At 44.4% G+C, this 107,147-nt stretch overlaps 3 protein-coding genes across 5 annotated transcripts; 2 read left to right on the top strand and 1 right to left on the bottom strand.

Moving 5' to 3' along the window:
- The first annotated feature begins 4,358 nt into the window (after nt 1–4,358).
- Nucleotides 4,359–15,082, top strand: DYNLT1 (dynein light chain Tctex-type 1). Its single transcript, XM_044290579.1, has 5 exons — nt 4,359–4,515; nt 12,304–12,345; nt 12,444–12,567; nt 12,927–13,004; nt 14,711–15,082. The coding sequence occupies exons 1-5, from the start codon at nt 4,489–4,491 to the stop codon at nt 14,779–14,781; spliced, it is 342 nt and encodes a 113-aa protein (XP_044146514.1). The 5' UTR covers nt 4,359–4,488; the 3' UTR covers nt 14,782–15,082.
- Nucleotides 15,083–23,862: 8,780 nt separating this feature from the next.
- On the top strand, nt 23,863–67,049 carry LRP11 (LDL receptor related protein 11). Its single transcript, XM_044290828.1, has 8 exons — nt 23,863–24,665; nt 30,274–30,431; nt 46,603–46,744; nt 53,684–53,818; nt 57,463–57,660; nt 60,804–60,860; nt 61,618–61,716; nt 66,784–67,049. The coding sequence occupies exons 1-8, from the start codon at nt 24,026–24,028 to the stop codon at nt 66,936–66,938; spliced, it is 1,584 nt and encodes a 527-aa protein (XP_044146763.1). The 5' UTR covers nt 23,863–24,025; the 3' UTR covers nt 66,939–67,049.
- Nucleotides 67,050–71,976: 4,927 nt separating this feature from the next.
- Nucleotides 71,977–105,158, bottom strand: PCMT1 (protein-L-isoaspartate (D-aspartate) O-methyltransferase). 3 transcript variants are annotated; one of them, XM_044289812.1, is made up of 8 exons: nt 104,869–105,158; nt 97,411–97,515; nt 92,805–92,836; nt 91,186–91,290; nt 84,607–84,727; nt 82,298–82,383; nt 80,382–80,607; nt 71,977–72,745 (listed from the first exon to the last, which is right to left on the bottom strand). In XM_044289812.1, the coding sequence occupies exons 1-7, from the start codon at nt 105,149–105,151 to the stop codon at nt 80,428–80,430; spliced, it is 912 nt and encodes a 303-aa protein (XP_044145747.1). In that variant the 5' UTR covers nt 105,152–105,158; the 3' UTR covers nt 71,977–72,745; nt 80,382–80,427. The 3 variants fall into 3 exon arrangements, with proteins under 3 accessions (XP_044145747.1, XP_044145745.1, XP_044145746.1); XM_044289810.1 differs by having other exon boundaries at nt 80,438–80,607; nt 104,869–105,157; XM_044289811.1 differs by having other exon boundaries at nt 80,389–80,607; nt 104,869–105,153.
- Nucleotides 105,159–107,147: the final 1,989 nt, after the last annotated feature.

Below are 107,147 nucleotides of genomic sequence, written 5' to 3'. Positions count from 1 at the left end.
TCTCTAGTATTTCTGCCTTCTGTGAGACACCTGTTTGGTAAAAAGTGCCCTTTCCACCACTTAAAATGTTCGTACAGGGGTGCTCTTTCCAAAATGGGGTCACTTCTTTTTTTTTTTTATTTCTGGGGACCTCAGAATTTTTTTTAAATGCGACATGGCAGCTAAAATCCATGTTTGCCAATTCAGGCCTGCTGTGCACCAAAGCAGCAGGCCCCGAGCACATATGGGGTGTTCACAAAATAGGGAGAAAATGGGAAACATATACTGGGATGCATTTTCTCCTTTAACCCCTTGTGAAAGTGAAAAATTGGGGTCTGCTAGTAATTTTTCATTTTTACAAATGTGTGCTTTGAAATCCTCTCTAGTATTTGTTTTCTGTGAGACACCTGTTTAGTAAAAAGTACCCTTTCCACCACTTAAAATGTTCATACAGGGGTGCTCTTTCCTAAATGGGGTCATTTCTTGAGGTTTTTTATTGATGGGGACCAATGCGACATGGCAGCTAAAATCCATGTTTGCTAATTCACGCCTGCAAAAGCCCTATTTTGAACTTTGCCTCTAAAGGCCTGCTGTGCGCCAAAACAGCAGGCTCCGAGCACATATGGGGTGTTCACAAAATGGGGAGAAAATGGGGAACTTATACTGGGGTGCATTTTCTCCTTTAACCCCTTGTGAAAGTGAAAAATTGGGGTCTGCTAGAAATTTTTCATTTTTTTAAATGTGCTTTGAAATCCTCTCTCTAGTATTTCTGTCTTCTGTCAGACATCTGTTTGGTAAAAAGTACCCTTTCCACCACTTAAAATGTTCGTACAGGGGTGCTCTTTCCGAAACGGGTCACTTCTTGAGGTTTATTTTTATTTCTGGGGACCTCAGGACATTTTTTAAATGCAACATGGCAGCTAAAATCCATGTTTGCTAATTCAGGCCTGCAAAAACCATATTCTGCACTTTACCTCTAAAGACCTGCTGTGCGCCAAAACAGCGAGCTCCGAGCACATATGGGGTGCTAAAATCCATGTTTGCCAATTCAGGCCTGCAAAAGCCATATTTTGCACTTTGCCTCTAAAGGCCTGCTGTGCGCCAAAACAGCAGGCTCCGAGCACATATGGGGTGTTTTCAAAATGGGGAGAAAATGGGGAACATATACTGGGGTGCATTTTCTCATTTAACCTCTTGTGAAAGTGAACAATTGGGGTCTGCTAGTAATTTTTCATTTTTACAAATGTGTGCTTTGAAATCCTCTCTCTAGTATTTCTGTCTTCTGTGAGACACCTGTTTGGTAAAATGTACCCTTTCCACCACTTAAAATGTTCGTACAGGGGTGCTCTTTCCGAAATGGGGTCACTTCTTGGGGTTTTTCATTTCTGGGGACCTCAGGATGTGACATTGCAGCTAAAATCCATGTCTGTTTATTCAAGCCTGCAAAAACATATTTTGCACTTGGCCTCTAGAGGCCTGCTGTGCACCAATACAGCAAGCTACGAGCAAATATGGGGTGATCGCAAAATGGGGAGAAAATGGGTAACATATACTGGGGTGCATTTTCTCCTTTAACCTCTTGTGAAAGTGAAAAATTGGGGTCTGCTAGTAATTTTCACAAATGTGTGCTTTATAATGCTTCTCTCAAGTAATTCTGCCTTCTGACTCCTGTTTGCTAAAAAGTACCCTTTCCTCCACTTAAAATGTTTGTATGGGGTTGCTCTTTCCGAATTGGGGTCACTTCTTGGGGGTTTTAATTTTTGGGAACCTCAGGAATGTATTTAATGCAACATGGCACCTAAAATCCATGTCTGTCAATACAGGTCAGCAAAATCCATATTTAGCGGTTTGTATCTAGAGCCCTGCCATGCACCCATACATCATTTTTTGAGCACATATGGGGTGTTGGCATATTCGGGAGGAAATAGGGAACAAAATGTGGGGTGCATTTTGTCCTGTTACCCCTTTTGAAAGTGAAAAGTCCGTTTTTATTTTCACAGCCAAACGTTTCCTAATTTTGTGAAACGCCTAATGGGACTAAGTGCTCACTACACAACTTGAAACATTCCTTGAGGGGTGTCGTTTTTGGAATGGGGTCAATTTTGGGGGGTTTCCACTCTAGTGCCACCTTAGGGTGTCTTCATATGCGACATAGCTCGCAATTACCATTCTAGCTAAATCCTCTTTCATAACCACCATATGGTGCTCCTTCCAATCTGAAGCCTGCCGTGCGGCCATACATCATTTTTTTTAGCACATATGGGGTGTTGGCGTATTCAGGGGGAAATGAGGAACAAAATGTGGGGTGCATTTTATACTTTTACTCTTTGTGAAAGTGAAATATGTGGGTGTAAAGCAACTTTTTCGGGGAAAAATTATAATTTTTCATTTTCACAGCCAAGCGTTTCCTAATTTTCTCAGGGGCGGCATTCAGGCTGTTAGTGCCCAGGCCGCTCTGCCTTCTTCTCACATAACGCCTCCCTAGCCTGTTGCTTGGCCCGCCCTGTAAGCCCCTTGCGTCATCCAGTGTACTTGCCGAGATCCAATGAGTGAGCAGTTCACTGCCGGGCCCGGCATGCGCACTGTGATGACCATTGTGGGCAGCGGCATCTCTACATGTAGTGCTCGTGCACCGGCAGGATCTCGGCCAGTACACTGGATGACGCAAGGTGCTTACAGGGCAGGCCAAGCAACATGCTAAGGAGGGGTTATGTGAGAAGGTAGAGCGGTCTGGGCACTTACAGCCTGAATGCCGCCCCTGGGCACTTGTAAGCCCTAATATGCATATGAATAAAACAGCGTTTTTGCCTCTGGTGAACTTCAGAACAAAACAAAGGTGCCATTTGACTCATGTATAGTTATGCTACAACGCTTTGTAATCGGTGTATAATGTCAAATTGTAGCGACTCCCTTTAAAGGGGTTGTCTCATCATAGACAATAGGGGCATATTGCTAGGACATGCCCCCATTGTCTTATAGGTACGGGTAACACATCTGTATCGGGAACTGAGCCCCGCAAGGTGGTGGCTGGACGACTCTGGTCTGGCCACCACCAAGCCAGCTCCTCATAGAAGTGAATGGAAGCACACCGCACATGACCAGCCACCGCTCCCATTCACTTCTATGGGCTGATAGCTCGACTATTTTCATCTGCCCCATAGAAAATGGAGGACGGCTGCGCATGCACTTTCAAGGCTCTATTCTCTATATAGGTGCGGGAATGGAGGGCGGCTGCGCATGCACTTTCAGGGCTCTATTCTCTATATAGGTGCGGGAATGGAGGGCAGCTGCGCATGCACTTTCAAGGCTCTATTCTCTATATAGGTGCGGGAATGGAGGGCGGCTGTGCATGCACTTTCGGGGCTCTATTCTCTATATAGGTGCGGGAATGGAGGGCGGCTGTGCATGCACTTTAGGGGCTCTATTTTCTATATAGGTGCAGGAATGGAGGGCGGCTGTGCATGCACTTTCGGGGCTCTATTCTCTATATAGGTGCGGGATAGGAGGGCTGCTGTGCATGCACTTTCGGGGCTCTATTCTCTATATAGGTGCGGGATAGGAGGGCTGCTGCGCATGCACTTTCGGGGCTCTATTCTCTATATAGGCACAGGAATCTATTCTCTATATAGGCACAGGAATGGAGGGCGGCTGCGCATGCACTTTCAAGACTCTATTCTCTATATAGGCGCAGGAATGGAGGGCGGCTGCGCATGCACTTTCAAGACTCTATTCTCTATATAGGTGCGGGAATGGAGGGCGGCTGTGCATGCACTTTAGGGGCTCTATTTTCTATATAGGTGCGGGAATGGAGGGCGGCTGTGCATGCACTTTCGGGGCTCTATTCTCCATATAGGTGCGGATCCAGCGGTGGGACCCACACCTATAAGACAACAGGGGCATATCCTAGCTCCTGCTTGGTCCAAGTTTACAGGGCTTATACCCGATGGTACCCTATACTCTTCTGGGAGGGGCTGCTGTATACCGCTCCACTCTAGATTATAGTCTGCTCCATACTTCTGCTCTGAAACAGCCTAGATTACTCTCAGCAGGGATAATATGAGATTAAGCCCTGGCCCGCTCATGAAGCGGCATAGAAAAACCGCGCAGGATTGGGGGCGGGGCAGAGGACGCGCGCACGCAGGACTAGGGGCGGGGCAGGGGACGCCAGACGCCGTCAGCTACCGCCGCAGTGCATTCTGGGAACGTCCCCGCCTTTTATCCAGTATAATAATACTACGGGACTGCGCCGAGGAGAAGTTTCCGCGTGTCCCAGGGGAACTGCCCGTTACCACTCGCTACTATAATGCGCTTTGTCCGTTGGGTTTGCAGCAGCCACACCCACTTTTTCTTACAAGTTGCCGCAGCAGGGGGAGGGGGGGATATCACGTGACAGGTCAGGTTCTCTTTGGGCGTGGCTGCCTTGCGCGTCTGTGGCAACCGGCGGTAGGCGGGGTGGGGGTAGTAGTAACTAGCGGCCAGTGAGTGCGGGGAGGCCGGAGTGCGGGCAGCATGGACGAGTTTCAGACAACGGAGGAGGTGAGCGCCTCAGAGGTGTCCGACAATAACTTCCCGTGCGGCGGCCGGTCGTGTACATGTGGCAGCGGTGTGTGACGTAATGCCGTGGCTTTGTGTGCAGGGCTCATAGACTGCAGAGTCTACACATCCAGCCCGGGTGCAGGCAGATGGAACCGCATAGTGTGACTGCTGTCCAGCTGCCAATGCGTTACAGTGCAGAGGACCCCTGCCCGTGTTACAGCTGGGGTCTGCTATATTATATGTCCGACCCATTGCTTTCTAAATAACTAGAACTGTCAGAAGTTATGATCATTTGGGATCTGGGCGCTGAGACCCTCGCTGATCACTAGAAAGAAGTGCTACAGGAGTGTCCATTGCAATGAGTGGTCCTAGAGGACTAGCCTGTCCCTCTGAGGATAGTATAGCCATGCTCAGCATATGAGTGAGTGGATGCTGCACCAAAGGAACCTCTTATGATCTGAAATCCTCTCCAGTTTCATGATATTGATTCTCAGGATAGGTCATCAGTATCACAATGGTGGGGTCCAGCTTCCGGCACCGTTGCCCATCAGTTATTGGAAGGGGTTGCAGAGAGTCAACCTGCATCTACATCATAGTGGCGGTACGGGGTATTTACAGCATCCTCTGTCATTCAGGTGCAAAGTTGTCATTTCCCTGCACTGCCATTTGGACCCCACCATTCTGGCACTGATGACCTATCATGAGGATTGGTCAACAATATAATGAAACCAGACAACCCCTTTAAAAGGGTTTGCTGAGATTTTTATACTGATGACCTATCTTCTGGATAGGTCATCAGTAGGGGTCTGACACCTGGGACCCCCACCAATCAGCTGTTTGGGAAGGCACCATTGACTTAAATAGGGCTGAGCTGCTCTTAGGCCATGTGACTGATGAACGTGTGGTCACTGGACTAGGAAAAGCTTAGGCTGCAGCCCTCATGGGCTCATCAGCCGGGGTGCTGAGTGTCAGACCCCACTGATCAGATATTGAGGACCTATCCTGAGTAGGCTTGAGCGAATTTACTTTTAGATCATAGATCCAAAGTTGACTTGTTCAGTATCCGTACAGCATTAAAATGTATGGGCTCTGTGGAGCCAAATTCGTTTTCGCCCACAGTTGTGTGAGACTTTGGCGAATGACTTCAGAATTCCTATCTGCGTATTCAAAAACAATTTAAAATAAAAATCCAAAGCAGGCTTTGGTACCGAGGTGCCCCCCAGTACCAATGCCGACTTTGGATTCCTATTTTAAAATGTTTTTAATGGATTTCTATCACCAGAAATGCCTAAATTAAGCTAGCTGACATTGGTGATGTGCTAATGTCAGCTGAACCTCACTAGCCTATTCCTACTTTTATCTATGCCCCCGTTACGCCAGAAATCTAACTTTTATAATATGCTAATTAGCCTATGGGAGCATCTGTCTGCCAGCCCTGTGCTCTGGTGACATCTTGCACCGTTCAGTATTCCGCGCAAGCGTGGTGAGTGAAAGACGCTCGCAGGCTGCCAGCTTCCTCACCGCACCTGCACCTAATACTGAACGGCACAGGCACAAGATTTATCATCCACTCAGAGTCGGCAGGAGGATGCGAGCGCCGCCTGGCCCTGTCAATCAAGACCTGGAGGGAGACGACAAAGTTGTCTCTAGGAGCAAGAACAACGAGGTTTCCAGCAGGAAGTTCCGCTGCCCAATCTGGAAATCCGTATGCAAACGGATAGCATTTGTAGATGGATCTGGATGCGGCTCCGTCTTAAAAATGCATTGCAATACCGGATCTGTCTCCCTGGTGTCCGAAATACCGGACATTTTTACCACATTTTTAAAGGTCTGAGCATGCGCAGACTGGAAAACCGGATCCATTTTTCCAGAACACTGGATCCGGCATTCCGGCAAGTGTTCTTGAATTTTGGCTGGAGAAAATACTGCAGAATGCTGTGATATTTTCTCCGGCCAAATACCGTAAGAGTGACTGAACTGAAGACATCCTGATGCATACTGAACGGATTGCTCTCCATTCAGAATGCATTTGGATAAAACTGATCAGTTATTTTCCGGTATTGAGCCCCTAGGACAGAACTCAGTGCCGGAAAAGAATAACGCTAGTGTGAAAGTACCCTTAGTTAGGTTCAGCTGACAGTAGCACATCGCCAATGTCAGCCAGTTTAATTTAAAGGGTTTCTGTCACCAGAAATATCTAAATACGCAGATAGGAATAGCATAGTAATTCAATGAACTTTGGCTACATGGAGCCAATACATTTTAATGCTGTACAGAAACTGCATTAAAACTAAAGTTTTTGAACAAATCGACTTCAGAATGATGCGAAGGTCGATTCGCTCAAGCCTAGTTCTGAGGATAGGTCATCAGTCATTCATCATGAATGATGGAATACGCTACTATTGGCACATGTGGCATCACGGACAGGTAGGTATAAGGATTTGGCTGCACCTTTGCCATTTCAGACAAGTTGTTTTAATGTAGTGTCAGTGTTTGGCCTCCTGCACACGAACGTGTGCTGGCCGTTGCCGTATTGCGGATCCGCAATACACAGGCGCCATTCCGTGGGTATTCCGCATAACGGATATGGACCCATTCACTTTAATGGGCTCGCAAATCCGGAGATGGGGAATGAAAGCGCGGAACGAAACCCTACAGAAGCACTACAGAGTGGTTTCGTCCCGTACTTCCGTTCCGCAAAAAGATGGAACATGTCCTATTTTTTGCTGAACGGGCAGATCGCGGACCTATTAAAGAGAATGGGTCTGCGATCAACTGCGGCTGCCCCACGGGCGGTGTTCGTGCATTCCAGCCCGTAATTTGCAGGGTGCACATGTTCGTGTGCAGGAGGCCTTTCCTGTAGCAACCAGATTCCCCCTTTTTTAGGATTAGAAAGAAGTGTTGTGATTGGTTGCTAATGACAACACTGGCACATTTCTGCTTCTCCTGCGTCATGCTGCCATCCCTGGCTGTATCTGACTCCATGGCTACACATACTGTACATGGCGTGTGCTTTGTTGACAGTTGCTATGGAGATGATGGAGCAGCTTTTCAGGGCTGTACATCTCCAGCTTGTCATGCTAAAAGAATTGGCAGATTGTAATTGTAAGAAAAAGGAAGTTATTCTTAATCCTTGGCAGGGTGTCTTATTACACTCCCAACCTGCTTCATGTAAATGCTGGTGGTCACACCTCCAGGGTAACCGATGGGACATATCGCTGGCCATGACCCCATCACTGCAGACTGCACTGGACTCATACATAGTAGCACTGTATGGGCAGAAGGAGAGTGGTGGGACCTACAGGGCTGCTGCCTCCTAGGACTTGTCACCTTGAGAAAGGTATTTTGATGTCATTCTTTTAGTTAAAGGGGTTGTCCCACGAAAAATATTCTAGTTTTCAAACCAGCACCTAGATCTGAATACTTTTGTAATTGCCTGTAATTAAAAATTTTGCTCAGCCACTGAGTTAAGCCGAATGCACGCAGCCAAGAGCGGTCCGTGGTATGCCGGGCTGGATTCCTGTTCAGAGCAGGAGCGCTGCTATTACTGTAGTGCAGCGGCGACATGAAGCACACAGCGTCATAGCAACCAATGACGCCGTGCGCTCCTGCTCTGAACAAGAGTCCAGCCCGGCATACCACGGACCGCTCTCGGCCACGGAAGACGGCCGTGTGCATTCGGCCTTACTCAAATCTGTATTTCTTTGTCCTGCTCACTGCTCATTTTCATCCTTCAACTGCCTCCTGAGCTGTGATAGGGAGAGCATGGACACGCCCCCTGAGCTGTGATAGGGAGAGCTGAGACACGCCTCCTGATGCTGTAGCATAGAGGACACGCCCCCTGAGCTGTCTACTTCATATAAATCTAGCAGAGCAATGAATGAGGAGGTTTCTGGATCCATGTGAGGTACAGGGCTGGTTCTAGCTTTGTTAGGCTACATGCACATGACTGTAGGTTTGTGGTCCGCAAATTGCCTTTTTTTTTTTTTATTGCAGGGCTACGGAACGGACATACTGATGCGGACAGCACACGGTGTGCTGTCTGCATTTTTGTGGACCCATTGACATGAATGGGTCTTCATCCTATCCGTAAAAAAAAAACGGACACGGAAACAATCAATGTTCGTGTGCATGTAGCCTTAGAAAGAGGTTGTCATGTACTGTATGATGTCGGATTTTCAATTTTTATTCTGGATATCCTTTTAATCAATAATCATTCACTTGTATATGGGGAAAACTTCAAAACTGAGTCCATGTCTTTACCTGTAGGGTACCCATTTTTATTTGAGGTTTAAAGGGGTTATTTAGAAAAATACATTGACTTAGGACGCCCAGAATCCCCACCGATCAGCAGTTAGGAGAGGTCAGGTGCTTCCTAGGCCACGTGACCTCAATGTACATCGGTCACATGGCTAGGGGCAGCTCGGCCCCATTGAAGTGAATGGGGCTGAGCTGCAGTACTAGGCACAGTCGCTGTATGGCACCATGCTTGATGAGCTGCCGGGAGCCGGCTGCGCTCACTAGAGCTCCGTTGAGTGCGGCGGCTCCCTGTATCAGCTGATTGGTGGGGCACAGGGACTCAGGTCATCAATATAATTTCCCGGATAACCCCTTTAAATGTTTGATTCTTAAAGGGGTTGTCTGAGATGAGTAAGAATGTTGCCTATCGTCAGGAAATGGTGTAAACCATATATGTCCAATAAGTGCGGGTTCCACCTCTGGGATCCTATCTCCAGAACAGGGCCCTTGAATTGGATTTAGGATTTCTGGAAGTAGCAGAGCCAGCACTTCCCTGATTTCAGAACTGCCACAGCGGTGAATGGAGGGTGGCTCTTAGGGCTGAGAGAAGCGCGCTTCAGATCATAGATTCCAAGTCGCTTTGGTCAAAACTTAGTTTGAATGCTGTACGGAGATTCATCTCCGTACATCATTCAAATGTATGGGCTCCGGCGAGGTGTAATTCGCCATCTCTTCGAAGTCATGTGAGACTTCAGTGAATAACTTCAGCCGTCGATTATTCAGCGTAAATAATTTTAAAACTTGAATCCAAAGTCGGCTTCAAGTTTTACATTTGTTTTCAAGTTTAAAATTCGAAGTCTGAAGTTATTCATGAGATAAAGAATTTCACCTCGCCAGAGGCTGTACGGAGACTGATCTCCGTACAGCATTCAAACGAATCTAGTATCCGAAGCTCGCTTAGCTCAACACTAGTGGCTGTGCATGTGCAGTTCCATCTCTGGGACTCTATCCTGTCTGACATTTAAGGCATATCCTAATGGGAAAACCCATATTGCTCCAGCACTGCCCTCTGGTGGTCCACACCGGTCTTGCAGCAATGATGTTTTATATAGCATTAACATGACTGCTGCACCCAGTCATGGCCAATGGTTAATGTACATGATGGGAGATTTAATGGGTAAGATCGCTTTAACAGTCAGTGTTTGGTCAGTGATTGTGAGTCAAAACCAGGAGTGAAGCCTCCACATACAGTAGGTATAAGGGTCCATGCACACGTCCGTATGTGTTTCGCGGATCCAAAAATTGCAGATCTGCAAAACACGGACACTGGCAATGTGCATTCCGCATTTTGCGGCCGCACATGACCAGCGCTCTCATAGAAAATGCCTTTTCTTGTTCGCAATTGCTAACAAGAATAGGACATGTTCTATTTTTTTACGGATGCGGACAGCACATTCTGGCCCCTATGAAAATGAATGGGTCTGCACCTGTTCTGCAAAATTGCGGAACAGGTGCGGACGAATGGACCCTAATTGAAAGATGTGCACCTGTTCAGTGTTTTTGACCTGGTTTTGGCTCACAATCACTGACCAAACACTGACTGTGAAAGAGGCCAAACTAATGGTATTTGTTCACTTTACACCTTGTCCTGCTGGTAGGCAATTTTCTTAAATTCGGACAACCCTATTTAGCTACTGTTACACCTAAAAGCCAACAGCATGAGACTCTTCAGTTCTCTCTTCTCTTCCCAGTCTTGAAGGAAATGTCGCCAAAATTTTTATCTGCAAGTTAAAACCACATAGCAACCCATCTCCTTTTTTTTTCGTATCTGTTCCTATTTTCTGACTGCAGATGTTTAAATTCTATTTCTTGAACATGGTTATCGGGTCGGCCTTCTTGCCCGAGCTGTTCCTAACAGACTTTACAGAGCCTTCAGGCCTCTTTCACATGAGCGATATGGATTGTTTCAGGATCTGTTGAGGGAAAAACTGACGGGTTTTCACACAAGTTCAATCCGTTTTGAATATAGATAGTGACATGGAAAATTGGAAATATCATAAAAAATGTATTAAACATAAAAACGTGATTTAAACAGGTAATTTTCCGATGACACTTTCCCTTTAAGGCTTTATTAACATCACCGTTCAGCCTTTTCTGAGAACAGAGAGGGCGCAATAACTGAGCCGAACGGAGCCTACGGACCCCATAGACTATAATGGGGTCCGTTAGGTTTACACTCAGAAGATAATTTTGGAGCGGAGACAAAAGTTGTGCGTGCAGGACTTTTGTCTCCACTCCAAAATCATGTTCTGAGCGGAAACCTAAAGGACCCCATTATAGTCTATGGGGTCCTAAGGCTCAGTTATGTGCTGAATCCGTCCTTTCCGTTTTCCTTCCCCTAAACGGGGCAGGAGAACGGAAAGGCTGAACTGTGACGTGAACGAGGCCTAAGTCAAAACCATTTTCCCTTAGCTTTGACAGAGTTTATAGAGCACTTGTGCAAAACCTGTGCCCCGGGGGGGCGGCATGGTGACCGTTTATGAATATTTTAGCCATCGTCTTCTACAGACCACTTGGCAATGGAGAAAGATGCAGCAGCCATGGCCTCGATAGAGTAGCTACAGTGTATAGTGCCATGATGCCATCCCAAACCGCCAGCAGTACTTTCAAGTAGCCGGCAGTGAGTTTCAAATGATGATTTTCTTACTGCATTCTGAGGAGGCAGGAGTATGAAAAACGTTCTTTTATCCTCCGTCCGTGCTATTTTCCAGTCAGGCTTGAAGTCAAGGTAACCGCGCCCCCTTCCCTGCCCCTTTGCTGTGACTGACAGCCGGCAGTCGGGCATAAGCGCTGTCAGTCGCAGAGAAGGGGGCGTGGTTACTGTGACTTGAAGCAAGGAGGCCGCTGCCCCCCTGACTTTAAGCCTGACTGGAAAATATCGCGGACGGAGGATAAAAGAACGTTTTTCATACTTCTGCCTCATCAGAATGCAGTAAGAAAATCATCCTTCGAAACTCACTGCCGGCTACTCTCAGGTACTGCTGGCGGTTTGGGATGTCTTTTGCCGTTGACAGGTCCCCTTTAAGCAGGACTACATTGTCCTAAAGCTCATCCATATTGCATGCCCCCTTTTCGTTGACAGATGTGATGCAGTTCTATAGACTCTGTAGGAGATGTAAGGTTACTTTGTGGAATCATGTCCCTTACTTGTTAGCATTATATACAGCTTTACCGAAATTTTGTTATAGTTATGTACATTGTGTAAAAACCGGACCATACGGGGCCTTGTCTGTACTGTAGGTGTGAAGTTCATACACCTGCATACTGTCCTCCTCAGTGAGACTCTCCTAGCTTTACCCTCGTGTAGTGGGCACAGGCCAACAGGTTACCGGGGGAAGGCCCGTTCTGAGTATACGGAGGATATACATACTGTTTAGAGTTCACTCCATCTTTATTGGGAGGAGGCGTGGGGGTGACCAGAACATGACGGTTTGTCGTATGCCTTCCCATGTTGAGCTTTATTCTGTAATGGTTTTCTTTCTTTTGCAGTCCTCATTTGTTGTAGATGAAGTGAGCAACATCATTAAAGAGGTCAGTCCACACCATTCAGTAACTGCTCGGCTGTCTATTGACTTGTATAAAAGCTTGTGTGATGCTTGAATTCTACGTCTTCTATCATCTTAATTTAGTCAGTAGAAAGTGCCATCGGAGGAAATGCTTACCAGCACAACAAAGTCAATCAGTGGACTACCAATGTCGTGGAGCAAACTCTGAGCCAACTTACAAAACTGGGGAAGCCATTCAAATACATCGGTACGTGGCAAAAGCCCAGGGTGGCTTATATTTTGTTGCTGGCAACTTACCCTTTTGGGCCCTTTGTCATTTGACTTCAGGAGGCTCAATAGAATAAGGTTTCTAAAAGCAAGCTGTGTTCTCTGAGAGATATGATAGATCGAGAAATATAAATATATTTATATTTCTCGATCTATTATACTACTGTATACAGCTCTTGTGTCAAGTGTAATGGAAACTAACTTTCGTTTTTATGCCACTACTTTATTTTTTTATTATTCTTGGTAGTCTATAGACTACCTCCAGTTTTATAAACTGTCTGTTTCTCTGCAGAGATCTTCTCCCTGTAATATGTTTATTGCACATTTTTCTCCATCCAGTTACTTGTGTGATCATGCAAAAGAATGGTGCCGGTCTTCATACAGCGAGTTCTTGTTTTTGGGATAACTCAACGGATGGTAAGTGTCATGGCATGTTTGTAAGACTCCTGAGAGAGGGACCTTTTTAGAAGCTGGATGAGATTGATAATGTTATACAGTCCCTATTGTTACCTGCAAAAAATCCACATACTGACACTTGTGTCCTTCTGAGATGATGGCACAGTGCTCTGCTGATCTGTCCTTCTGAGATGATGGCACAGTGCTCTGCTGATCTGTCCTTCTGAGATGACGGCACAGTGCTCCGCTGATCTGCTCTCCCTCTGAGGTGATGGCACAGTGCTCTGCTGATCTGTCCTTCTGAGATGATGGCACAGTGCTCTGCTGATCTGTTCTCCCTCTGAGGTGATGGCACAGTGCTCCGCTGATCTGCTCTCCCTCTGAGGTGATGGCACAGTGCTCTGCTGATCTGTCCTTCTGAGATGATGGCACAGTGCTCTGCTGATCTGTCCTTCTGAGATGATGGCACAGTGCTCTGCTGATCTGTCCTTCTGAGATGATGGCACAGTGCTCTGCTGATCTGTCCTTCTGAGATGATGGCACAGTGCTCTGCTGATCTGTCCTTCTGAGATGATGGCACAGTGCTCTGCTGATCTGTTCTCCCTCTGAGGTGATGGCACAGTGCTCTGCTGATCTGTCCCTCTGAGGTGACGGCACAGTGCTCTGCTGATCTGCTCTCCCTCTGAGGTGACGGCACAGTGCTCCGCTGATCTGCTCTCCCTCTGAGGTGATGGCACAGTGCTCCGCTGATCTGCTCTCCCTCTGAGGTGATGGCACAGTGCTCCGCTGATCTGCTCTCCCTCTGAGGTGATGGCACAGTGCTCCGCTGATCTGCTCTCCCTCTGAGGTGATGGCACAGTGCTCCGCTGATCTGCTCTCCCTCTGAGGTGATGGCACAGTGCTCCGCTGATCTGCTCTCCCTCTGAGGTGATGGCACAGTGCTCTGCTGATCTGCTCTCCCTCTGAGGTGATGGCACAGTGCTCTGCTGATCTGCTCTCCCTCTGAGGTGATGGCACAGTGCTCCGCTGATCTGCTCTCCCTCTGAGGTGATGGCACAGTGCTCTGCTGATCTGCTCTCCATCAGTTGAACTCAGAACAGCAATGACAACTCTGCAGTGCAATGCATTTCCCAACAGCCCTGCTTGTTTAGCATCTGTAGTAAGCTTACTTGGACTGTCCATAGTAACTTTGCCTAGTCAAGCTGTTAAGGGTATGACAGTAAAATATGATACCTGCATGCAAGAAGGGAGAGGGTGCTCTATCTCTATCTATCTCCTCCTCCCTCATTGTCCTTCAAGTTGAAATAATTGAGATTATTTTTTTTATTATTTTTGCCATAATCGCCTAGCCCTACACTGAGCGTGTAAAACTTCTGGATGTCGCATACTTTTTCCCAGCAAGTAACTTATGGCATGTTCACATCAGCGCTATTATTACTGTTGTTCTGCTCCATTATAATTATATAATAAAAATAATGGAAGTGCTGGATTTTGCACATAACTGACAGCAACGGAGCCAAACAGATCCCATTGACTATGATGGGGTCCGTTCAGTTTCCATTTGGGAGAACGTTTATTTAGCACGTGCAGGACTTTTCTCTCCACTGTATGTCAGAAGGCTTTAACGGAGCCTGCAATTCGGATGTGAACATGCCCCTCTAGAATACAGATGTTTACATGTGAATGCATTATCCACGAGGTTTATTCTCAGTCTTGTTTCTTTGCAGGAAGCTGTACTGTGAGATGGGAGAACAAGACGATGTACTGTATAGTCAGTGCCTTTGGACTTGCAATTTGACAATTTTCTTCTTTGTTCCAGTCATTAAATAATTTTATCATTCTATATGTATTTTACGTTGTACACACTTTGGAATGTATTGTGTTTTGTCTTTATTTTTGTTTTTGTCATCACAGTGTCACAATGAACACTTTTTTTTCTTTTTCTTTCCATGAATTGAGCCTCTATGTAATTTGAGGTGCTATAACCTGAAAGTGCCACTATAAAACCTTTTAAAGGGAACCTGTCACTGGGATTTTGGGTATAGACCTGAGGACGTGGGCTGCTAGATGGCCGCTAGCACATCCGCAAAATCCATTCCCCATAGCTCTGTGTGCTTTTATTGAGTCAAAAAACCGATTTTATAGATATGCAAATGAGGCAAGTAAGAAGCCCAAGGAGCTGTTACTAACGTTTCCGGAGCCCAGCCACTCCCACTGTGAAGGAGCCCAGCACTGCCCTGCATCCTGCGAATCTCCTCCTTGCTCCCTGACGTCATAAAGTTAGAGCGCCGTAATCTTCTGATGCGCGAGCTAGTGCATGCACATTGTCGGCATAGTGTTCCTTCCCTGTGCTGGCATCAGCCTCGGGGAACGAACTGCGCATTCGCCAGCTCGCGCATCGCAAGATTATGGTGCTTTAGCTTTGTGACGACGACGGGGGGGGGAGATTTGGATAATGCGGTGCTGGGCTCCTTCACAGTGGCTCAGAGTCAGAGAATGCTGGACTCATCTCTGAAGCATGGAGGAGACAGGAGTCATCTAAGGTTCATTTACATATCTATAAAATCAGTTTTTATACACAATAAAAGCACACAGAGCTATGGGGACTGGGTATTGTGGATGTGCTAGCGGCCATCTAGCAACGCATGTCCTCAGCTCTATACACAAAATCCCGGTGACAGGTTCCCTTTAAGTCATACCTCTGATACACTAATTATCACCTCTTATTTTAGCTAGTACAAAATAAATTATTGGTTGAAACATTTTATACATTTTATGTTTAGTTATTAGTGTGAGGTGCTGACTATGCTGAATGAGAATTGCTTGCTTTTCAACTTAGTAGCACAGCAAAGTGTCCTTTGCCAAAAACAATGGAATGAGTGACTTGGTGTGTGGCCATTACTTTGATAGTTGTGACGTTGAATACCTTTTGTGTTAATAAATACAGAAGTATTAAGGGAGTGATACCTTTTATAGGCTAACCAGAAAAAAACATATTGCAAGCTTTCAGTGCACAAAGGCTTCTTCAGGCAGGATTACAAAGGGAAGACAGAAACGGGCACACTACTTATAGGGTGTTACACCAAAATATGTACATGGAGGGGATGCATAATTAAAGGGGTGTATGTTTCTAACCAAATGTAAGGCTGGTTTCACACGGGCGTTGCGGAAAAATGTGCGGGTGCGTTGCGGAAACACCCGCGATTTTTCCGCGCGAGTGCAAAACATTGTCATGCGTTTTGCACTCGCGTGAGAAAAATCGCGCATGTTTGGTACCCAAACCCGAACTTCTTCAAAGAAGTTCGGGCTTGGGATTGATGTTCTGTAGATTCTATTATTTTCCCTTATAACATGGTTATAAGGGAAAATAATAGCATTCTGAATACAGAATGCTTAGTATAATAGCGCTGGAAGGGTTAAAAAAATAATAAAAACGTTAACTCACCTTATCCCCATGATCGTGTAGTTCCCGGTCGGTCTGTTCTTTAGCTGTGGGCTTGGGCTGAATGACCTTTGGTGATGTCAGATCACATGCTCCAATCACATGGTCCATCACCATGGTGATGGAGCATGTGATCTGACATCACCACAGGTCCTTTAGTCACAGCTAAAGAAGAGACCGACCGGGAACTAGGCGATCATGGGGATAAGGTGAGTTAACTTTTTTATTATTTTTAACCCTTCCAGCACTATTATACTAAGCATTCTGTAGTCAGAATGCTATTATTTTCCCTTATAACCATGTTATAAGGGAAAATAATACAGTGAATAGACTGTCACCTAGAACCCATGCGTGGAAATCGCACCGCATCCGCACTTGCTTGCGGATGCTTGCGATTTTCACGCAACCACATTCATTTCTATGGGACCTGCGTTACGTGAAAAACGCAGAATATAGAACATGCTGCGATTTTCACGCAACGCATAAGTGTTGCGTGAAAATCACCGCTCATGTGCACAGCCCCATAGAAATGAATGGGTCAGGATTCAGTGCGGGTGCAATGCGTTCAACTCACGCATCGCACCCGCACGGAAATCTCGCCCGTGTGAAAGGGGCCTAAGGGGTTTACAATGCACTTCACTTCATCTGCAGTGGCTCCTTTCTCAGATTTCACTGAGGGTCACATGACCTATGATGTCAGCTTCTCTCCCTGCTCTGATGATGTCTGGTACACAAGCCTCAGGAGCAGGCCTGTCTGTGCATGAGATGTCACCATGCTGGCCACCCCCACTGCATTGGCCGAGCTGCTGTCCCCTTCCCACTGGATTCTTCAGGAAAGAATAACCCCTTCTACTATCAACAGCACAGGTTTAGAGCTGGAGGCTTTGCTGAGAAACTGCAGGCAGGGAGGAGACAAATGCCAGGCACAGGATCTACCCTCCTCATTCTGCAGACACAGCTGACATATTGGAGGAGTTCTGCAGAGCATTGCACAAGGACAGGTAGGGGGAAGATCCTGTGTGTATCAGCAGTGTCATTGTACAGCTGGGACTCGTAGTATCCCCGCAGTCAGACATTTCACTCAGGGCAGAACTTTTATTTACTCCCTTTGCAGAGCAGGGGCCATCTTTTTTGATGCCCACAAATATTCATGAGGAAAGCCTCAGAGATTGTTATTGCAGGTAAACAAAGGGCCAAAAGAGAACTATTGAAATGCGTTTTTTTTTTTCCCCCCCCTAAAAACTTCCTTAGTTTATGTACATGTTGCTGACATCAGATTTACAGTGCTTTAATTTTTATTTATTTTTTCTGAACTGAGAAAACCCCTTTAAGATGACGCCGAGCAACAAGTGGACATGGTTAGAGACTGTGGATTGGGAGGCGTGAATTTTGATTAGTGGGTCATAAAACCAGGGGTGAGGTTCAGGTCATCACTTAATGACTGATCGTACGGTAGTCATCATTTTAAATTTCCTAGTTTTCCTCTCTCATTCTTAAAATAGCTTTTGAGAACTAAAACCTTTAAGTCGTCCATGCAGTGTCCTGGTCCAAATAAACGGATTCCCGCTGTTGTATTGGCCTTGTGGTTTATTAGATTACAGTTTCTGTACAGTCTGCCCAATATAAATTTCTCCATTAGGATACCTTGTATAAAGTATCATGTACACCACATGGCAGGTTTCACATTGTCTCCACTGACCATGTCCACTTGTTGATCAGCCTTATCTTAATTATGCGTCCTCCCATGTACATGTTTTGCTGTAACATCCTAGAAGTGTTGTGCCTGTGAGGCTGGTGTAGCGCTACGACACAACAGTAGCAAAAAATTAATCCAAGATGGATTTTTCTGTTACTCACAGTGTGACACCATAGACTATCATTATAAAAATTGTCGCGCGGCATATGTTGCAGTGTCGTGCAACACGTTGTCATGTAGCCTTAGCCTTACTCAGTCTTGCATTTGTAAAACACCTGAAGAAGGAGCCTTTGTGCTCTGAAAGCTTGCAATGTTTTCACAAGAGCATTGCTGCCTTCTGACTAGGGTTGTTTCGGGTATCGAACTTTCAATACCCAGTCTAAACTTTTGTCCCGGGATTTGCCTTTTATCGATAGATAACAGGCTGCACTACTGCACAGGCCAGTATCGGACACCATAAGTGCGCTGCTCTCAGCGCGGCCATGTTCCCTCAGCAGCACAGGGGAGAAGGAAGCAGTCCCTCCCGCTGCCACTGATGAGGGGCTGTGGCCACTGCGCCACCAATGATAACTAACATTTAATACATTAAAAATACAAGCGGCAGAAACACATTGCCGGCACCCAACCTCTGACAGGGCGCTGCGATCCACGGCAATTAACCCCTTGGGTGTCGGCAATGTGGTTTTTGCCGCCGGCTGTATTTTGTATATTAAACGTTTAATTATCATTGGTGACACAGTGCGCCCCACCCCCTCCACAGTATTAAAATCGTTGGTGGCAGTGGCCACAGAGTCTCCTCACCTCCTCTCATTGGTGGCAGTGGCAGTTGTGATCGTAGCCCCAGCAGTGTAATCCTGGGGCTCCGATCGGTTACCATAGCAGCCAGGACGCTACTGAAGCCCTGGCTGCCATGGTCGGCTCCCTGTTGCTGTGTGCGCAGGGCAGCAGGGACAGTGTAAGATCCTATTCACCCTAATAGAGCTCTATTAGGGTGAATAGGACAAGGGATTAAAAGATCCTAGGTTCTACCCTCATGGGGGGAAATAGTTATTAAATAAACAGAAAAAAATTAAAATACGCCAAAATAGTATAAATTACCCTTTCCCAATTTTACTTATGCAATATTTTAATTTGTTTATATATTTTATATCGCCATGTCCGAAAAGTCAAAAATATAAAAAAAAAAAATCTTATGCGGTGAACACTGTAATTCTGCAATTTGCGGAACTCCACTGACAGAGTGTAATATAACTGCCTATTCTTGTCTGCAAAGTGCTGTCCGCATCTTTTGTGGCCCTGTTGAAGTGAATGGGTCCACATCCAAGACGCAAAAACTGCGGCTCAGGTGCAGAACAAAACCACGGCCGTGTGCATGTAGCCTTAGGCTACTTTCACACATGTTTTGTGCAGATCCATCTTGTATCTGCACAGACGGATTTGCACCGATAATGCTTGTATCCGTTAATAACGGATCCGTCTTGACTTACTTTGAAAGTCAATGGGGGATGGATCCGTTTTTAATTGCACCATATTGTCAGTGAAAAACGGATCCGTCCCCATTGACTTACATTGTAAGTCTAGACGCATCCGTTTGGCTCCGCATAGTCGGACGGTCTCCAAAACGCTGCAAGCTGTGTTTTAGTGACATCTAAAAAAACGCAACTGAGACCAAATGCAGCCAAATTGCTGCATTCTGAATGGATCTTTATCCATTCAGAATGCATTGGGGCTGAACTGATCAGTTTTGGGCCGCTTGTGAGAGCCCTTAAACGCCAGTGTGAAAGTATAGCCTTACTCCGCCCAGTAGGTTAAGGAGCCTTGGGCAAGAGAGTGTAGGGCAGCATGAGGATGGAGCCCAAACACCACAGACTGAAAAGCCAAAGCTCAGACAATCCTAATGACATACAGCCTTGGGTGTGGTCCCGTATTGGTAAAATCCAATGCCTATGTATAGGAAAGCCATTATACTATAGTAGAATTAAAGGCTATGTACACCTTTTGGGGCAATTTTTTTTTTTTTTTACTGATTGCATTGTACTCAGTTTGAGAAATTATAAAAAAAAAAAAAAAAAAAAAAAATTGTCTTTATTCAAAATATAGAGCCTTTTTTTTTTCTGTACAGGGCTGAGATGCCCTAATAGCAGGATCTGAATTTTCTCTGGCTGCTGATTTCTGTTATAAACCTTCAATATAGCTCAGTTCTTATTTTACTGATAAGAATGTGGGTAAAATAAGCGTTTATTAGGATTAAGGTTTATTAGGTGATGGCACAAAACAATAGTAAAGTGTGATTTACACGGCTAGACAAATGTTTAACCCTTTGGAGACAGAATAGATCAATATTTTTAATAAAGACCAATGGAAAAAATGATTTCTAGCCAAAACTAGTAAAATCCAATCATCATAATAAAAAAAAAAAGCCTACAGGCGTGTACATAGCCTTTTAATACTAATCTGAAGCATAACACAACAAGCCTGAATTCCATACATGATCCATTCATACCAAACCACAGAAGGAGATTCAAAGCTGTGTTCTTGTCTGGGATCAAGGCTCATCTCACCTCAATCTTGAGCCTGACTACATAAACTCCCCCTGGAGTGCCAGCAGGGCCATTTTATCTGCAGTCATCAGCTGGAGCCTGGAGGGAGTGGGTCATAGTGTTACTCTGGCCCCACACTACCTCTTAGCATCAAGCCCCCTTGGGCAGCTGCTGGAAGGAACTTTGCCAGGGTCTGCAGAGCCTGGGCACAGGATGCAAATGGAGGGAGAGCTGCCCATGTTGGATTTGACCTCGGCTTGCACAGGTAAACAACTTTTACTAGGAACCCTCTGAATCTTCATATGGCGCTTTTCTTTTTTCTTTTATCAGCGCAAAGAAAGGCCTCATGCACACAGCCGTTGTTGTGGTCCGCATCCGACCCGTTTTTTGCGGCTTGGATGCGGACCCGTTCACTTCAATTGGGCCGCAAAAGATGTGGACAGCACTCCGTATGCTGTCCGCATCTGTTGCTCCCTTCCGTGGTCAGCAAAAAAAATATTCTTTATTTTTGCAGACAAGAATAGTCAGTTATATTAATGGCTGTCCGTGCCGCTCCGCAAATTGCGGAACGAACACAGACGCCATCCGTGTTTTGCGGACCGCAAAACACACAACGGTAGTGTGCATGAGGCCAAACCCTGACCTGCATTTTCTGTCCTGTACAGAGAGAGGAAAAACACTAAGGCCTCTTTCAGACGGGCATTGTGGGAAAAGGTGCGGGTGTGTTGCGGGAACATGCATGATTTTTCCGCGCGAGTGCAAAACATTGTAATGCGTTTTGCACTCGCGTGAGAAAAATCGGCATGTTTGGTACCCAAACTTCTTCACAGAAGTTTTGGCTTGGGATCAGTGTTCTGTAGATTTGATTCTGAATACAGAATGCATAGTAAAATAGCGCTGGAGAGGTTAAAAAAAATAATTAAAAAAATGGAATCACCTTAATCCACTTGCTCGCGCAGCCCGGCATCTCTTCTGTCTGTCTTCTGTGCTGTGTGCAGGAACAGGACCTGTGGTGACGTCAGTCCGGTCCTCACATGATCCATCACCATGGTAAAAGATCACGTGATGACCGGCGTGACGTCACCACAGGTCCTGTTCCTCCACACAGCAAAGAAAGAAGACAAGGAGATGCCGGCTGCGTGAGCAAGTGGATTAAGGTGAGTTAAATTATTTTTTTAACCCCTCCAGCGCTAGTTTACTATGCATTCTGCATTCAGAATGTTATTATTTTCCCTTATAACCATGTTATAAGGGAAAATAATAAAGATAGGGTCTCCATCCCGATTGTCTCCTAGTAACCGTGTGTGAAAATCGCACCGCATCCGCACTTTCTTGCAGATGCTTGTGATTTTAACACAACCCCATTCATTTCTATGAGGCCTGCGTTACATGAAAAACGCACAAAATAGAGCATGCTGCGATTTTCACGCAACGCACAAGTGATGCGTGAAAAACACCACTCGTGTGCACAGTCCCATAGAAATGAATGGGTCGGGATTCAGTGCGGGTGCAATGCGTTCAACTCGCGCATCGCATCCGTGCCGAATACTCGCCCGTGTGAAAGGGGCCTAAAGGTGGAGGATGGGTAGGGGTCTTTTACCCCACCGGGTGGACACTATTGAGGGCTTCTATTGTGGAGCCCTCATTAGAACAGACTTTTGCTTGAGTAAAAAAAACAACTCCCTTCATCCACTTGAACGTGCATATGACTCGCGCTACTCACTGGATGTGCAGGAGAGGACCTGCGACCCCAGCATGACTACATATTGCAGGTCCTGCTGCATCCACTTCACTAGAGTTTTTCTTTTTTGTTACACAAGACAAGCAGAATAATAGTGTGGGGGTACTAAGCATACTGGGGGGCCACTAAAGGCAGCCTCAATAATACTGTGGGCAACTAATAGGGACATTCAAAATACTAGGGGCCACTAAAGAGGTATTAATCATACTGATGGCACTATGGAGGGGGCAGGAATTTGATGGCCAGGGGGCACGGCAGGGGTTGCGATAAAAAAAAAAAGGCAACTGCATTCATCTGTTTTTAATGTCCAAAAATGAATAAAATGTGAGGAAATGGCTGCAAAATGGTAGAAAAATGCCTATGGGGACTGCTCATAGCAGAGTACTGTACACCATGATGTATGTGAAAAACATAATGTTCCAATGGCCCCTGAGCTGTTCTATGATGTTATGGGCAGACGCTATACCTCAAACCTGGTCCTGATGACCCAAAACTCTGCCATTATGACTGTACCAGAAAGAGAAATCCATTCCATTACGGTGCATTCACACGACTATGTATTTTGCTGTCTGCAAAAAACACGGATGACGCCCGTATGATGTCCATGTTGCATCAGCATTTTTTGCTGACCCATAGCAATGAATGGGTCTGTGTGTGATTAGCAAAAAATGCAGATCAGATTCAGACCATAAATACAGTCATGTGCATGAGTCCTTAATATATTTATTATATCATCAGAAAAAGTACTGGAAAGTGGCCCTAATGGTGTAGGTGGGGCAACACAAGTGGATAGGGCCAATACATAGCAGGGTCAGTAATACCACAGTGCAGCAGTAGAAGCTGGCCATGTGTGGCGGCCATTAAAACAGCTGTCACGGTCTGTCCTCCTCTAATTGTCTCTAATATGGAAATGGAGCAGGGGGCTTAGGAGGAGAGATGTTGGCTACACCACCAAGCCAGCTCTACCTTCAGCATGCTGCCTGGACTTTCTCTAATAATGACCGCTATAGTTTGCCCAGTAGTATCTACCTGCCTAGTGGTGGTGAGAAGGACTCAGGTGGCCCTATGGGCATCGGGCCACCGATGCAATTCCTGTAGGGTCTATGAGTAGTCCACCCCTGCTGGGCATAAAAAGGTGTACAAATGAAGCCCCATGTATCAGGAAAACAGGGTGAAGCTGCTACATCTACAGGGTAGGAAATACCTTGGTATCAAGGCTATTTGTAGCACTACTGACCTCTCTACCCTGGTATCTACAGTCCACAGGGGCTGAGGGGCCTCCAGATGCCATAGACTGTGGCAGACCAGGTTTAGAGGAGGAGATATATTGTAAATCACAATAGCATCAGGGACAGAAACATTCTAAGAACACACATAGGAGGGCAGCAGTCCCCTGGTATACAGGTGCCTCAGGATGACGTATGCACTCCGGATGGGGTGATGTCACTGGGAGCTGTCCCTCCTCCTTGGTGCTGATTGCTAGTGTCCTCCTCTATACACCTGGCACAGAGAGGAGGGGGCTGATCTAGCACTAGCATGCTCTGGCCTGGCATCTTAGGTGGCCTCTCCTTGGCACAATGACGGGCTCCTCATACTGACCGCTGGCTACTTGGAGTCCTCATCATGCCCTGCCCTCAGCCTCAGCTGCCGGCCATCTCCTGCCTCAGCCTGCTCACGCTGCTGCTCTGCTGGGATGTCGGGGGCTGCAGAAGGGTCTCCCCGGGCTCCCCTGCTCCACAGCTGACGGATCTCAGGTCCCAGATCTCCGGGGTGGAGGAACTGCTGGAAGAATTCCGCAAGCAGCTGCAGCAGGGGGAGGACTGGCCGCAGGACGGGCACCGGCACAGACTGCACGGTAACGGCCGGGAGGAGGAGGAGGAGGAGGCGGCGGCTATGCAACAGCAGCTGCAGGAGGTGGCCGTGCGGCCCTCAGGGGACTCCGGGGAGGACCTGTGCAACTTCAGCCGGCAGGAGGACTACATCATCCGCACCAAGGACTCGCTGGAGGCCGGAGCCACCTTCCTGAAGGCCCCCGGCGAGGTGGACAGCTGGAAGCAGTGCCTGGAGGACTGCTGCTCCCAGCCCCGGTGCTCGGCCGCCGTGGTGGAGAGCTCAGGCCGAGGCTTCAGCTGCTTCCTCTTTGACTGTAGCCACCATGGGCACAACGTGTGCCAGTTCTCTCCACACAGGGACTACACCAGCTTCACCCTTACCGGCCGCAATGCTTCCTGGGCTTCTCTGCGCACGGTGGCCAGCAGCTTGGGTAAGAGGACATCACCTCTGGTCCCATCCCCAGGACCCCCTGCCAAGTCATCAGTATAATGCTGCTATAACATGTCCATATAAGGTGCCACATTTTCACTCACCCATTTACCTAAGACAGCTGAGTGCCCTGTTCACAGGTGCCTGGTGAACCTTGCCACCTATGGCCATTTACCCCTTTTGCACCATAATATCATAGTAGGACAGGGAAGTGAGGAGGGTCCTACACCTTGACATACTATATAGAGAACCAGTCACCTGATTTGGGGCCACTGGACCACCAGCGTCCTGTTAAGCAGAAGGGGTTTAGGGTCCTAAACCTGCCCATAACAAACCCATTGTCATACCCCACTCTGACGATGTGCGGAGGTCGGCCAGGATAGCAGCACGAGTTTAGTGGTTGCTTTGGAGCCGTGCTGGATCCGCCTCTCATCAGGTGCACTGGGTGGGGTCATTAGTTTAAATAGCACACTGCCCAGTGCCCTGAGCGGATTATACTGTTCATTTGGTCTGGGAAGCTTGGAGGGAAGGTTGGCTGTCAGTTCCTGCTCTCAGAGATAAGTGTCATTTCTAGTTTGGTTGTTTGTGTCTTCTATTCCATCCAGGTTCTGTGCAAGCAGACTGCTCCTATCTCCCCACTTCACCATCTTAGGGAGTTCAGGGTTTTGTCAGCCCAGGCTGGAGGACACAAGCACACCTACCTTCAAGGTCTGCTTGTGGGCTTAGCAGGGCAGGGAAAGAGGTCAGGGATAAGCTAGGAGGTGACCCTTCCTCTGTCTCTCGGCCAGAGCCTGGTTGGTGTGTTATCTTTTGTACAGAGTGCAAGTGCAAGTTACATGAACTCTACTATAATCATTGCACAAAAATACCATGAGGACAAATAAACCCAAAAAGTGATTATAGGGGTTCCCCTGGCTTTTCTGGAAATCCCAGACCCTGTGCAGGAAAGATTACTTACTTCATCATTGTGCCCCTGATGCCACCGTCTCCTCTGTTTTTGGACTGGCTGTAGGCTCTTCTGCCCCGATCCTGACCAGATTTGTCCCTGAGTCTTCCTGATCAGCTGCATAATGTACCCCCTGCAGCGGGGATGGCGGCATAGGGGGCACAATGGAGGAGTAAGTACAGAGGAAAAGATCTTTCTTCCACAGGGTTTGAAGATCCTTTAAGGATCTGTGTACATTGCATTCAAGCCTACTGTCAAATGTGTATGTCCAGTGGTGTCACCCATGGAGCGAAAACCGTACACTGCGTAATATGCCAATGCATTCTGGCCAGACAGAGACCAAAGAGAGGCACAATTTGGTGGACCTAAGGTTACAGAAATTATCTGCACCTAACCCGAAAATGGGGCGTGCTTTGCCAGAAAGGGGCATGGCCTAAGTTGCACTTTTTGCATTAGCTTTGTGCCACAGTTTTGGCATAAAAGTCTGGTGCAGCTCTTGGTGGTCTAATTGTACGCCATCTGTAGGATTAGTAAATCTGCCCCAGTGTGCACTTAGCCTTACTCAAGTTGCTAGTCTTGAGGTTTATGTAATGCTGGACTCGAATGCTGTGGAGTCAGAGACAAAGCTAGTTTTGGGTGGAGTCGATAGAAATGTACCGACTCCGAATCTAGCTTAAATTTTTTTATCTGTTATTAATTATGTGTAATTCATTTATTAATTTTCATATAAATTTAGAATGTTAGTCCCTTATACTAGGTACAGTATCTTCATGTTGCTTGAAGGCCCTTAGTTACAATGCCTGGACCTGTGTTGCACATGCTCAGTAGTGAAGACCAGAGGAGAACGTTCAGTACTGGGCATGTCTGCAGTCATCTCATCTACTAGACAGGACAGGAGGACAGTATTGGGGTTGTCTGGGAATAAGTAACTTTTCTCAATCCGCATTTTTCACATTTCAGGAATGTCAGAAATTGTGTTCCAATAAATATGGTTATTGGCCATTGATGAAGGAATCAGAGTCAGGACTTTGGCTTACAGACTCCACAGCCCTGCTGGACTCTCTGGTCCTGTTGTAGCCCAGTCTTGGCTACTATACTTCTTGGCTCTCTGGTCCGGTTGTAGCCCAGTCTTGGCTACTCTGCTTCTTGGCTCTCTGGTCTGGTTGTAGCCCAGTCTTGGCTACTCTGCTTCTTTGCTCTCTGGTCCTTTTGTAGCCCAGTCTTGGCTACTATGCTTCTTGGCTCTCTGGTCCGGTTGTAGCCCAGTCTTGGCTACTCTGCTTCTTGGCTCTCTGGTCCGGTTGTAGCCCAGTCTTGGCTACTCTGCTTCTTGGCTCTCTGGTCTGGTTGTAGCCCAGTCTTGGCTACTATGCTTCTTGGCTCTCTGGTCCTGTTGTAACCCAGTCTTGGCTACTCTGCTTCTTGGCTCTCTGGTCCTATTGTAGCCCGACCTTGGCTACTATGCTTCTTGGCTCTCTAGTCCTATTGTAGTCCAGTCTTGGCAACTCTGCTTCTTGGCTCTCTGGTCCTATTGTAGTCCAGTCTTGGCTACTCTGCTTCTTGGCTCTCTGGTCCTGTTGTAGCCCAGTCTTGGCTACTCTGTTTCTTGGTTTAGGCTCATTTTTCCAGATGTGCATCTCGAGAATAACACTGCAAGTACCAAATGTGTTAATATAAAAACTATGGGGGACATTTATGAAGACTGGCCATTTAGATGCTGGTCTTCGTCCCTCCTGTACTGATGGATTATCCGCCTATGTTATGTAGAGGCACTGGCCTCTACATAGATTAGGCAGACTTTACAATGTTGAAAAATCACTGGCCCATTTTAATGATGGATGATGATCTGTCCAAAGCCATTTCCCCCTTCCCACAAATAACTTACCGTAGGGGCAGGAGTCTGAGAGATAGACTCGTGCATAGCCACTACACCGGCGTTAAGAAGGAGGGCACATGGCTTGACAGACAACCAAAAGGGGTTTTTAGATGCGGGACCTGTAAGGCCTGTAAATTTATATGTACCTCTAAAACAATCACTTGCTCGATGACTAATTTTGTCCATACCATCGGCACCTTTGCTAACTGCAAAACACGGGGGGTTGTGTACATTTGCCAGTGTTCCTGCCCCAAGGACTATATTGGCAAAACATACAGAGAACTTAGACGCAGAGTATGTGAACATTTGAATGATATAGCCAAAAAAAAGGACACCTCCATAGCCAATCATGTCAACGATCAACATGGAGGTGATCCTGGTTCCATCAAGTTCTCTGTACTCGAGGTCGTTCCCCTCCCCCCGAGGGGAGGTGACTGGGACCGGAGGATACTCCAAAAGGAGTCCGAGTGGATTTATCGCTTCCGATCCCAGTCACCGGGAGGCCTAAACGAACGGCTGACATATACATGTTTTATTTGACAATGCCACAATACACGGCCCATTATTCTTTCTTTGTCTCTGAATTAGTCCCATCCTCCGCTCTTTTGGATATCTGTAACTATGTCCCCTTCCACCATGCGGGTGCGGGAAGCACCATTACTTTAGTAGTGACACATATTATTGTCACCATATCTTTGCCCCATCTACATATATTCCAGTCATATATTGTTGGATTATGTAGGAGGTGGAGTAAAATATTTCTGTCATTTCAGTTGGCTGACTCCTCCTATTCCTTTGTATGAGGGCTCAATAGGAAGACATATATATGGGTATATAAAAAACTTCCTGGGGAGGTCTTTTGTCCTTGGCCTATAAATAGTGGGGGCCAGGATTGGCTGTTCACAAAGTTTTAATATTATATATACATCTAAACCCTTTATCTGAGCCTTGACGATCTCCCAGGCTGTCTGGCCGCACTTCCGGGTCCGATGCGTTCCAACATGCGTTCCAAATACCGGAAGTGACGTATCGCATCACTGCTATGCGTTCCACCAACCGGAAGTTCATTTTCTCGGCGTCCGGAAGTGTCACCACACGCCGGCGCTTAAATTCTGGATACAGCCAGCCCCACCTGAGCCCTCTAGCCTCCTATACCCTGGATGCATCTTCTCCAAGGGCCCCCCTCTGACCGGTGAGCACTTTTTTTCTCTGACATGGTGAGAGGTATTTATTTGTCCTCCACCATGTAACCTATATCTGATTTATTGTGTCTTTACCCACAGGTAATGTCTCCCTTGACAGAGGTTGCTCATCATCGTTATTAGAACTTAACAGGTTATATATATTACATAGGAGCTAAGTATCATTTTACGTTATCTGTTTATTTTTGCTGTTCCCTACGTTCACATCACCCCCTGATGAGCTGCCATCTGCAGCTGAAACGCGTTGGGGTTGTTTTATTGTCTACACATGATTTCATCTATATATGTGTGTTTTTTTGTTTTTTCCCTGGATTTATTTGCTTTCAATCCAGGTCTTCCAGTAGGGCCTTTTTAGGGCAATAAAGAGACTTAGGTATGGGGACAGGGTGTCTCCACCATCAGGGGACAACCCTGGGCACAGGATCTTAGATCTTGAGGGTCATCTAGGGAAAGAATATTTTCCCATCCATCTACCCACCACCCCCATTCTCTTTTTTACCAAGTCGGCACTTTATTGACCGTATGTCAGAATCTATTCCCTTTCTATAAGAGGAGTCTTTGTCCCAATGTATATATCATAGTCGGGATATCACTTGGAGCAAACCTCCTTTTGCTCTATAACCCAGTTGAATAATAAAGGTATCGTTTTAAATTTAAGCACGTTAAATTCTATATTCTTTAAGACTTTACAATGTGTTTCCTTGCTGACCCGCCGTTTTCCCCGCAACGCTCCCCCTTTAAAAGTGGCATATATCTGTTTGTAAATGACCGTCTATGCCCTGGAAGTACTGTATATTCTACTATGTTCAGATAACTGAGGCATATGCAGGTTTATCTCAGCCCCCCATGTAAACAGTACAGTCAATGAGTAGTTTCACAAAATGAACATTCACTTCCTGAGATTCAGCAGATGGCAGAGCAGATGGTGATGTACCCCATACACGGAGCACCACTGGATTATGTGCACACTGTGTACAATACAAAATATGCTTACAGTATGTTTATAGTATTAACTGCATTAACTAGTATTGAAGATTTATAGTATTGTTGATGCTGAGTACGTTTCCTGGTATGGTGACTAGTCTGATACTATGGGCATAGACATGTCAAATTTTCATTATTTTCCCTGATTCACACATTACACCACTATTCGAATTGTCCAGATGCTTTAAAGTAATACTCTTCCTGACAAATACTATTGCATTTACGGATACATTTGATAAAATGGGTAGAGATGTAGATCCAATTTCTTTTTTAGTGTAAGTAACTATTTTTTATTTTATCTTGGAAAATGTCTGTTGACCAATATTAAAGGGGTCTTCCAGATAGGCCATCACTAGCTGATCTGCACTCTAGTGCTGCTCCTATTGAAGTCAGTGTGCGCAGCATTGTGTACTAAAAGATTGATGGAGCTCTGTAATTCTGGTGCCAACCTCAGTGGACAGAGCTACACCGGAACTGCAGATTAGCGGGGGTGCAGGGTGGTGGACCCACCCCGATCAGCTAGTGATGGTCTGTCTTGAGGATAGGCCATCCCTTTGTAATGCCCAGGCAACCCCTTTAACATACCTGATTCCTCTTACAGATACTGACAAGCTACCAAACAGCAATGCGGGACAAGACGTGGTACTTCAGCTGCCAGTTGATTGGGTTATACTGGATGGGCGTGAAAGCAGTGATGACCATGCCATCATTCGATATGAGTGGACTCTGCTTCAAGGGGACCCTTTAGTAGAAATTAAGGTATTATGACTTAGATTATTACGCTACCTATGTCTTTCTTTTCAGATAAGTATATACAGTATATAATTTTTTACAAATTCACATTTCAGTATCCTTCCATCTAATTTAACACATTGGGGCATACTGTGTAAGATTAGAGGAAAGATAGACTAGACAGTCTAGAGACACTCCCAATGTATCACAGTGGCTGATGCCACTGTAGATAATAACCTTTTTACATCTCTAGACTGTGTAGTCTAAGTTTATATCACCTATATGGTGGCTTTCTTTGCCCCAGAATTTTGTGCATGGTGTTGAATTTCCTTGCGCTTCGTGTTAACGAATCAGTTTTTCCTAAAATGACGGCTGCACGTGTTAAGGCTACTTTCACACTAGTGGCACGGACCTCCGGCAGGCTGTTCCGTCGGATGAACAGCCTGCCGGAGGTCCGTGCCGCTGGTGTGAAAGTAGCCTTACAAAGCGAAAGTAAGAAGCCCGGGAACGCGAGATCACGCATAATGCCGTGCAGCCAGCCAATACGTAGATGCCATCCCTTGTGATGTCACAGCCCTATAAAACCTTTTAACCCTTTGCGGTCTCCGCCATTGTCCTGTGAGCGGAGCATAGCGAGAGACGTGACAAGCGATCATGCACTAGGGACAGTGTTGCTGAAAATGATTAATGGAAGAATAATGGAGAGGGAGAGATTTATGCTGCATCAGTTTAATGTATTTATTCTTACATCAGCCTAAACTAAGATATGTAATTCAATACCAATGAGATGGACGCCTTTATTATTTCAGTGCCAGGTTGCCAACAAACTGCATTTCTTAGGGGGGCCAGGTCTTTATGATGATCATCCTCATCTTATGCTGGCTTTACTTCTTCCAAATAATCCTTCATGTCTTAGAAAAGTCGACAAGATGCAGAGAGAGGAGGAGCTGGATGTTGCTGATGACATATTCTCATCTATATTACGGTAGATGATGTGGAAAAGGAGGAAAAGCAGATGGCAGTAGAAGGGCTCCCACCTGTAAGGCAGGAGTGCGCTGGAGGTGGAAAAGTTGCCAGAGCTGATTAATATTCTGTGTTTACTGTCAAATAACCTGCAGGGGATTGCAGGCAAGAACAGCAATAATGTGCATATTGTGCCCCCAATCTAACCAGCCAAACCCCATACCAGCAACAGCCCCTGTTTAAAGGTGCAGTAAATGTGCCACACAGCCATTAACAATGAAGACTGAGTACACAATGCAGTCTTAATTATTAAATGAAAGGCAGCTGTGGGCTAATTGTCCGTGAGGTTCTGCGCCGCAGCATGGCCGCAACCTGCCTGCAGCACAGCCGCTCCATGTGGCCGTACCCTAAGGCAGAGTGGCCTGGGTATCCCTGATTTATAGCGAGTCATGACAGATTGATTTGGAATGAATCAAATTTCTTGGCGAACTTTGTCGAAATTGCCGAATGATATTTTTCAAAACGACGCTCATCTCTAATTCTCATGATGCTATGTTGTGCCATTCTTCTCTTATTCCTACTGCAAGTTTATGAATAACGCAGGACTAGGTGTTACCAGCTGGGGGGGTGTCCCTGCACATTGTCCCACTGTCCAATCAGTGCTGCCAGTTTCAGACTGTGCAGGGACACACCCCTCAACTGGTAACACCCAGCTGTACATTTATTAATATACTTCTAGTAGGATAAATAGAAGAATGTGACATCATAGAGTCATAAGAATAGATGCTCCAGAATTATTACATGGGGAATGCAAATAGCTACTAAAATAGGCATGTAAGGGGGGGGTAACGGGTCTTCTTAAAGCCATGGCCACTTTGTCACTTAGCCACATCCCTTTCCCGCAGTGCTATTCTAACTTATTGAGCGAGGAGCAAAAAGTGTCTAAGACCTGTAATAAATGTGGTGCATGGCGTGTGGGCTCGATTTGAGCCAGAGTCCTGGGGCATTTTCACCAGTAATTCCTCCCCACTGTCTTGACTGCACCCATCACAGCTTGAACATACAGCAGAAACAATGGAAGTTACCTAGTGTTCAGATAACCTGGGTGGTTCACAGCAATCCCAATTCTTTTCCAGGGCCACAAAAATTCCAGTTCCCGAACTGAAGAGAGAGAGAGCGACAACCATTACTGGCATCCATTGAAGAGCACATATGGGTTGTCAGACTGCTTCTGACAGACTTGGATGGTCCAGTATATAATACATTCCCCTTTTCTTTCTAAATTACAGATAGTAAGAGCCTGTATTCCATTCTAACTATGCATATATTAAGTAACTGTATTGGAAACACGGCCTGAATCTATGTTGAGAACTAACTGAAAAACGTGCAGCCGCCAAAATATCCAATTTCCATTGAACATGTGAACAAAGAAGCTTCAGATGAAAATGTACGAAGTGAACCATAGAGATCAGAGTGGCCATACAATGGCCCCTTGTGCGGTACCTGGGAATGTTGTCTATATGGTATCAGATACCGTACCTTGCCTTGGAAAATATGTGCAGACCAAATAGAATAGCTGTCACAGCACAGTAGTAGTACATTGGATCCTCTAAACCCTTGCTGGATAGCACCCTCTTCATGCAGACTGAGAGGTTGTTGCCCCCGCCTCTGTATTAGCATCCATGAAATACAATTGTTTAACTGCTTCTCTTGACCCTTAAATTCTTGGAATTGTGGGCTGATGAACTGGGGCAAAGCATGTGTGATGACTTCCAGTATGTCATAGAGGATTCAGGATAGACATTACACTCATATTGGGATTATTATGTAGACTTGGCTTGCCAGGATAGCTTCGTACCTACAGTACAGACCAAAAGTTTGGACACACCTTCTCATTCAAAGAGTTTTCTTTATTTTCATGACTATGAAAATTGTAGATTCACACTGAAGGCATCAATACTATGAATTAACACATGTGGAATTATATACATAACAAAAAAGTGTGAAACAACTGAAAATATGTCATATTCTAGGTTCTTCAAAGTAGCCACCTTTTACTTTGTGATCACAGGAAAACAACCTGTTATAAAACGTAGCCTTTAATCTAATATACAAATAAAATAACAAACTCCCACAAACAAATATAGAAAAGGAACAAAAAAGAAAGAAGAAAAAATTTCCTCCCATAACTATGTACTTTTGGTTGCACTATGGTTAAATAAATATAGTCTGCCCTCGGATGTGTCCCCCATTTCATTTACACTGTATTTAGTAGTGGACTCGAGTGGTAGATATATTGGCGCAATTGATTATCTATAATGTGTCTTTATTGGGAGCAGATGACCGGCGCATCCATACTGAGTATTATGATGAGGTTTCTCTCATCCCACCGGATTGGATGGCGATCGCGTCAGCAAGGGGTGTGCCGTATACATCCAGTCACTGTTCACCTGAGCCGGTCTATCCACGTGACTGTAGGCCATCGACAGCGTCATCAGGTACGGCCTTGACTCCGGCTGATGACGCGATGCAACAAGTGTTAGGCCATGTCATCAAACCGCTACAGGTGACGTCATCATGGACGGCCCGGACTGAGGCTGTGGATGATGCGTCACCAGCACTTGAGCACGCCCATCTAGGAGGGCAGCTGTCAAACAGCGCAGCATCAGAATCACGCCCATTATGGGTGTTACCAATTGCCCTACATTGTAAATCCACGCCCATATTGGGCCTGTTACAGAGATAGGTTCAATGGAGCCGGCCCCACCCACTGGGGAGGGAGAGCGGGTTATTTAAACTTGACAACTGACCCTGCATATTGACCTCACACACAGGACCAGTGAGGCTCCATTACCTGTGAGTCCTCTATAAACCTGGAAACCTCTTTCATCTACAACAGGCTGGTCATAGCGGCTTGATCTGGCTAACATTGTGTATCTCTTGTTTGCTCCCAATAGTATGCACACGGGCTACGGCTTAAGCGGCAGTGGGTGCACCGCTAATCCCACGGACAGTCCGGAGCCGGCCTGGCAGCGTCCAGACACGCAAGTAGCATCTGATTACTTGTTCATTATCTAATGTGTCATTACACGTGTATGGTGTCCCTGGAAGTCTCCACTCCTACTATCCACACTGGGATTACATACCTATATTTGGTTTGTTTATCCCTGTGGGAGTCTAAACTCTATAGGGCCACTTTTTCACGTATTGCACTCCCAGAATAATCTGGACATGATATGCTATGGGATGGTCGCTTTTTTTCTGCGGGCTTTGCATCCAACCCGTTATAGCTTGAATGATTGAATTTATTAGGTTATCAAAACCAACTGAACTATGTCATCATAATTGAGGGCTCGGCCTATTGCTTCGCCACTTCTCAATGATTACTGATGCCTAAAAATAACACTGTACTAGAATATGTCCCCTGAGGAACCCGGCAATCAATTAGGGTGAAACGCGTTGGGACTTTGGCACCTGACTATACGCCACCAATCTAGGAGGCAGTTCTCTGGTGCCAACTTTGTATATATAAAACACACCCGTATGTACAAATGTGTACGGCAGTTTTCTTGTGTGTGAACATCACACATTAATATATATTTTTGACTTTGATGATATATATGACTATAGATAATCACACCTGTGGTTGTCTCAGTATCTTCCATGACGTAATTCTTTGAGCAGTTATCCGCCCGTAGACGCAGCATCCACGAGCAAGGGCGGTTTAATGCTCCGTATACTGTAACATCTAATATCTTTTTCTTTCGTTCTGTATACCTAGCGTAGGCCCCCATCAGGGACTCACCAACGTTTTAGGGTCAATCCAGGACCCACTAGGAGGTTCCAGAACACGGGATCGTCCTTGTCAGGACGGTAGTCCCGTTCACAGGCAGGGGTACTGAGTCTAGGGCTAGACTCAGGGACAGACCATCATCCACGACTGTCCACCCTGTTCATTATTGACTCATGCCATTGAGCGTTACAGCATTATCCCTCATGTCGTCATGGTGATATTTTTTTCTTCTTTCTTTTTTGTTCCTTTTCTATATTTGTTTGTGGGAGTTTGTTATTTTATTTGTATATTAGATTAAAGGCTACGTTTTATAACAGGTTGTTTTCCTGTGATCACATTAATATACACTGATACCAACCTCTGACGGGATATTGTCTTAGCTGTGAATCACCTTTTGCTTTGATTACTGCTTTGCACACTCTTGGCATTCTCTTGATGAGCTTCAAGAGGTAGTCACCTGAAATGGTCTTCCAACAGTCTTGAAGGCGTTCCCAGAGATCCTTAGCACTTGTTGGCCCTTTTGCCTTCACTCTGCGTTCCAGCTCACCCCAAACCATCTCGATTGGGTTCAGGTCCGGTGACTGTGGAGGCCAGGTCATCTGGCGCAGCACCCCATCACTCTCCTTCATGGTAAAATAGCCCTTACACAGCCTAGAGGTGTGTTTGGGGTCATTGTCCTGTTGAAAAATAAATGATGGTCCAACTAAACGCAAACCGGATGGAATAACATGCCGCTGCAAGATGCTGTGGTAGCCATGCTGGTTCAGTATGCCTTCAATTTTGAATAAATCCCCAACAGTGTCACCAGCAAAGCACCCCCACACCATCACACCTCCTCCATGCTTCAAGGTGGGAACCAGGCATGTAGAGTCCATCCGTTCACCTTTTCTGCGTCGCACAAAGACACGGTGGTTGGAACCAAAGATCTCAAATTTGGACTCATCAGACCAAAGCACAGATTTCCACTGGTCTAATGTCCATTCCTTGTGTTCTTTAGCCAAAACAAGTCTCTTCTGCTTGTTGCCTGTCCTTAGCAGTGGTTTCCTAGCAGATATTCTACCATGAAGGCCTAATTCACACAGTCTCCTCCTAACAGTTGTTCTAGAGATGTGTCTGCTGCTAGAACTCTGTGTGGCATTGACCTGGTCTCTAATCTGAGCTGCTGTTAACCTGCGATTTCTGAGGCTGGTGACTCAGATGAACTTATCCTCCGCAGCAGAGGTGACTCTTGGTCTTCCTTTCCTGGGGCGGTCCGCATGTGAGACAGTTTCTTTGTAGCGCTTGATGGTTTTTGTGACTGCATTTGGGGACACTTTCAAAGTTTTCCCAATTTTTCGGACTGACTGACCTTCATTTCTTAAAGTAATGATGGCCACTCGTTTTTCCTTACTTCGCTGCTTTTTTCTTGCCATAATACAAATTCTAACAGTCTATTCAGTAGGACTATCAGATGTGTATCCACCTGATTTCTCCACAACGCAACTGATGGTCCCAACCCCATTTATAAGGCAAGAAATCCCACTTATTAAACCTGACAGGGCACACCTGTGAAGTGAAAACCATTTCAGGTGACTACCTCTTGAAGCTCATCAAGAGAATGCCAAGAGTGTGCAAACCAGTAATCAAAGCAAAAGATGGCTACTTTGAAGAACCTAGAATATTACATATTTTCGGTTGTTTCACACTTTTTTGTTATGTATATAATTCCACATGTGTTAATTCATAGTTTTGATGCCTTCAGTGTGAATCTACAATTTTCATAGTCATGAAAATAAAGAAAACTCTTTGAATGAGAAGGTGTGTCCAAACTTTTGGTCTGTACTGTACCTGTTCCTCCTGGTGTGCTCCTAGGGACTGCCTTACGTTCAGTACTGTGCTCCTAGGCCTTCATCCCCTTTCTCTTTTTTCACCTGCACCTCTTTCTCCTCCCTCCCCCGCAGCTTTTTTCTTTCTTATTCCAGCCCTGTTGGTTGAATGTCTCCAGCCCTGGGAGTCAGACACCCGCCAATGAGGGTTCACACTTCAGTTAGGCCTCTTTCAGACGGGCGAGATTTCCGCGCAGGTGTGATGCGTGAGGTGAGCGCATTACACCCGCACTGAATCCGGACCCATTCCTTTCTATGGGGCTGTGCAGATGAGCGGTGATTTTCACGCATCACTTGTGTGTTGCGTGAAAATCGCAGCATGCTCCTCTTTGTGCGTTTTCCACGCAACGCAGGCCCCATAGAAGTGAATGGGGCTGCATGAAAATTGCAAGCAAGGTTTCTAGGAGACGATCGGGATGGGGACCCGATCATTATTATTTTCCCTTATAATAATTATAATAATTCTTAATACAGAATGCATAGTACAATAGGGCTGGAGGGGTTAAAAAAAACAAAAAAATTATTTAACTCACCTTAACCCACTTGTTCGCGCAGCCCGGCTTCTCTTCTGTCTTCATCTTTGCTGAGCAGTAGGAAAAGGACCTGTGGTGACGTCACTACGCTCATCACATGGTCCGTCACATGATCCATCACTATGGTAAAAGATCATGTGATGAGCGCAGTGACGTCATCAAAGGTCCTATTCCTCTAAGAAGAAGACAGAAGAGAACCCGGGCTGCGCGAACAAGTGGATTAAGGTGAGTTAAATTATTTTTTATTTTCTTAACCCCTCCAGCCCTATTGTACTATGCATTCTGTTTTAAGAATGCTATTATTTTCCCTTATAACCATGTTATAAGGGAAAATAATACATTCTACACAACACCTAACCCAAACCGGAACTTCTGTAAAGAAGTTTGGATTTGGGTACCAAACATGCCGATTTTTCTCACGCGCGTGCAAAACGCATTACAATGTTTTGCACTCGCGCAGAAAAATCGCGCATTTTACCACAACACACCCGCATCTTATCCGGGCCAAAAACATGACACCTGCGTGAAAGAGGCCTTATTTGGCCAGTTATTTCCATCAGTTATTGTGAGCCAAAACCAGTAGTGAAGCCTCCTCAGAGATGAGGTGTAATGGAAAGATCTGCACCTGTTCTGTGCTTTTCACTTGCACCTGGTTTTTGCTCACAATGAGGGTTCATGCACACAAATGTATTTTTGTCCGCGGGTCAGATGTGGACCCATTCACAAAAGGTTCAGACAGCACACTGTGCGCTATCCACATCATTATGTTAGTTCCGCAGCCCCGTATAAAATTAGAACATGTTCTATTCTTGTCTGTTTTACAGACAAGGTTAGGACTGTTCTATTAGGGGCTGGAAGTTCTGTTCTGCAAAATGCGGAATGCACGCGGCCACTATCAGTGCTTTGTGGCTCCGCAATTTGCGGACCGCAAAATGGCAACAGCCGTGTGCATGAGCCCTAACTGATGAAAATAACTGATCAAATAACTGAAGTGTTCGGCCTTATCTAGTGATGGCCCATCAGTTAGCAAAAGCTGAAGAACCCCTTTTAAGAGAAACTATAATCTCCCCTGACTTTTCTATTTTATTCCCCCAAACATAATAATATTGGAGCTTTTTTTTCTTGGTAATCTGTATTGCACCTTCTAAATATTTTAATAAATAATAGCTGGGTGTTACATGCAAACAATAGAGCGGAGAAATGGGGATCATTCTAAATTAAAGTGGTATTATACCTACTATAAATGGAAAAATAGAAGCTCTTTGCGCACATTTTTGATCAAACGTGTGTCGGGCCCATCTACCAGGCGTCAAGGTGGCTTCTGCAGATGGATACCTAAGGCCTCTTTCACACGGGCGTCATGTTTTTTGCCCGGATAAGAGGCGGGTGCGTTGCGGGAAAATGCGCGATTTTTCCACGCGAGTGCAAAACATTGTAATGCGTTTTGCACTCGCGTGAGAAAAATCGCGCATGTTTGGTACCCAGACCCGAACTTCTTCACAGAAGTTCGGGCTTGGGATTGATGTTCTGAAGATTGTATTATTTTCCCTTATAACATGGTTATAAGGGAAAATAATAGCATTCTGACTACAGAATGCTTAGTATAATAGTGCTGGAAGGGTTAAAAATAATAAAAAAGTTAACTCACCTTCTCCTCTTGTTAGCGTAGATCCCGGTCTGTTCTTTAGCTGTGGACTGAATGACCTGAGGTGACGTCAGATCACATGCTCCAATCACATGGTCCATCACCATGGTGATAGAGCATGTGATCTGACGTCATCAAAGGTCCTTTAGCCACAGCTAAAGAACAGACCGGCATCTACGCTAACAAGAGGAGAAGGTGAGTTAACTTTTTTATTATTTTTAACCCTTCCAGCACTATTATACTAAGCATTCTGTATTCAGAATGCTATTATTTTCCCTTATAACCATGGTGATGGAGCATGTGATCTGACATCACCACAGGTCCTTTAGCCCACAGCTAAAGAACAGACCAGCATCTACGCGAACAAGAGGAGAAGGTGAGTTAACTTTTTTATTATTTTTAACCCTTCCAGCACTATTATACTAAGCATTCTGTATTCAGAATGCTATTATTTTCCCTTATAACCATGTTATAAGGGAAAATAATACAGTGAATAGACTGTCACCTAGAACCCATGCGTGAAAATCGCACCGCATCCGCACTTGCTTGCGGATGCATGCGATTTTCACGCAACCCCATTCATTTCTATAGGGCCTGCGTTACGTGAAAAACGCACAAAGAGGAGCATGCTGCGATTTTCACGCAACGCATAAGTGATGCGTGAAAATCACCGCTCGTGTGCACAGCCCCATAGAAATGAATGGGTCAGGATTCAGTGCGGATGCAATGCATTCACCGCACGCATCGCACCCGCACGGAAAACTCGCCCGTGTGAAAGGGGCCTAAGGCTGCGTTCACACGGGCGAGATTTCCGCGCGGCGTGAACGCATAGCACCCGCACTGAATCCTGACCCATTCATTTCAATGGGGCTGTGCACATGAGCATTTTTTTTCATGCATCACTTCTGCAATGCTTTAAAATCGCAGCATGTTCTATATTCTGCGTTTTTCACGCACCCCTGGCTCCATAGAAGTAAATGGGGCTGCGTTAATAACGCATTGCATCTGCAAGCAAGTGCGGATGCAATGCGTTTTTCACTGATGGTTGCTAGGAGATGTTGTTTGTAAACCTTCAGTTTTTTATCACGCGCGTGAAAAACGCATCAAAACGCATTGCATCCGCGCAGAAAAAACTGAACAACTAAACGCAATTGCAGCCAAAACTGACTGAACTTGCTTGCAAAATGGTACGAGTTTAACTGAACGCACCCTGAACGCATCCGGACCAAATCTGTCACGCTCGTGTGAACTCAGCCTAAGGCCTCTTTCACACTACAGTATTTTGCGTTCCGTATACGGTCCGTTTTTTGCGTTCCGTATACGGTCCGTATACGGAACCATTCATTTCAATGGTTCCGCAAAAAAACGGAATGTGTTCCGTATGCATTCCGTTTCCGTATTTCCGTTTTTCCGTTCCGTTGAAAAGATAGAACATGTCCTATATTTGGCCGCAAATCACAGTCCGTGGCTCCATTCAAGTCAATGGGTCCGCAAAAAAAACGGAACACATACGGAAATGCATCCGTATGTCTTCCGTATCCGTTCCGTTTTTTGCGGAAGCATCTATTGAAAATGTTATGCCCAGCCCAATTTTTAATATGAAATTACTGTATACTGTATTTGCCATACGGAAAAACGGAACGGAACAACGGAACGGAAACGGAACCACAACGGAAGCAAAAAACGGAACAACGGATCCGTGAAAAACGGAACGCAAAACACTGAATTCAACATACTGTAGTGTGAAAGAGGCCTAACACTAATATACCGCCTCTCATGGACTTACCTAAGCCTACATTTTCAGGGCAAAAAATGTGCGCAAAGAGCTTCTATTTTTCCATTTATAGTAGGTATAATACCACTTTAATTTAGAATGATCCCCATTTCTCAGCTCTATTGTTTGTATGTGAAATGTTGTGCAGCCATTTTTTTATCAGCCATGTTTGCTTGCTGGATATGCACCTGTGACTATGTATATGAATGTGCTGGGGTAAATTTTCTTATAGTAATAAAAATGAAATATTCACCCTCTGAATATGCCATTTCAAAGGGGGCACCTTTATGCATTGAAGGCCATGGTAACACACGGGTTCGATGCCTGTCAGCAGATGCCTGCTGTGTTTGATCTGGTAAAGCAACCCTTTCTGCTCACTCCCAGGAGAAGAAGGGCCCTTTGTTCTGCATTGTATAAAGGATATAATTCCCGTTACGTAATAGAAATGTAGCACCTACAGTGCAGATTGAGTGATGTTTATGATTAAGATTTTCAAAAGCCAAAGCAATAGTGGATCCAAAAGGGAGACATGTATATCTTACCTTTATACCTTATAGTTATACTTTTGCTCTGTTTAGAATCCTCTCCTGTCTTTAGCTTAAGGCTACATGCACACAACAGTTGTTTTTCTCTGCGTCCGTTAATTATTTTTTTTGCTGATCAGATGGTTACCCATGCATTTCTGTGTAGCCGTTAAAATTGCGGTGTAGTCAACCATTTCTTTTCCGCGTCCGCCGTGTTTCCTGTCCGCAAAAAAAGTATTGCATGTCCTATTCTTGTCCGCAATAAAGTTTTGCTGACCCTTTGAAGTCAATGGCTCCGCAAAAAATGCGGATGACCAACGGAAGCCATCTGTATGTCATCCGCATCCGTTTTTCTTTTGCGGATTGTTGCTGGTAAACCTGTATATACCTGTATCCTGGGTTTGGATATTAAAATTTCAAGAATTACAGCCTTCAGGTTTTTTTTGCTGACCGCAAAAAAAAAAAAAAACCGAAGACACACGGAAACACAACCTACAAAATTTGCGGACAAACGGAACGGATGTGGATGTAAAAAAAAAAAAACAGGAACACGGATCCGCTATTTGCGGACCGCAAAAAACAACTGTCGTGTTCATGTAGCCTTAAACCTGCTCCAAATCTGCACTCTGTGAACATAGCCTAATGGGTTTGGGCTGAAATAAAGTAATAATCAAATTCCGGTTTGGCAGGGGTTTTATTCCTAACTACTACAATTAGGGCTCACGCCCACAAACGTAAGGAGCTCCATGCCCATGTTGCGGACTGCAGTTGGCTGGCTGTGCTGCGGATGCGGAGCCATTGATTTGAATGGGTCCGCAATCTGCAATATATGGCAAAAGATAGGACATGTGTTATCATTTGCAGTGCGGAGGCACGGACCCGAAAGCCCATGGAAGCACTTTGTAGTGTTTCCATGGGCTTCCAATCCGTGCCTCCTATTTTTGGCTGTATCTTGCGGATCACAGACCCATTTAAGTCAATGGGTCCGCATCTCCAGCATGGAGTTCACACGGCCAGTGCCTGTATATTGTGGACCCACCATTTGCGGTCTACAATTTGGGCACTGAGCCCTTACGTTCCTGGGCAATAGCCCTTAGGGTGCATTTACACGACGGTATGTATTTTACGGTCCGCAAAACATGGATCAGCCAAAAATATGGATGACGTCCATGTTGCATTTTTTTTTTTTTTTTTTTGCGGATCCATTGTAACATTGCCTAATCTTGTCTGTTCTCATCCGCAAAAGAGACAAGTATGGGACATACAGTCGTGGATAGAATACGGCGTGCTGTCCACATTTTTTGCAGACCCATTGTAACGAATGAGTCCGCATCCAATTCGCCTTAGGCCTCTTGCATGTGAACATTTTTTCCTCCGTTTCGTTTTTTCGGATTCCGTTTGCAGTCCATATGCGGAACCATTCATTTCAATGGTTCCGCAAAAAAAAAACGGAATGTACTTCGTATGCATTGTTTCTGTATTTCCGTTCCGCTGAAAGATAGAACTTGTCCTATTATTGCCTGCAAATAACGATCCGTGGCTCCATTCAAGTCAATGGTTCCGAAAAAAAAACCTGAATGCATACGGAATGCGTCTTCTGTATCCGTTCCATTTTTTGCAGAACCATCTATTGACAATTTTATGCCCAGCCCAATTTTTTTATGTACTTACTGTTTAAACATTATTGTATGCTTCCGTTTCCGATCTGCAAAAAACGGATCACAAACTGAAAAACGGAACAGCAAAACGGAAACGGAAACACTACTGGAACGGAAAAATGTATCTGTTTAAAACCACAGTCATGTGCAAGAGGCCTTAGGCCCCATGCACACGGCCGTGTTTCACGGCTGTGTGCGGGCCGTGTAACCGCGGCCTGGATCCCTCCTGAGAGCAGGAGCGCACGGCGTCACTGGTTGCTATGACGCCGTGCGCTCCCTGCTGCCGCCGCAATACAGTAATACACTGGTATGATCTATATTACTGTACTGTGTGAAACACGGCCGTGTGCATGGGGCCTTAGGCTGAGTTCACATCACTGGTTAGAAGATCCGTCAGAAGAACAGATAAAAAAACATCTGATATTTTGAGCATCAGTTTGCAGTAAAATAACTGGCCTTTTTCTCCTGTCAAAAATAACAGATCTCTGACTGAAGTGACGCAAACTGATCATAACTGATGCTGAAAATAACGGATCCATTTCTTCTTTATTTTTCTGTACTTGTGATGGATCAGAAGAACTGAAAGCAAAACGGCGATGTGAACTCAGCCTTAGTAGCTGTGAGAGGGGCGCTGTACTGCCACTATCCTGTCAGGGGAATACACCAAACCAGTGAGAGGGGCACATCTGCCATACCAGGCACAGCCTAGAAATAAGAGTGTCACTATTTGTGGATAAAAGAGTGGTTTATTCCCAGACAACCCTGTTAAAGGTGTTGTCCAGTGTGGGAAAAACAGCCAAAGGGCTCGGCTCAGAGTGGGTAAAATACCTGGAAATGCTATTAACAATCTGACGCCATCGACCTCTCTATCCAACTGTTTGTATAGACACATATCCGTGCTTAAAACGCAGTTTTTCTTTTGTTGATCCGAAGTTCTGTTCCCGAGTTACGATACTTTTTCTTAATATGCAAATTAGGACTTTGGTGCAAACAGGGCGTCACCTTTGCTCTTATTGCACCCAAGCTCCACTAATTTCTGTGGCTAGCCCTTTCCTAGCTGCTTTCATTGACCACAGGAAGGAGTGGAGCTTGGGTGCAGCAAGAGCAACGGTGAAAGTCTCATCGCACCAAAGGCCTAATTTGCATATTAAAAAAAAAGTATTATAAGGCCTCTTTCACACAACTGTTTTTTTTCCGTTTACTGGCCAACTTTTCAACAAAAGAAAAACAGGGTTTTAATCAGGAGAACCACGGATATGTGTCTATACAAACAGTTGGATAGTGAGGTTGCTTTTATTCAGAGTTTAGTAGTTGGTGATATAGCAGAGTAAAATACTTTGTCATTGGAAATTTCTATTAGTTATAAAACAGCATATAATCTCCAGTAAATTCGTAGATACAATCATGCAGACTATAGCACCATGAAAGGCTTCAGAGCAGATTTATGTCTAGTATACTGACTGAGCGACTAAGAAGAACAGATGGCTGGTGGTAGGGCCACGTGTTTGTAGGCATATAGCTAGACTTCGTACAGATAGCTGACTGCCCAGCAATAACTGATCATCTGCCTCTGACAACTGCTGCTATAATATTAAGGGCTCATGCCCACAAGTGTAATGGCTCACTGCCCGTGTTTCCATGGGCTTGCGATCCGTGCCTCTGCTCTGCAAAAGATAGGCAAAGTCCTATCTTTAATCGTATCTTGTGGATTGCAGACCCATTCAAGTCAATGGGTCCACATCCGCAAACCTAGTGCATGTGCCAGTGCCTATATATTGCATACTGGCCGTTTACGGTCCGCAGTACAGGCACTGAGCCATTAGTCTTGTGTGCATGAGGACCATTATCTACCGTAATCCACGAGTAGTCCTATAGATCAGGGGTCTAGATCAATATTTTGTATTTTCCTATTGCCCTCCACACCCTCGCTGCCAGCACTGTTTGCTATGTATGCATACATGAGTCCTCTCCATTATGTTATCACAGCAAAACAGTGCACACAGTGTATTTCAGCACAGCTTTGAGTGCTGACAGCAGGCAATAAAGAAATGGTCGTCTGGGCTCCTTATCTGCATTACTACTTATGTATTATATCATAACTTGGTCAGAATCATGGTGACAGATTCTCTTTAAGGCCTCTTTCACACGGGCGTCCCAGATTTGCTCCAGATGCATTGCGTGTGCATTCCGGGAAACCCGCGCCAGTAGGGTTAAGTTTTTTCTGCGTGAGTGCAATGCGTTTTTCACGCACGTGAGAAAAAACTGAATGTGGTACCCAGACCCGAACCCGGACTTCTTCACTGAAGTTCGGGTTTGGGTTAGGTGTTCTGTAGATTTTATTATTTTCCCTTATAACATGGTTATACGGGAAAATAATAGCATTCTTAATACAGAATGCTTACTAAAATGTGCCTTGAGGGGTTAAAAAAATAAATAAAAATTAACTCACCTTATCCACTTGATCGCGCAGCTGTCATTGTCTTCTTTCTTCATCTTGCAGGACCTGCCAAAGGACCTTTGATGACGTAAATGCGCTCATCACGTGGTGAGTGCGGTGACGTCAGCGCAGGTCCTGCTGAATGAAAATAAAAGATCATCAAAGGTCCTTTTGCAGGTCCTGAAAAAAAAAAGACGATGACAGCTGCGCGATCAAGAGGATGAGGTGAGTTGATTAATAATTTCTTTTTAACCCCTCATTTTACTAATGCTAATAAAAATAATAACGTGATTACACTTTAATTACACTTTAATGGGGTTGCTCATCCCTATCATCTCCTAGCAACCATGCATGAAAATCATTCATTTCTATGGGGCTGCGTGAAAATCATGCTGCGATTTTCACTCAACGCACATGTGATGCGCATGCACCGGCTAACTTTGTGGTACTTTCGCACCGTTAGCCGGCGCATGCGCATTAATTACTGTGATGCCGTACCAGGAATGGACATCGCAGTGCGCACAGGCGCGGGATCTCGGTGAGAGAAGAAGTAAGAAGATGGGCGGGCAGAGGGAAAGACTGGGCGGGGGGAAACGAAGATAAGGCAGAGCTGCCTGGGCACCTACGAGGTTGACGCCGCCCCTGGGCACTTGTGAGCCCTCATTTGCATATCCTACTAAGATGATTTTTGCCAGTTTTATAAGTCCATGATTGCTTATAAAGGTAACATTTTTATCAACTGTAATGCTGCTAGAAAGCTATGGGAAGAGTTAAAAAGGTGAAACTGTTATGACAGACTCCCTTTAAGCACGCTGATTCAGAACGGTTAAAAAGCAGCAAAGATAGCATTATGAAGTTGCCCGGTAATTTTCGAGCACTAAGCGCACAACAGCTGCTTTGGCCTGATATATTTTTACAAATTCTGAATTACATAGAATTATTTCCCTACGAGTGATCGAATCGAATAGAAATGTCAACAATTATCTAACACGTGGTATTTTTCTAGGTTCCTCAACCAGGTACACTGAGGTTATCCCATTTGCAAGAAGGAGTTTATACCCTGCAGTTGACTGTCACTGATACATCTGGTCAGAAGAGCTCAGACAATGTCTCTGTCAGTGTCCTCCCCGAGGAACATCATAAGTCAGGTCAGTTTTTATTCAAGAAAGTAACAGCCTCTTACCCTAAACTTTACTTATTTAAATGGGGTATGTGATGGTAAATCACAATTACTAATCGTGGGAGCCGGCTGCAGCCTCTATGGTAATTTTCCCTGCACGGTGGGTGGCCCTGAGCATTTTCTGTGCATGGAAAATCAGGGAAGGAGCTGCAACTCTTAGGCCCCTTTCAGACAGGCGAGATTTCCACGCGGGTGCAATGCGTGAGTTGAACGCAATGCACCCGCACTGAAGGGCTGTGCACATGAGCGGTGATTTTCACGCATCACTTGTGCGTTGTGTGAAAATCGCAGCATGCTCCTCTTTGTGCGTTTTTCACGTAACGCAGGCCCCATAGAAATGAATGGGGCTGCGTGAAAATCGCAAGCATCCGCAAGCAAGTGCGGATGCGGTGCGATTTTCACGCACGGTTGTTAGGAGACGATCGGGATGGGGACCCGATCATTATTATTTTCCCTTATAACATGGTTATAAGGGAAAATAATTGCATTCTGAATACAGAATGCTAAATAAAATAGGGCAGGAGGGGTTAAAAAAAAATAATAATAATAATTTAACTTACCTTAATCCACTTGTTTGCGCAGCCGACATCTCTTCTGTCTTCCTCTGTGAGGAAAAGGACCTGTGGTGACGTCACTGCGCTCATCACATGGTCCATCACATGATCCATCACCATGGTAAAAGATCATGTGACGGACCGTGTGATGAGCGCAGTGATGTCACCACAGGTCCTTTTCCGGCTGCGGAACAAGTGGATTAAGGTAAGTAAAAAAAAAAATTTTACCTTATAACCATGTTATAAGGGAAAATAATACAATCTACATAACCTTGAACCCAAACCTGAACTTCTGTGAAGAAGTTCGGGTCTGGGTACCACATTCAGTTTTTTATCACACGCGTGCAAAACACATTGCATAAAAACTGAACAACGGAACGCAATCACAGTTAAAACTGCCTGCAATTGGGTACCTACTCGCGTGGGTTTGCTGCATTGCACCCGGGACGCCTCCGGAGCCAAAACGTGACGCCCGTGTGAAAGAGACATTAGGGCTGTTTCACACAAGCGAGTCCATTGCAGTAATCACGCTCCGTGTGTGAGTGTGATCCTCCGCTCTGGACCTGCAGGAGCGCACAGCATTATCATGATTTATAATGCTATGTGCCTCTGCTTGACCTTATTTCTACAGAATCATACTGACAGCTTTATGTCACTATGATTCTGTGGAAAAAAGGCCATGCAGAGACACATAGCATTATAAATCATGATAATGCTGTGCGCTCCTGCAGGTCCAGAGCGGAGGATCATACTCACACACGGAGCGTGATACCCGCAATGGACTCGCTCGTGTGAAACAGCCCTTAGGCCCCTTTCACACGAGCGAGAATTCCACGTGGGTGCAATGTGTGATGGGTCTGTGTACATAGAAGTGAATGAGGCTGCGTGAAAATTGCATCCGCAAGCAAGTGCGGCAAACTTTGTTAACCCTTTAGGTGTTGCACAAGAGTTATTGGCAAATGGAGATGAAATTTGAGAATTTCAATTTGTTGGCAAATTTTCAATTTTAATCAATTTTTTCCAGTAACAAAGCAAGGGTTAACAGCCAAACAAAATGCTATATTTATTGCCCTGATTCTGTAGTTTGTAGAAACACCCCATTTGTGGCCGTAAACTACTGAATGGGTACACAGTAGGGCGTAGAGGGAAAGGTGCGCCGTATGGTTTTTGGAAGGCAGATTTTGCTGGACTGTTTTTTTTGACACCATGTCCCATTTGAAGCCCCCCTGATGCACCCCTAGAGTAGAAACTCCAAAAAAGTGACCCCATTTTAGAAACTACGGGATAGGGTGGAAGTTTTGTTGGTACTAGTTTAGGGTACATATGATTTTTTGTTGCTCTATATTACACTTTTTGTGAGGCAAGGTAACAAGAAATAGCTTTTTTGGCACCGTTTTTTTTTGTTATTTACAACATTCATCTGACAGGTTAGATCATGTAGTATTTTTATAGAGCAGGTTGTCACGGACACGACAATACCAAATACCTAATATGTATTAAAAAAAAAAATATTTATGTAAGTTTTACACAATGATTTCATTTTTGAAACAAAAAAAATCATATTTTAGTGTCTCCATAGTCTGAGAGCCATAGCTTTTTCAGTTTTTGGGCGATTATCTTGGGTAGGGTATGATTTTTGCGGGATGAGATAACGGTCTGATTGTTACTATTTTGGCGTACATGCAACTTTTTTGATCACTTTTATTACCTTTTTTCTAAAGTAAGGTGGGCAAAATTTATATTTCCTTATAGTTTTTATTTTTTTATTTTTATGGCGTTCACCGTGCGGGGAAAGTAACATGACCGTTTTATAGATCAGGTCGTTACGGACGCGGCGATACCTAATATGTGTAGTGTATTTTATTTTAAAAATTTTTATTCAGTGATAAATGTTTTTTTTTTTTTATCTTTACTTTTTTCACTTTTTTCTATTTTTTTGACCCAGACCTACTTGGTTCTTGAAGATCCAGTGGGTCTGATGTCTATATAATACAGTACAGTATACTATATAGTGTATTGTACCGTATTTTACTTACACTTTGTCTGAACAGATCTATGCCTTTAGCACAGATATGGACAGCAGGATGCCTGAGAAGGCGTCCTGTTGCCATGGGAACCTTCTTTGTCTGCCACAACTGAGCAGACAGGGGAGGGAGTGCTGACACTCTGGTATACCCACTAGACGCCAATGAATATTCAAGAGGAGGAGTGCGGGGATCGCGATCCCGCCTGCCGCACCGCTCACCTCCCGCACCGCCTGCAACCGCGGGGATCAGAAACTGCAGAAAGCGCTGCAAACCGCAGGTCTGAATTGACCTGCGCTTTGCTGCGATCGGCGATACGGGGGGGTCATATGACCTCCCCCCGGAGTTGTGACAGGATGCCCGCTGAATGATTTCAGCAGGCATCCTGTTCCGATTAACCCCCGCCGCGCCGCAATCGCGTTTTAAACACATGTACGTCATGTGTCCTTAAGGACTCGGGAAACATGCCGTACCGGTACGTCATGTGTCCTTAAAGGGAACCTGTCACCGGGATTTTGGGTATAGAGCTGAGGACATGGGTTGCTAGATGGCCGCTAGCACATCCACAATATCCAGTCCTTAAAGCTCTGTGTGCCTTTATTGTGTAAAAAAACAGATTTGATACATATGCAAATTAACCTGAGATGAGTCCTGTCCCTGACTCATCTCACATACAGGACTCATCTCAGTTTAATTTGCATATGTATCAAATCGTTTTTTTTACACAATAAAAGCACACAGAGCTATGGGGACTGGATATTGCGGATGTGCTAGCGGCCATCTAGCAACCCATGCCCTCAGCTCTATACACAAAATCCCGGTGACAGGTTCCCTTTAAATAAAAACATCAAAATGTCAACAAAAGTAAGAGAAAATGAAGATTAAAGGAAAATAAGGAGATAAAGCAATACCATATATATAAAAGTCAGCTGTACCACAGAGTGGCGCATGCACTTCAGTAATACAGTGCCTGCTGATGGGATCTATTTAGTGTGGGTAAAAATGTTGCTTTCAGCCTGGCTTTTATGCCCCTCCCACATGTCATAGATTGGAGCTAGGTGCTTGAAAATGTGATCATTTGCAGATCTTTGTGACACCTGCTACCTCCTTACGGATTGTCCTTCTTGGTGTTGCAGATTTATTGTTGAGGGTATAATTCTTTTTGAAGGATTAAAATGTTCAAAATAAGCACAATGCTGTCAATTATATTACTGAAGGGGAAGTTGTGCAGATAATGTCCAGTGCAGCATATGATTACTTCTGTCAGAACTATCTTTCCCAGCTGCACCTCACCAACAGTGAGAAGGCACCTTACCAGTGAGACGTTCTGCTGTAGTCGCAGTTAATAAAGTTCACCATCGCTTCTATCCATTTGAAAATATTGCCATCTAGTGTCTCAAGGAGGAATGTCACATACAGTGCATACATGTTCACATTTAACAGTTAGCATTGTTTGGTATGTCTCTGAACCATTGATAATCACCTGAAGAGTATGCACAATAAAATATCATTTATTTATACCCAAAAATACAATTTTATTAAACTTAAAAAAATAATGCAGCAAATCCACTTACAATACTCTCTAATCCTTATTGAACAAGTATTAAACCGGGTTCCCTGAATTTTAATATTGCTGACCAGTCCTCGCATCCAGTCACATGCCATATGTACAGCTCAGTCCCATTAGCCACTTGATGACATGCACCACATATGTACAGCACCTGTCTCTTTAAGGCTGAGTTTACACGGGCGAGATTTCCGCGAGGGTGCAATGCGGTAGGTGAACGTATTGCACCCGCACTGAATCCGGCACCATTCATTTCAGTGGGGCTGTGTACATGAGCGTTTTTTTTTCACGCATCAATTCTGCAATGCTTTAAAATCGCAGCATGTTCTATATTCTGCGTTTGTAACGCAGGACAGGCCCCATAGAAGTGAATGGGGCTGCGTGAAAAACGCATTGCATCCGCAAGCAAGTGCGGGTGCGATGCGTTTTTCACTGATGGTTGCTAAGAGATGTTGTTTGTAAACCTTTAGTTTTTTATCACGCGTGTGAAAAACGCATCAAAACGCATTGCACCCGCGCGGAAAAAACTGAACAACTAAACGCAATCGCAGACAAAACTGACTGAACTTGCTTGCAAAATAGTGCGAGTTTCACTGAACGCACCCTGAACGCATCCTGAGCCAATCCGTCACGCCTGTGTGAACCCAGCCTAAGGCCTCTTTCACACTACCGTATTGCTATTTCAGTGTTTTGCGGTCCGTTTTTCACGGATCCGTTGTTCCATTTTGTGTTTCCGTTTCGGTCCCGTTTTTACGTTCCGTTTTTCGGTATGGCATATACAGTATACAGTAATTACATAGAACAAATTGGGCTGGGCATAACATTTTTAATAGATGGTTCAGCAAAAAACGGAACGGATACGGATGCATTTCCGCATGCATTCTGTTTTTTTTGCGGACCCATTGACTTTGGTCTCATGCACACGACCATATGTGTTTTGCGGTCCACAAAATAAAACGGATGACGTTCCATATGGCATTGTTTTTTTTTTTGCGGATCTGTTTTTTTTGCGGATCCATTGTAATAATGCCTATCCTTGTCCGCAAACTAGAAAAAATAGGACATGCACTATTTTTTTTGCGGAGCAACGGAACGGACATACTGATGCGGACAGCACACGGTGCTACCCGCAAAAAAAACGGACGGACGCGGAAACAAAATACGGTCGTGTGCATGAGGCCTTTAATGGAGCCACGGAACATGATTTGCGGCCAAATGGAACGGAGATACGAAAACACGGAATGCATACAGAGTACATTCCGTTTTTTTTTGCGGACCCATTGAAATGAATGGTTCCATATATGGATCGTATACGGAACGCCAAAAACGGCCCGCAAAACGGAAAAAGAAAAACAGTAGTGTGAAAGAGGCCTAAAGATGGTGCTTGCTCCAGAGTCTCACACAGTAGACACCTGGGGCTAATGTCTGCGATCGGCAATAAGGCCTCTTTTACACAACAGTATGGCTTTTTTTAGTGTTTTGCTGTCCGTTTTTCACGGATCCGTTGTTCAGTTTTTTGTTTCTGTTGTGTTTCTGTTCCGTTTTTCTGTTCTGTTTTTCCATATGGCATATACAGTATACAATAATTACATAGAAAAAATTGGGCTGGGCATAAAATGTTCAATAGATCGTTCTGCAAAAACTGAAAGGATACGGAAGACATGCGGATGCATTTCCGTATGTGTTCCCTTTTTTGCAGACCCATTGGCTTGAATAGAGCTGCGGAACGTGATTTGCGGGCATGAATAGGACATGTTCTATTTTTCAACAGAACGGAAATGCGGAAACGGAGTACATTCCGTTTTTTTTATTTTGCAGAACCATTGAAATGAATGGTTCCGTATACGGACCGTAAAAAACGGCCCGTAAACAGAAAAAAAAAAAAAAAAAAAGTTGTGTGAAAGAGGCCTAACGCTGATTGCAGACATTTAAACCCTTAGGGCTCTTTCACACAAGTGGATACCGTGTGGGTAATATGCTGCGTGACTGACAGCCAAGACCCGCTCCAGACAGCAGAGACATGCAGCATTTACATGATTGATAATGCTCTTTGCCTCTCTGTGATCTTTTTACTACAAAAATCACAATGAGATAAAGTTGTCACCATGTCACGAAGCATCAATCAATCATGTCTCTGCTGTCCGGAATGGGGTTCGGCTCTCTTTCACGCAGCGGATTACCCGCACGGCATCCGCTCTTGTGAAAGAGTCCTTAGATGCCTGTCAATTGTGACCACAGCATCTGGTGCAGCTTTCCCAGGGAGCGTAGTGCAGTATGGAGGGGTAACAGAAGGCTCTGCACACAATATAGTGCCGCGGCAGCCGAGCTGATCAGTGGACCCCCACCAATCTCATACTGATGACCTCACAGGAAAATAGGAAAAAGAAAGAGCAGCACTCACCACTCCTTCTTTATTCTGTAATTCCATAAAATCACAGCAGCGCTAACAGGACGCAGGATAGATGGAGAAGGCGACAGCCGTTTTGCACACACTTCCGCTTTCTCTTGTGCTGGGAGTATAGGTCATCAATATCTGTAGCTCTGAGAACTGATTTATTGCCACATTTAAGTTGTCCCATTAGAACATCCCTTCATATAGTCATGACCTGCTTAGGACCCCCAAAACAGAAAGCTGCAGCAGTTCCCAATCGAAATGATCAAGTTTGACCACATATTTGGATTTATGCTATATAACACTACATATTTCTGTAACAGTTGTTCCACCCATGACTTTGTAATGTGCCGTTTTATTTTCTCCCCAGCGGTCACATCGTGCAGCGGAGGATGTTCCCGCTATCAGTTTATCTGTGACGACGGCTGTTGTATAGATATCACCCTGGCCTGTGACAGAGTGGTCCAGTGCCCGGATGGCTCTGACGAAGCTTTCTGCCAGAACCGTGAGTCATTCTGCACCACATCCAGGAATACCAAGTCATAGGGTTACATCAGCTTATGAATTATGAAAACTGCAAAGCAAGAACAGAAAGCTGTCATTGTATTTCTCGGTTTGCAGCAAACACAGGCTCATTCTTAGATGTGTGTTATTACATACATTCCTGTATATGATCCAGCTCTACAGGAATTACTCTGTTACTCGATGCGCCATGCTTTGTATATACAGTTGCAAGAAGAAGTATGTGAACCCTTTGGAAGGATATGGATTTCTGCACAAATTGGTCATAAAATGTGATCTGATCTTCATCTAAGTCACAACAATAGACAATCACAGTCTGCTTAAACTAATAACACACAAAGAATTAAATGTTACCATGTTTTTATTGAACACACCATGTAAACATTCACAGTGCAGGTGGAAAAAGTATGTGAACCCTTGGCTTTAATAACTGGTTGAACCTCCTTTGGCAGCAATAACTTCAACCAAACGTTTCCTGTAGTTGCAGATCAGACGTGCACAACGGTCAGGAGTAATTTTTGACCATTTCTCTTTACAGAACTGTTTCAGTTCAGCAATATTCTTGGGATGTCTAGTGTGAATCACTTTCTTGAGGTCATGCCACAGCATCTCAATCGGGTTGAGGTCAGGACAATGACTGGGCCACTCCACCATACTTCACAGTTGGGATGAGGTTTTGATGTTGGTGTGCTGTGCCTCTTTTTCTCCACACATAGTTTTGTGTGTTTCTTCCAAACAACTCAACTTTGGTTTCATCTGTCCACAGAATATTTTGCCAGTACAGCTGTGGAACATCCAGGTGCTCTTGTGCGAATTGTAAACGTGCAGCAATGGTTTTTTTGGACAGCAGTGACTTCCTCTGTGGTATCCTCCCATGAAATCCATTCTTGTTTAGTGTTTTACGTATCGTAGATTCGCTAACAGGGATGTTAGCATATGCCAGAGACTTTTGTAAGTCTTTAGCTGACACTCTAGGATTCTTCTTCACCTCATTGAGCAGTCTGCGCTGTGCTCTTGCAGTCATCTTTACAGGACGGCCACTCCTAGGGAGAGTAGCAGCAGTGCTGAACTTTCTCCATTTATAGACAATTTGTCTTACAGTGGACTGATGAACAGCAAGGCTTTTGGAGATACTTTTATAACCCTTTCCCGCTTTATGCAAGTCAATAATTCTTAATCGTAGGTCTTCTGAGAGCTCTTTTATGCGAGGCATCATTCACATCAGGCAATGCTTCTTGTGAAAAGCAAACCCAGAACTGGTGTGTGTTTTTTATAGGGCAGGGCAGCTGTAACCAACACATCTAATCTCATCTCATTGATTGGACTTCAGTTGGCTGACACTTCACTCCAATTAGCTCTTGGAGATTAGTCTAGGGGTTCACATACTTTTTCCACCTGCACTGTGAATGTTTACATGGTGTGTTCAATAAAAACATGGTAACATTTAATTCTTTGTGTGTTATTAGTTTAAGCAGACTGTGATTGTCTATTGTTGTGACTTAGATGAAGATCAGATCACATTTTATGACCAATTTGTGCAGAAATGTATATCACTCGCATACTTTTTCTTGCAACTGTACCTACTTTACTACAGAGCTATTTTGCTACCAAAGCAGATCTTTATCCACAAAGCTGCTGATCCAACACATTGCGCTAACACAGAAAGTCTCATTCACACTTCAGTGTTTTGGTCAGTGATTTCCATCAGTGATTTGGAGCCAAAACCAGGTGTGGCTCTAAAAGCAGAACAGGTACGGATCTTTCCCTTATATCTTATCTCTGTAGAGGCTCCAATTCTGGTTTTGGCTCACAATAACTGATGGAAATTACTGACCAAAATAGTGATGTGTGACTGAGGCTTAAGCCTACATTCACGGACACACTGTTAGTTTTTCATGGCCATTTGTCAACCATTTGTGCATCCATTTTCTGTCCATCTGTCCATTTTTAATGGCTGTTTTAAATCTGTTTTTAATGGCTGTGAAAAATGGCCATTAAAAAGGATGACTTTCATTAAACCCCTGCAGTTCCGTCATTATATATATTATGCCCCTCATAGTGCCCCCAGTATAATTAATGCACCCCTTTGTGCCCGCTGTAGTTATAATGGTCCCCAGTTGTGCACACACCGTATATATACCAATATATTTATATACTGATATACATTGGTATATACATAGATATATACTAATATATATACCGATGTATACAAACCGTATTTTTCACCCTATAAGATGCACCTAAGTTTTAGAGGAGGGAAATAAGAAAAAAACATTTTCATCAGACCTCCAATGTAAATAAGACCCCTAATCAGACTTCAGCTAAGACCCCCAATGTTAATAAGACCCCTATTCAGAATGCAGATCAGACCCCCAATGTTAAGAAGACCCCCATTCAGACCTCACATCAGACCCCTAATGTTAAATAGAATCTCAATCAGACCTCACATCAGACCCCCAATGTCAATAAGACCCCTATTGTTAATAAGACCCTCAATCAGAGCTCAGATCAGACCCCCCTGTTAATCAGAGCTCAGATCAGACAAAGAAAAAATCCACTCACCTCTCCTGTTCCAGACTCCACCGCTGCTCCTGAGATCCAGCACCTGCTCTTCCTGCTGCTCTGTGCTGTGCATTCACTGTTTCCCAGTTCTGTACTAATGACCGCTTATATATGCAGTGGCACAACTGGGGGCCATTATAACTACAGGGGGCACAATGGGGTATATAGATATATAGTTATGTCCCTTTACATATATAATGGCCCCCCAGTTGTGCCCCTCTCTTTTCCCCCACATGCCTGTTTGTGCCGACCTGACATATTGCAGGCCCCGCTGCATCCAGTGAAGGGGACATTCCTCACAGGTTATAGCGTGAAGGGACCCTTAATGATGTCAACATGCTCGGAGCGCCATGTCCTTCTGTATCCTGTGAGGAGTGAGTGTCCCGGCTTGAGCAAGTGGATGAGGTATTTAGTTGATTTTTTAACCCCTGAATGGTAATTTCTTACGAGTGTACCAGTTTTTAGGCTGTTAGATGGGTACACTCCTGTCTAAGCCATCGTTAAAAACAGTCCCATTGATTTCCATGAGATCCTTCTGGCTTAAAAAAAAGCAGCCATGTGAATAGCTTTATAGAGTGCAATGCTTCTGAAAACGGCAGTCTGACAGCCACTACACAGTCACAACTTACGGTATCTCTTCATGCAGAAGTAGTCCTTGCAGATCACTTTAGTAGGACGTGCTTTCTCCTGTGCCATCTGCTGATTGACTGACACAACACCCTTCTTCCTTTCTTTGGGAAGAGGTTCCTCAGCAGCTCCGGTGCACATTCTATGGTGCTATGTCCCAGATACTGCATAACTTAAGAATGCAGCTTTCTGCGCCTGTCTTGATATCCCCTGAGCTGCCGAAGGATGTGCCTAATTTATGACCGTTTCAGCACAAGGCAGCAACATAACAAAATCTGAAAAAAATGAAAGGGTGTGAACACTTTCCAAATAAAATAAAGATCCTATTATCTTCATATACAGAGATATAGCAGGTTGCTGCTCGGAGTGTATTTTTATTGCTAACCTTTTGGATACTGATATTTCTGATGTATAACAAGTCATTTATATTTAATGTAGTCAGTTCCGGTCGTAAGACAGTGATTCACATATCTGACAAGACACACAGCCATGCCATGGGAAGTGAGATGGACAAAGAAAAGGATTCTGCTGTGGAAAAATCAAGAGTAACAGGCCAGAAGACTTCTGTGTCCTCCAATGCAGAAAAAAATCGAACACTTCTTGAGGAACTGAATAACGATAGTATGCTCAAGACAGGTAAGTGCTGTGTGTACAGTATGTCTTATGACCAAATAGAGAATACCTGCTGGGTTCTAAATGATTTTCTAAATCCAACCTTCTGATATATCTTTATAGAGTGAAAATCAAACGGCAGCGGTGGCTCACCCTCTTCCTATACGGATAAGGTGCACACCCCCTGGTCCCACCCTTAGGACCAAATGTAAAGAATTGTCTAGAAAAAACCAGGTGTGGGGGGGGCACACTTCAAATGACAACAATTTAAATTAAGATTACGCCCCTAAAACATACATAAAATGTGGTACATCATTGAATATGTTCCAACCAATTAAAATGCACACTCGATTCGCAGGATGGCTCTGTAAAGCAATGTATATTGTTGTCCACAATCGGCAGTGCTAACCAAACAATTGATAGCTAAAGTCCGGCACCTTCAAGCTAAAGGTGATAGTGTCCCGCAAGTAAGTGGGGCAGATGTATATGTTCACATCCACTGTTTATTCCAGTGCCCTCTCAATCTCATGCCCACACTTAGGAGCTGACAGTCAAGAACTTGAAAATGCTGTTATGAGGTAAAGTGCTCCAAACCGAGCCCGGTCTTACCCTTCACCGCTGTTGTAGCGTTGTTCCAGGAGGCCGCACACCCGCAGCGTCCCACGTGGTGTGCTGCTGCCTGTACGCGGCGTCCCACGTGACCTGGTTTCCAAGGGGACCGGATGCAAGCTCGTATGACGTATAACTTGTGCGTCAGCGTCCACTCTGTGCTTTTAGTTACGTAACTCTTTCTTTTCTTTGCCGGCTTTCTCGCTTTTTCTTTGCTCGTATGTAGATCAACGCTAACTCTAGACACCGCCAGACGCGTTTCGGGGTCTCAAGCCCCTTCCTCAGTGGCCTACTGGGTAAGCGGATCTTTACTCTTTATAAAGGGTTAGCTCCACCCTCATTCCTCCATATTGTTTCTACTTTCACTACTCTGTGGGGTGGATTTGCTTTGCATGAACCGGACTGTCACCCTGATGTGCCTTTTTGATCATACATCTTGTTTAAAATACTTTAAACAATAATACAAATACCCCATATGTATAAATTGATATCGGAGAAGGCTACAAGGTCTCACACAAAAAACGCATGAAAAAACGCATCAAAACCGCATCGCGTTTTCCATGCGTTTTTTTTCTTAAAATGTACTTTTCCCTTATCGGTAACCTCAATTTTGCCTTCATATGTTGGGGTGACCAGCGCATTCATAGCTGGGACAGTACATTTGCCTTTCCTTCAAAGGTTGAAGTTTCCTTAACTTTGTGTAATCGAGGCGGATACTACTTATCTCTATGTAGTTAGGAGAGGCCGTCCTGCGGGGGAGGGGAAATCACAGTTGTCGCGACAGTTCACGACAAGAATCCAGAAGGATCTTCGAATATGACACCATCATCCCTAGAGGCCTCAATGCTGAGCTGGAGGTCTTTGGGTTTTTGTGAGGGTTGTCCTGTGGAGATGGGAGATCGTAGTCTGGCCGTTTTACCGACACTGTGATTTCCCCTCCCCGCAGGACGGCCTCTCCTAACTACATAGAGATCAGTAGTATCCACCTCGACTACACAAAATTAAGGAAATTTAACCTTTGAAGGAAAGGCAAATGTACGGTCCCAGCTATGAATGTGCTGGTCACCCCAACATATGAAGGCAAAATTGAGGTTACAGATAAGGAAAAGTAAATTTTAAGAAAAAACGCATGGAAGACGCAATGCGGTTTTGATGCGTTTTTCATGCGTTTGTTATGTGAGACCTTGTAGTCTTCTCTGATATCAATTTTACAGATATGGGGCATTTGTATTTATTGTTTTAAAGTATTTTATACAAAATGTATGATAAAAAGGCACATCAGGGTGACAGCCCGGTTCATGCAAAGCAAATCCACCCCACAGAGTAGTGGAAGTAGAAACAATATGGAGGAAGGAGGGTGGAGCTAACCCTTTATAAAGAGTAAAGATCCGCTTACCCAGTAGGCCACTGAGGAAGGGGCTTGAGACCCCGAAACGCGTCTGGCGGTGTCTAGAGTTAGCGTTGATCTACATACGAGCAAAGAAAAAGCGAGAAAGCCGGCAAAGAAAAGAAAGAGTTACGTAACCTAAAAGCACAGAGTGGACGCTGACGCACAAGTTACACGTCACACGAGCTTGCATCCGGTCCCCTTGGAAACCAGGTCACGTGGGACGCCGCGTACAGGCAGCAGCACACCACGTGGGACGCTGCGGGTGTGCGGCCTCCTGGAACAACGCTACAACAGCGGTGAAGGGTAAGACCGGGCTCGGTTTGGAGCACTTTACCTCATAACAGCATTTTTCAAGTTCTTGACTGTCAGCTCCTAAGTGTGGGCATGAGATTGAGAGGGCACTGGAATAAACAGTGGATGTGAACATATACATCTGCCCCACTTACTTGCGGGACACTATCACCTTTAGCTTGAAGGTGCCGGACTTTAGCTATCAATTGTTTGGTTAGCACTGCCGATTGTGGACAACAATATACATTGCTTTACAGAGCCATCCTGCGAATCGAGTGTGCATTTTAATTGGTTGGAACATATTCAATGATGTACCACATTTTATGTATGTTTTAGGGGCGTAATCTTAATTTAAATTTTATTAAATTGTACTATTACCATCCCTCAGAGTGTTGTCATTTGAAGTGTGCCCCCCCACACCTGGTTTTTTCTAGACATATCTTTATAGAGGTTGGAACTGTGATCTTTTGATACAGAGCTTCAAGTAAACTTGCTGTTTGCAGCCACCAGTAGGGGGAGCTTATAGATGACTGATTTATACAATTCCCATTAAATAAATCCTTCTTTAGTAAGTGCCTGAGCTCCCCCAGATGGCACCCATTGGCAGTCAGAATGTAACGCAGCTGGTGTGGACTCACCATGTCAGTGCATGGATTTGGCTTAGCGCTACTATAGAATTCTTTTGGGAGATCATACATTCGTGGGTTAATGTTATGTTCCTGATTTCAGAAAAAATATTCCTCATACATTTTACACCTATAAAAATGATACACAAGGCAGAGAATAGTAATTTTTGAAGGTTATTACAGTGCCCGATGTAATCTTTAACAGCAGAAATATACCAGTTCTTAGATGTGTGATTTGTGTCTTTGTGTAGGAGCCATTACACAACATACAACTCTGGACCCTAGAGGAAATCTGGAAGCAGTACCAGGTATGTTGTTGATTCTTGCTTTACTGGCCTGTATTAACTGGTGCATGTTATCAGCCATTGATATGCTAATGTATTATAGAAATATTAAAGGGTTTTTAGAGAGGCCATCAGTATTCAACCAGAGATGGCTCAACCCCGTGATACCTAGTGACCAGCATAATGAAGGTGCCATGGCATTCTAACAAATGACATGTCCACTTCATTATTTACACAGGTGCCATGCGGGGTACCAGAGATAAAATCACCACCAATCAAATATTAATGGCCCATCCTGAGGATGGGCCATCAACATAGGGCTTGTTTGCGGGGCCGCGGAACAGAGGCACGGATGCGGACAGCACATCAAGTACTGTCCACATTTTTTGCGGCCCCATTGAAGTGAATGGATCCGCATCGGAGACGCTAAAAATGTTGCTTGGATGCAAACAACGTCCGTTTCTTTAGGCCTAAGGCTGTAGCTAAGTGTATACTTGCATGCAACTCAGTGCCCTCCTATGGACTGCAGCTTTCATTCCATATAGTATAAATTGGAAAGTCCACTTTATAAAGTTTTCATGTAGCCTCATCAGTGTGTTCTACTTCCCTTATGTCGCAGTTATACACATTATCTCATTAAAACATCATCAATATTAAAACAACTCCTTTAAAGAGTAAAAGACCTTCAGATCAGTCAATCTGTGGTCATAATTTTGGTAATATATAATCTCAGGTATATAATGAACTATATTTTATTGTGCAATATGTTTCATTTCTCTAGGCACTGTTTCATCAAAAACTGACAAAGATGCAGTGCAGAAGAATTTCTTAATCTCAAAAAACATTGTAAAGGGTAATGGACACCCTGCACCTGAAGCAGGTAAGAATTATATTCTTAGACAAATAAGGCTTTACAACGACCACAAGGCTACACAGCTTCACACTGTTCCTGGTATCACAATGAATCATCAACAGGGTCAGTTAGCCCATCTGGTCAGACCGTCAGAGTACCCCTACTAACCCTCTGTCCACCACCAAAGCATCAGAACTGGACCATGGAGCAGTGGAAGAAGGTGGCCTGGTCTAATGAATTATGTTTTTTTGCTGCATTACATTGATGGACAGGTATCAACGCAACTATTACCTAGTGCAGGGATGTGTCATGCCCTGCTCGGGCTACATGCGGAGGTCTGCCAGATTAGCAGCACGTGTCTAGTCTTTTGTTTTGTTCTGGAGTCAAGCTAGATCCGCCTCCCTTCAGGTGCACTGGGTGGGGTTGTTGGTTTAAATTATACCCACTCCCAGTGTTCCGTGCGGGTTATAGCTTCTGTCTGGCTCTGTGGAAGTAAGGAAGGAAGGATTGGCTTTTCCTGCTCAGAAAAGATAAGTTGGTTGTTGTTTTCTTGTTGTTTGCGGTCTAGGCTGTTAGAGAGACGCCTGTCCCCTCCAGGTTCTGAGGGAGCAGGCTGGCTCTATTCCCCTTCACCATCTTAGGGATTTTAGGGTATTTGCAGCCCAGGCACGAGGACACGTTATTCCCACCTTAAGGGTCTGAACGTGGGCTTAGCAGTATAGGGAGAGCTGGTAGGGAAGTGTCAGGAGGTGACCCCGTTCCCCAGCTTGTTGCCTAGATACTTGTTTGTTTATTTTTCTGTGTATCTGATATCCTGTCCGCCGTGACAATTATAACCCGCCATAACCTAGACTGCCATTTCGCAGCAGCCTTGAGATGGAGTCAATTAATTCTTTGGTTGATCGTATGCAGGAATTAACTTGGGAGGTAGCTGACCTCCGCAATGCTGTTGCACTTTGTCAGAATTGTCTGCTTCATGGCTCCACTGGTGGGAGTCAGTCCAACCTTGAACCTAAGGTTGCTCTTCCTGATCGGTTTTCAGGGGGTGTGGATGACTTTATCCGCTTTAAAGAGTCATGCAAGTTATATTTTCGGCTGCGTCCATCTTTGTCAGGTGATGAAAGTCAGAGGGTTGGTATAATCATTTCTCTGCTTAAAGGGGACGCGCAATCCTGGGCCTTTTCTCTCCTGCCCGGTTCTCTGGCCCTCCGGTCGGTAGAGGAATTTTTTTAAAGCCTTGGGATTAATTTATGATGACCCAGATCGGGTCTCGGTGGCGGAATCTAAATTGCGTAATTTATCACAAGGTGATCATACTGTAGAGACTTATTGCGTTGAGTTTAGGAGATGGGCTACCGAGTCAGGGTGGAATGACCCCGCGTTACGTAGTCAGTTTTGTCAGGGGTTATCTGAGAGATTGAAAGATGTCCTTGCTTTTCATGAGTACCCAGATACTTTGGAGAATGCAATGTCTTTGGCAGTACGGTTAGATAGACATATTAGAGAGAGGTGTAAGACTCCCTCCGCGCAAGGGATCCCTTCTGTGAGTGGTTTCATCTTACCTTCTTCCCAGGGTGATATGACATGTAACTCTGGGGTAGGGGGAGAACCCATGCAGCTGGGTCAGGTATCTTTCCGTTCTGGTAGTAGAGACTTTAGGAGATTGCATAAACTATGTTACTACTGTGGGAAAAGTGGTCATTTTATTTTTGCTTGTCCTTTTGTTAAACCGCATGTTGATGAGAAAGAGGAAAAAAAAAAAACTTCCTGACTCTTGGTAGCGTGAATGGAGTGGTGGAGCAAGCAGGTATGCAAGCTCCCTGTAATACTTGTTTTCTCCTTCCAGCTATGGTGGCGCTAGACTCAATTTTTTGTTGAAGTATTCATTGACTGTGGCGCTGGGGTAAACCTTATTGGTTCTCTTTTTCTTCAAAGTCTGGGGCTAAGTATTTGCACTTTAGAAAGAGAGATTCCGTTTTTTGCAATTGATTCTTCCCCTCTTTCTCAAAGGAGTCTCACTCATATTGCTCATGGTATTCAGTTAAGGGTGGGTGATTCACATGTTGAGAGTATGTCTTGTTTTATCATGAAGGACTTGCCCGCTCCTATAGTCTTAGGGTTACCGTGGTTGACCAAACATAACCCAATTATAGATTGGCAAGCAAGACAGATCATTGGTTGGAGTGAATTTTGTTCGGATAATTGTCTTGGCACATCTTTCTCTGGTGTGTCTACTACAGCTCTACCTCAGTATCTCTCAGATTTTACGGATGTCTTTTTGGAGGGTGGGGCTCAGGAATTGCACCCTCATCGTGACTATGATTGTCCAGTGAATCTCATCCCAGGGGCTAAGTTGCCAAAGTATCGGCTTTACAATCTTTCTCAACCCGAAAGAGTGGTCATGCGGACGTATATTGCCGAGAGTTTGACAAAAGGTCATATTAGGCCATCTAAGTCTCCGGTGGCAGTAGGTTTATTCTTTGTAAAGAAAAAGGATGGATCGCTGAGACCTTGTCTGGATTTCCGGGAATTGAACCGTATCACGGTCCGTGATCCGTCTCCCCTTCCTTTGATCTCCGACCTTTTTGATCAGATTGTTGGAGCCAAGGTGTTCTCCAAGTTGGATTTCAGAGGGGCCTACAATCTGATCAGAATCAAGGAAGGGGATGAGTGGAAAACGGCCTTCAACACGCACAAGGGTCATTTCGAGAATCTGGTTATACCTTTTTGGTTGACGAACACGCCAGCAGTATTTCAGCGATTCGTCAATGACATTTTCCATCATTTTGTGGGGAGGTTCGTGGTAGTTGACATTTCAATTTACTCTCTTGATCTGAAGACCCATCAGGATCACGTGAGACAGGTTTTGACGATCCTTCGGGAGAATAAATTATATGCCAAATTAGAGAAATGTGTGTTTTATGTGCAGGAGCTTCCGTTTCTGGGATATCTGCTTTCTGACTCTGGTTTTCGTATGGACCCCGAAAAGGTTCGGGCGGTTCTGGAATGGGACCGACCGGAGAATCAGAAAGCTTTGATGCGATTTTTGGGGTTTACAAATTATTATAGAAAATGTATTTTGAACTATTCTACCATTGTAAGACCTCTGACCGATATGACTAAGAAGAGCGCCAACGTCTCTGGTCGGATGAGGCATTGCATGCCTTTTTGACTATTAAGGAATGTTTTGCCTCTGCTCCCATTCTGGTGCAGCCCAACGTGTCTCCCATTCGTGGTGGAGGTTGATGCATCAGAAGTAGGGGTTGGAGCACTGCTGTCGCAGGGATCATCTCCTGGCAAATGGGTTCCGTGTGCTTTTTTTTTTTTTCGGTCGCCGAGGGGAACTATGATGTAGAAGATAGAGAATTTCTGGCCATTAAATTGGCCTTTGAGGAATGGCGTCACTGGTTGGAGGGGGCGTCTCACCCCGTTACAGTATATACAGATCATAAGAATTTGGCTTACCTGCAATCTGCCAAGCCAGATGGTCACTGTTTTTTTACCAGGTTCAATGTTGTGGTTACTTTTCGACCGGGGGTTAAAAACGTCAAGGCAGATGCCTTGTCTCGCAGTTTTTCTGGAGAATGTGATTCAGAGGATCCTGCTCCGATTTTAGCTGATGGGGTGGTGGTCTCCGCTCTGTACCCCGAATTGGAGATGGAGGTGTTGGGAGCCCAGGAGGGGGCTCCTGGTTCTTGTCCCCCAGGGAGGTTGTTTGTTCCTGAAGGACTGCGATACAAGGTATTCAAGGAACATCACGATACTGTGCTTGCCGGACATCCTGGTGGTAAGTCCACCTTTGACCTTGTGTCCCGGAGGTTCTGGTGGCCCAGGTTACGTAAGAGCGTTGAGGATTACGTGGCAGCTTGTGAAACCTATGCACGGTCAAAGGTTGCTCATACTCGACCTGCTGGTTCACTTCTTCCTTTTCCTATTCCGTCTCGTCCTTGGACGCACTTGACTATGGACTTCATTACGGATCTGACGACAGCGGCCTCCTTGCTTCAAGTCACTGTAACCATGCCCCCTTCCCTGTCACTGACAGCGCTTATGCAGAGAGGCCGGCTGTTAGTCACAGCGAAGGGGCAGGGAAGGGGGCGTGGTTACCGTGACTTGAAGCAAGGAGGCCGCTGTCTCTGTTTCTTCAAGCACGTGTGGAGAAGTGCTCCGGCAGGGGATAAAAACGTTTTCTGAGCAGCGGCCTTCAGGAAGAAAATTATCGCCGGAAACACGTTGCTGGCTACTGTCAGGTACTACTGGCGGCTTGGGATGGTTTTTGGAGGTGACAGGTTCCCTTTAAGTAGTTGTCTAAGAAGGATGATCTTTTTTCCAGCAATTATGCACCTCCAGCACATGCATTTTCTGATTTTGCTTCTCACCTGTATTTGGCTATCTAAAGTGAAAGTAACCATCAAGCATGCTGTGCCTCTGCGTGAAAAATGTATAACTTGTTTTGTTTGTAATAAAAGGTGTTAATGAGATTTTAGTGTGGAGCAACAACCCTAACATAACTTCTGTCTATTAATCATAAATGGTAAAGGACTGCTATCTGCAAATACAGAATTTTAAGATTTGGGCTCACCCTTCATGGGTGATTGGTAGTTATCCAACTTGTAATTAGAAGGTGGATGGACAAAATCCAACTCTGTATATGGAGTGTAACTGGAACCCAGCATAGCAAGAATAGAAGCCTTTATCACCCAAATCCCTTGTGAAAGATTTTGCTGTTCTGTTCAAACACATAGGACGTGATCTCAGGGAAAGACCAGTCTAAAAATAAAGGACACTGGAAATGGGTTCTGCTGAGCACATTTGTCACCTAGATAATGGTAGTCTTGTGTTCTGACAACTGTAATGCAACAGTGGATTGTGTGAAGAGCTAGAGACAACCACCATGTACCTAAAGTAGGTCCCTTGGATCCTAATACTGCAGTAGCCACGAGGACTCATGGGGTCAACATATTAAAGTGTTATCCAGCAACCTAGGCTTTTAACCATTTTTAGTTGCTGTGCCTTAGTACTGTAAGAATCAGACCTTAAATGAATGTCCATTATGCAGTATTTTTCTAATTCTAAACTTTTGCTTGCTTTCAGGAGCTGTTTTACCACTGGCCCTTGGTTTGGCCATTACTTCGCTGCTGCTTTTGATGGTAGTTTGTCGTCTCCAGCTGGTGAGACAGAAGCTTAAGAAAGCTCGTCCACTAACCTCTGAAGAGTCCGATTATCTTATAAACGGCATGTATCTGTAGCAGTTGTGCCCCTTCTATTATTTTCCAGATCCTGCATACTTTAACTTATTGTCCATACACCTGAAATCCAAAACTACTTGTGATAATATAATTAAAGGGAATGTGTCTACATTTTATTTTTCTTTCTTTGTGGTGTAAAAAAAAAAAAAAAAAAGGGAAATTTAAACATAATACAGTATTGTTATATCATTGGATGTCATCATGAATATGGCTGTAAAATTTACAATATTCTAACCTCCAGTGATTGAACTGTAGCATTATCTAGTACATTGGTATGGTGAAACTACAACTTGCGACATGCCATAACATCACTGGTCTAATATACGGTCATTATGTCTTCAATAAAGACTATTACTACTATATATAGATTAAGAGTAAGAAAGGTGGAGTGTGTACATAAGTGTATGGGCTGAGTTAGAACACCAGCAACACATTGGGGTAGATCAAAACTGGTGCAAAGGAAAACTGGCTTAGTTGCCTATTGAAACCAATCAGATTCCATATTTCATTTTTCAGAGTTCCATTGGAAAATGAAAGTTGGAATCAGATTGGTTGCTATGGGTAACTAATTCAGTTTTCCTTTACACCAGTTTTAATAAATCTCCCTAAATTTCCTCAACAGGACATTTGGACAACATAGCCTGGGGAAAGGGGGTGTGTGTTCTTCTTAGGTTCCTTCGGTAAGCCAGAATGGAAATATGGCAGGCATACATTCAAATATGAATAGTTATCATATAATGAAGGTTTCCTTGGTGGCCAGAAGTGGGTCCCAAACAGTAGTAATGCCCCCACAAACAGTAGACCCAAACGGTAATAATTTTCCCACAAAGAGGTGCCCCAAAACGATAGTTATGTGCCCCCAAAACAGTGGCCACAAACCGGTAGTTACAGTGAGGAACAGAAGTATTTGAACACCCTGCGATTGTTCAAGTTCTCCCACTTAGAAATCATGGAGGGGGTCTGAAATTTACATTGTAGCTGCATTCCCACTCAGACAGAATAAAAAAATTAAAAAAATCTGGAAATTGTACATTGTATGATTTTTAAAGAATTTGTCTTGCACTGCTGAACAAGTATTTGAACACCTAAGAAACAGCAAGAATTCTGGCTCTTAAAGACCTGTTACTGTGCCTTTAAAAAGTCCACCTCTACAGCATTCATTAATCTAACTTAGTAGCACCTGTCCACTCTACAGTCAGTCAGATGCCAACTACTACCATGGGCAAGACCAAAGAGCTGTCGACACCAGAGACAAAATTGTGGACCTCCACAAGGCTGGAAAGGGCTATGGGGCAATTGGCAAGAAGCTTGGTGAAAATAGATCAACTGTTGGAGCAATTGTTAGAAAATGGAAGAGGCTAAAGACGACTGTCAGTCTCCCTTGGACTGGGGCTCCATGCAAGTTCTCACCTCGTGTGGTATCACTGATGATAAGAAAGTTGAGGAATCACCCCAGAACTACAAGGGAGGAGCTGATCAATGACTTGAAGAGAGCTGGGACCACAGTTTCAAAGGTCACTGTCAGTAGAACACTACGCCGCCATGGTTTCAAATCATGCATTACACAGAAGGTTCCCCTGCTCAAGTCATCACATGTCCAGGCCCGTCTGAAGTTTGCCAATGACCATCTGGATGATCCAGAGGAAGAATGGGAGAAAGTCATGTGGTCAGATGAGACCAAAGTAGAACTTTTTGGTCTAAACTTCACTCGTTTGGAGGAAAAAGGACGAGTTGCATCCCAAAAACACCATCCCTACTGTGAAGCATCGGTGTCATAACATCATACTTGGGGGGGGCGCTTTTCTGTGAAGTGGACAGGACGACTGCACTGTATTAAGGAGAGGATGAATGGGGCCAGTTATTGTGAGATTTTGAGTAACAACCTCCTTCCCTCAGTCAGAGCATTGAAGATGGGTCGTGGCTGAGTCTTCCAACATGACAACGACCCAAAGCACACAGCCAGGATAAACAAGGAGTGGCTCCGTAAGAAGCATATCAAGGTTCTGGAGTGGCCTAGCCAGTCTCCAGACCTAAATCCAATAGAACATCTTTGGAGGGAGCTGAAACTCTGTGTTGCTCAGCGACAACCCCAAAACCTGACAGATCTAGAGGAGATTTGTGTGAAGGAGTGGGCCACAATCCCTGCTGCAGTGTGTGCAAACCTGGTCAAGAACTACAGGAAACGTTTGACCTCTGTAATTGCAAACAAAGGCTTCTGTACCAAATATTAACATTGATTTTCTCAGGTGTTCAAACAAATCCATTCTTTACAAATCATACAATGTGATTTCCTGAATTTTTTATTACTGTCTCTCAGAGTGGGAATGCAACTACAATGTGAATTGCAGACTCCTCCGTGATTTCTAAGTGGGAGAACTTGCAAAATCGCAAGTTCTTCACTGTATGCGCCTCCAAAACAGTGGCCACAAACGGTAGATCTGTGCCCCCAAGTAATGGTCCCCAAACAATGGCCCTAAACAGTAGTTATGTCCCCCAGTGGCCCTAAACGGTACTTATGTGCCCCCAACGGTAGTTATGTTACCCCAAAACAGTGGCCTCCAACTCATAGAATGTGTCGGCAGATAACCATTTGGCCCATCTAGTCTGCCCAATATACTGAATACTATGAATAGCCCCTGGCCCTATCTTATATGAAGCCTAATAATAGGCGCCACTTTTTGGTCTGTACAGAGCACTTTACTGTAGTTATCTGCTTATCTGTCGTTCTACTCCTGCCTGTAATTATATCACCTGTGTATAGATAACAGGATCCACCATTCACAATAGGCGATTGTCAAAGCCTATCCCATGCATGCTTAAACTCCTTCACTGTATTTGCAGCTACCACTTCTGCAGGAAGGCTATTCCATGCATCCTCTACTCTCTCAGTAAAGTAATACTGCCTGATTTTACTTTTAAACCTTTGCCCCTCTAATTTAGAACTATGTCCTCTTGTAGCAGTTTTTCTTTTTAAATATTCTCTCCTCTTTTACCTTGTCGATTCCCTGTATGTATTTAAAAGTCTCTATCATATCCCCTCTGTCTCGTCTTTCCTCCAAGCTATACATGTTAAGGTCCTTTAATCTTTCCTGGTAAGTTTTGTCCTGCAATCCATGTACCAGTTTAGTAGCTCTTCTCTGAACTCTCTCCAAAGTATCAATATCCTTCTGGAGATATGGTCTCCAGTACTGCGCACAATACTACAAATGAGGTCTCACTAGTGCTCTGTAGAGCGGCATGAACACCTCCCTCTTTCTACTGATAATGCCTCTCTCTATACACCCAATCATTCTGCTAGCATTTCCTGCTGCTCTATGACATTGTCTGCCTACCTTTAAGTCTTCTGAAATAATGATCCCTAAATCCCTTTCCTCAGATACTGAGGTTAGGACTGTATCACAGATTTTATATTCTGCTCTTGGGTTTTTACATCCCAGGTGCATTATCTTGCACTTAGCAACATTAAATTTAAGTTGCCAGATTTTTGACCATTCCTCTAGTTTTCCTAAATCCTTTTCCATTTGGTGTATCCCTCCAGGAATATCAGCCATGTTACAAATCTTTGTCATCAGCAAAAAGACACACCTTACCATCAAGGCCTTCTGCAATTTCGCTGATAAAGATATTAAACAATATAGATCCCAGAACAGATCCCTGAGGTACCCCACTGGTAACAAGACCTTGGTCTGAATATACTCCATTGACTACAACCCTCTGTTGTCTGTCCCTCAGCCACTGCTTAATCCATTCAACAATATGGGAGTCCAAGCCCAAAGACTGCAATTTATTGATAAGCCTTCTAGGTGGGACAGTATCAAAAGCCTTACTTAAGTCTAGATAAGTGATGTCTACTGCACTTTCCTTATGTGCTCAAAGATAGTTGTCCCATAAATGTCCTCAAACACTGGCCCCCAGCTGTAAAAGTGGAAATAGGTGAGGCAGGGTCTAGGGAAAATACTTACCTGTCTGTGACAGGCTCCGTACAGCAGCTCGGCTTTCCTCCCGTCTTCCTATGGGCCTCTGGTCCGCCCCCTTACCGCTGGTTTTGCGCAGTTCGCCAGTGCATGCGCACTAGTTAAAGCGATGCGGTGCCTACAAAAGGCATCACAGTGCGCATGCCCCGACGAGGCAGTGCGCAGGATCTCAGCCGGACCTAGGGATGATACAAGGGAATAGGAGGGCAGGCAAAGGAAGAGGCTGGGGAGGAGTAACGCTGAAAGAAGGCACAGCAGCCTGGGCTCCTACATACTGAACACCGCCCCTGGGCACTTGCGAGTGCTTATTTGCATACGAAATAAACATAGTTTTTCCTGCTTCTGGATGTCTAAAGAATATGACAAAGGTACCATTACAGTTATGTATAGGTGTGCTACAGAGCCATGTAAGCGCAAGGCAAGGTGACTGACAGCATCTTACTCTACTATACCCATTGAGAAAACATACATATGCTTAGCTGAACCAAGCATGCATGTGTATGGGTGAATAGGAAAGAATAGTCAGTGAGGCTGACGGCTAATGATGTGTATGGGCAACCTCTGAAGTTATGCTACTCGCTAATATTTTATGTAAACTATCTCACAGCCAGAGACTCAAAACTGGAGGCACTGGGAGTAGTTTCCCAGGAGTGAGTTTACTGTAACTGGCAGATCTGTTATCCCGCCGCTTAGTCTTGATGGAAGGGTTCCTTTCTTGTATACAGCATTTACAGTACTTCCAGCCGACCTAAATGCAAAACTGTTATGCGGGAGTCAGATTCTTCCTGTGATAATGGAGAGTAGAGCATTATCCAAACTACGGCTTATTACAAGCATCTGACACGTCAACGTGCCCCGCTCCAGCATCCAGCAGTTTTCTAAATTCTGGCCTATGTTCCACAGACATCAGCATTTAATGTACAAAGGGGAAACTAACAACGTGTGGGTTATTACTTCCAAGCTAACAGGCAGAACAGTAATTTCCCCCTAATTTTCATGCAGCGAAACTATCTTTTCATTCATGTCACAATCTTTCACACTTGCACAAAAGACGGAAAGACGCATTCTTGGATTTTGTATTTTATTTGGCAAAGCGCAACTGCATAAACTGTTTGAGAACAGGGCTTACACAGCAGTGAACTATAAACTGCATGAACAGGAAAAGCTTGGATGTAGCAGAGGCTGCCAAGTGCCACCTTTTTCAATGAAAACTATTTCCTACATGTTGGGTCTGACCAGGTCTACAGCTCACTCTGATGCACTGAGTCCAGGGCTAAGCGTGACATGACATGAAGATTTCCTGGAGTTAAGATAAAGCTGCTGACTGCATCCACATGCTATTCTACCACAGCACGTCCAAAAGCTCTGATGGCGAAGTTCAGTTCTAGATGTTTAGCAGCATATAGCGGAGATGTGACATTATGCATTGTAGTGTCTTTTGGTGACGAGCTGAACATTTTACAGTGATGCTAACAGTACACTTTAAATGTATCCAGAAATTGAAACAAAATATGTGCATTTTTTCTTTAAATAGTTCACAATGGCGAGTACCTGCTCTAGGTCAGATACTCCGGCATGTTCAAACACATAAAAAAAAAATATATATATATCTTAAATAATAAGTTTTCAAATGGGATCTGCACAGTTTAACATTAGATTTTAAAAACCCAAAAGAAAGAAAAAAATTCCATGCCAATTAAACAGGGTCAAAAAACAAACAAAAAGAAGCTGCACTGCTGACGAGTCTGAAGAAAAAGCTTTTGGAGGTGCAGGAGAGCACCACACCATAATACTATGTTTGGATCGGAGTGATGGAGCCATTACAATTCATCCCTGTAGAGAGAAATAGGTTTGTTACTGAGACATGCAGGGAAAAAAGAACATGGTTCAAAAACTTAAAAGGGCCTCTGTCAGCAGATTTGTACCTATGAAACTGACTGACCTGTTACATGTGCACTTGGCAGCTGAAGGCTTCTGTGTTGGTCCCATGTTCATGCATGCCCACATTTCATAGAAAAATGATGTTTTAATATATGCAAATGAGCTTCTAGGAGCAATGGGGGCGTTACAGTTACACCTAGAGGCTCTGCTCTCCCTGCAACTGCCGCCACTCTCTGCACTTTGACAGAACCAGTCAGTGAAATCATCATCATGCCTGGTCCTGCCAATCAAAGTGGAGAAGGGGTGGTAGTTGTAGAGAGAGCACAGCCTCTAGGTGTAATGGCAACACCCCTGTTGCTCCTAGAGGCACAATTGCACTAAAACATTTTCTAAGTAATGCGGGCACATATAACCATGAGACCGACACAGATGCCTTCAGCTGCCAAGTGCACATGCAAAGGGTCAGCCAGGTCCATAGCTACAAATCTGATAATATTTGGTAGAAGCAAAGCCATAAGCAAATAAAAAAGCATGTAATAGTAATAAATCACTTGTTATTAAAATAAAACAAACATGTAGTAAACTGAAGGCTCAAGCCAAGTTTTTTTTTTTTGTTTTTTAATTGCAGCATTTGGTGCCACAGCAAAAAACATTTTCAGCACATCTAGGGCCTATTGTATTTATACTGTATCTCAATAGAGCAGAACTAAAATAATAGTTATGGCGGAGGGGCAGGCCACTCAACAAAATGTGTTGCACCTTCTGCTTTCCGTATGACACATACTTAAATATAATCATGCTATGGGCTGGCAGAGAATTCTGGCATACATTATTCAAATTTGTCTAGCCAAATCCCACCCAACTTGTATTTTTAAAAGTGCAGTGAATGGTAGAAAATGTCAACTTTGTGTTCCCAGAAAACCAGCGTACAGCTTTAGTAAATCCATTCCAATGTAAATAATCTGTATTTTTTTTAATTATGCCTTAACCCCTTAGGGACACAGCCTTTTTACACCTTAGGACCAGGCCATTTTTTGAAAATCTGACCAGTGTCACTTTAAGTGATGATAACTTTAAAACGCTTTGACTTATCCAGGCCATTCTGAGATTGTTTTTTCGTCACATATTGTACTTCATGACACTGGTAAAATAAAGTTAAAAAAAATATTTTTTTTTGCATAAAAAAATGTCAAATTTACCAAAAATTGGGAAAAATTAGCAAATTTCAAAGTTTCAGTTTCTCTACTTCTGTAATACATAGTAATACCCTTAAAAATTGTGATGACTTTACATTCCCCATATGTCTACTTCATGTTTGAATTATTTTGGGAATGATATTTTATTTTTTGGGGATGTTACAAGGCTTAGAAGTTTAGAAGCAAATCTTGAAATTTTTCAGAAATTTACAAAAACCCAATTTTTAGGGAATACTACAGCTCTGAAGTCACTTTGCGAGGCTTACATAATAGAAACCACCCAAAAATTACCCCATTCTATAAACTACACCCCTCAAGGTATTCAAAACTGATTTTACAAACTTTGTTAACCCTTTAGGTGTTGCACAAGAGTCATTGGCAAATGGGGATGAAATTTGAGAATTTCATTTTATTGCCTAATTTTCCATTTTAACCAATTTTTTCCACTAACAAAGCAAGGGTTAACAGCCAAACAAGACTGTATCTTTATTGCCCTGACTCTGCCGTTTACAGAAACACCCCATATGTGGCCGTAAACTACTGTACGGCCACACAGCGGGGCGTAGAGTGAAAGGTGCGCCGTTTGGTTTTTGGAAGGCATGTTTTGCTGGACTGGTTTTTTGACACCATGTCCCATTTGAAGCCCGCTGATGCACCCCTAGAGTAGAAACTCCATAAAAGTGACCCCATCTAAGAAACTACACCCCTTAAGGTATTCAAAACTGATTTTACAAACTTTGTTAACCCTTTAGGTGTTGCACAAGAGTTATTGGCAAATGGGGATGAAATTTGAGAATTTCATTTTTTTGCCTAATTTTCCATTTTAACCCATTTTTTCCACTAACAAAGCAAGGGTTAACAGCCAAACAAGACTGTATCTTTATGGCCCTGACTCTGCCGTTTACAGAAACACGCCATATGTGGCCGTAAACTACTGTACGGCCACACAGCGGGGCGTAGAGTGAAAGGTGCGCCGTTTGGTTTTTGGAAGGCATGTTTTGCTGGACAGTTTTTTTGAAACCATGTCCCATTTGAAGCCCCCTGATGCACCCCTAGAGTAGAAACTCCATAAAAGTGACCCCATCTAAGAAACTACACCCCTCAAGGTATTCAAAACTGATTTTACAAACTTTGTTAACCCTTTAGGTGTTGCACAAGATTTAATGGAAAATAGAGATACAATTTCAAAATTTCACTTTTTTTGGCAGATTTTCCATTTTAATATTTTTTTTCCAGTTACAAAGCAAGGGTTAACAGCCAAACAAAACTCATTATTCATGGCCCTGATTCTGTAGTTTACAGAAACACCCAATATGTGGCCGTAAACTGCTGTACGGGCACACGGCAGGGCGTAGAGGGAAAGGTGCGCCGTATGGTTTTTGGAAGCCAGATTTTGCTGGACAGTTTTTTTTACACCATGTCCCATTTGAAGCCCCCCTGATGCACCCCTAGAGTAGAAACTCCAAAAAAGTGACCCCATCTAAGAAACTACACCCCTCAAGGTATTCAAAACTGATTTCACAAACTTTGTCAACCCTTTAGGTGTTGCACAAGATTTAATGGAAAATAGAGATACAATTTCAAAATTTCACTTTTTTGGCAGATTTTCCATTTTAATATTTTTTTTCCAGTTACAAAGCAAGGGTTAACAGCCAAACAAAACTCATTATTCATGGCCCTGATTCTGTAGTTTACAGAAACACCCAATATGTGGCCGTAAACTGCTGTACGGGCACACGGCAGGGCGTAGAGGGAAAGGTGCGCCGTATGGTTTTTGGAAGCCAGATTTTGCTGGACAGTTTTTTTTACACCATGTCCCATTTGAAGCCCCCCTGATGCACCCCTAGAGTAGAAACTCCAAAAAAGTGACCCCATCTAAGAAACTACACCCCTCAAGGTATTCAAAACTGATTTCACAAACTTTGTCAACCCTTTAGGTGTTGCACAAGATTTAATGGAAAATAGAGATACAATTTCAAAATTTCACTTTTTTGGCAGATTTTCCATTTTAATATTTTTTTTCCAGTTACAAAGCAAGGGTTAACAGCCAAACAAAACTCATTATTTATGGCCCTGATTCTGTAGTTTACAGAAACACCCCATATGTGGTCGTAAACCGCTGTACGGGCACACGGCAGGGCGCAGAAGGAAAGGAATGCCATACGGTTTTTGGAAGGCAGATTTTGCTGGACTGGTTTTTTTGACACCATGTCCCATTTGAAGCCCCCTGATGCACCCCTAGAGTAGAAACTCCAAAAAAGTGACCCCATTTTAGAAACTACGGGATAGGGTGGCAGTTTTGTTGGTACAAGTTTAGGGTACATATGATTTTTGGTTGCTCTATATTACACTTTTTGTGCGGCAAGGTAACAAGAAATTGCTTTTTTGGCACCGTTTTTTTTTTTTGTTATTTACACCATTCATCTGACAGGTTAGATCATGACGTAATTTTAAAGAGCAGGTTGTCACGGACGTGGTGATACCCAATATGTATACAATTTTTTTTATTTATGTACGTTTTACACAATAATTTCATTTTTAAAACAAAAAAAATGTTTTAGTGTCTCCATAGTCTAAGAGCCATAGTTTTTTAAATTTTTGGGCGATTATCTTAAGTAGGGTCTCATTTTTTGTGGGATGAGATGACGGTTTGATTGGCACTATTTTGGGGTGCACATGACTTTTTGATTGCTTGCTATTACACTTTTTGTGACGGAAGATGACAAAAAATGGCTTTTTTTACACCGTTTTTATTTTAATTTTTTTACGGTGGTCATCTGAGGGGTTAGTTCATGTGATATTTTTATAGAGCCGTTCAATACGGACGCGGCGATACCTAATATGTATACTTTTTTTTTTATGTAAGTTTTACACAATGATTTCATTTTTGAAACAAAATAAATCATGTTTTAGTGTTTCCATAGTCTAAGAGCCATAACTTTTTCAGTTTTTGGGCGATTATCTTGGGTAGGGTATGATTTTTGCGGGATGAGATAACGGTTTGATTGTTACAATTTTGGCGTAGATGCGACTTTTTTGATCACTTTTATTACCTTTTTTTGGGAAGTAAGGTGGGCAAAATTCCAATTTCATCATAGTTTTTAATTTTTTATTTTTATGGCGTTCACCGTTCGGGTAAAGTAACATGACCGTTTTATAGATCAGGTCGTTACGGACGCGGCGATACCAAACATGTGTAGGGAATTTTATTTTTTTCATTTTTAATCAGTGATAAATGTGTTTTTTGATTTTTACTTTATTTTTCACTTTTTTCACTTTTTTTTTGACCCAGACCCACTTGGTTCTTGAAGATCCAGTGGGTCTGATGTCTGTAAAATACAGTACAGAACCTATATAGGTATCTGTAACTGTATTTTACTTACACTGAACAGATCTATGCTTTCAGCACAGATCTGTTCAGCACCATGGACAGCAGGACGCCTGAGAGGCGTCCTGTTGCCATGGGAACCTTCCCCGTCTGCTCAGTAGTGGCCAGAACTTCGCAGACGGGGAAGGGTAAGGACGGGGCTTGGGGGGGCTGCCTGGGAGCTCTCTCCCTCTCCCATCGGGGGGCTGCAAAGGCACAGCAGCCCCCCGATCGGAGAGGGAGGGAGCTCCCTCTTACTGTTAACCTTTTCCATACAGCGGTCCGTACGGACCGCTGTATGGAAAGGGTTAAACGGCTGACATCGCATCACCGATGTCAGCCGTTTATACCAGGGTGCCAGCAATGTGCTGGCACCCTGGTATAACCCACTAGACGCCAACGATTACGCAATGGGAGGCGGGCGGGGGATCGCGATCCCGCCTACCGCACCGCCCGCCTCCCGCACCGCCCGCACCGCCCGCAACCCTCCCCCTGCACCTCCCACCGGGCAAAAATCACTAAGGGGTGCAGGGGGGAGGGATACATTTATATTTTACAAATGCAAAAGTTTCTGATCCCCGCGGTCAGGGACCGCGGGGATCAGAAACTGCAGAAATCGCAGCAAACCGCAGGTCTGAATTGACCTGCGGTTTGCCGCGATCGCCGACATGGGGGGGTCACGGGACCCCCCCGCGCATTTAGCCTAGGTGCCTGCTCAATGATTTGAGCAGGCACCGGGTTCCGATCACTGCCAGCCGCACGGCAGTGATCGAAAATGCACAGGGCGTACATGTACGCCCTGTGTCCTTAAGTACCAGGGCACAAGGGCGTACCTGTACGCCCTGTGTCCTTAAGGGGTTAAAATACACCTAAAAAAATGAAAAGTTGATCCTGATGTCACCAAAGTCTGTTCATAGCTGATGTACCGTAAAAACTGCCTCCTAATTCAGAAGAACAAAGTGTTTGTTATATTGAAATTAGAGGGGCTGGGTGGTGCCTCATTCTCCTGGGCTGGACTCCCCAAAATCACCAATATGCATTTTCAAGTGTCACTCCAAGCAGGAGAAACTGAAACTTCCCTTCTGGCAAACTAGCAGTGGATAGGTGATTATTTATTCTTAGGCCTCTTTCACACGGGCGTCATTTTTTTGGCCCGGCTAAGAGCCGGGTGCGTTGCGGGAAAATGCGCGATTTTTTCTGCGCAAGTGCAAAACATTGTCATGCGTTGCACTCGCGTGAGAAAAATCGCGCATGTTTGGTACCCAAACCCGAACTTCTTCATAGAAGTTCGGGCTTGGGATTGATGTTCTGAAGATTGTATTATTTTCCCTTATAACATGGTTATAAGGGAAAATAATAGCATTCTGAATACAGAATGCATAGTAAACCAGCGCTAGAGGGGTTAAAATAAAATAAAAAATAATTTAACTCACCTTAGTCCACTTGTTCGCGAAGCCGGCATCTCCTTGTGTCTCCGCTGCTGATGAACAGGACCTGGGATGAGCTGCTCCATTAAATACCGGTTAAGGACCTTCGATGACGTCACTCCGGTCATCACATGGTACGTCACATGATCTTTTACCATGGTGATTCACCATGGTAAAAGATCATGTGATGACCGGAGTGACGTCATCGAAGGTCCTTAAGCTCTATTTAATGGAGCAGCTCATCCCAGGTCCTGTTCATCAGCAGCGGAGACACAAGGAGATGCCGGCTTCGCGAACAAGTGGACTAAGGTGAGTTAAATTATTTTTTATTTTATTTTAACCCCTCTAGCGCTGGTTTACTATGCATTCTGTATTCAGAATGCTATTATTTTCCCTTATAACCATGTTATAAGGGAAAATAATAATGATCGGGTCTCCATCCCGATGGTCTCCTAGCAACCATGCGTGCAAATCGCATGGCATCCGTACTTGCTTGCGGATGCCATCCGATTTTCACACACCCCATTCACTTCTATGGGGCCTGCGTCACGTCAAAATCGGACATTATAGAGCATGCTGCGATTTGCACTGAACGTACAAGTGATGCGTTAAAAACAACACTCATGTGCACAGCCCCATAGAAATTAATGGGTCAGGATTCAGTGCGGGTGCCATACGTTCGCCGCACGGATCGCACCCGCACGGAAAAGTCGCCCGTGTGAAAGGGGCCTTAGGCTACTTTCACACTGGTGGTCCATTAAAGGGGTTGTCCGGGTTCAGAGCTGAACCCGGACATACCCTTATTTTCACCCCGGCAGCCCTCCTGAGCCTGGCATCGGAGCATCTCATGCTCCGATGCGCTCCCGTGCCCTGCGCTAGATCGCGCAGGGCACAGGCTCTTGTGTTTACAATAACACACTGCCGGGCGGTAACTTCCGCCCAGCAGTGTGTTCGGTGACGTCACCGGCCTGCCTGTCAGCCCCATAGAGAGCCCGGTATGTCACCGGAACTCAGAAAAATGCCTTTGCCCTGCGCGATTTAGCGCAGGGCAAAGGAGAGCATCGGAGCATGAACTGCTCCGATGCTCATGTCAGGGGGGCTGCCGGGGTGAAAATGGAGGGATGTCCAGGTTCAGCTCTGAACCTGGACAACCCCTTTAACTTTTTTTTTTTTACTTCCGATAAGTCAAATATATATCAAAAGTCTGAAGCGGAGACCGCCACCAATCCCTAGCGCACTCTCTCCACACTGCACAAGCCAGGCTACATAAAAAATTTGCCAAAAATAATAATTATAATCATGGACAGGTGCCATTTCCAACACCTGAGCCTTGTAGTTTTAACTGGTAAAACCAAATGCTGAATTAAGTAAAAACATGAACATGATGCATGAACAAAAAGCAGAGCTAGACATGACAACCTGTATGAAGTGTTAACTGGCATGTGGACCCTCCCAGAAGCCATGCAGATCATTTATTTGTATGTGTTGCAGTTTAGTCTCACACGCTATGGTCGTGCTAGTGTTAAATGGTATGGAAGTAGCAGAGAGCAGTGACGGCAGCAAATGCAGTCATTCCAGTTATCTGCTAATATCCAGACCTTTCACCTTGTGTGTAACTGGAAGGAGAAAGAGTGGGACAGAAAATCACTTCCACCTTGACCATTGCTTTTCTTTGTCTGTTAAAGGCACATAGATCACCCCCATCAGGGGTTTCATTTTGACACTTCCATCTTCTAACTTATCATATTGCTCCAACATTTGGTTTCCTCCAGCCGGGCCGACGGGTAGGATTAGTCGTCCTCCAGGTTTAAGCTCATCTATAAGCTGGAAGAGCCAAAGCACACATTTCAATTAAGTAAGACAGAATATTGCTGGCACTGAGCAGACCGTTGTGACAGAGGTGACAAATGATAAGAATGGATCAGCATATTTTAAGTGGAGCTACCCAGACTACATTTTTAGTGATGTGAATAATGACTACAGAAAATCTAATTCTCCAAAGCCCATTAACAGATTTCTCTGTCTATGGGCAGCTGCGGAGAACCTGAATTCACTGCAGCCGTCCACCAGGATCCGGATCTCTTCTGTTAGCATAACAGATAATAAACGTACACATGGAACGACTTCAGCCATACACAAACGAGCCACAGGAACTATTTCTAAAGTACTAAAACTGGGAAAAAGAGGCAATACAATGGAAGGGCCCAGAATGCAGATGTAAGGCCACATGCACACAGTACAGCCAGGTGTATGGAGACACAGAATCCCCTGTATGCACTCTACCTTAGGCTAGTTTCACATATGCGGTACAGCCAGGAATCGGCCGGACAAAAACCACTGCGCACAGCAGTTTCCTGTCTGGCCCATTCTCGGCTTTGCTGAGTTGTGGTAGGATGTCTGCCCGACCCTATTATAGTTAATGGGGCTGGCGGGCCTTCTGGTACCATCCTGCAATGCTGGATCAGAGAACTCTGGCAGGCTGTTCTGGTGGAGCAGATGCTCTGCCACAAAAGTGAAAGTAGTCTAAGTTTGGACACATATTACAGTTCTATTCTCTAGCAGCAATGCTTTAGGGACGAATAGCTCCATAGCATTGCTCTGATGGACCATTTCTTTGATTTATAAGAAGGTACAGTACAGCACAGCTCCAATACACCATTAAGTCTTATGGGATATTGGAAAAAATTACTAATTAAATTTAGCAACTTCCATTCGCATTAGGTGGATGTTCCTTAAAAGGGGGTCTATATCAACAATACCGACCATGCTAGCACCATGACAGCAATAGGCAGGGGCTGGGGAGAGCAGAACAGACAGACACACACCAACTAGTGTGAATATGAACTTTCTGCCAGAGTTTCCTCCATGCATTGAGCTGCTGCACAGTCCCTCCCCTCTGTTCTGAGTGACAGTTGCAGCACCCAACTAAAAAGGCCACTACAGCTGTCACGCAGAGCAGAAGAGGAGGCTGGGAAGCAGTTGAATGCATAGAGGACTCCTGCCGATCTGATATTTATGACCTGAGGATAGGCCGTCAATATTATACCACTGCACAACCCCAGGATTTCTAATCCTGCCTAATATTTAGACAGGGTAAGCTTTGACAGATGCCGCAAATCGAATTCTGGTGCATTTAGCTTAGTAAATCTCCCAAAAATGTCAGCCTCCTGTTTCTGCAAAAAGGAGAAATTTACTTATTGGCATTGACTTCATATGTTTAGCTTTACAGAAGAATGTGTAAAAGGGTCACAATTACCCTTTTCCTTTTTATTTATAGCGACAGTACCGCATATCATGATTTTTTAAATAGGATATACTTTTTAAGGACACAGTCCATTGAAACGCTAATTTTTCAGTTTTCAAGTTGGAAGCAAAACATTTCTTATAATTGCATCTTAAGAAATGTGACAGGAAGAACCAAGAAGCAATTTACAATTCTTTCTAACAGCAACCGATTGTTCTTCTAGTTTCTGGTCATTAAATTGCTCTGTACTAAGGAAAACAGAATACTTACAGCTTGTGGCACAACTGGCGCAGCAGCTCCAACGTGAATAGCATCATAAGGTGCTTCTTCTGGATGACCTATGCGTCCGTCTCCAACTAGAGATACACAAAAAGTTTAGAATATTGCTATTTAGATGGCGGTGTAAAATTTATGGTAATTGTGCTTAAATACTGTGTAATGAAAGTGATCCAACTTTCTAATGCAAGTTGCTAAAATCTATTACCATTTTTAACAACTATGCTTGCTTTTGGGGAACTTAAAGACCAACTGTCAGTCGTTTTGACGATGCTAAACTGCTGACAGAGCCCTATGCAGGGGAGGGAAAGAGCAGAAAAAAAAAAAGCATACCTTTTGTGAGCTTTTATCATCAGGGGTAGTGAGAATATGAACTTTTATTCTGCAAAGGTTCTGGTTAAGGCACAACTTAACTAGGAAGCGCCCCTCCCCTCTGCTCCAAGTGACAGCTGTAGGGGTCTCCTGGTTGGAATTTTATCAGATGCTCCAGATTTGTCATTTCATGTGGAGTACAATTATTTACTAAAACAGACGTGTCAGGAGTGGTGACATGACATCTTTAACACTATAAAAATGAAGGTAATGTGTATGGTGGCTCAGTGGTTAGCACCGGCTAGTCAGCTTACAGCACTGGGGTCCTAAGCTCAAATCTGGCCAAGGACAATATCTGCATGGAGTTTGTAGGTTCTCCCCGGGTTTCCTCCCACATTACAAACACATACTGATAAGGAACTTAGATTGTGAGACCTATTGGGGACAGCTTGATGAAAATGTCTGTAAAGCGCTGCTAAATAGGTCAGCGATATATAAGTGCGTAAATTAAATACTATTTAAAAAGGTCACTGGTCAGCAGATCCACACTGTCCTAGCCACTGCTGCATAAAATACTGAAACACTCATTACAATGAGCTTATTCCTTGTATCACTTGCTCATTAGACTCACTCAAGTGCCCCATGCCCGTGCTGCGGACTGCAATGCAGGGGTACTGACGGAGTGTACGCCATTTGCGGACCCATTTACTTGAATGGGTCTGATCTGCAACATACGTTCAGCACCGCAAAACAATAGAAAATGTTCTATTTTTTTATGCGGTGTGGAGGCATGGACTGATATCCCAGGAAGCGATTCGTAGTGCTCCCAATCCATGCCTTTGTATCTTGCAGATTGCGGACCCATTCATGGATCAGAGCCCGTATACTGCAGACCCGCTGTTTGCAGTCGACAAAACGGGACCTTAACTGTAATCATTCTAAGGCTCTCACTAGGTGTTGCCATGTAGATGTCAATATACAAAGCAATACACATATATATATATATATATATATATATATATATATACACACACACACACATACACACACACACACATACACTCTAAGATCCTATTATACACTGTAAAGTCTTCCAAAGAGGACAACACACAAACATTTATGGTAATCGTTATAGTGATCCCTCAAGATACAATGGTCTACGAATACAGTATCTTCAACTTACATTTTTTTTTCCCGGGCTAAGTTGAAACTAGACTCAACATCAGATCTGACCATTTCTCTGGTAAAACCACCTGTACTGGTTGTCCGGTAGCTCCTCTTTACAGTATAGCGCGGTACGACATCTCCTGTACTGCCCTCTGCCAGGATAAGCTTCCCTTATTTATTTCATATTACACATAGTACTATACAAGACCCTGAAGAAGCTTCTGTCCTCATCATAGAAAGTGATTTACAGCTTCCAGCATCTATTACTGACTGTTGTATGTAAGGACTTTCTTTGCCGTAGTTATCTACTTATTTTACTTAAATCTTCAATTTCTCTTATCTTGGGATGACATTTGGGTCTTTGCAACCAATTACTAGCTTTCCAATCCGAAAAAATGGACACCAAACTGGTCACACCACTATGCGACATGCTGTGATCTTACCGCACAGGCATGAGACGCTGTGCAGCAGCCAAGGAAGAAAAGGGTGTGTCCACAGTGGAAATGGCATGATCTGCCACACAGATACCAATATAGGCAAATAAAAAAAAGACACTAATAAACCAGTGCGGAGTGCAATACTGTAGTAACAAAGTGGTTAACACGTCCCCCGCAGTCCGTCTCCCTTTAATATGGATGTAAAACACCACCTGGCTGTTTAATCCAGGATTTGCAGAACATGAATTTTTACAGCCATTACTAGCGCTTGTCAGAGTCTATACCTCCGGCAGCTGCAGGGACGCTTCATATATAATACCTGCGCTTTTATATATGCATGTAAAACAGCACTTACGTCCATAAACTGAGAATGCACATGACACTTACCCAAGAGATTCACTCGACCAGAAGACAGTAACAACGGGTCGTCTTTTTTCACATTATTTATAGAATCGTCTACTAACTCCTTAATGTGATCAATTCCTACGACTTTACCCTTGGCGCCAACCTGAGTAAAATAAAATATATAGAAATATTACTATGAATATATGAAGCAAATAAAGTAGTGTGCCTTCAACTTCATGAAAACTCCAGAAACCCCAAAAAGCAAACAAAAATGCAAAAAAAAACAAAACAAAACATTAAATACATCAATATAAAAAACACTTAAAATATTTCCCACATTATGGCACAATACTGTGCCCCAACGACACGAGGAGTTTGTCATTTGTGGGTTTTCCTGTTATGTTGTTTCATCAACCATTAATATAGATAGTGATGTGGAAAAGAAAAACTTAACAGGTCAATGTCTAGTGATAAATTAATGAGCAATCTGATCATTAAGCAAATTGGTCAGGGGGACCTATGGTACACTAGGCGTATCAGCATGGGTTTATGAGAGATCGGTCCTGCCAAACTAATCTAATACATTTCTATGAAGAGATGAGTTCTAGGCTGGACCAGGGTGACTCAATGGATGGCATATACCACGATTTCTCCAAAGCATTTGATATTGTGCCATATAAAAGGTTAGTATATAAAATGGCTCAGTGATAGAAAACAGAGGGTGGTTGTTAACAGTAGACACCTAGATTGGGTCACCGTCACCGGTGGGGTACCACAGGGGTCAGTATTGGGCCACAGTTTCTTTAGTGAATTTATAAGTTACCTTGTAGACGGATTGCACAGTAAAATATTTTTTTGCAGATGATTATAAACTGGGCAAAGTAATTAACCCCTTGAAAAAACAAAAGAAAAACCAGCAATTCTGGCAGGTTTTGGGTTTCGTTTTTACATAATTGTGTGCAAAATCTAACAAGTTACATTGGAGTGTTTTTGCAAAGAAGAGTGGGCAAATCTTGCCAAGTCAAAATGTGCCATGCTGATAGACTTATACTGAAAAAGACTGAGTGCTGTAATAAAATCAAAAGGTGCTTCAACAAAGTATTAGTTTAACCGCCTCTGGACCGCCTAACGCAGGATCGCGTTCCGGAGGCGGCTCACACAGTCACGCATCTATGCGTCATCTCGCGAGACGTGAGATTTCCTGTGAACGCGCGCACGCAGGCGCGCGCGTTCACAGGAACTGCAGGTAAGCGAGTGGATCTACAGCCTGCCAGCGGCGATTGTTCGCTGGCAGGCTGTAGATGCAATTTTTTTAACCCCTAACAGGTATATTAGACGCTGTTTTGATAACAGCGTCTAATATACCTGCTACCTAGTCCTCTGATGGTCCCTTTTGCTTGGATTGACCACCAGAGGACACAGGCAGCTCTGTAATAAGTAGCACCAAACTACACTACACGCCCCCCCCCCGTCACTTATTAACCCCTGATCACCCCCCTGTAAGGCTCCATTCAGACGTCCGTTTGTGTTTCGCGGATCCATGGATCGGATCCGCAAAACACATACGGACGTCTGAATGGAGCCTTACAGGGGGGTGATCAATGACAGGGTGGTGATCACCCCATATAGACTCCCTGATCACCCCCCTGTAAGGCTCCATTCAGACGTCCGTTTGTGTTTTGTGGATCCGCAAAACACTGACACCGCGGATCCGCAAAACACAAACGGACGTCTGAATGAAGCCTTACAGGGATTGATCACCCCATATAGACTCCCTGATCACCCCCCCTGTCATTGATCACCACCCTGTAAGGCTCCATTCAGACATTTTTTTGGCACAAGTTAGCGGAAATTTATTTATATTTTTTTCTTACAAAGTCTCATATTCCACTAACTTGTGACAAAAAATAAAATCTCACATGAACTCACCATACCCCTCACGGAATCCAAATGCGTAAAATTTTTTAGAAATTTTTATTCCAGACTTCTTCTCACGCTTTAGGGCCCCTAAAATGCCAGGGCAGTATAAATACCCCACATGTGACCCCATTTCGGAAAGAAGACACCCCAAGGTATTCGCTGAGGGGCATATTGAGTCCATGAAAGATTGAACGTTTTGTCCCAAGTTAGCGGAAAGGGAGACTTTTTTTTTCCTTCCTTACAATCAATTTCCACTAACTTGTGCCAAAAAAAAAAAAAAATTCTTTGAACTCGCCATGCCCCTGACGGAATACCTTGGGGTGTCTTCTTTCCAAAATGGGGTCACATGTGGGGTATTTATACTGCCCTGGCATTTTAGGAGCCCTAAAGCGTGAGAAGTCTGGAATCCAAATGTCTAAAAATGCCCTCCTAAAAGGAATTTGGGCCGCTTTGCGCATCTAGGCTGCAAAAAAGTGTCACACATGTGGTATCGTCGTACTCAGGAGAAGTAGGGCAATGTGTTTTGGGGTGTCTTTTTACATATACCCATGCTGGGTGAGAGAAATATCTTTCTATAATGACAACTTTGTATAAAAAAAAATAATGGGGAAAGTTGACTTTTAGAGAGATATTTCTCAGCCAGCATGGGTATATGTAAAAATACACCCCAAAACACATTGCCCTACTTCTTCCGAGTACGGCGATACCACATGTGTGACACTTTTTTGCAGCCTAGGTGGGCAAAGGGGCCCACATTCTAAAGAGCACCTTTATGATTTCACAGGGCATTTTTTAAACATTTTGATTCCAGACTTCTTCTCATGCATTAGGGCCCCTAAAATGCCAGGGCAGTATAACTACCCCACAAGTGACCCCATTTTGGAAAGAAGACACCCCGTGAGGGGCATGGCGAGTTCCTAGAATTAGTAATTTTCTGTCACAAGTTAGTGGAATATGAGACTTTATAAGGGAAAAAAAAAAAAAATCATCATTTTCCGGTAATTCGTGACAAAAAGTAAAAAGTTCTTTGAACTCACTATGCCCATCAGTGAATACCTTAGGGTGTCTACTTTCCGAAATGGGGTCATTTGTGGTTTTCTTTTACTGTCTGGGCATTGTAGAACCTCAGGAAACATGACAGGTGCTCAGAAAGTCAGAGCTGCTTCAAAAAGCGGAAATTCACATTTTTGTACCATAGTTTTTTAAACGCTATAACTTTTACCCAAACCATTTTTTTTATCAAAGACATGTAGAACAATACATTTTGAGAAAAATTTATATAGAAATGTTTTTTTTTTATGTTACAACTGTAAGTGAAAAATGTCGAATAATAACAAAAAAAGTTAAAAATGTCAGCAGCAAATAAAATACCACCTAATGAAAGCTCTATTAGTGAGAAAAAAAAAGGAGGTAAAATTAATTTGGGTGGTAAGTTCCATGACCGAGCAATAAACGGTGAAAGTAGTGTAGTGCAGAAATGTAAAAAGTGGTCTGGTCATTAAGAGTGTTTAAGCTGGGGGAGCTGAGGTGGTTAAGGGTGTTCACACTTATGCAACCATATTATTTTATTTTTATATTTTTTCTTCCCTCTACCTAAAAGATTTCAGTTTGTTTTTCAATTGAGTTGTACAGTTTATAGGTCACATTAAAAGTGGAAAAAGTTCTGAAATGATTCATCTTGGTCTAATTTTAGGGGTGTGTAGACTTTTTATATCCACTGTATGTATGTGGATATAAAAGGCAATCTTCAGATCGCATCTATAATACACTGTACAGCTTATGCAGTTCAGTGTATTACGGTATACTGGCACAGCCTAATGGGGTTTACATAGAAGGCAGACCCGGGGGCCTGCATTAGGGCTCCCGGCTGCCAAGCTGATGCCTGAGGGTGCTCCCTCCCACTAAACCACTTTGATGCTAAGGTTTCTATTCACGGCGGCATCTGTGGTTAAATAACCAGATTGGTGCTTCCGGTGATCCAGGCTGCTAGAGCAGGAGCTTGAATTTCATATAAATTCCTTCCCGACTCCAATTAGGCAATGTTTTGTTTTTTTAGGCATCTTATATGAATCTCTTTAGAAAATGGCATTGTGTGCAGCATTTTGAGACCTTCTAGCTTCACATTGCCAGACAGGTTCTATTTAATGAACACTACCACATATTAACATTAATGTTCTATGTCATTTTTATTTTTTTATTTTACAAAAAACAGGTATAGTTTTCTGGATATAATTTTCTGAAGTCACTCTGTATTCTACCTTCTGTCCTGGCTCTTTAACTTCCTCCTTTGTTTGCAGTTTTAGCACAACAAACATCCTTTGCATTAGAGCATCATCATCTTTATCCAAGTCTATCAATATAACAATAGAGCTATCTCATACTGTTATCCCAATTCTAAATTTACTATTATACTAGCAGATAACATTTTCCTTGCAGCAGCAGTAAAATAACGGGATTCCTACCAACGTAGAAGTTTTATCTTTGTGCGGACTGCTATAAAAAGTACAATATTTTATATTTTATTTTCAATGGTATAGTACTGTCAAAAGAAAAAAGAAAAGCAGCTATACATTATTTTAAAAATACCCCTTTGTTACTGTTTAGATTCAACAGGTCTGGCAGTAATCATACCTGAGTGTGGCTCGTGAACCTGAAACCAAAATATCAGCTGCATTTGGTTAAGGCCTCATGGATACTGGTGCTGTTTTTTGCGATCCGCAAAACACTGATACCGTCCATTTGCATTTTGTGGAACTATACTTCCTGCCCTCTGTTAAGGCTGAACGGACAAGAATAGGACATGTTCTACAGTTATTTTTATTTTTTTGAGGGGCAGAACGAACATCTGGATGCAGACAGCACACCGTGTGCTGTCTGCATCTTTTGCGGCACATTTGAAATGAATGGATCCAAATCAGACTTCCTCTGTCTGGAGTAAATAAGGTTTTAAAACAAACCTAGATGAGGATTCTTTACGGTAAGAGCAGAGAGACTATGGAACTCTCTGCCTGAGGAAGTGGTGATAGAGAATTCACTAAAAAAGTTCAAGAGGGGTCAGGATGTATTTCTGGAAGGTAATATTACCGATTATAGTTATTAGAGAGGGGTCATTGATCCAGGGAGTTATTTTTATTGCCAGATTTAGTCAGGAAAGAATGTTTCCTAAGAGGAGGAAAATTTACTTCTACCTCATTAGAAGTTTTTCACCTTCCTCTGGATCAACGATGCAGGATAATAGGCTGAACTGGATGGAAGCTGGTCTTTTTTACCCTTACAAAATATGTTGCTCTTTCTTGCTTGGGCACTAAAATACCTTTTCTATTCCAGGTTATTTTGCAGCTGAATGCTGTGTTTTGTACTTTGCTCAAATGGCGACACATGAACCTATAACAAGAATAATTAAAACCCACAGCTAATGTGACAATGCTAAATATAAAGTGGTTTACCTGAATGCATAAGGCACAAATACAGAAGTACTAGGAGAGCTGCCACCTGGGAAGAGCTGAAGGTTTTCTCTATGACAACTAGAAGTTAGTGTTTGTTTGTGAAATGCCTGGCACTAGATGTTGGCAGGGAGGCTTCAGTCCCGCTCTGAGAGGATTACATAGAGGGAGACATCAGATGTCAGCAGCCCCTGGTGTATTGCACTGCACTCAGCAGAACGTGGCTATTTATGTAAAGCAATGTCTGGAATCATCATCATGGTCCAAGTGCGGAAAGTCTATTAGTGTAAAGTGTGAAGGCTCCTTTAATGCACGTAGAATAAAAAGGCTACCATATCATCTCCATTCACTTAGAACATTAGTAGACAGCCTGACTATTAAAAATGAACTCTGAAACCACCAGACACTTATTTCACCCTCCCAGATATGATCTGGAATCATGAAAACAAAAAAAGTAGTCCTCACTGCCTGATCTAAAAGATCTACTCGCAGCTTTCAATCTTAGGATGTGTGGAAGTATACCCTAGTGGAGATGTGGCATGACATTATTAATGACGGTAAATTAAAAATGACTGATACAAGTCATTACTTAAAGGGGATGTCAAGGATTAGAAAAAAATAAATCTGCAATTCATCCCCTAGTTACAGAGTAATGATTCTCCACAGGTTTGTGTATGATATTACAGCTTTGTCCCACTCAAGCGAGAAAAGAAATTAGACCCTTTTCATAAACCAGTAAAAAAAAATTAAAGCTGGAAAGCCCTTTTCAAGAAACTATGCATTTTTTTAGAAATAAATATAAAAATATAAAATAAAAAAACTGCAGTCATCTCTTCTGGCCAACCAGTGCTGCAGCTTTGGCGGTCCTCCTGATCTTTGTTTACAAGCGGCCGCAGAGATCACGTGCCATGCTACTGATATCATGATTCCATGCTGAGCAGTAATACTTAAGTCACAGTATGAGACCTCTGTGGCCACCAATTGGATGCAGTGGTCACATGCAAGCAAGGCATCATGTCTGAGTGCCAGGGCTGGATTACTGGGAAAAAGACAAGCCCCAAAGGACCATAAAGAGGGATGTGGACCTTATATTTGGAGAATGGTAGCAATCACTATACTTCTGAAAGTGCGCTGCACTGTATGCACCATAAATACTACACAGGGTGCCATCTCATATTGCTCTGTGCATGTGAATATGCAATTTCTGGATTAATAATTTAGTATAATATTTGGAATGAAAACAAAATAAAAGCATTACCATTCTTGCAAAACATGCGGTAAGAATTCCACTTCCAGAGCCTACGTCCAGAGCTTTGGCACCTTCATGTAACTGATCGTGGAGGAGTTCTAATGCATATGCATGCTACATTAACAAAACAAATCATAAAAAGTTATAGACATGTCAGAAATAAAACAGTGCTTCATGCATTTTCAGTACTAGTGACATGTCTTTATGTACCGGCCATTACACAGTTAATTGTAAAAGCTTGCACTACAGTCCAGTACGGGCCATTTTACACGTAACCTTTCCCTTCTTTACACACAGAATATTCTCGGATTATTTCCGGAATGACTCACAGTTTACCATCTTTATCAGAGGGAGATCTTTGTCTAGTCTGTCTAACTTCTGATAATGGTTCACAAAACCCACAGGAGCCAATAATTCTCCACAAAGTGATTAACATTAAAGGGGGTTATCCAAAACTAAAAAATGTCCCCCATATGCCGGGCCCCTCACACTGAATCTACTTACCTGGCTCCTCGCGCCGCCACTGCTTCTTCTCCCCGTGCGTGTCGGGGGGAGCAGCCAATGGCAGGTAGGGACGGGGACAAGCCTCCCTCGCGTCACCCGCGATGCTAGGGAGGCTCGTCCCCGTCACTGCCTGCCATTGGCTGCTCCCCCCGACACCGGATGTTTTCATCCGAGCAGAGAGAGAGAGAAACCGCAGCAGCGCAGGGAGCGAGGAGCCAGATAAGTAGATTCAGTGTGAGGGGTCCGGGCATATGGGGGACATTTTTCTGTGTCAGATAACCCCTTTAATAGTAACACATACACACATAGGAGGAAATTATCATGCGTGTAATACAATCTGTGTTGTTGTACTTTGTCAAATTTATCAAATGTTGCATGTCACTTTCATCGATCACATGGCCTAGGAGCAGCTCAGCCCTATTTAAGTGAGTGGTCAAAACCTGAGTGGATAAAAAGCTATGATTTAAAAAAATAAAAACAGATTTTTTTTATATAAAATGCTTTTTGAGGAAAATATATTACCATCCAAAGGTTATTCCATCATGAAATAAAGATTAGTTTTTTTTATTATGTAGAATAAGGCTGTATCATGCTCTTCCAGAGGTTTTTGTAAGATTATTGGGCAGTTTTTCTGTCTACCAAGATATTATCACAGATGCTTGGTTTACTTTTGCAGTTCTCAAAACTGAATTGGACTCAGCAGAGATCACATGCCTCTTCTTCACAGCAAAAATGTTATAACATGAACAGAGTTGAGAAAAATACCTAAATCCTAACTTCTACAAACCTATGAATGCATAATCAACCTAATCAAACTAATATGAAAAGTTGTTATTCTAAAAATCTTCTACTATCTACTTGTATATTATAATCTACTTGTATATTATAAGTTATACCAGCAAGAATTAGTCTTTATGTAGAAAACTATGATTTAAAATCAAGCCTTACTGACTAGTGATTTAAAAATCTGTTTGATTTAAATCAAATCCACCCTGGTCAAAACTCAGCCCCATTTGAGTGGTCAAAACTGCTGACAGGCTCCCTTTAAAGCGTAATGCTAAACATGAATGAAATATTGAAACTTAAAAAAAAATATATAAAATCCTACAAATTATAACACATACCATGTGAGGAGCACTAATTGTTGCTTGATAACCTGTTAGTGCACAAAAAGACAGATTAACAATTTAAGTAGGTTCTTCTCGGCATGGAGGTCTTCATTCAAAGCAGATAGAAAGGAATGATATCCTTTATCTTACATGAAGCTACAAGAACAAAGCAAGACACCACATTTACTACAAGGAATATTTAAAATGAGCCGAAAGGCCCGTGACAAACCCTGTGTCACCCACTAGGTCTCGCAGCAGATAAGCAGAGATTGCACTAAGGGTCCTATTACACCTGCAGATAAAGCAGGCAATTGGAAATGTTCCCTCCCAGCAATCACCTGCTTGTCAGTGAGGAGACTGCAGCTTTTACACAGAGCGATCTCCTCCTTGGTATGGGGACAAGCAATTGCCAATGCCATAGCTCTTCCCCATACTGAATCACTGTTTGTAGGGAGCAGTTTGTGATTACATGGCATGACCTGCGGCCGGCAAACAAGGATTTTTAAACCTGCTAAAAGATTCTGATTACCCAATGAACAAGCATTTGCTCATTCATCAGGTAAGTGGCGGCAGTATTACACTGCCAGACTGTTGCTAACGAGAAATACTACGACCAATCATTAGCAAGTATATTACACGGTTTAACTTTTGTTTGTGTAGATGTTTTGTGTAGCTTAGCACAGCTTGCTGCATTATTCCATGGAGTAAAAAAAAAAAAAAAAAAAAAAGTTGAATAAATCCCAGCAGATACCCGCCTCTTGGGGGCCTACAGGTCCACTTAATGGAGAGCCTGGTGCATACATTGGATGTACTGTACACTGCAGACAGTCTGAAAAGACCTCTAGGCAAATACTGACCACAGAGTGTAATGGTGAAAGCATAGCATCATCCCAAGTATGTTACCGTATATAGTGTATGTACCACGCAGAGTTAAGCTACTTTCACACTGGCGTTTCTGGGTCAGCTTGTGAGATCCGTTTCAGGGCTCTCACAAGCGGCCCCAAAACGGATCAGTTTAGCCCCAATGCATTCTAAAATGGATAAGGATCAGTTCAGAATGCATCAGTTTGGCTCCATTCCGCTCTGGAGGCGGACACCAAAACGCTGCAAGCAGCGTTTTGGTGTCCGCCTGGCGATGCAGAGCCAAACTGATCCATTTTCACTGGCACAATATGGTGCAATTGTAAATGTATCCGTACCCATTGTCTTTCAATGTAGGTCAGGTTGGATTCGTTTGACTTACACTTAGATTTTTTTTTTATTTTTTATTTTTTTTACAGAGTAATGCAGACGGATCCGTTCTGAACGGATACCAGTGTTTGCATTATAGGCGCAGATCCGTCTGTACAGATACCAGACGGATCCACACCTAAACGCAGGTGTGAAAGTAGCCTTAGAAATCACAACATACTATATACACCTATAGGCCAGAGGTTCTTAAACTGCAAGTTTCATCAACGTTCTCTTACATTTCTCAAGTCTAAGGCTACTTTCACACTGGCGTTTTGGCTTTCTGTTTGTGAGATCCGTTCAGGGCTCTCACAAGCGGTCCAAAACGGATCAGTTTTGCCCTAATGCATTCTGAACGGAAAATGATCCGCTCAGAATGCATCAGTTTGCCTCTGACCAGTCTCCATTCCGCTGTAGAGGCCTGCAGCGTTTTGTTGTCCGCCTGACGAAGCAGAGCCAAATGGATCCGTTCTGACACACAATGTAAGTCAATGGGTACAGATCTGTGGCACAATAGAAAATTGATCCGTCCCCCATTGACTTTTAATGGTGTTCATGACGGATGCATGCGGTTGTATTATTGTAACGGAAGCGTTTTTGCAGATCCATGACGGATCTGCAAAAAACGCTAATGTGAAAGTAGCCTAAAGTTGAACCTTAACAAATTTTTGTTTTTGATAAACAAATGGAATACATTGAAAGGACCACTAAACCTAAAAAAAAATATAAAACCTACAAAATAGCTACTAAGGACATAAGGAAAAATATGTAAAAGTTCCCATACCTTGAGATAACCTTAGATGTTTCCTACAGAACGGATCCCCTAATGTCTGTGCCCTTCAATATACAGTACTTCAAACAGGAAGTCTGCATAGCAAAACAAAATCTTCATCTCAAAAAGTTTTCCATACGTAAAGATTATCAATGGGTCTTTCATAGAATTCAGATTTGGATTTTACGTTTAGCAGTCCCTTCAACATACTTCAGTCTTACAGACAGATGAGGCAGTTAGTGGTGACTTTAACGAGGCTCTGTCAGTTTTCCTGACATGTCTGTTTTAGCAAATACTTGCATTCCCCATAAAATAGCAATTACGTACAATTATTGGTTATTGCTCTATGCTGTACTGTTCACCTGTTATTCCTCCTAGAAAGTAGGAGTACATTGACAACAAGGTGTTCCCATTCCCTTTGTCAAGTGGGTGTGTCCTTATGAGGTCTGACGCACCACAATCTGACAATGCCCAGTTGTCAATTTAAAGGGCTTCTGTCACCCCACTAAAGTCATTTTTTCTTTTTTGGCTAGTTACATTCCTTATAGCGCGATATATGAGAATATAATGTTGTCACTTACTTTTATTCAGCCGTTTCTTGAGAAAACGAAGTTTTATAATATGCAAATCCGGTCTCTACCAGCAAGTAGGGCGTCTACTTGCTGGTAGCCGCCGCAAAAAACCGCCCCCTCGTCATGTTGATTGACAGGGCCAGCCGTGATCTCCTCCTCCGGCCGGCCCTGTCAGTATTTCAAAAATCGCAGGCGCTCTGAGATGAGGAGGCTCGTCTCCTCATCTCAGAGCGCCTGCGCCGATGACATCACTGAAAGAGAAGACGTCATCGGCGCAGGCGCACTGAGGGAGTTCTGAGGAGACGAGCCTCCTCATCTCAGAGCGCCTGCGCCGAATGAACAGAGGCGCGCGATTTTTGAAATACTGACAGGGCCGGCTGGAGGAGGAGATCATGGCTGGCCCTGTCAATCAACACGACGAGGGGGAGGTTTTTTGCGGCGGCTACCAGCAAGTAGACGCCCTACTTGCTGGTAGAGACCGGATTTGCATATTATAAAACTTTGTTTTCTCAAGAAACGGCCGAATGAAAGTAAGTGACAACATTATATTCTCATATATCGCGCTATAAGGAATGTAACTAGCCCCCCCAAAAAAAATGACTTTAGTGGGGTGACAGAAGCCCTTTAAGCCTCATGCACATGTCCGTGGAAAACGGACCGTGAGATACCGGCCTGGATTCCTGCTGAGTGCAGTAGCGCACGGCGTCATTGGTTGCCATGACGCTGTGCGCCCACTGCTGTACAGTAATACACTCATTATCTATACCAGTGTATTAATGCACAGCAAAGGCGGCACGAAGCGCACGGCGTCATAGCAACCAATGACGCCGTGCGCTCCTGCACTCAGCAGGAATCCAGGCCGGTATCTCACGGTCCGTGTTCCACAGACGTGTGCATGAGGCTTTATTCAGAACTTTAAAAGGAGGAATAACAAAGGAATGGCACCATGCAGAGCTCTAACAACTATTTCATGGGTTAAAGTATTTACTAAACTAGACATGTCAGGGGAGCTGTCAGGTACACATAAAAAAAAAAAAATGACATAGAACTCTATTGCAGTCATGCCCCGGGCCCATCTTTGCTGTTAAAATGTTGCCAGTCTGCCTCTAAACTTAAGAGGGATTATCCACTTTCAGAGTCCGTTCAGCCAGACCGCCCCGGTCACTGGACCTACTTCACCACTGTTGGCTGCAGCGGCCACATAACCCGCGGCAAACAGGAAGTTCACAAGCAGGGACCAGAACATGGAAGAAGCAGTAGGGGGACTGAGGAAGCTGAAACCCAGTGTGCTTCCCTCCGCAGGTCCGGCGCCATGGGGTGAGGGTGGGGCAGCGTCAACCCCTTTAAAGGTTTAGTGATTTAAACACAGGGTAGGAGATCTGGTGGAGGTGCGACTGCTGGGGTCCACCGCTCCATTTATATTGGGGATACACATGACCCTGGTTCTTGTGATCAGTGGGCTTCCCAGCAGGAGGCCCGCCATCGACAACTTATCCTTTACCCTGTGGATAAAATTTGGTTGTCAGGCAGCATATCCCTAGCAACCAGTCTCAAACTAGTAAAATTCTTCAGCTTAGGTGAAAAGCCACATGTATGTTATGTGCGTAAGAAGCAAAATATTTTAAATATATATATATATATACACACACACACACACACACACACTATACAGGCTTGACAAAGGCCCCATTGAACTGGGCTGAAACGTTGCTAAAGGGGTAATAAACGGGTCTGCCATCTTCGACCCATTGTGGGGCTGTGTGGCCATATGATGCTCTATGTTACCCTGTATTCGTGTTACTACCCCCAGATTTAGAACAGATGCTTAACAGGTTTTTTTTCTATCAGATTTATATGGAATTCTATATACAAGACCTTCTTATGCCATTAAATCTTAGGCATGTGGAGGTCTATGGGTGCCGTAACAAGCCTGTATGTACGCTGCCATGTACATGAATCCAACAGAAAAATGTATACACATTATAACGAGGTCTAATGATTACAGCAAATATCATTAGCAATGTACAAACAGGAAAAGTCACCTTACCTATTGACTGAGGAGAGTCCATATAGGGATTGCATTTCGCATAATGTTTGCGGTCAGTAGCCAACATTACTTCATATACTTTGTCTGACTTTATAATACCATTTTCTGAAAAATATTTTAGAAGAGAGTTGGAATCATTTCCCACAAGAAAAATTATTTTATTATATTTTTTTTTCCGGCTCCCTTAAAAGATGAGTTCAGAATATACTGATCTCATCTCCTGTGCCTGAAAAGTGGTGAGAAATAGTGGCAAACCTCATGTTTGCGACTCTTTAAACACCACTTGCGACAAAGGGGTTGGACACTTTAGGTTACTAGCTGCACATGTTTACAGGCAGGTTCGCCCACCTGAATGCCGCCCGTTCCATCTGCTAGCGGCCTTCACTCACTGAGGGCTCTTTCACATGACCGTATGTCTTTCAGTGTTTTGCGGGCCGCTTTTACCGGATCCGTTATTTTTTCTCATTAGTGTTTCCGGTTCCCGTTCCGTTTTTCCATATGGCATATAGAGTAATTACACAGAAAAAAATTGTGCTGGGTCTAAAATTTTCAATAGATGGTTCTGCAAAAACGGAACGGATATGGAAGACATACGGAGTACATTCCGTATGTGTTCCTTTTTTTGCAGACCGATTGACTTGAATGGAGCCACGGAACGTGATTTGCGGGCAATAATAGGACATGTTCTATCTTTCAACAGAACGGAAAAGGAATGCATACGGAGTAGTAGGGAGTACATTCCGTTTTTTTTTGCGGAACCATTGAAATTAATGGTTCCGTATACGGACCGTGTACAGAACGGAAAAAATTGCCCGTACACGGAACGCAAAAAAACATTTGTGTGAACGAGCCCGGCATTCAGGTGAGCAGACAGGCCGATAGTTTAATAATGCTTGTTACTAGGTGAGTTTCTGCTGCGCGTCATCTGAGAATTGATAAAAACTCATTCACTTTGATGGCACTGTACAACGCTGCAGATCTGCCCCGTGAGAATCTACAATGGCAAAGCTGCAGCAGTTCAGCAACATGGAGGCCTCCTAACAGACCCCAACATGATATTCCACCTTAGGAATCACTACCTATTTTAATGTAATTTTAGACATATTCCCTATGAGAGCACTGATCGTCAACTACAATGGCACTGGTCATTGGACGGTATATGCTACGATATACGATTGGAAGACCTCAAACTGCTGTAACTCCTGCCAATCACTCAATCAAGGGGCGCTCATCTCAGCTATTGACTATAGAGGACAACCCATCAGATCTCAAAGGAAACCTAGTATAGCTCACAGGAGACACTCTGTCACCAATGTATTAAAGGGGTTGTGCAGGGGTTTTATATTGATGACCTATCCTCAGGATAGGATATCAATACGAGATCAGCGGGGGTTCTACACTTGATCAGCTGTTTGAGCGTCACGCTCCATGCCAGCGCTGCTGCTTCTTCATTGCAATTTCCATCGTCTTCACTCATGTGATGGAGTGTCACTTCCTCTTCAAACAGCTGCTCGGCGGGGGTGCCAGGTGTCAAACCCCCTCCGATCTGATATGGATGACTTATCCTGAGGATAGAATCCGAAAAAAAGCAATGGAGGCAGCATGTCCGGTAAAAAACCCTTTAATGGGCACAGCCAAGTGAACTTAACGTGCAAAAAAGTTGTGACGTTTCGGCCGCTTCACAGCCTTTATCAAACACACTGTGCAATTTAAAAGTACCTGCTTAAATATACTAAAACACACCCACTGTCGATGGGGTGGCCAATGACAGAGACAAGAGATACTGATGTCATACAGAGTGCGCCCACAGGTGCTCTTACAAAGTGTCTCATTCATATATGTTAGGTCCCCTATCCCACATACCTTCACAGCGCACGTGTATCACGGCGTACCCAGGCCTCTGGCGCGCATGTCGGGAGAGAGGGAGTAGCGTCACTGGCCGCTTTACTCAGAGTCAGCTGACCGCAGGAAGCTCCACCCCTTCATCGCACGTCATCAACAGTCTCCCGGCATGTGCGCCTTTGCCAGGGACGCCTAGGAGTCACTTCCTCCCCGTCGCTTACAAGCGATCGCTCCACCGCATCGCGTCCACAGCACCAGCAGCCAAACCCCAGATCAGGTGGCGCAAACCAGGTGACTCACCTAACATTTGCGCCCTCTCACACGAAGGGGGACATCCGCACATGGGCCGGTAGCAACACCACGCCTCCAGCCAAAAGCCCGGCCTTGGTGACGTCGCGACTCCACCCTCCCCATGTCCGTCCCCCCCAGCTCTGTCAGAGACGCAACTGAGGTCTGAACCCGCCCCTTGCTGTGACGCGCGGCGCGGGACGACCGCCTGCACGTCAGGGATGAAGAATAGATCCCTCATATCATACCGTGCTCTGATCTGTGCGGACCAGGGAATAAGTGGAAAAATGTGTGTATAATACAAAATACAATTAAATAAACACTACACAGAGAACAAGTTGCCATGGTCACCTTACACATTTGTGACTGAGAATTCTATGTTCATTCCGAACGGTTGCAGGGCTCTCATTTCAAAGATCCACTTAAGTTCCTTCTTGCGCAGAATACGATCCTTGTCACCCCCTCGTCTCAGAGGGCCGACAGAATCAATAATTCTAAAGCGTAATTGGTTGACCGAGTGTCCACGCTCCACGAAGTGTTTCGCCACCGGCTTATCTATCAGAGCCCTGCGGATATTGCTCTTATGTGAGTTGATGCGCTCCCTGGCTTCCATTGTGGTTTCCCCTATGTAAATAAGGCCACACGGGCACGTGATCATATAAATCACGTCCCGTGACCTGCATGTGTAGAAGTTTTTTATCTTGACGCTACTCCCTCTCTCCCGACATGCGCGCCAGAGGCCTGGGTACGCCGTGATACACGTGCGCTGTGAAGGTATGTGGGATAGGGGACCTAACATATATGAATGAGACACTTTGTAAGAGCACCTGTGGGCGCACTCTGTATGACATCAGTATCTCTTGTCTCTGTCATTGGCCACCCCATCGACAGTGGGTGTGTTTTAGTATATTTAAGCAGGTACTTTTAAATTGCACAGTGTGTTTGATAAAGGCTGTGAAGCGGCCGAAACGTCACAACTTTTTTGCACGTTAAGTTCACTTGGCTGTGCCCATTAAAGGGTTTTTTACCGGACATGCTGCCTCCATTGCTTTTTTTCGGATTCATCATGAGGGAGCCCTAAAGAATCTTGGACTCCAGGTGGGCTGTTGCATTCCGGTTGACCGCAAGATCTGGTGAGTGCGATTCCAATACTTTATTTTTTACTACTATCCTGAGGATAGGTCATCAATATAAAACACATGCACAACCCCTTTAAAAATAAAAAATGCAATTTTTGCTGGTGACAACTGAATTATTACTGTAGGAGAAGGTTGTTTTAAACCTATGGCCAAAGACTGCTGGAAAGACGTCAAATGATAAGCACATTCTATAAGATAAGGTCTGGAAATGCTAAAAGCTACAGAAATATCTGACAGCAGCAAAAGTGCAGAATATTCCAATAATGAGAGGAAATAAAGTATACATGGGCTTGGGACACTGTCTACGACTTTACTTTGACAGTTCATCACTTTGGAAGGGTTAAAGAAAAAAAAGGAAAAATATGTGAAAGGACTTGTGTGTTTTGACAGCTCTGCGTGGGCACCTGGAATAACGCGGGCTTTCAGACGGCCAGGGCAGGCCACCACCGCAGGCCATGTTTTGGAGCGCTGCAGGAATTTGCACAGTAAGCTCTTTTTTTTCCCCAAGCTTTATTCAGCCATACTGAAATAATGATAGAAAGGTAGCGCAAGATAACACGGAGCCTGGACTCATGTGACCGGTCATAAATAGTGTATAACCTGGAAGATAGTGGCAGCTCTGAGCTTGTCCAAGCAATGTTTTCAGTTTCCGGAGGCTGACAGAGCAGCATACACATTGTGTATTGTTATATAGCGCCAACATATTCTTCAGCACAGCGAGAAATATTAAAGGGGTTGTCTCATCATGGACAATGGGGGCATAGTGCTAGGATATGCCCTCATTGTCTTATAGGTGTGGGTATATATCGAGAACCGAGCCCTGCAAGTGAAGAAGGGCACACTGCGCATGCGCAGCCGCCCTCCATTCATTTTCTATGGGGCCGGCGAAAATAGCTGAGCACTGGCTCGGCTATTTCAGTCGGCCCCATAGAAGTATATGGGAGCAGTGGCCATGCATGCGCGGTACGCTCCCATTCACTACTATTGGGAGCCGGTCCGGCCACCACCTTGCAGGGGCTTTGTTCTCGATATAGGTACGGGTGCACCGAACTTATGGTCCGTGGTAGCAGAATCCATAAGGGAATTCTTAGATAACCTGACTCTTGTATGCCAAACCTGAAAACACAAGTTCGCTCAACACTAATCGGGATGTCTTCTGGTCCATCTGCATTCTGTTTTGTTACCGGACACAAAACCGCTGATACCAAGCAATCCCACAGAAGACAGACATGGCTCGTAGGCACATTGATATACAGCGAAGGCTTCTTCACACTGAATACTCTCACTATAGGACGACATGTTTCTGGATGTGAGCAGCAGTAAACGCGCAGTACAGAGGCAGCTCTACGCCGAGGTGCGTAGTAACCCAGCCCTGGAAGGAGCAGTCAGGACTTATGTACAGACAGCTAGGATTTCAGCCAAACTGGTAACCGGCCTGCACCACCCTAAACAACTGGTAGCAATGAAGGACGTGTCATATGAATTTCTAGCCAATGGGTAGACTGTGGAGAGTTAGCAAAATCCACTGTACTTCCCTAGACACGTGGCCCTGTCAATGAACCGGGGGGGGGCATTGAATGGCTAGGGTCCGCCCTTTGAGCACTTAAGCCCTAACTAGCATAAGATCAGGGGATGAAAAGTATAATTTTAATCAGCAAGGCATTAGGGCTGATCCTGCTGACATGTCCTTTAAAGTGACATGTCCTCCCTATCAAACTGTTTGCATAGACACATAGCAGGGGTTCAGCCGATTAAAACGCTGCTTTTCTTTCATTGAGGCTATGTTCCAGAGTTAATATGACAATTAGGCCTTTGGTGCAATGAGGGAGTCACCATTGCTCTTGTTCCACCCAAGCTCTGCTCCTTTTTGTGGCCAGCGCCTACCTAGCTGCTATGTCATTGCCTGGTCCTGTCAATCAAAGCAGCCATGGAGGGGCTGGTCACAGAAATGAGTGGAGATTGGGTGAAACAAGAGCACCGGTGACGCCCTCATTGCACCAAAGGAAAGAATGCAGCGTTTTAATCGGCTGAACCCCTGCTGTGTCTATGCAAACAGTTTGATAACAGTTTTAATCAGGTGACCTCAGCTATGTGTCTATACAAGCAGTTGTATAAGGGAGGGCTCTGGTGACAGAGGTGCCTCTATTAGTGCCGTAGACTTGCAATGATCGACGGAGGTCCCACTGATCAGCTGAGAAATGCTGTCTACCACAATAGCCCTTTTAGTGCAGTTTTTTTTTTAACCTTTACCTTTTGGCTAAAAATACTGCATCACAAACTGTATGGAAACCTGCATGTGCGATTCCAGCCAGAGTAGCTTCCAGGAACAGACAAAAAACATTAGACGGCTACCCCGAGTATGCCAATGCAAGAGCAGGCCTGTCCAGCAAATAAAAACATATACTACATAAATGGTACAAGTAATAGCAGATTAAAGGGGTTGTCTCACTTCAGTAAGGCTACTTTCACACTAGCAGCACTGACCTCCGGCAGGCTGTTCCGTCGGGTGGACAGCCTGCCGGATCCATCCTGCCACTTGTGACCGTGTGCCCCCGGACTGCCGCTCCGTCCCCATTGATTATAATAGGGGCGTGGGCGGAGTTCCGGCGAGAGGCTGCCTGGAATAAAACTACAACATGTCCGACATTTATTCCGGCGGCCTCTCGCCGTGTCGCCGCCAAAACTCTGCTGCAGTTTGTGTCAAGCCAATTCTTGGCAGTTCTGCCGGATCTCCGAGCCGCAGATGTGAATGTAGCCTAAGCCCGCAGAGACCAGTGGCTGACTACAGAGGTCATGTGTATGTATGTGGGGGTTGCAGGGGCATCAGCGCTGGATTATTTTATCACATGTTCTGCTTTTAAAATACCTTTGAAGGGCTTTTCCGTGATTTTTCTTTTTAAAACCAGCACAGAGCAGGGGGCTGTCCAAAACAAGTTACTCGCCCTTTAAATGTCCCGAGTGACACGATGTCACGTGACCACTGAGGCCAGTGACTGCAGCAGTGGTCATCAATGGAGGATGCCACCTACCCGTGGGGGCCAGAGTGGCACCATGTTTAGAAGATGAGAACACATTTTTTTTCTTTATTAGGCTACTGTCGGATCCATCCTGCCGCTATTTCGCAGTGCGCGGCGAGAGGCCGCCGGACTAAAAGTACTGCATGTCCGACTTTTTAGTCCGGCGGCCTCTCACTTTGCACTGCCGAGCTGCGCCGGAGCTCCGCCCCCATTATAGTCAATGGGGACGGAGCGTCAGTCCGGTAGCACGGTGAAATAGTGGCAGGACGGATCCGACAGGGTGAACAGCCTGTTGGATCCGTCCTGCCACTAATGTGAAAGTACCCTTAGACAGCCCTCATCTCTGTGCTAATGTTTTAAAAATGTTGGAAAACCGGTAAAGCGCAGAGCTTGTGAATAAAACCAAATTGACAGTCAATTCCTCCATCTTCAGAACCCTGGCAGGAGTTTGATCACTGGCATCTTCTTAGGGTACTTTCACACTAGCGTTATTCTTTTCCGGCATTGAGTTCCGCCCTAGGGGCTCAGTTTTATCCTAATCCGTTCAGGATGCATCAGTTCAGTCACTCTTACGGTATTTGGCCGGAGAATATACCGCAGCAGGCTGACATATTTTCTCCATCCAAAATTTCTGAACACTTGCCAGAATGCCGGATTTGGCACCAAATGTACCGGAAAAATGGATCAGGTTTTCCGGTCTGCGCAGACCTTTAAAAAAACAAATACCGGATCCATTTTTCCAGATGACACCAGAGACACGGATCCAGTATTGCAATGCATTCGTCAGACAGATCTGTATGCAAGCGGACAGCATTTGCATACAGATTTCCGGATCCGGCAGGCAGTTCCGGTGACGCAAGTGTGGGACAGACCCCTGTGGACAGCACCCCCCCCCCCCCCCTTCCCCAACACACATTTATCATTAGGCTGGCAGGGCGATGAGTCTGCAGACAGGTGGCTTCATGGGGGCCACCTCCAGACCACCAGCTGATGGGGCAATACTACAGTGCTTATAGACGGGCCACGTGATGTAACAGGTAGAGGCTCCCTCAGACATCCTATACATGCCCCCATGTACTAAGCAGCAGCCCCTCCAGACACACGACTACCACAGGCGGGAAGAGCAGTAAATGTCATGTCACTGACAGGGGACTGCCCCTTCACACACTCACTGCGCAGGTTGCCGACCAGCTCGGAGTGGCTGGCTCCCCCTGACTTCCAGGCCATGGCTGCACACAGCGCACGGAGCAGGTACTCTGCTGCTTTCAGCGCGGCGACTGCGCCCAGCAATTTGCCCAGGAAGCCCAACACCTCCAACCAGGAGACGTCATCCGAGGGCCCGCCAGAGGAGGAGGGGGCGGAGCCACGCAGAAGCTCAGGACCGTGTGGGAGCCGCGTGGCCACGCCCAACGCTAGCACACGGGACGCATTGTCGACCACGCCCAGCACTGGCATGGGTCACGGCTTCTTCCGCATGCGCAGTTCGTCTTTAGTAGACCGTGTTGTTATTGGGCGGCCGCTTCTTCTCTGCCCTCAGAACGCATTCGCGGGTTGAGCGGGTGTCTGCGCCTAGGTGGCCCCCGGGGCAATGGCTGGCGGCCGCGTTACAGCGAGTACGGCTCGTTGGTGGCGCTGTCTGCTGCGGCTCGAGGACAGTGTTGCATTGTGCAGTCCACTGTGCATGCTCGAAAATAAAATGACCACGCTCCTCCCCACACTATAGCCGGCCCACACGTCTGCAAAGATATGTCTTTTAAAAAGTTAGTTTAGTGGAATTTGAAAATTTGAATTCAGTGGGGAGGAGGCCTCATCTAGTTCTCACAGCTGAGGTTTGCTGCAGTGTATCAGCCAAGTGATGAGAGTTTCTCTGTAAGGAGGAGTAGGTCAGGATATGGGGGTAGAATAAAACTGGCTTAGTTGCCCATAGCAACCAATCAGATTCCACCTTTCATCTTCCAAAGGAGCTGTGAAAAATGAAAGGTGGAATCTGATTGGTTGCTATGGGCAGCATCTCCTCCGAGGCATTTGCTGACATAGAGAGTTTCCTAGGACTACACATGTGCCATCTTGTAGTGGATGGAGGCAGGTTATGGCATACAAAAATACCTCAGGCCATTTTCATATTGTGGTAGCATACATAAGTCAAACACCAGACGAGAAAAAGTGACATGGCTTCTGTGTTTAGGCCCAGCTCGTGTGAAAGTGGCCTGAGGATAGGCGAACATACTGTTTTCATGTGGTTTTGATCTTGGTATTCAAAAAATAAAGTGCTGTGTGTAAATATAACCCAAAGCTGGCACGCATATTACATGATTGTGGTGTTTAAAGGGTTGGGCAATTGTAATGTCTTTGTCATAATGACATATACAGTCTCTCTCCTGGATCACATCATACCTCACAGACCGGACGTTTAGCGTCTCCCACTCTCACACCACATCCTCGCCTCATTCCCTCTCTGTTGGTGTCCCGCAAGGCTCTGTCCTAGGTCCCCTGCTCTTCTCTATCTACACTTTCGGCCTGGGACAGCTCATAGAGTCCCATGGCTTTCAGTATCACTCCTATGCTGATGACACACAAATCTACCTCTCTGGTCCAGACATCACCACCTTACTATCAAGAATCCCACAATGTCTATCTTCTATATCATCCTTCTTCGCCTCTCGCTTTCTTAAACTTAACATGGATAAGACAGAATTCATAATCTTTCCCCATCTTGTTCACCCCCCCCCCCCCCCAACAGACCTATCTATCACGATCAATGGCTGCACATTATCCCCAGTCAACAAAGTCCGCTGCCTTGGAGTGACCTTAGATTCTGCCCTTTCCTTCCGACCGCACATCCAAGCCCTTTCCACCACCTGCCTCCTCCAACTCAAAAACATCTCCCGCATCCGTGCTTTCCTTAACTTTGAATCTGCGAAAATGCTCGTACATGCCCTCATTATCTCCCGCCTAGACTACTGCAACACTCTCTTCTGTGGCCTTCCATCTAGCACTCTCGCACCCCTCCAATCTATCCTCAACTCTGCTGCCCGACTAATCCACCTCTCACCTTATTACTCCTCTGCCTCTCCCCTCTGCCAATCCCTTCACTGGCTCCCCATTGCCCAGTGAATCCACTTCAAAGTACTAACAAACACATACAAGGCCGTCCATAACCTGTCCCCTCCCTACATCTCTGAGCTACTTTCCCGATACATCCCCACACGCACTCTCCGATCCTCACAAGACCTCCTTCTCTCCTCTTATCGCCTCTTCCCACAATCGACTCCAAGATTTCTCCCGTGCATCCCCCATACTCTGGAACTCGCTACCCCAACATATCAGACTCTCACCTACAGTGGAATCCTTCAAAAAAAAAACTGAAAACCCACCTCTTCAGACAAGCCTACAACCAGTGACCCTGCTGCCTCTATACCGCCATGACCAACTTAACCCGCACCTACTGTGT

The sequence above is a fragment of the Bufo gargarizans genome, chromosome 4, assembly GCF_014858855.1.
Source record: "Bufo gargarizans isolate SCDJY-AF-19 chromosome 4, ASM1485885v1, whole genome shotgun sequence".
NCBI lineage: Eukaryota > Metazoa > Chordata > Amphibia > Anura > Bufonidae > Bufo > Bufo gargarizans.
The sequence above is the reverse complement of the archived record's forward strand: the minus strand, read 5'-3'. Positions and strand labels throughout refer to the sequence as shown.

What these genes read in the sequence shown, in the direction of transcription:
- PCMT1 (XM_044289810.1), bottom strand. Translation starts at nt 105,151, where the DNA reads ATGCCAGTGCTGGGCGTGGTCGACAATGCGTCCCGTGTGCTAGCGTTG. An exon ending in CAATTAGTGCTCCTCACATG is followed by an intron (nt 91,291 to 92,804) that starts GTATGTGTTATA and finishes TTGTTAATGTAG; the next exon opens with CATGCATATGCATTAGAACT. An exon ending in CCGCATGTTTTGCAAGAATG is followed by an intron (nt 84,728 to 91,185) that starts GTAATGCTTTTA and finishes TATTTTACTCAG; the next exon opens with GTTGGCGCCAAGGGTAAAGT.
- LRP11 (XM_044290828.1), top strand. Translation starts at nt 24,026, where the DNA reads ATGCCCTGCCCTCAGCCTCAGCTGCCGGCCATCTCCTGCCTCAGCCTG. An exon ending in AAATCTGGAAGCAGTACCAG is followed by an intron (nt 60,861 to 61,617) that starts GTATGTTGTTGA and finishes TCATTTCTCTAG; the next exon opens with GCACTGTTTCATCAAAAACT. An exon ending in ACACCCTGCACCTGAAGCAG is followed by an intron (nt 61,717 to 66,783) that starts GTAAGAATTATA and finishes GCTTGCTTTCAG; the next exon opens with GAGCTGTTTTACCACTGGCC.
- DYNLT1 (XM_044290579.1), top strand. Translation starts at nt 4,489, where the DNA reads ATGGACGAGTTTCAGACAACGGAGGAG. An exon ending in TGAGCAACATCATTAAAGAG is followed by an intron (nt 12,346 to 12,443) that starts GTCAGTCCACAC and finishes ATCTTAATTTAG; the next exon opens with TCAGTAGAAAGTGCCATCGG. An exon ending in TTGGGATAACTCAACGGATG is followed by an intron (nt 13,005 to 14,710) that starts GTAAGTGTCATG and finishes GTTTCTTTGCAG; the next exon opens with GAAGCTGTACTGTGAGATGG.